Source organism: Callionymus lyra, chromosome 18 (assembly GCF_982586985.1).
Source record: "Callionymus lyra chromosome 18, fCalLyr1.hap1.1, whole genome shotgun sequence".
Taxonomy (NCBI): domain Eukaryota; kingdom Metazoa; phylum Chordata; class Actinopteri; order Syngnathiformes; family Callionymidae; genus Callionymus; species Callionymus lyra.
This window is the reverse complement of record NC_141835.1, coordinates 21446022-21571474: the sequence shown is the minus strand read 5'-3', so window position 1 is coordinate 21571474 and position 125453 is coordinate 21446022. Positions and strand designations below refer to the sequence as shown.

At 38.1% G+C, this 125453-nt stretch overlaps 5 protein-coding genes across 10 annotated transcripts; 2 read left to right on the top strand and 3 right to left on the bottom strand.

Annotated features, from left to right (window-relative positions):
- Window positions 1-13318: 13318 nt before the first annotated feature.
- rlf (RLF zinc finger) lies at window positions 13319-26641 on the top strand. 2 transcript variants are annotated; one of them, XM_087779877.1, is made up of 10 exons: window positions 13319-13343; window positions 13936-14210; window positions 18720-18874; window positions 19051-19132; window positions 20075-20210; window positions 20285-20487; window positions 20861-20997; window positions 21079-21220; window positions 21938-24526; window positions 24638-26641. In XM_087779877.1, the coding sequence occupies exons 2-10, from the start codon at window positions 14031-14033 to the stop codon at window positions 26297-26299; spliced, it is 5286 nt and encodes a 1761-aa protein (XP_087636003.1). In that variant the 5' UTR covers window positions 13319-13343; window positions 13936-14030; the 3' UTR covers window positions 26300-26641. The 2 variants fall into 2 exon arrangements, with proteins under 2 accessions (XP_087636003.1, XP_087636002.1); XM_087779876.1 differs by having other exon boundaries at window positions 21938-26641.
- A 1548-nt stretch (window positions 26642-28189) lies between these two features.
- zmpste24 (zinc metallopeptidase, STE24 homolog) lies at window positions 28190-32940 on the top strand. The gene is made up of 9 exons (XM_087780313.1): window positions 28190-28550; window positions 29109-29255; window positions 29970-30173; window positions 30248-30400; window positions 30742-30883; window positions 30965-31131; window positions 31681-31782; window positions 31863-32006; window positions 32126-32940. Exons 1-9 carry the CDS (start codon window positions 28443-28445, stop codon window positions 32348-32350), a joined length of 1392 nt encoding a protein of 463 aa, XP_087636439.1. The 5' UTR covers window positions 28190-28442; the 3' UTR covers window positions 32351-32940.
- Window positions 32941-46157: 13217 nt separating this feature from the next.
- On the bottom strand, window positions 46158-64665 carry LOC148060928 (protein PALS1-like). The gene is made up of 17 exons (XM_087779964.1): window positions 64496-64665; window positions 53576-53862; window positions 52889-53060; window positions 52445-52545; window positions 51983-52090; window positions 51156-51233; window positions 50914-51054; window positions 50099-50260; window positions 48985-49062; window positions 48558-48741; window positions 48391-48462; window positions 48242-48313; window positions 47651-47818; window positions 47470-47559; window positions 46815-46927; window positions 46631-46741; window positions 46158-46569 (listed from the first exon to the last, which is right to left on the bottom strand). Exons 2-17 carry the CDS (start codon window positions 53747-53749, stop codon window positions 46393-46395), a joined length of 2001 nt encoding a protein of 666 aa, XP_087636090.1. The 5' UTR covers window positions 53750-53862; window positions 64496-64665; the 3' UTR covers window positions 46158-46392.
- Window positions 64666-66415: 1750 nt separating this feature from the next.
- Window positions 66416-86861, bottom strand: LOC148060927 (gephyrin-like). Of its 2 annotated transcripts, XM_087779449.1 has the most exons (24): window positions 86772-86861; window positions 82277-82355; window positions 82062-82119; window positions 80746-80838; window positions 79073-79167; window positions 78672-78738; window positions 77380-77673; window positions 75976-76077; window positions 75496-75633; window positions 74316-74358; window positions 73502-73639; window positions 72603-72695; window positions 72392-72447; window positions 72067-72186; window positions 71951-72009; window positions 71703-71856; window positions 70824-70945; window positions 70423-70510; window positions 70273-70346; window positions 70108-70172; window positions 69937-70040; window positions 69777-69873; window positions 69576-69714; window positions 66416-69512 (listed from the first exon to the last, which is right to left on the bottom strand). In XM_087779449.1, the coding sequence occupies exons 1-23, from the start codon at window positions 86833-86835 to the stop codon at window positions 69581-69583; spliced, it is 2337 nt and encodes a 778-aa protein (XP_087635575.1). In that variant the 5' UTR covers window positions 86836-86861; the 3' UTR covers window positions 66416-69512; window positions 69576-69580. The 2 variants fall into 2 exon arrangements, with proteins under 2 accessions (XP_087635575.1, XP_087635576.1); XM_087779450.1 differs by lacking the exon at window positions 75976-76077.
- A 3864-nt stretch (window positions 86862-90725) lies between these two features.
- Window positions 90726-117464, bottom strand: uggt1 (UDP-glucose glycoprotein glucosyltransferase 1). Of its 4 annotated transcripts, XM_087779661.1 has the most exons (41): window positions 117406-117464; window positions 114780-114915; window positions 114584-114663; window positions 114273-114403; window positions 114062-114174; window positions 113819-113993; window positions 112210-112306; window positions 112053-112131; window positions 111871-111971; window positions 109416-109515; window positions 109272-109332; window positions 106970-107061; window positions 105784-105934; window positions 105553-105672; window positions 105399-105484; window positions 104511-104646; window positions 104300-104431; window positions 103913-104077; window positions 103484-103604; window positions 103271-103369; window positions 103112-103135; window positions 102295-102389; window positions 100926-101132; window positions 100707-100838; window positions 100514-100644; window positions 100344-100439; window positions 99908-100010; window positions 98826-98905; window positions 98542-98731; window positions 98065-98223; window positions 97918-98003; window positions 96741-96825; window positions 95917-96005; window positions 95740-95844; window positions 94513-94597; window positions 93354-93536; window positions 93073-93233; window positions 92894-93008; window positions 91720-91836; window positions 91443-91590; window positions 90726-91355 (listed from the first exon to the last, which is right to left on the bottom strand). In XM_087779661.1, exons 1-41 carry the CDS (start codon window positions 117452-117454, stop codon window positions 91336-91338), a joined length of 4635 nt encoding a protein of 1544 aa, XP_087635787.1. In that variant the 5' UTR covers window positions 117455-117464; the 3' UTR covers window positions 90726-91335. The 4 variants fall into 4 exon arrangements, with proteins under 4 accessions (XP_087635787.1, XP_087635785.1, XP_087635788.1 ...); XM_087779659.1 differs by having other exon boundaries at window positions 95740-96005; XM_087779662.1 differs by lacking the exon at window positions 103112-103135.
- Between the last annotated feature and the right edge of the window lie 7989 nt (window positions 117465-125453).

Here is a 125453-nt window from a genome sequence, read left to right as displayed (position 1 = left end):
CTATTACAAAATGTATGTGAAATATTCCACAAAAAAGGTGATTTTGAAAATTTCAAGAAGAAATGAAAAAAAACTAATGAGTGTAGTAACTTGATATGAAGGTACTTCATAAGTGACATGAATTTGGTGACCATCAGAGTTGTAATTACAAAGCTATTACAAAATGTATGTGAAATATTCCACAAAAAAGGTGATTTTGAAAATTTCAAGAAGAAATGAAAAAAAACTAATGAGTGTAGTAACTTGATATGAAGGTACTTCATAAGTGACATGAATTTGGTGACCATCACAATTGTAATTACAAAGCTATTACAAAATGTATGTGAAATATTGCACCAAAATAGCGATTTTGAAAAATTCAAGTAGAAATTCGAAAAACTAATGAGTGTAGTAACTTGATATGAATGTACTTCATAAGTGACATGAATTTGGTGACCATCACAATTGTAATTACAAAGCTATTACAAAATGTATACTAAATATTGCACAAAAATAGTGATTTTGAAAATTTCAAGAATACATTTGAAAAACTAATGAGTGAAGTAACTTGATATGAAGGTACTTCATAAGTGACATGCATTTGGTGACCATCACAATTGTAATAACAAAGCTATTACAAAATGTATGTGAAATATTGCACAAAAATAGTGATTCTGAAAATTTCAAGAATAAATTTGAAAAACTAATGAGTGTAGTAACTAGATATGAAGATACTTCATAAGTGACATGAATTTGGTGACCATCACAATTGTAATTACAAAGCTATTACAAAATGTATGTGAAATATTGCACAAAAATAGTGATTCTGAAAATTTCAAGAATAAATTCTAAAAACTAATGAGTGTAGTAACTAGATATGAAGGTACTTCATAAGTGACATGAATTTGGTGACCATCAGAGTTGTAATTACAAAGCTATCACAAAAAGTATGTGAAATATTGCACAGAAATGGTGATTTTGAAAATTTCAAGTAGAAATTAAAAAAACTAATGAGTTTAGTAACTTGATATGAAGGTACTTCATAAGTGACATGAATTTGGTGACCATAAGAGTTGTAATGACAAAGCTATTACAAAATGTATACTAAATATTGCACAAAAATTGTGATTTTGAAAATTTCAAGAATAAATTTGAAAAACTAATGAGTGTAGTAACTTGATATGAAGGTACTTCATAAGTGACATGAATTTGGTGACCATCACAATTGTAATTACAAAGCTATTACAAAATGTATGTGAAATATTGCACCAAAATAGCGATTTTGAAAAATTCAAGTAGAAATTCGAAAAACTAATGAGTGTAGTAACTTGATATGAATGTACTTCATAAGTGACATGAATTTGGTGACCATCACAATTGTAATTACAAAGCTATTACAAAATGTATACTAAATATTGCACAAAAATAGTGATTTTGAAAATTTCAAGAATACATTTGAAAAACTAATGAGTGAAGTGACTTGATATGAAGGTACTTCATAAGTGACATGAATTTGGTGACCATCACAATTGTAATAACAAAGCTATTACAAAATGTATGTGAAATATTGCACAAAAATAGTGATTCTGAAAATTTCAAGAATAAATTTGAAAAACTAATGAGTGTAGTAACTAGATATGAAGATACTTCATAAGTGACATGAATTTGGTGACCATCACAATTGTAATTACAAAGCTATTACAAAATGTATGTGAAATATTGCACAAAAATAGTGATTCTGAAAATTTCAAGAATAAATTCTAAAAACTAATGAGTGTAGTAACTAGATATGAAGGTACTTCATAAGTGACATGAATTTGGTGACCATCAGAGTTGTAATTACAAAGCTATCACAAAAAGTATGTGAAATATTGCACAGAAATGGTGATTTTGAAAATTTCAAGTAGAAATTAAAAAAACTAATGAGTTTAGTAACTTGATATGAAGGTACTTCATAAGTGACATGAATTTGGTGACCATAAGAGTTGTAATGACAAAGCTATTACAAAATGTATACTAAATATTGCACAAAAATTGTGATTTTGAAAATTTCAAGAATAAATTTGAAAAACTAATGAGTGTAGTAACTTGATATGAAGGTACTTCATAAGTGACATGAATTTGGTGACCATCACAATTGTAATTACAAAGCTATTACAAAATGTATGTGAAATATTGCACAAGAAAAGCGATTTTGAAAAATTCAAGAAGAAATTCGAAAAACTAATGAGTGTAGTAACTTGATATGAAGGTACTTCATAAGTGACATGAATTTGGTGACCATCACAATTGTAATTACAAAGCTATTACAAAATGTATACTAAATATTGCACAAAAATTGTGATTTTGAAAATTTCAAGAATAAATTTGAAAAACTAATGAGTGTAGTAACTTGATATGAAGGTACTTCATAAGTGACATGAATTTGGTGACCATCACAATTGTAATTACAAAGCTATTACAAAATGTATACTAAATATTGCACAAAAATTGTGATTTTGAAAATTTCAAGAATACATTTGAAAAACTAATGAGTGTAGTAACTTGATATGAAGGTACTTCATAAGTGACATGAATTTGGTGACCATCACAATTGTAATAACAAAGCTATTACAAAATGTATGTGAAATATTGCAAAAAAATAGCGATTTTGAAAAATTCAAGTAGAAATTCGAAAAACTAATGAGTGTAGTAACTTGATATGAAGGTACTTCATAAGTGACGTGAATTTGGTGACCATCACAATTTTAATTACAAAGCTATCACAAAAAGTATGTGAAATATTGCACAGAAATGGTGATTTTGAAAATTTCAAGTAGAAATTAAAAAAACTAATGAGTGTAGTAACTTGATATGAAGGTACTTCATAAGTGACATGAATTTGGTGACCATAAGAGTAGTAATGACAAAGCTATTACAAAATGTATGTGAAATATTGCACAAAAATAGCGATTTTGAAAAATTCAAGTAGAAATTCGAAAAACTAATGAGTGTAGTAACTTGATATGAATGTACTTCATAAGTGACATGAATTTGGTGACCATCACAATTGTAATTACAAAGCTAATACAAAATGTATGTGAAATATTGCACAAGAAAAGCGATTTTGAAAAATTCAAGAAGAAATTCGAAAAACTAATGAGTGTAGTAACTTGATATGAAGGTACTTCATAAGTGACATGAATTTGGTGACCATCACAATTGTAATAACAAAGCTATTACAAAATGTATGTGAAATATTGCACAAAAATAGTGATTTTGAAAATTTCAAGTAGAAATTAAAAAAACTAATGAGTTTAGTAACTTGATATGAAGGTACTTCATAAGTGACATGAATTTGGTGACCATAAGAGTTGTAATGACAAAGCTATTACAAAATGTATACTAAATATTGCACAAAAATTGTGATTTTGAAAATTTCAAGAATAAATTTGAAAAACTAATGAGTGTAGTAACTTGATATGAAGGTACTTCATAAGTGACATGAATTTGGTGACCATCACAATTGTAATTACAAAGCTATTACAAAATGTATGTGAAATATTGCACAAGAAAAGCGATTTTGAAAAATTCAAGTAGAAATTCGAAAAACTAATGAGTGTAGTAACTTGATATGAAGGTACTTCATAAGTGACGTGAATTTGGTGACCATCACAATTTTAATTACAAAGCTATCACAAAAAGTATGTGAAATATTGCACAGAAATGGTGATTTTGAAAATTTCAAGTAGAAATTAAAAAAACTAATGAGTGTAGTAACTTGATATGAAGGTACTTCATAAGTGACATGAATTTGGTGACCATAAGAGTAGTAATGACAAAGCTATTACAAAATGTATGTGAAATATTGCACAAAAATAGCGATTTTGAAAAATTCAAGTAGAAATTCGAAAAACTAATGAGTGTAGTAACTTGATATGAATGTACTTCATAAGTGACATGAATTTGGTGACCATCACAATTGTAATTACAAAGCTATTACAAAATGTATGTGAAATATTGCACAAGAAAAGCGATTTTGAAAAATTCAAGAAGAAATTCGAAAAACTAATGAGTGTAGTAACTTGATATGAAGGTACTTCATAAGTGACATGAATTTGGTGACCATCACAATTGTAATTACAAAGCAATTACAAAATGTATGAGAAATATTGCACAAAAATAGCGATTTTGAAAAATTCAAGAAGAAATTCGAAAAACGAATGAGTGTAGTAACTTTATATGAAGGTACTTCATAAGTGACATGAATTTGGTGACCATCACAATTGTAATTACAAAGCTATTGCAAAATGTATACTAAATATTGCACAAAAATAGTGATTTTGAAAATTTCAAGAATAAATTTGAAAAACTAATGAGTGTAGTAACTTGATATGAAGGTACTTCATAAGTGACATGAATTTGGTGACCATCACAATTGTAATAACAAAGCTATTACAAAATGTATGTGAAATATTGCACAAAAATAGCGATTTTGAAAAATTCAAGTAGAAATTCGAAAAACTAATGAGTGTAGTAACTTGATATGAAGGTACTTCATAAGTGACGTGAATTTGGTGACCATCACAATTTTAATTACAAAGCTATCACAAAAAGTATGTGAAATATTGCACAGAGATGGTGATTTTGAAAATTTCAAGTAGAAATTAAAAAAACTAATGAGTGTAGTAACTTGATATGAAGGTACTTCATAAGTGACATGAATTTGGTGACCATCACAATTGTAATTACAAAGCAATTACAAAATGTATGAGAAATATTGCACAAAAATAGCGATTTTGAAAAATTCAAGAAGAAATTCGAAAAACGAATGAGTGTAGTAACTTTATATGAAGGTACTTCATAAGTGACATGAATTTGGTGACCATCACAATTGTAATTACAAAGCTATTGCAAAATGTATACTAAATATTGCACAAAAATAGTGATTTTGAAAATTTCAAGAATAAATTTGAAAAACTAATGAGTGTAGTAACTTGATATGAAGGTACTTCATAAGTGACATGAATTTGGTGACCATCACAATTGTAATAACAAAGCTATTACAAAATGTATGTGAAATATTGCACAAAAATAGCGATTTTGAAAAATTCAAGTAGAAATTCGAAAAACTAATGAGTGTAGTAACTTGATATGAAGGTACTTCATAAGTGACGTGAATTTGGTGACCATCACAATTTTAATTACAAAGCTATCACAAAAAGTATGTGAAATATTGCACAGAAATGGTGATTTTGAAAATTTCAAGTAGAAATTAAAAAAACTAATGAGTGTAGTAACTTGATATGAAGGTACTTCATAAGTGACATGAATTTGGTGACCATAAGAGTAGTAATGACAAAGCTATTACAAAATGTATGTGAAATATTGCACAGAAATGGTGATTTTGAAAAATTCAAGAAGAAATTAAAAAAACTAATGGGTGTAGTAACTTGATATGAAGGTACTTCATAAGTGACATGAATTTGGTGACCATCACAATTGTAATTACAAAGCTATTACAAAATGTATGTGAAATATTGCACAAGAAAAGCGATTTTGAAAAATTCAAGAAGAAATTCGAAAAACTAATGAGTGTAGTAACTTGATATGAAGGTACTTCATAAGTGACATGAATTTGGTGACCATCACAATTGTAATTACAAAGCAATTACAAAATGTATGAGAAATATTGCACAAAAATAGCGATTTTGAAAAATTCAAGAAGAAATTCGAAAAACGAATGAGTGTAGTAACTTTATATGAAGGTACTTCATAAGTGACATGAATATGGTGACCATCACAATTGTAATTACAAAGCTATTACAAAATGTATACTAAATATTGCACAAAAATAGTGATTTTGAAAATTTCAAGAATAAATTTGAAAAACTAATGAGTGTAGTAACTTGATATGAAGGTACTTCATAAGTGACATGAATTTGGTGACCATTACAATTGTAATAACAAAGCTATTACAAAATGTATGTGAAATATTGCACAAAAATAGCGATTTTGAAAAATTCAAGTAGAAATTCGAAAAACGAATGAGTGTAGTAACTTGATATGAATGTACTTCATAAGTGACATGAATTTGGTGACCATAAGAGTAGTAATGACAAAGCTATTACAAAATGTATGTGAAATATTGCACAGAAATGGTGATTTTGAAAATTTCAAGAAGAAATTAAAAAAACGAATGGGTGTAGTAACTTGATATGAAGGTACTTCATAAGTAACATGAATTTGGTGACCATCACAATTGTAATTACAAAGCTATTACAAAATGTATGTGAAATATTGCACAAAAATAGCGATTTTGAAAAATTCAAGTAGAAATTCGAAAAACGAATGAGTGTAGTAACTTGATATGAATGTACTTCATAAGTGACATGAATTTGGTGACCATCACAATTGTAATTACAAAGCTATTACAAAATGTATACTAAATATTGCACAAAAATAGTGATTTTGAAAATTTCAAGAATAAATTTGAAAAACTAATGAGTGTAGTAACTTGATATGAAGGTACTTCATAAGTGACATGAATTTGGTGACCATCACAATTGTAATTACAAAGCTATTACAAAATGTATGTGAAATATTGCACAAGAAAAGCGATTTTGAAAAATTCAAGAAGAAATTCGAAAAACTAATGAGTGTAGTACCTTGATATGAAGGTACTTCATAAGTGACATGAATTTGGTGACCATCACAATTGTAATTACAAAGCTATTACAAAATGTATGTGAAATATTGCACAAGAAAAGCGATTTTGAAAAATTCAAGAAGAAATTCGAAAAACTAATGAGTGTAGTAACTTGATATTAAGGTACTACATAAGTGACATGAATTCGGTGACCATCAGAGTTGTAATTACAAAGCTATTATAAAATGTATGTGAAATATTGCACAGAAATGGTGATTTTGAAAATTTCAAGAATAAATTCGAAAAACTAATGAGTGTAGTAACTTGATATGAAGGTACTTCATAAGTGACATGAATTTGGTGACCATCACAATTGTAATTACAAAGCTATTACAAAATGTATATGAAATATTGCACAAAAATAGCGATTTTGAAAAATTCAAGAAGAAATTCGAAAAACTAATGAGTGTAGTAACTTGATATGAAGGTACTACATAAGTGACATGAATTTGGTGACCATCACAATTGTAATTACAAAGCTATTACAAAATGTATGTGAATATTGCACAAAAATAGTGATTTTGAAAAATTCAAGAAGAAATTCGAAAAACTAATGAGTGTAGTAACTTGATATGAAGATACTTCATAAGTGACATGAATTTGGTGACCATCAGAGTTGTAATTACAAAGCTATTATAAAATGTATGTGAAATATTGCACAGAAATGGTGATTTTTAAAATTTCAAGAAGAAATTAAAAAAAACAATGAGTGTAGTAACTTGATATGAAGGTACTTCATAAGTGACATGAATTTGGTGACCATCACAATTTTAATTACAAAGCTATCACAAAAAGTATGTGAAATATTGCACAGAAATGGTGATTTTGAAAATTTCAAGTAGAAATTAAAAAAACTAATGAGTGTAGTAACTTGATATGAAGGTACTTCATAAGTGACATGAATTTGGTGACCATAAGAGTTGTAATTACAAAGCTATTACAAAATGTATGTGAAATATTGCACAGAATTGGTGATTTTGAAAAATTCAAGAAGAAATTAAAAAAAACTAATGAGTGTAGTAACTTGACATGAAGGTACTTCATAAGTGACATGAATTTGGTGACCATCATAATTGTAATTACAAAGCTATTAAAAAATGTATGTGAAATATTGCACAAAAATAGCGATTTTGAAAAATTCAAGAAGAAATTCGAAAAACTAATGAGTGTAGTAACTTGACATGAAGGTACTTCATAAGTGACATGAATTCGGTGACCATCAGAGTTGTAATGAGAAAGCTATTATAAAATGTATGTTTGAAATATTGCACAGAAATGGTGATTTTGAAAATTTCAAGAAGAAATTTAAAAAACCAATGAGTGTAGTAACTTGATATGAAGGTACTTCATAAGTGACATGAATTTGGTGACCATCACAATTGTAATTACAAATCTATTAAAAAGTTTATACGAAATATTGCACAAAAAAAGTGATTTTTAAAATGTCAAGAAGAAATTTAAAAAACGAATGAGTATAGTAACTTGATATGAAGGTACTTCATAAGTGACATGAATTTGGTGACCATCACAATTGTAATTACAAAGCTATTACAAAATGTATGTGAAATATTGCACAAAAAAGGTGATTTTTAAAATTTCAAGAAGAAATTAAAAAAGCTAATGAGTGTAGTAACTTGATATGAAGGTACTTCATAAGTGACATGAATTTGGTGACCATCACAATTGTAATTACAAAGCTATTACAAAATGTATGTGAAATATTGCACAAAAATAGCGATTTTGAAAAATTCAAGAAGAAATTCGAAAAACTAATGAGTGTAGTAACTTTATATGAAGGTACTTCATAAGTGACATGAATTTGGTGACCATCACAATTGTAATTACAAAGCTATTACAAATTGTATGTGAAATATTGCACAAAAATAGCGATTTTGAAAAATTCAAGAAGAAATTAAAAAAACGAATGAGTGTAGTAACTTGATATGAAGGTACTTCATAAGTGACATGAATTTGGTGACCATCACAATTGTAATTACAAAGCTATTACAAATTGTATGTGAAATATTGCACAAAAATAGCGATTTTGAAAAATTCAAGAAGAAATTAAAAAAACGAATGAGTGTAGTAACTTGATATGAAGGTACTTCATAAGTGACATGAATTTGGTGACCATCACAATTGTAATTACAAAGCTATTACAAAATGTATGTGAAATATTGCACAAAAATAGTGATTCTGAAAATTTCAAGAATAAATTTGAAAAACTAATGAGTGTAGTAACTTGATATGAAGGTACTTCATAAGTGACATGAATTTGGTGACCATCATAATTGTAATTACAAAGCTATTAAAAAATATATGTGAAATATTGCGTGAAAATAGTGATTTGAAAGAATTTAGAGGAAAATTAAAAAAAAATAATGAGTGTAGTACCTTAATATGAAGGTACTTCATAAGTGACATGAATTTGGTGACCATCACAATTGTAATAACAAAGCTATTACAAAATGTATGTGAAATATTGCACAAAAATAGTGATTTAGAAAATTTCAAGAATAAATTTGAAAAACGAATGAGTGTAGTAACTTGATATGAAGGTACTTCATAAGTGACATGAATTTGGTGACCATCACAATTGTAATAACAAAGCTATTACAAAATGTATGTGAAATATTGCACAAAAATAGTGATTTTGAAAATTTCAAGAATAAATTCGAAAAACTAATGAGTGTAGTAACTTGATATGAAGGTACTTCATAAGTGACATGAATTTGGTGACCATCACAATTGTAATTACAAAGCTATTACAAAATGTATGTGAAATATTGCACAAAAATAGCGATTTGAAAAATTCAAGAAGAAATTCGAAAAACTAATGAGTGTAGTAACTTGATATGAAGGTACTACATAAGTGACATGAATTTGGTGACCATCACAATTGTAATTACAAAGCTATTACAAAATGTATGTGAATATTGCACAAAAATAGTGATTCTGAAAAATTCAAGAAGAAATTCGAAAAACTAATGAGTGTAGTAACTTGATATGAAGGTACTACATAAGTGACATGAATTTGGTGACCATCAGAGTTGTAATTACAAAGCTATTATAAAATGTATGTGAAATATTGCACAGAAATGGTGATTTTTAAAATTTCAAGAAGAAATTAAAAAAAACAATGAGTGTAGTAACTTGATATGAAGGTACTTCATAAGTGACATGAATTTGGTGACCATCACAATTTTAATTACAAAGCTATCACAAAAAGTATGTGAAATATTGCACAGAAATGGTGATTTTGAAAATTTCAAGTAGAAATTAAAAAAACGAATGAGTGTAGTAACTTGACATGAATGTACTTCATAATTGACAAAAAAGGTGATTTTGAAAAATTCAAGAAGAAATTCGAAAAACTAATGAGTGTAGTAACTTGACATGAAGGTACTTCATAATTGACATGAATTTGGTGACCATCATAATTGTAATTACAAAGCTATTAAAAAATGTATGTGAAATATTGCACAAAAAAGGTGATTTTGAAAAATTCAAGAAGAAATTAAAAAAACGAATGAGTGTAGTAACTTGACATGAAGGTACTTCATAAGTGACATGAATTCGGTGACCATCAGAGTTGTAATGAGAAAGCTATTATAAAATGTATGTTTGAAATATTGCACAGAAATGGTGATTTTGAAAATTTCAAGAAGAAATTTAAAAAACCAATGAGTGTAGTAACTTGATATGAAGGTACTTCATAAGTGACATGAATTTGGTGACCATCACAATTGTAATTACAAAGCTATTACAAAATGTATGTGAAATATTGCACAAAAATAGCGATTTTGAAAAATTCAAGAAGAAATTCGAAAAACTAACGAGTGTAATAACTTTATATGAAGGTACTTCATAAGTGACATGAATTTGGTGACCATCACAATTGTAATAACAAAGCTTTTACAAAATGTATGTGAAATATTGCACAAAAATAGCGATTTTGAAAAATTCAAGAAGAAATTAAAAAAACGAATGAGTGTAGTAACTTGATATGAAGGTACTTCATAAGTGACATGAATTTGGTGACCATCACAATTGTAATTTCAAAGCTATTACAAATTGTATGTGAAATATTGCACAAAAATAGCGATTTTGAAAAATTCAAGAAGAAATTAAAAAAACGAATGAGTGTAGTAACTTGATATGAAGGTACTTCATAAGTGACATGAATTTGGTGACCATCACAATTGTAATTACAAAGCTATTACAAAATGTATGTGAAATATTGCACAAAAATAGTGATTCTGAAAATTTCAAGAATAAATTTGAAAAACTAATGAGTGTAGTAACTTGATATGAAGGTACTTCATAAGTGACGTGAATTTGGTGACCATCACAATTCTAATTACAAATCTATTAAAAAGTTTATGAGAAATATTGCACAAAAAAGGTGATTTTGAAAATTTCAAGAATAAATTAAAAAAACTAATGGGTGTAGTAACTTGATATTAAGGTACTACATAAGTGACATGAATTTGGTGACCATCAGAGTTGTAATTACAAAGCTATTATAAAATGTATGTGAAATATTGCACAGAAATGGTGATTTTGAAAATTTCAAGAAGAAATTAAAAAAACCAATGAGTGTAGTAACTTGATATGAAGGTACTTCATAAGTGACATGAATTTGGTGACCATCACAACTGTAATTACAAAGCTATTAAAAAATGTATGTGAAATATTGCACAAAAACGGTGATTTTGAAAATTTCAAGAAGAAATTAAAAAAACTAATGGGTGTAGTAACTTGATATGAAGGTACTTCATAAGTGACATTAATTTGGTGACCATAAGAGTTGTAATTACAAAGTTATTATAAAATGTATGTGAAATATTGCACAAAAAAGGTGATTTTGAAAATTTCAAGAAGAAATTTAAAAAACTAATGAGTGTAGTAACTTAATATGAAGGTACTTCATAAGTGACATGAATTTGGTGACCATAAGAGTTGTAATTACAAAGCTATTACAAAATGTATGTGAAATATTGCACAAAAATAGCGATTTTGAAAAATTCAAGAAGAAATTAAAAAAACGAATGAGTGTAGTAACTTGATATGAAGGTACTTCATAAGTGACATGAATTTGGTGACCATCACAATTGTAATTACAAAGCTATTACAAAATGTATGTGAAATATTGCACAAAAATAGTGATTCTGAAAATTTCAAGAATAAATTTGAAAAACTAATGAGTGTAGTAACTTGATATGAAGGTACTTCATAAGTGACATGAATTTGGTGACCATCACAATTGTAATAACAAAGCTATTACAAAATGTATGTGAAATATTGCACAAAAATAGTGATTTAGAAAATTTCAAGAATAAATTTGAAAAACGAATGAGTGTAGTAACTTGATATGAAGGTACTTCATAAGTGACGTGAATTTGGTGACCATCACAATTCTAATTACAAATCTATTAAAAAGTTTATGAGAAATATTGCACAAAAAAGGTGATTTTGAAAATTTCAAGAATAAATTAAAAAAACTAATGGGTGTAGCAACTTGATATTAAGGTACTACATAAGTGACATGAATTCGGTGACCATCAGAGTTGTAATTACAAAGCTATTATAAAATGTATGTGAAATATTGCACAGAAATGGTGATTTTGAAAATTTCAAGAAGAAATTAAAAAAACCAATGAGTGTAGTAACTTGATATGAAGGTACTTCATAAGTGACATGAATTTGGTGACCAACACAACTGTAATTACAAAGCTATTAAAAAATGTATGTGAAATATTGCACAAAAACGGTGATTTTGAAAATTTCAAGAAGAAATTAAAAAAACTAATGGGTGTAGTAACTTGATATGAAGGTACTTCATAAGTGACATTAATTTGGTGACCATAAGAGTTGTAATTACAAAGTTATTATAAAATGTATGTGAAATATTGCACAAAAAAGGTGATTTTGAAAATTTCAAGAAGAAATTAAAAAAACTAATGAGTGTAGTAACTTAATATGAAGGTACTTCATAAGTGACATGAATTTGGTGACCATCACAATTGTAATTACAAAGCTATTACAAAATGTATGTGAAATATTGCACAGAAATGGTGATTTTGAAAAATTCAAGAAGAAATTAAAAAAACGAATGGGTGTAGTAACTTCATATGAAGGTACTACATAAGTGACATGAATTTGGTGACCATCACAACTGTAATTACAAAGCTATTAAAAAATGTATGTGAAGTATTGCACAAAAAAGGTGATTTTGAAAATTTCAAGAAGAAATTAAAAAAACTAATGGATGTAGTAACTTGATATGAAGGTACTACATAAGTTACATGAATTTGGTGACCATCACAATTGTAATTACAAAGCTATTACAAAATGTATGTGAAATATTGCACAAAAATAGTGATTTTGAAAAGAAATGTAAAAAACTAATGATCGTGGTAACATATATATGGAGGCCCTTCTTTAGTCACATGAACATGGTGACCATAAAAACTTAAATTAAAGAGTTATAAAGACGGGAATTAAATGAAGTCAACCCTTTATCGGTGTTCGTCTATTGGAGGACGGTCCCTTATACGCCGCCTCACTTGCCGCCTGAATAGAAATCCGTGTATTTTCTCAGGACAATATGACGAGATATTAAGGTTCAAACGCGCTTGTAGTCAATACAGCAGGTGACTGGGATTTGAAAAAGGTAAGATTTGTGATTCAACACCTTAGCGTTCCCGAGTTATTAACGCGCAAAGATCGAATCTGCCAATATCGAGCCAACTTTACTTAAGTGTATTTGCTGTGGATAATTTGAAAAAAAAAACAATTTCTACCCAACCTAGCCTAACCTAAATGTTATGTTTGTTCTTCAACAAACAAAGTTGTTACCCATTCTTCATGTGTCGATAGTTTACTCCTGATAGGGGCATATAAATATATTTAAAAGACAAATACATTTGAAATAGATTGGTCTTTAATAAAAATAAATTCACTAAACATACACGAAAAAACAGTATTGCTTCACTGTGAACTCTCATTCAATAAACTGCAAATTATTAATATAGTTTTCCTTTCCAATGTTCTTACATAAAAACTACAATTTAAGAAAACTGCATTCGTTTACATTTGTGTCCTCGATCCTGAATTGAGAAAAAAACATGTTTACATCAAAACGTTTAAAAAATTATGTAACATAAATTAGTATTTAAAAAAAAAATGCAGGAGTGAGCGTTGCTTGAGGTGTTCCCAGTACATGTAACGACCGTTTAACATTGTTTTTCCATTTGCCTTTGAAGGCTGTGACGCTTCTGCACTCACGCCTCTAAATGTTCCTACGGTACTTGAACGCGCCGCTGGCTTCACTGCATACGCGCAGTAGTGAGGAGGGAAGATGGCGGAGAGTAATGTCGAGCCAGAGCACGAATGGAGCGATCGGGCCCTGGAATCAGACACGGACACTCTGGTGGCGATGGAAACCCTGCTGGCCACACTGAGAGCCTTCGAAGACCTGCTGAGACAGCAGGAGATATCGGTAGCATCTTCGACGGATTACTGCGACAACTTTTGTCAGGTAATGTGTACATGCAGCGTTTCAGCAGCCGCTAGCAAACCATAGCTCGTCCAGGATCTGTCGGGGAAAATGAAAATGATTTACACTGACCAACATGATTTATTTTAGTTGCATTATTCCACGTGTTCTGTATCCAGTTGTCTTACCATCATTCTGCTGTTTAGAATTCCTACATTTGCCGTGAAACCACTGTCAGGTTCCATGATAACAGCCTCCTGTCAGATGAACCATAGAATTTAAAATCTCTTGTAAAATGACATTTTTATATACAACTAATATTTCTCCCACTTTCATTTTATACACGCATGTTAAGAACTGAAAGGGTTGTATGGTTTCCATAAGAAGAGGAACTGCTGTAGCTGATATTATTCTTTCCTCTGTCACTATGAGCCCAACATGAACCGTAGATTTGCTGTCTTATTTTATCCTATTGAGGATAAAACCGATTTTAAAGATACATTTGTTATCAGTAGATGGTCTAAGATGGATGATTAATTTAAAATGAGTTGTTGACTTATTCAACCTTGAATTAAACTCAATCTTGTATATTCAGGAATTTATCATCTCTCACTTATTATTTGGATTTTTTTGTTGTTGTAAAAAACAATTAATCGTTATCCCTAATACTTCCTTATATTTATAATTAAAGGGAATATGACCAAATGATCTTGAAGTAAGCGAAACGGTAATATTCAGCTTCGGCTGACGGATGGCACGGATTTTATTTTAAAATATTTTACTCTAATGAGAAACTCTTGTCTTTACTAATTGTGTTACCTTATAAAAGATTATTAATGCTGAATATATTATTAAAAGTAAATGTAATCTACCCACAAAAGTTATTAATGCAGCTTGAATGAATAGAAACACTCAATTCTTGTCTGGCAAATTAATTATAATTTATATAATTTATCTTATTATTTTTGTTAAGTATATACAAAAACACTCGGTGTGTGTGTATCTTTTTGACTGTGGAAGGAAAACAGAGTTACCTTTTTAAATACATTTCATTTTGTCCACGTAAAAACTACTCCAAACAAGCTTTGGGTACCTGATGAATTCGGAAGTAACCTCGGTGTCATTAGTGCGTCTCAAGAGACACTATTTTCTTACATCATTCTTTAGAGATCTGTTTGTATTTTTAGACGAGTGGGAATTAATTTAGTGTCTCACTGGTAGACCACAGGTGGGAAGTTTACTGCTGTCTGGCAAATGGCTCTCTAGAGATGATCAAACGCCACACATAGGCGAATGTAGTCGTTTATTTGCTGGTTTATTAGGACTGTACATGAATGATAAAAAAACTATGATGAATATATAATAATCATTTATCAGGTGATGAGCAATAACCTGGTGCACAGTTGGATATAGTAGAATTATTTGTTTATTTGGGCGTGTCAGTTTAAATCATTAGCATCACACGTCATCTTAGTTCAAATAATACAATACACATGTCCGAAGGGTAAACGGGAGAAGCAAAAAGCTTGTCTAGTCCCGCCCCCATTACCCTCAGAATGAAATCTTCATCATATCATTTTCTGTTTGCAGTTTGATATAACAATTTCTTTTACACGTCATTTTGTCGTAACATATTCCGTCAAACAGTCTCCTCTTGTAGCCTGGGATGTCACAAGGTCACCAAGTGGTCCGATCGAGGTATCTTCCCAGGAGAACTTTGATGATCGGCCTCCAAGGCCAGACTGGGGGAGCCCAGATTAAGATAAGACTTTGTTTAGGAACAGGCTAAACATTTTTTGCACAGACCTTGAGTGATCTGTTAACACACCTTACAACTGTATTTTTACACAAGTCATAATTGTCACAAATTCATATAAGTGATCAACAGCTTTATAATGTCCATGAATAGCTTTATATTGACAGTGAATAGATTTATATCGTCAATGAGTAGATTTATAGTGACAGTGAATATATGTATATTGTCAATAAATAGATTTATATCGTCAATGAATAGATTTATAGTGACAGTGGATATATGTATATTGTCAATGAATAGATTTATATTGTCAATGAATAGATTTATAGTGACAGTGGATATATGTATATTGTCAATGAATAGATTTATATTGTCAATGAATAGATTTATAGTGACAGTGGATATATGTATATTGTCAATGAATAGATTTATATTGTCAATGAATAGATTTATATTGTCCATGACTAGCTTTATATTGACAGTGAATAGATTTATATTGTCAATGAATAGCTTTATATTGTCAATGACTAGATTTATATTGTCAATGAATAGATTTATATTGTCCATGAATAGATTTATATTGTCCATGACTAGCTTTATATTGACAGTAGTGTATAGATTCCTGCTATAAAGTGAATTGGAAATGGTTTCCCATCCATCTCAATGCTGCCGTTGAAAAGCTCTTCAGTGTAGTAGTAGCATTTCTCTGACTTTTTATAGTAGAAGTGAGTATCTGGGTCAATTCCTTTTTAGTTTTTGCATTTGTCCAAATCTTCCTAATTCCTGATCTGGATTATGTGTTGATTATTTTGTTGTATCTTGACACCTTTTCTTAAACTGGGTGGCTTTTCTGGCGATGTCTCCGATGTTTTCTTGGTCAGGTTCTCATGGATATAAACTGCTTAAGCAGTGCAGACTTGTATTTTCTGTTGGTGAATCTCAGCACAACAGGATATGGCACCTGCCCACACTTCCGAAAACCTGGGAAAACAACCATCAGATAAGGGTGCTTGATTGGCCAGACCTGAACCCCATGGAGAATTTATGAGGCATCACAAAGAGAAAGATGAGAGAAATCTGACAGGAAAATGCAGCAGAACTGAAGCTATCAAAGCATACTGGTCTTCCATAACATCTGAGCAGTGCCACAGGCTGATGGCATCCATGCTAGGCAGTATTGAGGCATTCATTCATGCAAAAGGGGCCCAAGTACTCGGTACATATGCAAGATTAAACCTTTCAGAGGGACAATATTTTTCTGTTTTAAAAACCCATTTTTGTTAATTTTAGAGGAAGATCGTTCCAAAGCTTAGGAGCAACAGCCTGGAAGGATTTCTCTCCTCTGGTCCTGAGCCGTGTGCGAGGAACCATCATTAGATTCTGATCCACAGACCTCAGAGCCCGAGCTGGGGTGTAAGGCTGGATCAGATCAGTGATGTAAGGAGGAGCCTGACCATGAATTGCTCTGAAAATAAGAATCAGAATTTTAAAGTTGATCCTGAAAGAAACTGGCAGCCAATGCAATGAGTTTTAAGGATCAGAGAAATGTGAGTTCTTCTACTAGAGCGGGTCAGAATTCTCGCTGCAGAGCTCTGTATCAACTGCAGGCGATACAGAATACACTCTTTAGATGGAACCATCAAGTCTCAACTCGAGGACAAGGTCTGCGTAATTCATGTGATAAGCTGTCAAACGCAGATCATCGGTGAATAGCGATGCTTTACAAGATGATCAGCCATTGTGTTAGAACTTTACTTTAGCAGCTGGAGACTTTGAGTCAGAAATGTGCTTTGCTCTGGGTCTCTGACCATTTAAGTGTTTAAATTGAACCTTTTGTGCATATTTAAATCTTGTGATCTTAAAATCATCCCATGTGTCCTTCATACCTTCACCAATGCCGTTCATACTGGCGCAAGTTTCATCAATGGAACAATTCTACGAGACCTTGTTTAAACATCTCATCTTTTGGTTCCCAATTTCTACCCAAGAACCGTTTTAGTACCAGACAAATGTAGAGATGGTTCCCTTTGGACATTCTGCCAAAATTGATATGAGATCCCTTTTTCTATCCTGGTTACATGAGCTAGCACAACCAAAATGTTAAATTTATTTCATGCTTGATTGTAGTGCTGATGGATCTAACTTTATCTGGGCGGTTCTGATGACATCTCTCTCGGAGTAGCTATCAACTTGTACACTTGATGATGTTTAACTCTTGCAATGATGTGCTTCAGTGTGCATTACAGTACACAATTAAACAAAAACAATGGAGGGGATTATGTGGTTTCTGGTTGGCATGGTTTCTCTTTATACGCACTCAATTGCTGTGTCACTTTGAAAATGTTTTCTGCCGATCCAAGTCTGTTGTCCTCTAACAGAAAGGCCTCCTATTCACCTTTTCTGGTGGCAGCTGTGTCGGGCTCCAGTACCACTGCTCGTCAGAAAACACTGTAGCAAATGATTTGTTTGGGTTACTCTCATAAAACAGTCAAAAACTGACCACATGTCAAGTCTTGTTTTTCACTTTTTTCAGATTTGACTAAATCAGGTTGATTTAAACATTTTTAGTCCTACATGTCTGGAATACACAAAGCAAGTGTGTAACTCTAAATGTGCCAGTATTTTGAGTTCCGTTTATTCCCATCTGGTCTAATTTAGGATGTTTTTTACACCAGCCTGGTGCCCAATGGGAATCACTATATCCTCATGTGAGGAGTCTAGACTCGTGTATGACAGCTGCTGCCACCTAATAATCCTGTTGTAATATCGTTTTAATCTATGTTGTATATCTGCAGGCACTGATGCATTATGCTGAGATCAGAAACTCGATGGAACATGGGCTGTCTCTCCTGGAGGTCTATTGTCTGTCCATTAACTGTTTTGCCGAAGCACGGTCTCACCTGACTCCAGACTCTGACAGAGTCCCACTTGTTTTAAAGAGACTGGCATTGTGAGTATGAGCACCTCTGGGGGGGAAAAAGCAGTTTCTGTTAATGACTCATTTCATGGTCTTCAACATCGTGCACAAATGAATTCGTTTTTTTAGCAGTTCATGTCACTGTATGTTTGGTCGCTTTTGCAGATGATCCATTGAGACTAATACCGTTCTAATTGTTTCATCTACAGGAGCTGCTTTGAACTGTTTCTTTCTGTGCCTGAGAACCATATCCCCTATGAAGCATGGCTTCAGTTCCACCAGTCTGTCCAGGTACGCACACAGTTTAAAAGGCTTGTTGATGTTTTCTTTGTCTTTCAATAAGGTGCTCCATTTAAAGACTTGCAGCACGACCTATTTCTGTAGCAGGCATTTGAGAGGTTCTTTCATGTGTTCCCTTCTGTGAAGCACATTTTTATCTTTGGATTACATTATTTGCACCTAAGCTGCCTTGTCACACTCCTGTAACCAAAAAACAGCATGGTTTTTATTTTTAAAATCACCTTTCTCTCCCTAGTCTCTTTGTCCCTACCCTTTAGAAGGCGGGGGGGGGGGGGGGGGAGGTAAGGGAACATTTAAAGACTTGATTTGAATGATTTTATAGTATATTGTTGTTTTAAAATGATACAATTTATATCCTATAAAGTTAAATGGTATATAATAGAAAAATATAATTAGTGGTGAAATGATAATAGAATCATCTCTTTCTTTCTAGAATCATTTTAAACCTAATTTTAAAATTTTGGTTATCAAAGTTTTCTCATTATAGGAATCTTAGGATTGTTTTGTTTTTCTACTACATCACTAAATGAGTAATACATGCTATGACATGAAAATAAGTCATGTTGAGTAACTATTTTCCCTTATTAAAATGAATTATGTTTGCAAATTAATACTTTAACCCTTTTTTTTAAATCTGTGTTTTTCGATTTGTTTTGTGAGCTAAAATCTGTAAAGGAAAACCAGTTGGTCATTTATTATGAAGTAAATGTAATGCTTTTCTTTCATATTTGTAGCTGCTCTGTATTTAAAATGTTGTGCTTTCAAATCACCAGATGAATCAATTTAATTTTCAGTAAAACTACATTATTGAATGGCTGCAGCCTTCGAACTCATCAGGGCTGGAGAGGCATAGCACGAACGTCTTTATCATGTTGAGTTAGTGTTGTGTAGACACAAATGATACTGATGGGATATTTCATGTTTTCCTTTCAGATTGCACATAACATCTTGATTCAATATGGCAGCTCAGACCTTCAAGCATTACTTCAAATCACTGGTGAAGGAGATCCATGGAGCAACGTGATTCTCTCCTCTCTTCTCAGCGGCCAGCCCACCACCGCAGAAGAAGGTTTCATTCAGTTTGTTACTAACCTACCCTTCATAGCAGTTTCCTGTTAATCATAAACGCCTTTTTACCTCCAGTTAATGCCTACATTTGCCTGGAAGGCGAGGGCTTCATGGAGATGCGGGTAAAGCATCTAGAGAAGATGGGCGACCTTGCCAAGGCTGTCATTTTAGCCAAAGCTTGCTCCGAATGCAGCTCTCTCACAAACCAGGCGAACTTTCGTCAGATGTTTGTCTCCCTGCTTTGTCAGTTGCTGCCGACTGAAGAAGCCATTATGGAGGTAACCCCTACTTTGGTGTATTGTCTGCAGAACGTTTCCTTTTGTTCCTAAATTATTTATTTTAAATTTTATCCTGATCATAACTTTTAAAGGTTTACTAAAAAGCGCCTGAGTATCTGAAATCATCATAACCCTATTTCCTATGGATAATATTGATTTGTTGATTTCAATGCTGTTAATTTTTGTTATGTTATAATTTTGTTTCAATTTTATTTGAAGTGTCTTATCATATCAGAGTTATCTCAAGACACAGTTTAAGTTTTTATATCAGTTGCAGGAAACCTGGGTATTGAGAATAATTGTTTTGACTTTTAATTGCAAAAATATGATTTTGGCATCTTTAATTCAGAAATGATTTCCCCCTTCTGTACAGATATCTAAGCTTGATGGGAAAGAAGTGCTGGAGATTACGTCTATTTTTGAGACGGATGGTGAGGAAAACACAGGTTTCATCTTGTGTACAACATTTCTGACACAACAGCTGCAGCAGGAGAACCCTCATTGTTCTTGGTGAGTACTGTGACCACATTTCCTCTTTTTTAGAACATGTCACAGGATTAGAAACCAGTCCTGATGAGTTGTTTTTTTCAGGGACTTGTTTCAAATATGGAGTAAACTTCAGAGAAGACTAGAGCCGTCGTTGATTTCTCTTCTTGAACGCTGCCTTCAGTTGGGCGCCATTGCCAAAACGGTCAACCATTTGCTTCATCTGGTTCGTGTAATTCAGACGGAGGTTAGTGTCCCTTTAGACCCGAGTATGTGTTTTTAAAACTGTGATGATGTTTTCAAGTATCTCTTTCAGTTATATTGAAAATAGCCCTCTCTTATTTTAGTCCAGTGGAATTTTACTGTAACACGAAGTGACATTTAGATCTTGAAAGACTATACATTTTGAAAAGTATATTCTAGTATTTAATGTAAGAGGATGACAATTTATTAAAAGTAAGTTCCATTTGTAAAGTCCCTTCCACAGACCAAGTAAATTAGCTCGTTTTTAAAGTATTTTAACTATGCACATGGTCTTGGAAATCCATTAAGGAAGACACAAAATAAGATCAGCGTAGAAACATTTTCCATTCCATTTTACAAAAGATCCTTTAAATACTCTAAATAATAATTCTTGAAAGGATTTATCATGGATGCATATCACACATTTTGTACACTTACAAGAATTAAAACCCACACAAAGTCAAGGACTTGGAATAAAATATTTTTGAAAAGCTTTTATAGATCATATAGAGCATGGTCACCCTCCCTGGGATTAACGTATGGTTTAAAGATGTATCATTTAACATTATTTCTAAACATGTCATATATATATATATATATATATATATATAGTTGCTACTAATTTCCCAAAGGAAGTTTACCAAGAGATCAATTAAGGGTTATGTAAACAACTTAAAAATGTGAAAAAACAATGCTTAATATGGTCTATTATTCTTTCCAGACAAAGGAGTTTGGAGTTGCTGCCTCATTAGAACTGTGTGTCAAAGCCCTTCGACTTCCAAGGCGAGGTGAATCAGAAACGCTCATCGTGGTCTGCAAAGCTGTGTCCTACCTGCTCCAAGAAGATCTGGAAGTCCTTCGAGCCTGCCTGCTCACAGAGTTCCTCCTTGGACCGAACCGACAGGTCTTCAGCTGCTTGGAGGAACTTTACTTGCGTCCAGACCAGAAAGAAGATCAAGACAATACCTTTATCCCCACCTCCCTACGCTGTGAACTTTTATTTGCACTTAAAGCATTTTGGCCCTTTGACCCTGAATTCTGGGACTGGAAAACACTGAAGCATCACTGCGTCTCCCTGCTGGCGTCAAAGGGAGATACAGATATCACTGTTTACAAGCGAGACACGACTTCACCGCCAAGTCCACAGATGTACAAAGAAGAGCTGAAGTCTGAAATGGACCAGCCCTTTAATAATGTACACGCTGATGATGAGCAGCACGGAAAACAAGAGTCACGGAGGAATAAGTTCTGTTGTCAGATTTGTAAAAGGTCTCTTTCAGACACTCAAGTTCTTCACCACTCCAAAAGACACTCTGAGGAAGGCTGCCACTCCTGCCCACTATGCTTGCTGAAGTTCAGCAGCAGGAAGGAACTTATTCCTCACATCAACCAGCACTTGCACGTCTTTCCTCATCAAAACAACGACGTTAAACTAGAACCCATCCAGACTCCCCTAACTGAAGATGACAACATTGAACCTGGTGAAATCCCAGTCGACCCGTCGCTGATGCTCTACTACAAAACCACGAATGATCCGAATGTACTGGAACACATTGTGCAACAGGCCAAGTTGGTGAAGGACAAGAACGTGGAGGACGACGAGCATGTAACGTTGGAGTACATTCAGCAAAACTATCAATTCCAGAACCGGGATGAGTATCCGTGTCCAGGGACCGGATGCCCAAGGATCTTTAAACATTCCAAGTATTTGTATGTCCACTTGAAGTCCGAGCACAGAGGCGACGATAACGTGAAGCATTTTCACAAAATGAGGGACATGCGTGAAAAGTGCCATTTTTGTCGACGTCACTTGGTCTCTTCTTACCACCAACGCAAACACACAAAGATTCACTGCGGTGATCAGCCGTTCCTGTGTGTGGTCGTAGATTGTGGAGCGAGGTTTCGATGTTCCAATGAACTCGTCACACACAAGCAAATTCACGGATTTCACCTGAACTACCAGTGCGAGCTTGAAGGCTGCAGCGTCACCTACTCCGACCTCGGTCAGATCTACCACCACGAGGCGCAGCACTTCAGAGATGCTGCCTTCACATGCACAAGCCCCAAGTGTTCCAAGTTCTATTATTCCAAAAACGAATTCCTGGCACACCTCGCCACACACAACATCACCTTCACGGAAGAGGATTTCGAGGCCCAGAAGAAGGAGAAGCAAAAGAATACCAGACGAGTTCAGGTGGTGGGCGAGCTTCCTCCGATGAATGAAGCACAAGATCGTGTAAACGGGGACGTTCATGGCTCTTCCTTTACAAGAGGTTGTCTGTCATCCGTCGTGCCAATCAACAAGGAAAGAAAAAGAAAAATGACTATGGTTGCTGTGTGCTTCGACGGCAGCAAGTTCACCTGTGGGTTTGAGAAGTGTGGCATGACTTTCTCCAGAGCCAGAGATGTTCAGAGGCACCTGAAATGTGCACATCCAGAGCATCTTAAACTGGAGAACAAATATAATTCCCATGACCGAGACAAAGGAGCAAAGGCTAATATCGAAAGCGAAGCCGACGGTGCAGAGAAGGGTCAGAATGATGGCTCGCCTTCACAACCGCCCGAAGAGGGTCATAAAAACGGAACCCCAGAAACCAAAAGTGGCGCAAACTCCCTGGGTCTGGAAAGTGTTGATGATATTCTCGTAGGACTGAGTAGGCTCAACCTTGGTGCAATTTCCAGGGAGGATTTAACTCATTCCGACCAAGAGTCCACCAATAAACCTCCAGCTGGAGTGTATTTCACACCAGAACAAAAACCCAGCGAGGAAGACGGCGGTGAAACGTTCGCCTCTGCTAAGCCGTACGTTTGCAAAATGGAAAACTGTACATTCAGAACTGCCCAGAGTTACAGCTTACTCAGACACTATCACGCCATTCATGGTTATAGTGTGGCAGAAGCCAAGCAAATGACCTCTTTGAAGGACACTTGCTTCAAGCCTTACGTATGCCAGCTCTGCTCCAAAAGCCACAGAGAAAAGCACGTTATGAGAGCACACTACATTCAGGTGCACAACTTTAGTGACGAGATGGTGAACAAAATCAGCTGCCTGCCGATTAAGTCTGAAGAAAAAGTCACTAATGGTGTTCATACAGAACCTCAGCTTCTTGATGCCCAAGTCGCTTTAAAAGAAGAAATGCCTAAAGAGGAACACGAAGAAGAAAAGGCAGATACTACAAATGAAGATGATGATAATGATAAGGAAGACTTGGAAAATAGTTTGCAGTCTGAAGAAAGTGAGAAAGAGTTGGGCATTAAAGAACTGGTGGCTGAAGAGACGGTAGAAGAGACCAACGATGCTTTGCCACAGGTGAGAACTAGACGTTTGGTTTCTAAAGGGAACCTCTGCTATATATTGGATAAATTCAGCAAACCCTTTCATTGTGTAGCCAAAGACTGTGACGCAGCTTTCTCAACACAGGTTGGTCTAGTTCGACACCTTCAACAAGTCCATCACTACAACCGCTCGCAGCTGCTGCTGGAGAACGATATGGATGGTCTTTATAACCCTGACGTGAAAAAGGAGCCAACTAAGAGGAGGCATCTTCCGAGCCAAGATGAGCCCCAACCCCGATACAAGTGCCACTTTGCCAACTGCTCTGCCTCCTACCTTCTCAACAGCAGCTTAGTAAGACACATCAGGGATCACCATTCCCAACAAGAAGCTATCAAATGCAAGTTTGAGGGATGTACAAGGGTCTTTGTACACAATGATGCACTTAAAAAACACACACTTTATGACCATTGCGAGTACTATGACTCTTTAGTAGTACGGCTGCAGAGCACTCACAAAAAATCCATCACTGGCTGCCAAAAAAAGCTAGTGGTCAACGCGCAAGATCTACCAGAGGGAGATTCTTGTGCGGAAAGATTAAACCCAGAGCAGAAAGACACAAGCGTATCAGAAGTAGCTGAAAATGACCAGGGGGATCATGGTGGTTCCCTCGTCGAAAAAGTAACAAAAAATGGCGACAGAATCGTCTTTCGATCTCACGAGGAAGCGTTGCAGTTGTGTCAGGACAGGTGTATGCCTGTCACCTACCCTTGCCTGGTTCAAAACTGTGATTCTGTTGTCGTGTGGGGGAGTAGCTTGAAGCGTCACTACAAGAAATGTCATCGGATATGCGTCACTTTTATCGACCAAAACAAAGACCAGCTCATTTTAAACGCAGAGCAACTGGAAGAGATCATTCAGAAGAAGTCGGCAACAAAGACTGGAATGTTTACCCCAAATAGTGTTCATCCAAGACTGTCGTATCCTGTGAAGCAAGAAAATGAAACGAGTGAGTTGGAAGAATTGCATGATGATGACCCTAAAAGATTCCCTGAGGAGGAGGAGGAGGAGGAACCACCAACTGTCGAAAGAAACGCTGTTCTTGTTGGAGCTGACGATGTGTTGTATGGAGAGCTGAGCACCGGCAGCCATGTGGATAACTCTGCTGCTCCTCAAATGGTTGACGAGCAGGAGAAGAAAATAAGCTGGGAAAAGATAAAACCGTACCTCCGTCCACTCACGGTGAATATTAAATCACCCTGCTCTGTTGTCATCAGTGCTGTTAAGAGCCACCAGGACTCCACAAGCGTCAATGATGGCAACAAAACGTTTAACGGCTCTGTCGTGCCGCCTGTTCCTGTGCGGCAGCCACTGAAGCGTAAAAACGAAGTGTCCGATCAGCCGTCAAACGTCAAGGCTCTCAAAACCTCTTGCTCTATAGACTTGGCAACGTGTAGACCGATGAATTTTGATTCTTCATATCTTAATTTTATTCCCCAAAACCAATCAATGGAAAAACCTGGACCAGTAGTAAAACACCGATATTCTGTGAAGGAGAATAAACAACTGGGAATTTCCCACAACCACAGCAAACATGCTTCCGTCAAGCCCCATGCTGGAAGTGTCATCCCGATATCTGTCCAAAGGTTGAAGTCCATCATGGATAAAGCACTGACCGGGTGTGGAGACATGGCTGTCAAGCAGCTTCAGCACCTCAGACCAGTGGTTGTCCTAGGGAAACCTGTGTGCATATCCACACTAGCCACCATCTTTCCAATAAAAAAAACAAATGAAAACCTTGGAAACTAACTTTTTTCTTTTTTTTTTTTCTTTTTTTTGCATCAACCATTATTTGAGGTACCGTGGCAATTTGCTTGTCATTTGCAAATGGGGAATGTTACAAGAGATTATTATAAATATGTTTACTACTGAAACCTGTGTATAATAACGGACTCTAATATAAATGTACAGATTCTCAAAATATTGACAAAGTTCAGTTGTTGTCAAACGAAGGAAAAAAAAAAGTGTTGTTACAAAGCAATATATTTGGTTATCTTTAATGTGTGTTTTCTATGTCCATGGAGGGTTTATCTAAAGAGCTCGGCAAACATAATTGTAACCTTTAAAATAAAGGAATGTTGACTGATCTAGTTTTGTGTGATTGTTTCGTTTATTCTTATAATTTTTCATGATCTTGGTATACTAGGCTTGTGATGCCAAGCTTCAATAGATGGGCTAAGATTAAAGTGAAGTTTAAGTTCCAAGAGTGTCACTGAATGTTCAAAGCAAACAACATTGCTTTGTATTTGAAGTTACACTCTTACAATAAGGTGTTTTCATCACAAGTTTTCTAACTGGAAAATCTAAATGTGCATGTTGTATTTCCTTAGTTGGTGGTAGATATTTCAATATTTTCAATTTCTATATCTGATAGAAATGCACTACAACTTAAATAAAAATAAATGTTCAAAAATGTGACTTTATTTAACATTATCCAATTATATAATATCTAATAATAAATCAGTAGTAGTTCCACCAAGCAGTGGCGAGCCGTGCGTTTCACACATAGGCCTTCAGTGGCGCACATTTGAATGAATCCACCGCTCAGTAAATACTTTAAGGTTCTTTATACACCACAGGGATCTGACCGTGTACTGTTATAGGTCAATACGACGTTTATCATCAAATGAACATCAGTGCATTGAATCAAAATATCACTCCCACTAGTCTGTGTGGTTTCCATGGCAACGACACGCACACACACACTCAATGCGCTTCAGCGACAAACACACACAAACAAACAAGCACCACTATTGATCTCATAAAGTGCAACATTATTAAGAAAAAAATGCATTTACTCACGCAGTTCATGGAGGAAATCAATCAATCATTTGAGGCTCGTGAAAGACTCGTCTCAGAGTTAGCATAACTTTCTTAACAATGTACAGCTTTTCTTGAAAAGTCCTTCTTGAATATGGCTTTGCATGTATATCCGCGACCAGATCAAGCTCTTCTGCCATTGTGTGTTGAAAAAAACAAACAGTTAAATTAACTCAAATCAACGTTTGAGCTCCATGTGACGAATCTCAGTGCTATCCAATCAGAGGACATGAACGTGTCACGTGTTCAACGCACTCAACGCGTTCAAAGTCATGGAAGCTGTGACGCGGATCGCTTCCAAAACGCTAACCTTGTGTCGCTAATTCGAATGTGATTGTTTAACACAATCCTTCGGCTGCAGTTGATTTCAATAAACAAGGGCCATCTCTGAAACGACTGAAGGCCTCAGGTAACACATGACCGGCTGCTCAAATATGATTGGATGAAAGCTCTCACGTGAACGTACAATCCTGGAAGCAACAAGAGGAAAGAAATTAAATGAAGAGAAAAGACTATGAGGAATAATTTAATACATATATATGAAAAATAAACAATAAAAAAAATGTAACCTTTTTCTATTTTTTTTATTTATTAAATTTAAAAAAAAAAAAAAATCTGATTACATTTAGGCCAGCAGAGAATGCCTTGCTGGCTCTGACGGCCCGCCACTGCCAACAAGTACATTTCAATCTGGCCTCAGATTTTATTTGAAAAATGGCCGAAATTTGTAGACATGCTTGTCACCGGTGTGGAACCTTTGTTGGAACAACGTTTCAGTCCGAGTCAATTAAGGTGTGACACCTTTGTCGTCTACAAAATGAATGGAAGGTTATAAGCTGTAAACTCGTGTACACGGGAATTTGAAAGCGAAAGTTGGAATTTTCAAAACTAAATTCATATACTTATTGCCGGTTTTATAGAGACAGCCTTAGTGACGTCTGTAAACGGTCAGTAACACGGAAGCGAAGTCGGCCAGCTTCCTGCCTCCGTCGGGCAGACGAGGAAGCATTGACAGCAGCTGTGCTCAGATGCTACATTTCGCTACATGTTCTAGAGATTAAACTCATTCAAAATGATCGACACAATATCCGAGCTGCCGATTGAAAGGCAGATTTTTTACGCTGTTTTGGGATTTTCTTGGACCATTTATCTATGGGAGGCATATCTTGCTTACAGACAGGTAAGATATTCTTCTTAAAATGTACATTTACGTGTGGTTTGAATTAACGTTATCTTATTTGCGCTTTCATTCTTAAAACTACCGTATTAAACATTTTCTCTTTTTATTCATAATTCTATCCAAACCAAACGCCAAATGTGATGTAGATCAGCGTCTCTAATTCCTATAAGCATTTAAGAGGCGTTTGGAGGAACATTATTTCATGCAGTCACTAAGATAACTAATGCTTTAATGTTTCAGTTTAATCCCTATAAAGTCAACACACTGTTCAGCACATTTTCACCACATCTCAATCCCATTAAATGTCCTCACATCAAATATAGTATGAAAGAGAAACATTACTTTATTCAAACCATTAGTTTATAAGCTGTTGTTTTAAAAAAATATGGTCCTTTCTCAACTGTACTGACTAACTTCATACGATAGATTAGAATGAAAAAGACATGATGTGCTTAAAGCATGTCTATCACCTAGAATATGACTCGATAATAATGTTTACCATGTGTTATAGCTTGTGAATGTTCTCACTAATCCTGATACTTTTATTTATCCCCACAGCGGAAGATCTACAGATCAATAACTTCTGTGCCGCAAGAGCTCGGGAAGATCATGGACCCAGAGACTTTCGAAAAGGCTCGACTTTATCAGCTAGACAAGAGTAACTTCAGTTTCTGGTCTGGACTGTATTCCGAAATTGAAGGAACGGTAAGATTCTAACAAATCTGTCAAGTTTCTTTCATGTCCCAACTTTTGGATGTGTATTTCTACAATCTTTGTCACCTTGGCTGACCATAGAGCAGCTTTTAATTCTGGTTCTAATCTGTTTTCAGTGAGTATGAGTGGATGTCAATGAGTATGTGAAAGAAATGTATTATGTTCCTGCTTTCTTCGTGATTATTTTAGGTCTGAAATAATTGCGTCTTTTTTGTTCTTTTGAGAAATAGACAATATCTTTGTATATATTTTGGGACAAATTATGTTAGTAGTTTAGAAAGTGAAACAAACAGTTCCTTTAAACAATACCTATAAGTAGTAAAATCAGAGAAAGGAATACTTTTCTTAATTATTTTTCAGAGCTTTAGATATACTCTATATAAATATACGTTTTTTCATGAAATTAGTAAAAAAAAAAGCTTTGGAACGATCTTCCTCTCCCTCTGCGTTCTATGGAGTCTTCTGACTCCTTCAAGAAACATCTTAAGACATTCTTATTTGTTCAGGCTTTTTCTTGGGGCTGTTGTCTTGACCTTTTAAAATATGTATTTAATCTGTGTATTGTTCTGATTGTTTAGGTGTTTTGTGACCCTGGTCTGAGAAAGGCGCTTTACAAATAATAATAATTACTTACTTAACTTACCATTTTCATGACTAAATAACCCATTTAGAACCATTTTAATGAATGCAATTCATGTTTGTCAGCTGATCCTGCTCCTGGGTGGCATCCCGTTCCTGTGGTCTGTTGCTGGTTCCGTGTTGGCCCGCTTTGGCTTTGGCTCCGAGTACGAGATAACCCAGTCGTTGGCGTTCCTGAATCTGGCCCTTCTATTCAGTGCCTTTACCGGGCTCCCCTGGAGTTTCTACAGCACGTTTGTCATCGAGGAGAAGCACGGCTTCAACCAGCAGGTAGATTTTTAAGTGAAAACTACGTCTCATAAAGTTTGGTTGTGATGAACCTCAAGGGTTTCTCTTCCTCACAGACTTTGGGATTCTTCCTCAAAGATACTGTTAAGAAGTTTGCTGTGACTCAGTGTATATTGCTGCCGGTCACGTCATTGCTCCTGTACATCATCAAGATTGGGGGTGACTACTTCTTCATCTATGCCTGGCTCTTTACCCTCGCTGTCACTCTGGTGAGTACACTGAAATATAGTGCTAAATGTTGTTGTTTATAAGTGCCCCAGACGTTGTTAAGAATGCAGGGGCCTCTTGTACTAAGAGGTCGTATGCACAAAAAACGTGCGGACATACTTTTCCACGTCAAAGTGCATATGTATCAATAATGAAATTTGGTGCTTAGATTCTACGTTGATTAGGATGTACAAAGGAAAAGTGCTTTTATTTGTTTCTACATGCAGATTCATACATCTGAATATTTTTGTATGTGCCCTGTTTTCTGGATTTGAGTGTCCGATCCACTAAATGATTTGTACTTGAGGCCCTACATCATTGTGTTGTCTTCTCTTTTTTTTAGGTTCTTGTCACCATATATGCTGATTACATCGCTCCACTGTTTGACAAATTCACCCCCTTGCCAGATGGAGAGCTGAAGTCTAAGATAGAGGAAATGTCCAAAAGTATCAGCTTCCCTCTGACTAAGGTTTACGTTGTTGAAGGTACGGACTGAAGTCTTCTCCCTTCACCGTCTGCTGGTGTCGATCGCTACAGTCGTTTCACTTTCTCTCCACGTTCTCCAGGTTCTAAACGTTCTTCCCATAGCAACGCCTACTTCTATGGATTCTTCAAGAACAAGCGCATCGTGCTGTTCGACACACTGCTGGAGGACTACTCCCCTATAAACAAGACAGGAGAGCAGCAGACCGAGCACAAGGAAGAGGAGGACGTCCTCAAGGCAAAGCCAAAGGTAAGGAATGTCAATCTTCACCATAATGAACATCAGTGGAATAATTCTATTTGGATTGTAAGTCATTTCTTATTACGGTAATGATATAAAAGTCGCTTAACTCTATCTTTACGTTTGTTCCTCTTCTCAGTTTGACCTCATCCAACCATCTCTCCTCTCCATGTGTCCAAACCCTCTGACTCTAACTTTCCCAACTTCTAAACTCCTCCCTCTGACGGTTGATCTCGTCTTCCATTGAACTCTGATCCCTGATTCTTCTTGTTGCTGTTCTCTCTCACACACACTTGTCAAACCTGCCTCCACCCCCTTCTTTGCTTACCTTGACCCCTTTGGTCTCTTCGTCGGATAGTTGTCATAAATAAAACACTTTGGTTATTGAGTTAAATGACTGCTTCGCTTGAGTATAATAAATGTATAATTCATATTTTCTTTGTATATTCTCTAATGGTTTTAGCAGGGGCCAGATCCCAGATCCTTGTGGCAAACAATCGAGGATATCCTAATGTCTTCCAGCTGGATAATTCCTGTTTTATTTATGTATCTGAACAGAAGAAGCAAGGATGCAACAACCCAGAGATCCTCGCTGTGCTTGGTCACGAGCTGGGCCACTGGAAACTGGGTCACACTGTCAAGAACATCGTCATCAATCAGGTATTGTTCTTCCTTCAGGGTTTGTTGAAGAAAATGATTCCCCAATATTTATTTACGACTGACATCTTTCTGTCCCTCAGATGAATTCCTTCTTGTGCTTCTCGTTATTTGCCGCTCTGATTGGACGGAAAGAGTTGTTTCTGGCTTTTGGCTTCATTGACATCCAACCTACCTTAATAGGCTTGATGATCATTTTCCAGTTCATCTTCTCACCCTACAATGAGGTAAATATGAGGGCGAACAAACATGGTGTGACTGCTTCCAGACAGAGACGATAAGAAGGAAAGAAGTAACTTGTTAAGAGTCAACAAATTATCATCATTGGGTTTTTTTCCCCTCTCAGCTTCTTTCCTTCTGCTTGACGGTTCTAAGTCGGAGGTTCGAGTTCCAGGCAGACACCTTTGCCCGCAACATGGGCAAAGCCTCCGAGCTCTATTCGGCTCTCATCAAGTTGAACAAGGACAACCTCGGCTTCCCGGTGGCGGACTGGCTGTACTCCACGTGGCACTATTCCCATCCTCCCCTGCTGGAGCGTCTCAGAGCGCTGGGCAACGTCAAGCAGGACTGACGGGGCTGGAAGGAGGAGCGACGCTCGGTGCCTCCTCCCAAAGGCTTGCGGAGACCTCTGCTGGCCGTGTAATCCATCACTTATCTTTTGTTTCCCATTTTATCATATCAGTAAAGTTCTTGCTAAAATGAACCGATGAAGCGACAACATCTGGTCCTGTCAGAAATCGCTTTCGAGACTTTCAGATTTCTGCCTGTTCTCGTTTCCTCAAACATTTTTGTGACTTTTCTATTCGAAGCACTCAAGAGTGAGTATTCTAGTTTGACACACAGAGTATGTCGCCTGTATATCATTTCAAGGTGTATAATACCAGTGTCTCATGATCTACTTTAGATAATTGGCCATATATGGACAGAAAAACGTATATATGCTCATTGTATGATCATGACTGAAAAAGTGAACTTCTTTATCTTGTGCATGGACATGCTGACCCGGTTTTACATTGTTTGAACAGTTTTTCTGAATTATTTTCTTGATTCTAAATCATTTGTGTGATTCGTACACCACCTACTGCAGGGTCGGGCTTTTGCTGGATGAAAATGGGTACGTTGATATTTCCTTTGCTAAACGAATAAACATTTTTGAACAGGTTTGTGGTTGTTGCTGCTGCTAACGTTTCATTCGGAGATGGATTGAGTGAAGGTGCTGTAGCTGGATCATGTTGCGACGCAACATTTCAGCACATTAACACAACCTTAACCATTTTATTTAGGAATACTAATATTTTAACATTTAAAATTAAATTAAATCTAATGAGATTTACAATTAAGGTATTTTGTAACTGTTAAGTTTATGTTCTTTCAGTTGAGTATGTCTTTGATCTTATTGGTTTTGTTGCCTAGAATTGTGTGGTAATTGTGTTGTCACCTCTTGTCGGTGTAAATGGTATTTACAAGCAGCAGTGGCAAGAATTATTAGGCCTGAGAAAATGGAGTCAGATCAACATGACCCTGAATTACCTTCTCTTTTTTTTGTCAATTGAAATGTTTTTAAACAAATCTAATGAAAATGTTTCATTTCATAGAATTCCATTTCCATGTTGTGTTTTTCTTTTACTATTCTTATTCTAGACATCCTAACTTGTTAGTTAATGTTAGATCAATTGTTTCTAATAAGTAGTTATCCCAAATAACTTATACATTAATGACAAAGAAGATAAAATCTGGTCCCAGGGGATGCAGAGTCTGTTAACACTGTCGAGGCAGAACGTATGTAACTACGGTTCTATGAGTGCTGGATGTATCCATCTCGCGCATGCGCTGTTCAAGTGTTTATACTAACAAAGTCACCTGTGACCCCTTATGACCCTGGATAGGGTATATCTTCCGGTGACATCAGAGGATCTGTTACTGCAGAATCTTCTCGCGAAGCCACAAGGATTCTGAGTGACAGAACGCTCTGGCGGTCATCCAGGACTCATAGAACCATAGTTATATATCCAATTTTCGTTCTATTTCGTCCTTACTGACCGCCAGAGGCGGTGCTTCAAGCACTGGATGACCCTTAACAACAAAGTCACGAGGAATCCCAGTACATACCTCATTGAGAGGAAGCAGCAGAGTCGGGCAACAGGACCAAACCTAATAGATGGGGAGTGGCGACGCTCACTCGATAGAACCTGAAAAAAGTGCTTGGTGAGGCTCATGACGCTGCCTCAAGTAGGGCCGCCCATGATGTAGACATCGCTCTGGTAGACTGGCACCTCACCCTGGATGGCAGGGGGTGACCACTTCCTTTATATGCGTGGGTAATAACATCCATGATCCAGTGAGACAGTCGCTGTTTGGAAAGAGCACAGCCTTTCCTAGGGCCACCATAGCAGAGGAAGAGTTGGTCCGACCGTCTTATACTTGCGGTTGCGGACACAGGTCTTCAGAGCCCGCACAGGGCACAGCAGTCCCAACCTGTCTTCACCTTCCGGGGGAATAAATTGTGCCACTTGAATGGGACGGTTGAGGTTCAATAATGACAGAACCTTTGGGAGAAAGGCCATATTTGCCCAGAGTATAACCCCTGAGCCATCTGAGCTCCACCGCAGACACCACTCACTCGCAGACACGACTCACTCGCAGACATGACTCACTCACAGACAGGGCATGTAGCTCCCCGACACTGAAGCAATGGCAAGGAGAAAGGCAGTCTTAGCAGAGACCCACTTCAGCTCTGCCCGAGCCAGGGGTTCAAAGGGACACAAAGCGTCGGGCACCAGGTGCAAATCCCACGCTAGGGCACACTGTGCGCATGGGGGTCGTAATCACCACGTACCCTTTAGAAAGAGGGACATCAGTCCGTGGGACCCCACTGTGTCATTATCCACCCGAATATGTCGAGAGGAAATGGCTGCCATATTTACCCTCAGAGTAGCAGGGGAAAGGCCACCGTCCAATAGTGACTGGAGGAACTCCAGAAGCTTTGGGACTGAACAGTGCACAGGTTCCTCAACCCGGTCTGAACACCATGCAGTAAACAGTTGCCAGCTATTTGCATACTGTAGCCGGGTAGAAGGCGCCCAGGCATTTAGTATAGTATCGCAGACAGCATCTGAACACTGTCAGGAGCGGTTTGGGCCCTGCAGCGGCCAGACCCATAGCTGCAGGCGAAGAGGGTCGGGATGCCAAATCTGGCCCTCTAGCTGAGACAGGAGATCCTTCCTGTCTCAGCTAGAGGGCCAGATTGGCCTGTCGGGGAGGCGCCATGGTGAGCTGCGGCAGAGTCTGCGCAGCAGTGGAAACCATGTTCTCCCTGGCCAGAAGGGGGCTACCAACAGCAGCCTGTGAACCTGCTGGAGGACCCTCTGTAGTGTTAAAAAAATCAGAGGGATTGGGGGAAATGCATAGAGGAGACCTTCTGGCCAGTCGTGCACAAGAGCATCCTGGCCCAGGCTCTGGGCAGTGGGTCGACTCCTCTGTGGCAAACAGATCTACCTCTGCTCTGCCGAAGATGTCCCAGATATTGAGCACCACCTCTGGATGAAGCAGCCATTCCCCCGGCGGAGGCTTGCCACAAGAGAGCAGGTCTGCAACCTGATTCCGGTCCCCGGGCAAATACATTGCTCTCAGGCTGGCCAGACTTGGAGCCGCCCACAACAGGAGGTCCCGGGATGCTTGCAACAACTGTGCAGACCTGGTGCCCCCCCCCCCCGGTGGTTTATATGCGATACAGTCCACACATTGTCTGACCGCACAAACACATGTCGCCATGTCACCCCCTCAGGAAGGCGGTGCTTCAAGCACTGAATGTATCCATCTTGCGCATGCGCAGTTCGAGTTTAATACCAACAAAGTCACCTGTGACCCCTGATGACCCGGAAGGGTATATCTTCCGGTGACATCAGAGGATCTGTTCCTTTTCATCTTCTCGCTGCGCAAGTAGCATGTCACCGAGCTAGCTCAAGGACTAGCTCTTTCGTTGCCGGTAGTCACGCGACTTCTGTCGGAGCTGCGAAACTTTCGCCCCCCGACATCGTACTCTATATTTATATTCAATGAATACCAGTACAACCTGTTGTACTCACTTTGGTTGTACTTTTGATTTCTTGGTGACGGCAGTGTTTTCGCTCCCTCTCCCAACATTGTACACTAAATATTTATATATCATTGAATATAAGTACAACCTGTTGTACTCGCTTTTGGCTGTATTTTGATTATTTCGGTGAACGGAAGTGAACTCGCTCCCTCTCCCGACATCGTACTCTATATTTATATTCAATGAATACCAGTACAACCTGTTGTACTCACTTTGGTTGTACTTTTGATTTCTTGGTGACGGCAGTGTTTTCGCTCCCTCTCCCAACATTGTACACTAAATATTTATATATCATTGAATATAAGTACAACCTGTTGTACTCGCTTTTGGCTGTATTTTGATTATTTCGGTGAACGGAAGTGTACTCGCTCCCTCTCCCGACATCGTACTCTATATTTATATTCAATGAATACCAGTACAACCTGTTGTACTCACTTTGGTTGTACTTTTGATTTCTTGGTGACGGCAGTGTTTTCGCTCCCTCTCCCAACATTGTACACTAAATATTTATATATCATTGAATATAAGTACAACCTGTTGTACTCGCTTTTGGCTGTATTTTGATTATTTCGGTGAACGGAAGTGTACTCGCTCCCTCTCCCGACATCGTACTCTATATTTATATTCAATGAATACCAGTACAACCTGTTGTACTCACTTTGGTTGTACTTTTGATTTCTTGGTGACGGCAGTGTTTTCGCTCCCTCTCCCAACATTGTACACTAAATATTTATATATCGGTACCACCTGTTGTAATTGCTTTTGGTTGTATTTTGATTTCTCTTGGTGACGGCAGTGTTTTCGCTCCCTCTCCCGACATTTATATTGCTGTTTTTTCAGCTACTGAAGTAGATTCTTTTATACTTGTTGGTGACGACTGCGTATTCGCTTCCTCTCCCAGCATCTGTGATACTTCTATCTCATATGTGTAACACTTGTTGGTGACGACTGCGTGTTCGACTTCCTCTCCCAGCATCTGTGATATTTCTATCTCATATGTGTAACACTTGTTGGCGACGACTGCGTATTCGCTTCCTCTCCCAGCATCTGTGATACTTTTATCTCATATGTGTAACACTTGTTGGTGACGACTGCGTATTCGCTTCCTCTCCCAGCATCTGTGATACTTCTATCTCATATGTGTAACACTTGTTGGTGACGACTGCGTGTTCGCTTCCTCTCCCAGCATCTGTGATACTTCTCTCATATGTGTAACACTTGTTGGTGAGGACTGCGTATTCGCTTCCTCTCCCAGCATCTGTGATACTTCTATCTCATATGTGTAACACTTGTTGGTGACGACTGCGTGTTCGCTTCCTCTCCCAGCATCTGTGATACTTCTATCTCATATGTGTGACACTCGTTGGTGAAGGCTGTTTTCGCTCCCGCTCCCAGCGTTTGTGATAATTCTATCTCATATGTGTAACACTCGTTGGTGAAGGCTGTGTTTTCGCTCCGCTCCCAGCGTTTGTGATAATTCTATCTCATATGTGTAACACTTGTTGGTGACAACTGCATGTTCGCTTCCTCTCCCAGCATCTGTGATACTTCTATCTCATATGTGTGACACTCATTGGTGAAGGCTGTTTTCGCTCCCGCTCCCAGCGTTTGTGATAATTCTATCTCATATGTGTAACACTCGTTGGTGAAGGCTGTGTTTTCGCTCCCGCTCCCAGCGTTTGTTGTTTTTTCTCTGTGTGGCCTTTTGCCCGTTGCTAACATGCTTGGCGGCCACTCTTGCTCAGTCTGTTGGCTTCCCTGCAGCCTGAGGATGGCCATGATATGTGTCCCTCATGCCTTGGTCTCGAGCATCTGAGGGAAGGTCTGTCAGAAGATCCCTGTATGAACTGCAGCTTCATGCCCGGGGAAAGAGAGTTGGGTGATCCTGCTCCTCCTCCAGCCATCTTGGTACCGGAGGAAGATGTAATCCCCATGGCAGCTTCAGCCACTGACTTCGCCAAATATGGAGAGGAGGTGGTGCCACGGCATGTAGCCTCCCACGTCTCCGTGGCAGGTTCCAGTATTTCAGCCCACAGTTCTACTGCTGGTTCTGCAGACGGCTCAACGGGGCTGTCATTCGTACGGCCCTGGCTCGCCTGCAGTTAGATATACCGCAGGCTCAGCCAGCTTCGGCCAGTGCTCTTCAGGCGCGGATCAGCTCCCGCCAACTTTACTGTGCCTCCATCTGACGAATATTTGAGGGAGTTGCAGAGCCTTCTCTCGTGCAACTTCAGACGGCCGGAGCCGGGCAGCCAGGCAGCATGCACCCAAGTTTGGATTGGGCCGCATACCAGCGGTTGAGCCGACAATAGCTGCTCTCCAAAGCCTATGAGGCAGCGGCACGAATGCGACACATAGGTAACTCTATGCCCCACCTGGTGCTTGCTTTATCAGCATCCCTACAGGAGACTCCACTGGATGCTTAGTCCATAATTTGCATAGGCATGCGGGAGAACCCTCCGCAGTGTTCCAGTGGAACCGGGGGGAACTTTTTGGACCTGCCGCGCTAAAGGCACTTGAGAGAACTGTCCAAGCCAGACAAACTCAACAGGTCCACAGCCTGCTCAGCAGTTGACCAATGGGTACAACTTCAGTTCCGACGCCGGCCCCCAACCGTTGGCCTGGTCAAGATGACCATCATACGCGACCCGGCAAAGCCCTAACCCTCAACCAGGAGGTGTCCGTCCTCCTGGACGAGGGTGCAATCGAGCAGATAGATCCCCTGTTACAACCAGGAGGGGTCTACTCGACTTACTTTCTGGTAACAAGAAAGATGGCGGACTCCGTCCTATCCTCAACTTGAGGGGACTCAACAAGTTCCTGAAGGTCTTGAAATTCCACATGCTCAGCCCTGCAGAGGTTCTGCGAGCTGTTTCCAGAGAGGAGTGGCTTAGTTCAGTAGACCTGAAGGACGCTTACTTCATGTGCCCATAGCACAACACCACAGACGGTCCCTGAGGTTCGCCTTTCAGGGACGTCATTTTCAGTTCAGGGTGCTCCCGTTCGGCCTCTCCCTTTCGCCGCGGGTTCCTTACCAGGGTTGTGATGGCAACCCTCTCGCCCCTGCAGTCGCAGGGCATGAAGATTCTGCCCTACCTAGACGATTGGCTTATCTGTGCTCTGTCCCGGTCTCGGGTGACCCTGGACACCACAAGCCTTCTTTCCCATGTGTCTCGACTAGCTCTCAGGGTCAACTCTTCAAGGAGTTGCCTAGTCTAGGAGAGCACATTTTTTCTCGGGATGACACTCGATACAGTCTCAATGAAAGCCTGCCCTTCACCACAGCGGGTGGACGACATCCTCCGCCTCCTTCCCTCTTCCGCAGGGGCATGTGGCTGCATTACGTGGAGTTTCTGCGACTCCTAGGCAAACTGACGGCTGCCGCCACCGTGGTCCCTTTGGGGCTGTTGTTGCTACACCCACTTCAGAGGTGGCTGAACAACTTTCACCTGGATGCCAGGTGGCACCGGCACAGGAGACTCAAGGTGTCACACCGTTGCCTCCTTGCTCTGGCTCCGTGGAGAGAGACCTTTCTCCTCCAAGGCGTGCAGATGGGTTCGGTTGCATTCCGTCGAGAGGCCATCACAACAGACGCCTCCCCTCAGGGTGGGGTGCAGTTTGGCAAACCATACAGCCCAGGGGCTGTGGTCTGCTTGAGATTGCTCGGAGCACATCAAATGTACTAGAGCTACGAGCTATGTATATGGCCCTGCAGTACTTTCTTCCCTTACCGAGAGGGCAACATGTGCTTGTGCGGTCATACATGTGTCGACCGTATCGCATATAAACCACCAGGAGGGGCACCAGGTCTGCACAGCTGTTGCAAGCATCCCGGGACCTCCTACTGTGGGCGGCTCCAAGCCTGGCCAGCCTGAGAGCAATGTTTTTTGCCCGGGGACCAGAGTCAGGTCGCAGACCTGCTCTCCTGAGGCAAGCCTCCATTGGAGTGGCGGCTTCATCCAGAGGTGGTGCTCAATATCTGGGACATCTTCGGCAGAGCACAGGTAGATCTGTTTGCCACAGAGCAGTCGACCCATTGCCCCCTCTGGTTCTCCCTGAAAGAGGAAAGCAGTCCTCTGAGCCAGGATGCTCTTGCGCACTACTGGCCAGAAGGTCTCCTCTATGCTTATCCTACAATCCCTCTGATATTGTTAACACTACAGGGGGTCCTCCATCAGGGTCACAGGCTGCTGTTGGTAGCCCCCTTCTGGCCAGGGAGAACATGGTTTCCACTGCTGCGCAGGCTCTGCCGCAGCTCACCATGGCGCCTCCCCGACAGGAAGGATCTCCTGTCTCAGCTAGAGGGCCAGATTTGGCGTCCCGACCCTCTTCACCTGCAACCTGGGTCTGGCCGCTGCAGGGCCCAACCCGCTTCTGACGCAGTGTTCAGATGCTGTCTGCGACACTATACTAAACGCCAGGGCGCCTTCTACACGGCTGCAGTATTCAAATAGATGGCAACTGTTAGCTGCATGGTGTTCAGACAGGGGTGAGGACCCTGTGCACTGTTCAGTCCCAAAGATTCTGGAGTTCCTCCAGTCACTATTGGACAGTGGCCGGTCTCCTGCTACACTGAGAGTATACGCGGCAGCCATTTCCTCTCGACATGTTCGGGTAGATGATAACACAGTGGGGTCCCACAGACTAGTGTCCCCCTTTCTAAAGGGCGCGTGGCGATTACGCCCCCCACGCACACAGCGTGCCCCAGCATGGGATTTGCACCTGGTGCTCGACGCTTTGTGTCTGCCTCCCTTTGAACCCCTGGCTCAGGCAGAGCTGAAGTGGGTTTCTGCTAAGACTGCTTTTCTCCTTGCCATTGCTTCAGCGAAGCGTATTGGGGAACTACATGACCTGTCTGTGAGTGAGTCATGTCTGCGGTGGAGCTCAGACTGCTCAGGGGTTACCCTCTGGCCAAATATGGCTTTTCTCCCAAAGGTTCTGTCATTATCAAACCTCAACCGTCCCATTCAAGTGGCACAACTTATTCCCCCGGAAGGGGAAGACGCGTTTGGACTGCTGTGCCCTGTGCGGGCTCTAAGAACCTATGTAGCTGCAACTGCAAGTATAAGACGGTCGGACCAGCTCTTCATTTGCTATGGTGGCCCTAGGAAAGGCTGTGCTCTTTCCAAACAGCGACTCTCACTGGATCGTGGATGTGTTTACCCACGCATATAAAGGAAGTGGTCACCCCCTGCCATTCGGGGTGAGGTGCCACTCTCCCAGAGCGATGTCTATGTCATGGGCAGCCCTACGCGGGGTACCCCTAGGGGACATCTGTGAGGCAGCATCATGGGCCTCACCAAGCACTTTTTTCAGGTTCTATCGGGTGAACGTCGCCACTCCTCATCCATGAGGTGTGGTCCGGTTGCCCGACTCTGTTGCTTCCCCTCAATGAGGTGTATGTACTAGGATTCTTTGTGACCTTGTTGTTATGGGTCATCCAGTGCTTGAAGCACCGCCTCTGGCGGTCAGTAGGGACGAAATAGAACGAAAGTTACATATGTAACTACGGTTCTATGAGTCCCGGATGACCGCCAGAGCGTTCTGTCACTCAGACTCCTTGTGATTTCGCGAGAAGATTCTGCAGGAACAGATCCTCTGATGTCACCGGAAGATATACCCTTCCGGGTCATCAGGGGTCACAGGTGACTTTGTTGGTATTAAACTCAAACTGCGCATGCGCAAGATGGATACATTCAGTGCTTGAAGCACCGCCTCTGGCGGTCATCCGGGACTCATAGAACCGTAGTTACATATGTAACTTTCGTTTTGTCTGATTCAGTAAATGGAACTAGTGATGGTCTGCTGAAGCTTCATGAAGCAGTGTCATGTTGTTTAGAGGTCAGTAGGTGGCGCCATCAGTTTAAAAATGATGTGATGTTTCATTAGAACAGTTGTTCAAAACAAAAGGAAAATAGTGCAGAGACTGCCATCTAGTGGACTCTGAAAATAATGAAACTGCTTCATGAAGCTTCATCAGACCATCACTGTCTCCCACCACAAAATTCCAAATGTTGTCTTTACAACACTGGAAATAAAGGTTTCTAATATAGTGGGGCAAAAAAGTATTTAGTCAGCCACCGATTGTGCAAGTTCTCCCACTTAAAATGGTGACAGAGGTCTGTAATTTTCATCATAGGTACACTTCAACTGTGAGAGACAGAATGTGAAAAAAATCCAGGAATCCACATTGTAGGATTTTTAAAGAATTTATTTGTAAATTATGGTGGAAAATAAGTATTTGGTCACTTCAAACAAGGAAGATCTCTGGCTCTCACAGACCTGTAACTTCTTCTTTAAGAAGCTCTTCTGTCCTCCACTCCTTACCTGTATTAATGGCACCTGTTTGAAGTCGTTATCTGTATAAAAGACACCTGTCCACAGCCTCAAACAGTCAGACTCCAAACTCCACTATGGCCAAGACCAAAGAGCTGTCGAAAGACACCAGTGCTGTGTCTCAAATCGCATACTAATCTTAGTATGCTAGAAGTTAGTATGCATCAGTTTAGTATGCATACTAACTAGTACGCAAATTCTCCGCAGATAGTATGTCTCAAATCAAACCCTGAAGCTACACACTAACCGGAAATCACATGACAGCTTCTTCTTCTACTTCTATTTAACGATGTTTCAAGCAGCTGTTTGAACGCTTTCGCCGACACCTGCTGGCAGCACGTATTTCAACTTTGGAAAAAGAAATAAAGAAAAAATATGAGAATCTAAATAATCGCGAGATATTTAAGCTGGTATCAGCAGCGAAGACGTGTTTATCCTCCTACTGCTGCTGAAAATACACATTTAAGTATATGCATATATATGCATTTATATATGACGTAACTTCCGTTTAAAACGTCACTAAAATGGCGGCTGTTTAGTATGGTTAGTGTCCATCGAACCATGCTAGTTTTGTGGGCGTGTTAGTATGCCAATTTAGTATGCATGGCGCACTAAATTTCGCATACTAAGAATTGAGACACACTAACGTACTAAAAATACTAACTTTTAGTACGCTAGTATGCGATTTGAGACACAGCACAGGAAAAGAATTGTAGACCTGCACCAGACTGGGAAGAGTGAATCTACAATAGGCAAGCAGCTTTGTGTGAAAAAATCAACTGTAGGAGCAATTATCAGAAAATGGAAGACATACAAGACCACTGATAATCTCCCTCGATCTGGGGCTCCACGCAAGATCTCATCCCGTGGAGTCAAAATGATCATGAGAACGGTGAGCAAAAATCCCAGAACCACACGGGGGGACCTGGTGAATGACCTGCAGAGAGCTGGGACCAAAGTAACAAAGGTTACCATCAGTAACACACTACAACGACAGGGAATCAAATCCTGCAGTGCCAGACGTGTCCCCCTGCTTAAGCCAGTGCATGTCCAGGCCCGTCTGAAGTTTGCCAGAGGGCACATGGATGATACAGTAGAGGATTGGGAGAATGTCATGTGGTCAGATGAAACCAAAGTATAACTTTTTGGTATAAACTCAACTCGTCGTGTTTGGAGGATGAAGAATACTGAGTTGCATCCCAAGAACACCATACCTACTGTGAAGCATGGGGGTGGAAACATCATGCTTTGGGGCTGTTTTTCTGCTAAGGGGACAGGACGACTGATCCGTGTTAAGGAAAGAATGAATGGGGCAATGTATCGTGAGATTTTGAGCCAAAACCTCCTTCCATCAGTGAGAGCTTTGAAGATGAAACGTGGCTGGGTCTTCCAGCATGACAATGATCCCAAACACACTGCCCGGGCAACGAAGGAGTGGCTCCGTAAGAAGCATTTGAAAGTCCTGGAGTGGCCTAGCCAGTCTCCAGACCTCAACCCCATAGAAAATCTGTGGAGGGAGTTTAAAGTCCGTGTTGCTCGGCGACAGCCCCAAAACATCACTGCTCTCGAGAAGATCTGCATGGAGGAATGGGCCAAAATACCAGCTACTGTGTGTGCAAACCTGGTAAAGACCTATAGTAATCGTTTGACCTCTGTTATTGCCAACAAAGGTTATATTACAAAGTATTGAGTTGAATTTTTTGTTATTGACCAAATACTTATTTTCCACCATAATTTACAAATAATTATTTAATTTTTTTTTTTTTCACATTCTGTCTCTCACATTTGAAGTGTACCTATTATGAAAATTACAGACCTCTGTCATTATTTTAAGTGGTAGAACTTGCACAATTGGTGGCTGACTAAATACTTTTTTGCCCCACTGTATGTATATATTCTGATTTACTTGACAAAGTCTTATGAAACACATATGGAGTATTAAAAGGAGAAAAACAACATTTCCATTTAGAATCAACTATTTAATCATCGTGACTATAAACATACAAATTCATCCAAAAAAAACAAAAAAACTGAGTGAAAACAAAAAGTGACTTTCAGCCATCATCGGTTACTTGCTTTCATGTTCAAAGGCAAATAGTATCAAGGCGAGCTGGCACCACATTTCAAATCTCTTGGATAGAATCAACGTTACAAATATATAAAAGCTCTACACAAGGAGAACCGCAGTGGCGTCATAATAATACTTTGCTCTTCTTACACACACACCCACAAACACACACAACGCACACACATCTTCAGGTTGTAGCCACATATATATCTGACGGTTTACACGTCAGCCGTTGTTCCAATTTCCAAAAGAGAAACTAAAAAAATACATATAAATGGAGCATTAATCAAAAATGCCAATAAAGAACTACAGCAGGAGCTTGTTTTAAACAAACGCTTTTCCCTTGAATACCACTTCAAATATAGCCTTGTATCTAATATTTAGGCATTTGTTGGAGGCATGACTAAAGAAAAAAGGAAACAAATATATGAGCAGAGTGTGTAACTCTCATTTCTCTATATGTGGCCTCGAGTCAATTGTTTGGTTTTGGTAAAACTCAAAATTTGCCTTTTTGTTCAAACTTAATGCACAGTAATGTCATTCCCTTTGTGAGATTAACTTCTGTCAAAGTTTAAATACATTTTTCTACTAGTGCAGTTGCAACTAGATTCTAAAAACTGTCCAATCTACTGATGTTAAGTTTTCACCTTAATCTTCTTTAGTTTTTGTCTCATACTTCATATCAACGGTTTCAAAAGTTGGTAAGATTCACCAGATTTTAAAGCGTTTCTAGTCCGGTGTATTGAGGGAAACGTCATCCAAGGGATACATAAGTGAAGTGTATGAGATTTAAAATAGTCAAAAAATGTAGAAAAATAATTATTTCTCTTAAAAATGGAATCTTTCCGTCATAAGCAGTAAGAAGTGTGTTAAAGTATTATTCATTCATCTATATTATTATGGTGCATGATGAACATTTAAAAAAACAGTGCACGTGTAGTGATTCACTAGATATCCTCAACAGTGGAGAAACTCACAGAATAACTTTTTAAAGTGTGAGACCAACACAGTTGGCACCACTGTGTGAATAAATGTAGAACATCGACAGTAGTTCGTTTATACCAGTGCGAATTTAAAGTCATGTTATAGAGTTCGGGAAACTAAAAAAATAAAAATGATGGTGAAAAGTTTGCATTTCAGTTTAGACGACTCAAGAGTCAAAACATCATCTACAGGTTAATACTGAAAGATTAAATAAAGTATAAAATGAATTATATTGTCTTAATTATATCTGAAGTTTGCATTACTGTGTTTGATTAAAAAAAAAGGTCAGTGATGGAACTCTGGCAACAAATTAACTTACAATAACACAACAAAGTGCTCATTACATGGTCTGTCAATAACAATTCTCAGAGCGTATATTAATCTGAACAGCAATCCAGCCATAAGTCATTAAGTCTTTACATAAATTAAAATAAAACACACAATTGAATTACACTCAAGTAGAAATAATTTAACTGTTCAATCAATTGAAATGATGGCAGAAGAAAGGCAGAAGAGGATGAGCACAAAAAAAGAGTGTTCTGCTGTAGGTCCAGGTTTGGTCTCATCAGAGGTCTCCACGAGTTCCTGCTGAGCGTGAGTGGCGGCTCCGAGATGAACGAACACAAATATTGTCATGAGGGAAACTCAAAGTCACAGGAAATTGGAGGGGAAAAAGGCAGATTTTCATGTCTTGTTGAAAGTTGAAACCTTTCTTTAAAATGTTTCAAAGAAGGACTGATAGGAAAGAAAATAAAGGGGAATATTGGGACTAAAGATGTACTTTTGGTTTTGTACTTTATGTAGGAGGAACATCTTGATCAGGGCTCAACAAGTCTTTAATTCACGTCATGCCTCATCTTACAACTGAGTCAAAATCACACAGACACACCATCGTCTTGTAATGACAACATTTATGCGTGACACGACAACAAACGGCTGTTAGCTAGCATGATAGCGAGAGTGAGGTTACGATATCGTGTGATCAGAAAGTGTGACGTGAGGGTGTGTCTCAATACAACCACTACGCCTCGTGGTCACGAGCGGGACAAGAGACTAGGCGACTCAAACATTGGCACTATGATGCAGCGTGGCGTCCATACTTGACTGCCCTGCGACAGGGCGAGCGGGCTCAGCGCAGCCAGGAGAACGGCACCCACTGGGGCTCAGTGTCCAGTTTGTTGATGAGCCGCAGAAGCTCGGTGTACGCCTTGTCCTGGTCCGTGTTGACGATGATGGAGTCGAACAGGTGACCGCAGGCCTGCTCCATCTCCCGGGCTTTCTCGATGATGTCTCGCAGCTCCTCCGGCTGCCGGAGCACAAACGCATCAGCTGTGCATCAGTGGAACGAACACGTTCACAACCCTTACCTTGGGGTTCTTGCCGTCTTTCGCCAACATGGCCCTCAGTCGCTCCTGGGAAGGCGGAGCTATGAAGATGATGTACGGCTTTAAGTCCAGGCTGCGCAGCACCTTCAGGGCCTGGAAACCGAGACGACACTGGAGTAAACAAGAACACTTGTGGTTGTAACGTGTTGTGAACACGTCTACTCACGTGCGAGTGCAGACAGAGCACGCAGATCTTCCCGGTGTTGATGACCTGTCTTATGGAGTCCGTGCTCGTCCCATACAGGTTCTTCTCAAAGTCTCCAGACTCGATCAGCTTCCCTGATGAGAAACATGATCCACATTTTTGTTCATATGTCGGGGCAACAAACCATCATGTCATAATCATATATAGAGATTCATGTCTGCCAGTTCTCATGGGTTAGGGTTGGCTTGAGCATGCATGGCTTCAAGTCGCCCACTAGGGTCTCCACATATAACAAGAAGAACATGGTAGAATAAGACTTCTCCAAGATTATGGGGGTCACATTGCATTGGAAAGCTGAGGTGTAGTAAACATTATCTCGAGTGGCAAGACTTTGGGATTTTCATTTGTGTTCATTTTTGTGTTGCAATTAAACTTGCGGACACTACATGGCAGCAGACATTATGTCTTTTCCACAACTGAACAAATGAAAGCAGTTACGACTTCGTCAAGAGTCATGTGGTCTGTAAATTCCGCAACACCAGAGTCAAGTACCCGACAATACTACAAATATATCCTTGTTCCTACAGTATCACAACATATCATCCAGACTTGATGAAGCGACTCAAATGAATGAATCCTCTAAAGCAAAGTCATTTTCATGAACACAAAGTCTCACCAGATGCCAGCTCTGCCTCAAAAGTTTGACGCGACACAAAGTGATAATCCCGACCACTCAGCTCCCCGTCTCTGCGACTCCGTGTTGTGTCTGCGACAGAAGCAACCAGACGTTACAAAGTCAAAACACTTCCATGTGCAGTACTTTCTGTGATCAACTCTGTGTCAGTGGGTCTCCTTACGAGGTACGGCCCCTGAGAAGCGATCCGGTTGGTTGTTGATGAGTCTCTGCCGAAGCTCAGTCTGACCACAACTTGGAGGACCAATCAGGACAATAGGTCGTTTCCTATTGGCCGGTTGGTGATACAGAGCCATCTCTTCATAGGTGGGGATCTCCTCACTGTCAGCATCTGTGTAAATGCAAGGATTGATTCCAACATGGAGGTCAGCAAGAATACTAATGGAAAAATTTAAAGTTAATTGGTCAGTTGTCGGAACTCATTTCATGAAGAAATGTATGAATAAAGCAACACAAACAATATGATGATCTATAAGAAACACATGTACTCATTTTTTAAATAACAAAACGTGTGTTATTGGCAGGATTCTATGAATGTTCCCCCTTTTCCCTTTGGCACAGCTTGCAGTAAACCAGGTTTATAAAAACCTATTTAATTATTTCAGTGCCGCTCTCTACCAAACGCTGCAGAAGTCGATTGGTTAAAAGACATCAGACAGGAATTCACATAAAATAATGCTAATTCTAATCATTCTTATTCTGCTTATAGATCCATCTGTTTGCAAGACAACAAGTAATGGTTAGACAAACATACCCTCATTCCTGTGAGAATTGTACAGCATCTTTTTCCTTTTCCTCTTGTTCTTTTTGGCACACCAGAGCTTCCCTGCAGACAAAACGACACAAGGGTTTACTTTTATTTCCCTTTAAATGTCTTAATAACTCTCAAAAGGATAAACTGACCAGACTTCTCAGGCTCCTTGTCTTCTTCTATGGTCTGTTTCATGGCTTCTCTCTGCTGCTGAAAACTCTTCCCTGGAGGAAAACGACGTTAAAAAAAAAAAGAAAAAGATATGAATCTGCAGTCAGAGGAATTAAGTGAGTCCTCCTGGGTCAGCAGTCAGTCATACCTGGTACAAGTCCAGCAAGAGGCTGATTGTCCTCGTCGCCGTCCCGGTAAGCCTGCCACCAGTTTGGATCCGATTGGCTTATGATGTGGAGAATGTCTCCTTTCTGGAAGGACAACCCCAGCTCTCTGCAGGGAACGTACGGGTCGTCTGAGGGGTCGTAGTCATAGTGGGCTTTCACATGCACCTGAGGGTGTAAGAGCCATTGCACCAAAGAATTACAAAAAAAAAATTGGCCTGATATCAAGAAAAATGTATTTAGACGTTAAAGCTTAAAACTGTCCATGCACCAGAAGTTTAATCATTTGATCAACCAACACTCTAAGGACGCTGCTGTTCCTTTTCTTTATCTCAACTCCACAAAGAGATCTCAATAATGAAAGATGAAGATATATATTTTTTATATGAAAAGATCTTGCTGACAACTCACCACACTCTCTTTGACTGGAGGAGGTTTGATCTGAATGTTCGGGATGAGGACAAAAGTCAGGAGTCCATGCATGTCCGCCTGGTACATACAAAAAGAGAGATCAAAATAATTTTTCTGACACTAAATTATACATTTATTTAAATATATATTAAAAAAAATTGTAAAGAAAACCTCTGAAACAACAGCAAAGGTAACTCAACATTGGATCAATTCAGAGCAAAAAATGTCTTTGAACAGAACATTTAAATTCCATTTCTATGATTCCTTTTTTAAATCCTGATGTATGAATCAGCCCACTGTGTTTCTTATCCTGACTGGGTCAGTGAGCATCCAAGTGATATGTTCTGAGTCAAGTACTTCATAGCCTGTGTTGTAAAACTCTAGCTTTCATATATAGTGTTCCAGACCGATAAGGCTGAAGAGAGGGTCCGTAGTTTTTATTTACTTTAGTTGATACACTCCGTGTTTTGGCTTCACCCTGTTATTGTTTCGGCTGCTCAACAACCAAAACAGTTGTCACTCTTTAACTTTAAAGCCTTTCTTTAAATCACAGTCGGTCTCATGACACCTTCACCGACTTGTGTAAAATCCTTAGTGTAAAACAAAACACAGAGTTGGATTTATTTGAAGCCTAGCCCGCAATCAGATACATAATAAATACAAATACATTTTATGAGGCGAGTAATCATTAAGAATTTAATGTTGTTAAAAGATGTGGATTATTAGGCCTCAACATGTATATGAAGAGTGAAAAATTAATCGGTCACTTTTTGTGAGTTTTGTTTATCAAGGGGGGTTTCAAGAAGCAACCCCAGTGACAAATGATGGGCCACTGCAGTCGTTTCAATCCAATTTATGTGTGAAGCTGTTGAAAAAAATGCAGCACAACATTGATCAAAGTAGGTTAAAGTCATCAAAACATTTTTTCTGTAAGACATCGTTAACTCTCATCATGGATTGATAAATTCAGTCAGAGTTATCCACTTATCCATCTTTATCAAGGGAAACACAGGGTTAGTAACGCAACAGGCTAAACCCTATTCCTGAAATATGCTCTTTACTCCATCAAAAGCTTCAAGACGTTTCATGAATACATCAGATGTTGTATACTCACAAGAATATCAAAGACTTGGTTCACATCTTTCCCTCTGATCTCAATGCCATTTATCTCAAGAATTTCGTCTCCTTCCGACAAGAGTCCACTGCGCTCTGCTGCTCCTCCTCGAACGATCCGACTTATGATCACACTGTCCATCTCATTACGAACAGTTGCTCCCTGCAAGTGTGAGATACACATCAGGAATCGCTTGTTTCTTTGTCAATAGGATTTGTCAGTAACTTTTCATTCGTCCAACTTGGGCAACAGAAAAAAACAGTGTTTTATCTTTACAGTATATAATGTCAAAGTGGGCATGCATGTATATAAGAACTACTGTAAACATTAACCTATAAGAGCATAAGATGGATCTAGACAACTACATGAGGTTCCCTGAGGTACAATTATTACTGTCATAGTTGCATGCAGTTTATTTTTTGAAGGAACTAGTCATCCCATTTTTGGAATTCATCATCTGATTTTAAGGGATACAACCAAATGTTCATATAAACACTGTATATGGCAGGAAATAACAGTGGTATTATAAAGACTGGCTAAAGAAATTATTTTTCAGTGCTTCAGAGCTGCTGTTAGCCCTGTTGTTAGCAACAGTTGCTTCACCAGCACTGGCACATGTCATCAACGCAAATATAGCATACATCTTTTTCACTGATACCCAATCCAACTTTTAGAGACTTTTTTTCATTCTGCAGGTTGTTTAATTTTTCTTATGCAATCCCCCCATATATATCCCTGATATATTGTACCTCATGCCGTAATAAATGCATTAAAAAATGTACAGTAAAATATTTTTTAAATGTTGTGCGTCTTACCAGGGGGACATCTTGAGCTTTCTCAATACGAACAATCTTTACGGTTTCCCCTCCCCACTGAGTTAAGGTCTCGGCTTCCTCGGGCAGTAGTTCAGGTTGCATCTCATGTTGCGCTATGGCATCGTGTGCCAGAAGGAATGACTTTGAGACAAAAAGACAAAGATTACTCAGTCATTCAAAAAAAAAAAACCCAGTAGTTATTAGCCATTATGATTTCAAGCAAGCATTGATGCATATATTACCTGGAAGGAAATGTTTGACAGCAAGCTACTAAGTTCAAGCCCGTCTTTATTCTGAGAGGATTGAGCCAGACTCCGGACCTTTGGTTGCAAATGCAAAGATTGGTATCAAAAGTTTCTAGAATTAGATGCAAAGTCAATACAGACATACTTCAGATAAATTATAACAAGGACTTAAATTCCAAAATTCACCAGAACAAACAGTGACCGAGTATTCACTGGAGTGAGACCTATTTTGTAACCAGGAATGTACCGCTACCAGAACAGCTCTAATTGATGCTAAACAAAGCGGCTCTGTCTGCAACAGTTTTCATGACACACTTGTTGACCTCAAAAGTGAACGTGTGTGCTCAAGTGCTAATTTGTATACCGAGGAGCATAGAAAAACTACTTACTGCAGATGCTCAAATATTTTACTACAAGGAGCAGGATGCTTTCATACATCAGGGATAAACTTTCACTTGGAACTTAAAACTGTTAAGGGGTTGAGGAGTAATCGGCTCCCAGAGATCAATCTATTCATTTAATAGACAAAAGGTTCAAGTTAATAATTTTGTTTGGCGGCTGTTATGGATTAATTTCCTACATACAGTTGGGTTACAGATGATAAATACAGTAGTTTTTGCAGCTAATATGGTGAGGTTTTTGGTGTAAAATCAGGTTAATTGACCTGACTGCCAAAATTAACTTCTGAATTATTTTGACTGCACTTAAAACATCTAGCTTTAGCCACCCGGACAAATTGGTTTTGACCAATGACTTTTTGTGTGCTGCGCACCTAACAACGCAACAATGTTCAAAAAGTGGATTTGGAAAGATAGAGAGCGTACCTCCAGACCAAGTTGCAGGGCCTGGTCAGTAAGCGGGTATGGGGGTGATGGTCGGTGCATGCTGCTAGCAACTACATTGTGAATCTTGAGTGCAGACTGGAAGTCAGACTGGAATGAAAAAGAAAAAATAATGCCGTTAAAGGTATATAGTGGCAGACACAAAACACCATTTTCATTCAGTTGAATTGACAAAGACAAAGTATTAACTTCACAAGCTTGAACTGATTCGGTGAATCTTGAGACAATGAAATGAGTTTATAAATAATAGTTTTAAAAGCAAATTATGTCATACTGTATATACAGGCATGGCCAGTTGTTGGTTATCTAAAAAAAAATAAAAACTTAATGTCAAGAAAATTCTTATTGACAAAAGCCCAAAATATTTTTTAGAACAATAAAAGCACAGTACAAGGGTCACCAAAAACACCATAGAGCACCATTGACCCAGGAGTTAATAAACACCTTATTAAGCAGTGAAAGAACCAGCTCTACGTCACTCTGACTTTGTTGGTCGGAGAGACATCCCTGGACCTGCTTCAGGGACAAAAGCAACTCCTCCAACTCTGCAGAGAAAAAAGCAAATACCCATATCAGTAAATGATTTAGCTTGGACAAAAATGTGGTTAACCCCTTGTAATTTAAATCATAATTGAGGTTGTGTTTCTGCGTTTATAAAGTGGTTAGTTGTGTGTAAACACCACCTTCCCATTTGACTTTTAATTACCTTTAAGAGTCCCTCACATTTTTCTCTCCCTCTTGAAGCTTTTCCCTCCCACAGACACATTCCTAACCACTGAGCTCCACTTCCTCTTCTCCAGGTCAACATTTTGTTTCTGTGGTTATTACACTTAAACTATTAGTTGTTTTTATTTACTATCCAGAGGTGAATGTGTGAGTGTCGTTTACCCAGCAGTGCTTGTGTATGGTTGATGCCAGTTGTTTGCTGCTGTGGTGTGTCCTGTAGGAACGAGGGGTTGTCGATGCCAACGTGGGGATTCTGGGAGAGCTTCTTTAGTCTTAGTGAGGCATTCAAGTCTAACTGCCGTCCCTCTTCTTCCCTTCGGCGACGTAGGTCCTCCTAAAGAACATATTGGATATTGATGATTTACCTTCAATAATGTAAAACAATTAATAATCCTAAATCATGCTTAAGAGATTTGTGGCTCAATATAACCATCTCACTGGCCACACAAGCACATCAATTTAAAAGTTTGATAATGTAGTATAAAATGAAAACATTATTGCACACTAAATGTCTCCAATAGCACGACACTATCATAACTTAATCACTGAGGAAATTCAATATAAAAAATGTTTTATATATTTTATATGTTCAATATAGATTTTCATAAGTCCTGCTGAATCCTCTTGTAAAAGCAAACACTTCTACAAAGAAAGGCAGGCCAAGGTTTAGCTAACTGAACTGACAAAGAGTAACACTTCAGCTGAAGTTCAAAGAATTGGTACATTTCAATTTCAACTAGACCGCTTTGTCGCTGTCAAGTATCCTTTTGAATTGCAATTTACAGCGAGATTCTCAAGACAGCATCGTACCGGTCAATGCAGAAGTTATATCTGTCAGTGTATGGATACCTGGTGTTGGCGTATTTTCTCCAGTTGAGCAGACCTGCGCACTGGCAGTGTTCTACTCCCCAGCTCTCCAGGACAATCGACAGCCATCTCTCTGTGCTGCTGTCCTCTCAGTTCGTCGTCGCCTCCTCCACCTCCATCACCAGCAACATGACCGTTCAGATGGGAGGTAGTCATTCCTCAAAGCAGGAGCCACAAGTGTGTCCGACGATCTAGGCTTGAAGGGGGTGTGTCCTCAGAGTCGGAAGTTCAAGACGTTTCACTAAAAAAGATGTCCATGACACCATTTCCTGAGGGGACACAAGCAAAGAACAGTTTGATGATTTTTTTTTTTTTGTTCCCGTTTACACCTTTATTGTGTTATCATTTATGGATAGATTAAAGGATTTTTCATCTCATTCCATTATATAGGAATGGAGGATCTGCGATGAAGAACCATTACAACAAGACGCATACAAACGTGAAAAAATAATGATAATAGTAATAATAACAATAAACTCATTGCACATTACAGAAAGCAACAATACAACAAATAATAATAATTATTATTTAATGCGTCTAAAGAGCAAGAACATTGTTCATAAATATGAAAGCTGAGGGGAATAATCTGTTCCTGAGTCTGGTGGTCTAACTGTGGACTTTCTGTGGCCTATTTTTGAAATTGCAGCAGCTCTACTTCTGAATCTGAAGCTCTGCATGTCTATGAAGTCGGGAGGCTGCCCCTGAAAACACTTCATGTAGCTTTCACCACCCTGTGGAAAGCCTTCCGTCTTGCTGCTCAGCTGTAGAAAGTTGATGGACTGAGCTTTCAAGACCAACCCTCCTCAATCTCTTGAAGTAGAAGAGTCACTTGTGAGCCTTTCCTAAGACACGACGTGTTGGACCTTATTATTGATGCTTAAAAAACCTCTTCTGTGTCGTCAGCAGATGTAAAACGAATATTTAAGATCTGTATCAGTGTTCGAAATACCCGTCATGGATTTACAAAATTGCAGAATAAAAATGAAACAACCTGCAATTTTGTAGAATGAAAAATCAGGCTCGAACTTCAATGAAAAGAAAAGGTTGTGATTGTATTTAATTTTATGTTTATTCAATTTGTAGGCTGTCATGTATAGTAACGCGACTTACGAGCGCTGCCTGAGCAGAACAAGCGGAGAGAAAAGTAAACAGAAACACTCTGCTTTAACCTGTCGATCACTGACGTCTGCAGAAGCTAAAGAGCAGCAGTATGACGGAGTAGATAAAATGCTACCAGTGTCTCAACAACATATAGTATCAGCCGTGTGTGTGTGTGTGTGTGTGTGTGTGTGTGTGTGTGTGCACTCCAAAGTTGGTAACCTTGTACAATAACTCAATCCAAACTGATGTATTACAATCTATTATTTTATATCACAGTACATTCATTTAAAGATGACTGAGAGACAAGAGCAACTGTGCAAACGTGAGCAGGAAGAATGAGGCAGAATGAGTTTGTGTGACTTATTAACTTATAAATATAAATGTTTACACCACACTTTATAAAGTATTTGCAGTGAATATGTTGTTTTTGTTTACAAGTTTAGATGATATCCAAGAAGAAATAAGACATTATTCTGTCACATATTCTGCTGTTAACCTTCTCCATCAACACCACTGAATGTGAGAGGGAATGTTCTCTTATGTATACTGTAAAAACAGACTGGAGAAACAAACTGACATCTAACAGCCTGACCCAATGATGAGATCAGTATGTCCACAAAAACATTGCCAACATACAACATAAAAACTTGGCTGCAGAGGAGGATCTGTGAACACTGAAATTAAAAGTAGAGTGAGAGAATATAGAGTTACAGTAATGTTATTGGTTACGAAGCTATGTATGATGTAAATGTAAGCATAATTCCGTTGAAAAGGTTGTAGTATGGAGGTTTGTGTATTTGCAGTAGAAATTTTCAAATTGCAAAACATTTTTTTTGACAGTCTGCAATTTTGCAAACAGTGAAAAACATAATTTCTACCACTGTGTATATATTATTAGCTCTACAATCCACCACTATTAAGTACTTATCTAAAGTCACATAATTTCAGGGCAGTATTAGGAAAGACCCACAAAAACCAATATACTCAGATTTATGAATGTTGAAGCTAGAAAACAGAAATTAAATGATCATATAATTATAAATAGTAAATAAACACATACATTCCATTTTATACATTTGGCAAATATAAAAGTACAATTGCATTTAATGTGACCTGGCACCTTCCAGAGATATTTCTCTGATGAGCTTGATCATAGATATATAGAAATGCAGTAAAACAATCTACATCTATCTATCTATCTACATTATTATTAAAAAAAACCAATTCCTAAGCCTTATCCGTGTTAAATCATCAACGTATTTTTCTAAACCCAGCCTCAAACATCATTTTCTGAAATCCACATCTTTTTCAATATCTTTCCCATATAGCATATAAACTGAATTGTAGTTCAAACCCATGGCCTTCGGCAAATCCAAACTGCAAAGTGTTCTTATGTGGTCCAGCCAATAGGAGGCCTAAATAAAAGCATATTCGTGTTAATATCTATTTGGTGACCTTTAAAGATGCCAGTTATTAATATAAACCAAGGAACATTGTATAACTATTAACACGATAAGCTGAGACTTCCAATAAGAGTGAAAATGACGTTTAAGGAACGGAATTTGCTTGGCGAGTGTTTTATAGGGAGATAAAGAAGATATACTGAACTTCCACTAATAAAACATAACATTGCAACTTTCCAGGACAGTTTGGCTGTATGTGTGAATTTGACACACATCTACCAAGTAATTTAAAACGTAGTAGCAAAAGGAACTATAGTATTAGAAAAGTTATTATTTAAATTAAATTTTGGATTTAATATAATGAATTAAAACGAATATGATGAGTGTGTAGAAATTCGGCTGATAATTACAATGTGGAATTTGTTTTGGAATGAACTAATTCATTGAAAAGTGTAATTTTAGAATAGTTGTGTCATTTAATCAATAGCAGCTTTAAAGTCAAAAAGTGCAAGTAAGTGTAAATTACTCAAAGATATCTGGTTTTGCAAACAAAAATGTATTTGTATTTCTAATATTTTAATACAGCAACCATTTTAACAACACAAACTGCTTTGTTGTAAATTACAGTCTAGTATATGACAGCATCATGGTGGTAATTTCTGTGCACACATGTACAGAAACACATCAGAAGAATACTGTCATGTGTGGCGGAGGTTCCCAGCTAAGATAAGGGAGACAAAGGCCACTGCCGGCCGACAATGACAATAGAGAGAATGAGGGGGAAGTAAAAATAAACACGAGGAATGAAAAGAAAGGCTTATCTCTCAGGGCCATATCAACAGTGAGTGTGATATGTTATCACTCACCAGCAGGACAGTTTATACACAGTCACAAGATGCATGCATGGCCCCATGATGCAGCAGTTTGGAATGCCAGGAAGCCCTGGGAACAAAATTCCCAGAGTGGGGGAGGGGCGTGTGCAAGTTGAAGACTGTGGCATAATGACCTCATATTATCATCGGAGCAGCCAATAGTAATGTTGCAATGTTCAAATAAGCAAACACTAGAATGCCATGCTTTGTTTTTGGATGTAATCTTAAGATTATTGATAGAATCATAGTCTTTTAACCTCAGGTGTCCATAAGGAAAGAAGCTGCAATAAATCTGTCACTTTGAGACTCTGGTCCCAAAAATATATATATATATATATATATATATATATATAAATATTTTTTTTTATAAAAGGGTCTTTGCATCATATTGTTTGCATGCTTCAACAAAACAGACTCCGACAGGCTTCCAGAGGTCTTATTTTCTTTTTTTCGACTTTCAATTCTGAAAATTGACTCTACTACCTGACCAAATGTGTAAGTATTTTATGTATGTATAGTTTGTGATTGTAGCATGTTACTTTGACGGGAAAAAATGTTTTCGTATGCACGTGTTTTAACTTGCTTTGGCAGCAACAGTGTGCATTGTTGATGTTGTTCTTCATTAAAATGCAGTATTTCACAACAGCAAATCAGAATATTTGTTTTGATGTCACCCCTGGATGTGTTTGCCAGAGAAGTGAGGCAGAAACATCAACACAGCTGCTGCTTCTGGTTGAAACATGAGGGCACTTCATTTAAACTAGCTGCTTCACAATGAATCAAAGATCAAATACCGCAGCTATTATTACGTAGTATTATTATTGAATGTGTCTGACAAAAGGCAACTGAGGAAAAGAAAACAGGATAAGTACAAACCCTTAATTTAACCACATTTTGTTTTTTACACTCACACATACACATATTAAAAAAGGTTCCATTTTTTTCCCTCATCAATCAATACCCTTTAAAAACGTGTTTCTAATATTTTGTCAATGAATAAAATAATAGATGACTGAAATCTCGCATTTAAGTAAGTAAGTAAGTAATTCATATTTATAGAGCGCTAGACTAGGTTCACAAAGCGCTTAAATGATCAAAACAATACCCAATAAAATATATACTTTAAAAGATTAAGACACACATAAGACAAACACAGGAGTCTCAGAGAATCAAGGAAAAGCCTGCACGAAGAAAAATGTCTTAGGTTCTTCTTGAAGGAGTCAGTAGATCCATCAAGCACAGAGGGAGAGGAAGATCGTTCCAAAGCTTAGGAGCAACAGCTTGGAAAGATTTCTCTCCTCTGGTCCTGAACCATGTGCGAGGAACCATCAGTAGATTCTGATCCACAGACCTCAGGGCCCGAGCTGGAGTGTAAGGCTGGATCATATCACTGTATAATTATTCACACTGTTTTCTATGGCCCTCAGACAGACTAGAGTGCACCTATGGGAAATGCACATGATTCGGAGAAGAACTCGTCTATCTAAAGCCCTACAGCTCACAGTGCATGGAAGAGCAAAACCTAAAAAACTAAGTCATAAAGTTCTAGGAGTTGTCTGTAGATCTCCTAGACAGGATTGTGTCGCGTCACAGAGTTGGGGAAGGGTAGAAAATATGTCTGATTCATTGAAGGTTCCAAAGAGTACAGTAGTCTCCTTCATTCAGAAATATAAGTAGTTCAAAACTGCCGTGCTCTTCCTAGATCTGGCAACACCTCCAAACTGAGCCATAGAGGGAGAAGGGCCTTGTTCAGGGAGGTTACCAAGAACCCAAGGAGCACTCTGACAGAGCTCTAGCATCTTTGTGAGGAACTGGGAGAACCATGAAGAAGGACAACTATCAACTAGCATTCAACAAATCAGGCAAATCAGGCCATTATGGTAGAGATGCCAGAAAGTAGCCTCACTTCAGTAATAAAAACACGAAACTGCTTAGAGTTTGTCATAATGCTCCTAAAAGACTCCAAATCCATGACGAACAAGAATCTCTCGTGTGCGTCACGTCTGGAGACCGCAAGTGCACAACAAAAATAACAGAGCAATGGCTCGAGAAAAAGTGTGTCAAAGTCATCGAGTGGCCCAGTCAGAGTCCTGACTTGAACCCTATTGAGCATCTCTGGAAGGACGTTAAAATCACGTGCAGCGACGCTCCCAGTCCTAGAGATCTGGAGACGATCTGAAGAGAAGAATGGGAAAAATATCCCAACTCTAAGTGAGCCACGCTTGTGAAATCATTCCCAAACAGGCTTAAGGCTGTAATTGCTGCCAAAGGTTCCTCAACCAAGTACTAAATAAAGAGTGTGAATGTGTTTTTGAGACACACACTTTTTTATAAAAATTAAATTTTATTATATTTGATGTTTCACATTACTGTATTGATATTCAACAGCACTGTATCAATTTTCACAATCCTGGGCTTTCAAAACATATTTTATATCCTAACTTTGTTGTTGTGGTTCATAATTCAGTATAGTGGAGGACATATTTTGGCTTTCAGTTCAGTTTCTATTTATTCAACCAAAAGAGAGTGGAACAATCACAAGATGTTACTAAACATCAGTGTCCACTAAAATGGTTCCGAAAATAATGCACTGTGCATCCAAATATACATCACATCACATCAAATCGTATCGGAAGATTAGATCGCTACAGCCCTACTTACCGCAGCGTAATTGATTTTTTAATTAATTAAATATATGAATCTAGAGACTATTAATTACTTCACTACCAGCAATCATATTCAGTTCTCTTAGCAGAGTTCCTACAGAACATAGTAGCAAAAAAAACAATCAGAAAAAAAATCTTCAGAACCGTTGTCTGGCAGCAACTAACCATTATTTTTGCCCTACAGCTGTTGCCAGTAAAGGTAGCATTTTTTCGTCATCTGAAGCAGATTATTACAATAAGGAGAAGCAGTACGAGTGCAGAGACTTCCTGTTCTGAGTCAGAAGGCAAAGAGATGCCGTCTGTAACTCAACTGATGCCGCCTGAAGCAATAGCATCTTCAACTTTGGTTTCCAGCCAAAGGAGATAAACATCAACTTCTAACCAACATCTCTGTGCTTTTTCAACACCTTTCCTATGTGTGTGAAGGGTCAGAAATAGGGTCAACATTTGATTAAACTAAATTTATACAAATGAAAAAAGGAATTCAGAGGTTTATTTAAGAAATAAATAAATGGAGCTCTTAAATATCACAATCTTGGTTGCCATCACAAAAAATACTGCAAAATCATTACAGGACTGAGCAAATCTTGTTGTGGACGTCTCCTTGTGGTTGTTCTAAATGTATATTACAAGCCTATTTGCATTTTATTTGTATACACACATGTATCAATGCGTCTTAAAAACACATTGATACATTTAAAATAAATCACCAAACTCAATATGTATATTTTCAAATTCAGATATAGACAGAAACCAGGGTTCTAGCTCTCACTAATTTACCATTTTTCTCTCAGAAACTCAATGAAAACCATGAAGGGAGGTTACAAGAGTGAGACAATGACCTACCTTGAGTAAAGCGGTCTAACTGAAAACTGACATTTGTGTCAAATAAGGGAAAGGTTTCCTCTTTATTTCCAGTTCAGCTGGAAAAGCCTGTCCGAAGACCAGCAGCTGTTTCCCACTGCCTGGAGGCCAATTCATTTGTGAAGCTAATCTTAATATCTCTTGGTGAACTAATACAGACATGAAATTAAATATATATCCCTAAGAAATGCACACTGATAAACATCACCATCTGCCAGCACAACTCACCCCCTGCTGTGTTAGCAGGAATGTGTGTCTTGAGGGGGCACCAGTTTAAGGCAAAGAGCGATATAAAACCAACTTCAGCAACAGTTGTTTGTACTTCCATCTTAATTTAAGATCACATCTGCATCTTCAAGAAAACACACGTTTTATTACTGACAATTGGACCTTGACACCAGGGCAGCAACGGCAACAGAGTGGTGGTTTGGTGACACTTCTGCTGGTGTGCACCCCAAACCCCGGGCCTCCACTTCAACCATCAGAGTCCAATTTCTTGACCCAAACAGGCCGGGTAACCTAGGTTACGACCGGGTGTTTTACTCCAATAGTCATAACTGTTCAAAATTACATAATGCTGTAAATAAGATTATTTCCCCTTTTAAATTAGATAATAAGAATCCAAAAGTTTGCATGAAAATTTTACAGAAACATCATCAGCAGGGTAGACTGGACTTTTTAGCACACATGAAGCCCTCGGATTATCTCAGGAACAAATTGTTAAATGATCCAAGTCTGAACAATAGTTTGAAAACAGATTGTAGAAATTAGCACATTACTGGCGAGACGTCTTTTTGTTTTTTAAATGTAAAGCTTCAAATTCTCCTATTTTTAAACTGTTGTTAAATGATCTAATCCAACATCTGTCATTGGAGAAGTCTCAACATGCTACAAGGGGAAAGAAAACAACTTTTATATGATATGGTAGCCAATATTGAAGAAATTTGGCCACGATATCTCAATATCACTGTGAATTTGTTGTACGTTTCTCATTTCATTACTATGTACACTGATTTGTTGTGATTGTGTTTGGGCTACAAATTGTTCCTCATTTGATTCTTATTTCCTCTACTTTATTAGGTTTTTATCTCACAAACTTGTATTTTGTTGTGCAGTTTTCTTTTTGAGGGAGAGAAGGGAGTTGTGTAGAAAAAACATTTGATAATAAAAAAATCCTATAATGCTGCTCTAAGCAACCGTCAATGCCATTCTTTAAAAAAATATCACGACTACAATAAAAAGCCATTCTAAAAAAAATGTGGCTGATATTTAAATGTTAGCAGATATCTGATCGGTGAATCCATTTTCATAATTTCTAGCCTTCACAAGACAGCGGCGATATAGAATAAAATCAAGAGTAAAGAAGCTTAGCAGAGAGCAAGTATCTAAACATGAAATTGTAACATACATAACATTTATTTTTGGACTAATGTGCATTATGTTTAAATATACATAAATATGTCGTTACCGTGTTTATGTGTGTGTGGCACAGGAAAATGAGAGAAAAACGGACAAACCATATGGGAGAGTTGTGGTGTCAATTGTGTCTGAGCCACTAAAACAACAGTATTACTGCTTTGTTTACATGTGGGGGTACATGTCGGCAGATCAAGAAGTGGCCCAGGAGTACATTTAAAGTCACTTTCTTCATAGAGTTAGGTCATAGACGGGCGTCACAGGTAAAGTGTTGCCACAAAATTAGTTTGTAATTACACTGTAATTACTGTGTTAAAGCATTGTTACACATTAACTACAGACATTCTTACAAGTAAACACCAATACACCTCTAGAGACATTGACGACTCAAACTAGTGAAAGATACATATATCACCTTCAGAAAGTGAAACAGCGACCAGTAACACATGTTTAAAAGAAAAGTTATTTCTATTAAAAACCCAATCACCAAAGTCACTGAGCTAGATCTGGACAATGGCTTGAAAGATCTTTTACTGAAACAAAAAATATTCATTCATTGTCTGGAGCTGATCTGGCTTTACCATGTATAGAACAGGGGAAACTACGGTAATATATGCTATTTTCATTTAATTTTATTTCTTGATTTGAACAGAGAAAGCGCACAATAAAACATTAACCCTGATTGAACAAGTAGAGATGCATTGCATTCCTTGATTATTTGTTTGTCTCGTGGTGTCTTGACCTTTTAAGCATTTTTTTGGGGGGGTATTGTTACGTAATTGTTTAAGCGCTTTGTGACCCTGGTCTAGAAAAGCACTCTACAAATATTACTTACTTACTTGTAACCGGGGAAGCTATGAGGTGAACGTGCCAGCTATGCAAAAGCACCTGAAGGCAACAGAATTGTCAATAGAGGTCACGCTCACGTTTACTTGCTACAGAAATAGTTGGAAATGCAGTAATAGGGCTGTAGGGGTGTAAGAAAATATCAATACGGCCATATATAGTAACATTCTTTTCCACAATACTTTATTGATATTCTACATCACTGTATCGTTTTTTTATAATAATAATAAACTTCTAATCAAATTATTTTCTTTTCCCATTTTTTACTTGCAAAACATATTTTATGTGTTACTATAGATTTTATGGGTGATAGTTTCAATAATGTGTGTATAAAATATTTTTTTTTTTTTTTTTTTTACAATTAACATGCAAATATGCACTTTGCTTGTTAATTTTTTCTTTTACATTTAAACTTTCGGCCTCCGCAGCTAAATTAACATTGAAATCCCATGTGATCCCGGCGATGACTGAGGACGAGAGGATACCGTCAACTCCAGAACCTTTTAAAGCTGATGTTTCAACTCAACTTTAACTGGGGAATAAAAAGAAAATTATATATGCCAAACCATATTTTAGTTTCAAAACAAATTAGACTGTTATGACTTTATTAAGTGTTACACTGTCTGTAAATACTGCAACACCAGAGTCAAGTTCTCAACAATACTACAAATATATCATTGTTTCAACAGTATCGCGATATGTCGTATTGTTGCCCCTGTTTTGTGATATGTATAGTATCGACAGATCCTTACGAATACACAGCCCTATAAGGCTGCGTATAAAACGTGTTTTCGTTTTAAGCACATTACTTAGTTAGTTTCTTGCTGTGAGAAGTTAACCACCAAGATGATTATGAGTTTGTATTCTGGAACAACTGCGGTAAACTAAAATGTAAAATTGTCGTTTACTCATCAGACTAACCTTTTTTTTTTTTCACCATTTTAGCTAATTTTCAATATGCAGTGGAAAACTTTTCTCCTGCTAAAATGTATTAACTTAACAGTCACTGCTGGAATAATGTTTTGAAAAAATACTTCATTTCAAATTGGCAAAATGAAAGGAAAAATACCCTGATATAAATATTAGATCATATCACTCACGTCTACTTTTTTCCCACCTACCCTGTATATAGCATTCAATTTCAACAGAACAAACTTTTTATACAATATAAGATCATTCAAGTTACAAGTTAAATATGTTTAGGTTTTAAAATAAATGTATATTAGTATTTACACCGAGTTGTATGATGTGTCTGCAGCCCTGGTTAAAGTTGACTAACTAGTTGTTTTTGATAATGCAATGCACTGATAATAAAATGATCAAGATTTGTTGTAACATTGATAGAATTGCCGTTTTAAATTTAAGAATATACTACAAGAACAAGTTGTCCAAAATAATCCGATTTTAGAAAAAAAATAGTTTAAGTTAGTTCTTTCTAATCATGGTGTTATGGATATTTTTCATGTTTAGATCGACTCTGAGTGAAACACTTGTTAACAGTGACGTCTGCTATAGCCTCGCTGTCAGAACCAGCATCCTCGACCGAAACCAAGAGTTAACACACACACAACAGGAAGCAGGAAACAAATATATCTTTGGAAAACATTCACCCTTGAACGAACTCTTCTTCTTCTTCCATTAAGTAAACTTTATCTGGCTAATGCTAGCAGCTAACAGGCTAGCTCACTCCTTCCTGTTGCACAAAGCGGCTTGACTGAAACCAGAACCACTCACCTGCTTCACGAACTCCAGCGCCTTCCTGTCGTTGAGAAAATACACCCCGAGAGTCACAGGATACTTGTTGGGGTTTTTATTATTCAACGGAGTCGTGCTTTGTTGAAGTATTCCTTGGTGTTCGTTCCCAGACCTGTTGCTCGTCGCAGAGACCTCTCCCTGCCTCTGCCTCGATGCACGCTGTCATTTCTGGCTCCAGAGAGGCGGAGGAAACCAAATACCTCAGAGGACATGAAACAAGGGCGCCGATTGGATGAAGCGATGAGCGGTATCTCTCTCTAACCAATCAGAGGCGGCGTTAGTTAAATCAAGTGTCAACAGTGAAGTGTGCATTCGTTAAAACCTATAAACAAAAAACGGTCGCCTTTGCCTTCGTTTAAATAATTTCATCCTGAAAATTTAGACAGGAGATTATTTTATTCATAATTATCACAAGGTTAGGTGTCTTGCTTAATAAAGCAGTTGCAGTTAAGTTATTCAATTATTAACTAGAAAAGCTCTGAGACACGTATTTCCTCTGCCAAGGAGCTTATTTCACCTAAGATGGCCTGTAATCAAAAACCTATTTTTATTATTTATTATTTGTATTAAGTTATTAATTTATTGGGAATTAAATGTGTGCCACCAAACAAAAGCGCATTCCAGTCGTTCAAAATCTAGATATCACAGCTAGCAATAGAAAACGCTGTTGAATAAACAACATCTCATTTTGTCAACAAAACAGTTGCATTATCATTTGATAATTGCTCTCCCATTGTTGAGGCACCACTCGTGGGCGTATAAAACCAGAGACTGGATTTAAAAAAAATGTAGCCTTCATCTTATGTCAATCGAAAAAACCCAAGTGTTGCCTCATGTTAATTCCTCCCCGGCTTGTCTTCGTGGGCTCAGAATGATGTTTGGACAGTTAAAGACATTCATTCTTTATCATTATATGAAGCAGCAATGTTGCATCTCAATGAGGCATTGGATCTGGAGGAGAATATCGTCACAGTGATTTTGAAGAATCAAACTTTGCTCTCTGTTCTGCTCATATGTTTGTCTTGCTCTTCTTAGGTTACCTGGTGCTTCCATATAACATTATTTCTCATCACCACTAAACTTCAAAACCTTTCTACGTAACCTGCCCCTCTGATATTCTCCTTTTTAAAATCTTATTTTCTAATCCTTGAATCTCTTTGTCGCTCCAACATCACACCTCACCACACAGTGAAACATATCCTGGACATTATCCTCAAAGTAAAATTTTGATCTGTGGTGCTCCTTGATGTGCTGCTCACTAATGGTGACTAATGATGAATGCTTTCCAACATCGTATCAACTACACCTCTGAGAAAATTCACTGCTCTCTCTCCTCAACACTTCCACTCTGCAATGAAAATGTTGTCAGGGACACCTGCTCCCCGTCTCTTCAACTATGATGATTCGCTGCCACATTTAATCCATCAACTTGTCACAGATTGTATGGGGCACAACCAAAGTGCGATTGAAATGAATAATACTAATACCATTACTACCTACTATACTACTATACAGTATATAATAATAATGTAGATTATAGTTATCGGCCTATGAATGGTCATTGTGTATACTATATATTACTATATATTATATAATTTCCTATTATATATAAAATTGATGTTGTTAGACCACTGAATATTCTTCAATTTGTATCAACATAATTTATTAATCTTTTTCCCTAAAAAGATCTCAATTTTGTTTAATTGTCCAACTGTTGAAGAAATATATGTATGAGAGTATGCGAGTGAGTCAAATACAAATGTTAAGACTGAAAATCCTACAAAGCAAATACACCATCAAGTTGTAAATCAGATTAATTTAAGTTAAGAACTTAAAATACATGCAATTGTATTGTGGAACTGTGATATACAGAAATGAATAATCAACAAGAACAAAGGCTAGAGAATAATCATGTTTGATTTTATTAATTCATCTTCAGTTTCAATAACATAATTACAGAAAAAACATCTTTTTTTTTTCATTATATTTATACAGTAGTAGTAGAATGTTGTGTCATTGCTTCATTACAAGTGCTGGTCATAGTTTATAGTGTGTGCAATGTGACACTGATTTCAGTCCAGTGTTACAAATCACTCAGTACAAAGGCAGTTTCACAATAAATCTGCTTCTTCTTACTCAAAATGGATCGATCTGGGTTTGATTGGTCCTCCTTGGGCAGGTGTCAGGGTGTGTGCCCTAATGCTGTGTTCAGGTCAAAAAAATATAAACTACCAAAAGTCAACTAAACAGCTTGAATTTTAGCCATTAAAAATATCACAACGTATGACAAACTTAATTAAACCTTATTTTCTTTGGATGACTTGAGCACAGCATGAGCCACTGATAGATTTATGGTGCATTTGAGGTAACATAGATGTTCTGATGCCAGAGTAATAAATGTTGTTAATATCCTTGTGCACCAAATTTTACATTGTAATAAAAATGCTTATTTATAGACAGTCCTATCCAGCTGTGCTACCTGTCCAAAGAGAAAGACACGCCCCCATTGATGGGCATGCAAATGAAGGAGAGAGGAAAGAAGGGAGAGTTGAAGGAAGACTACATCAGCCAGTCAGGAGACGGGTCAAAGCTCAGCAGCATCAGTCTATTGCTGCATTCATGTCACATGCAAAGATGGTCAAGATGAACTTCTCTTCTGAAAATATAATGTAAGCAACATAGTCATTAGCAGCATCCGTGTCTTTAATCGAAAGTATCAGTGCAATAAAACCTAACATGATGTGAATGCAGCAGTAGACCTTTGACCATGAGGGCTGGTTTGGCACAGAGCACTACGTTCTGAAAATCCTCAAATATTTAACAGTAAATGGGAGGGAATCACACAACACACATGATAATTCATCTTTTTTCCTTTTTATCAGTAAAAATGCTTTAGTACACTTGAAATATTGTACAATGATGAGACACATTAATCTGTTCTGCTTTACAGTACTTTGACAGACAAGTGATGATTCCTATATACTGTGTGTGTGTGTGTACAATATATATATATATATATATATATATATACACATATATATGTTGTATGAAGCACCTTAACACTGTTGTGGTAGCACCTGAATGCAACACCCTGCTTTCATGTGGTGACGTAACAGAACAGAGATGTTATAAAACTACTTCATATGTTTCCTAAGATCCATGATGTGATGAAGAACAGTCTTTCTGAAAGTCATGACAGGCTGAAAGGGTGTACCATGACGTCAATGCAAGCTATAGTAGTTTGATGGACTTCTCTGCTTAGAAATGGCATTTAAGTCACCTTCTTTCTACACTGCAGCTCCAGTTGTTTTGTCTCTTCCAGTGCCTTCTTTTGTGATTTTAGTTTTCAGTCGTAACCAAAGTCCTCGGTTCGACTAATGAACAATGGGTTTGGATTTATTCTGTCGAGATCAGAATTGTGGTTGTCCTGTGGAATGATTAGCAGCTGGAACATTTTACATTAGTTTTTCATTTCTGCCGTAAGCCATTAGGTAATAGTACCAGTGTGTGTGCAAGAACAGTTGATAATGAGATTTTAAATATATTGACCCACGAGATATGTAAGAAAACAACTTATAGGAAATGTGATGAAACTCAAGATGTGCTTTAACTCCAAAGCTTAGGTTACCAGTGCTCTTCTGTCCACTGATACACACCCCCATAACCTACAAACAAAACTCTGTGACCCACTTCTCACAGTATCCAGCACCTGGAGATCATCCATGTGACATTATAATGGACATTTCAAGAAATTAAACGGAGCCGTTTCTAATTTAAAAAATAACAAATGAAGTGACCAGCGGGGTTTTAAATATAAGACAACTTATCACATAAGATTTAAATGATTTATATTTATAGTGTCTCAGCCAATCATCAGTATAAAATGCTCAAATAGCAGAAGAGTTTCATTCAATCAAGTGCTTAAATCTGAACAAACACACACTGACGTCCTGCTGTCTGTGTCTTATTGTGTTGACATGTTGCTTGTGGAAAAAAATAAAGCAGTGACATTAGTGTGATGACACATTGATAAGTCACCACCTAAACCATTGACTGTATATATGGTAAAATGTCGGCTCGAACCACAAAACGATGGATCAGAACCAAAACATTTTGTATCCATTCTTACCAGTAAATGACTTTCACATGTAATGCAGCTACACACTGTGGTGAACTGCCGAACCAACACTGACACAATTGGTCTTCTAGTTTCACACTTGATTGTCAGTCATAACAACTCATGATCCCACCAATAGTGGCGAATATGCCATTGTTTATTTCTACGTCTCTCGAGCCCGTCTAATATACAGTCAATGACTTGAAAGCAGGGTCAGCTGATCCAATAAGACTTTGGATGTTTGAGGTTCATATTTGACGCCTTGAAGAGTTTCATGGCTTTCATTGGAAATCATGATGGTGTTGGTTGCTAATATATATCCCAACACAAACACACACATACAAAGTGTCTTTTGAATCAGTTCATATAGTTGAGAAAGCCTGATGTGTATTATCAAAGGAGAAGAGGTGACGTTACAGAATGGAGTCTCTATATCTATGTGGTGGATGCAGAAGAGAAAAAGGGAGGAAAGAGTCTTTATATTTCTACATCTATGGAGGAAAAACGGGTGGATACACAAAGCAAATGAACAGGAAAGCGGACGGTAACTACTCAGTGATATTATTCAATCAGAAACATGAACGGAATGATAATGATAATAGAATATTAATTAAGAATAATTATAATCACCAAGATAATATTAATAATATTACAGAATAAATCTCATATTTATAGATTCTTTTTCTCCATAGTACAGTGTTCTCCTCAAAGCAGACCAATTCAGCCTCTGCCGGCTCCGATTGGCTGTTGCATATGACATCACAGCAAATGGTGACCTTGAAGACATGCATCCCCCCTTCCTGACCCTTCCTGTTTTTTTTTTTTTTTGTCCAGACGGGAAGAACTGCCACGGCAGCCTGTCGCGAGTGACGCTGAAATCTAAGAAGAGCCGTGATGGTGGTTACCTGGACAGGTGGAAACATGAGAATGACAGAGATGTACCTGCATCATAGCCGCCCGATGACCATGACGTCCACCACTTCTCCCTTATGCAGCTCCACGTATTGCTCGGTTTTAGGGGGCAACATGAGCAGGCCGTTGGCGCTACGCATGGACATGAGCCTGCTGGACACCTGGTTTCCTGCAGAGGGGTCAGAAGAGGTCAGCGAAAGAGGTCAATGACAGACGACCGGAAATATCAACCTGTGCTTTGTGCCCAGGGCAGTGGCTCCTGGTGATGCCAGGTTAGGATGCAGCGGTGATATTCTGGTCTGGGATCCAGCTTGACATCGCAGGAGAGCTAAACATTGGGGCGAGAAGTTACACAATGAACCGTTATCGGGACTTGAAGTGCGCAGGTTACCCTAGCTTTAATAATGGTCGGCCTCGGGTCCAGGATGCCTTGCATCTTCCTCAAGGCAGGGATGACAAAGAGATTACATGTCACCACTGCAGACACAGGGTTACCTGGAACCCGCACAAATATGCATTATTAATTAGATACACACTCATCTACAGCCCTCCTTGAACACACCTGGCAGAGCAAAGATGAGTTTGCGAGCTCCATCAATGTCCGCCGTGGCAAATGTTGTCGGAAGACTGAAAACAAAACAGGAAGAAGAGAAAATACAGATGGCAAGGCATTTAAAAACGCAATATTTTTACGGAAATAAATCTCCAAACTACTCCCAAATCTCACCCTGGCTTCATGAAAACTCGTCCAAAGTGGATTTGAGCGTGAAGGTCGATGTCGAGCACCTGTTTTAGGTAGTCCTGGAAGAGATTAATGCAACAGTGAGTAGACGAAAACGTACTGACCGAAACAAAAAGAGAGATTTTTTTTAATCACCTTCTCTCCCATGGACACCCCCCCTGATGTGATGATGACATCAGCACGACTGATTCCCTCATGGAGAGCTGACAGTAAGTCGTCGGGACTGCAGATTAAACAAGTTTATAATACAAGATCAAACATTAGTTGTGAGTTCTCCAAGGATTGTATTATGATTGTGTTGAAAATAAGTATCTCATGCAAGTCCATGTTCCATTGACTAACATATGGAAGTTTGAGAAGGAAGGAGGTGACATTGGATCACAATAAATAATACATTCATTTTCTTCTGATGATTTTAATGTATTACAAACTATTCCAATAAAAAACATATGTACCATCTGGGTTGAATATAGATTCACAAGATATTCTGGTTTAAAGTTGTACCAACCATTATTATAAAAAAAACAATCTCTTACTTGTCTCCAACGATGCCCAAATTAATGGTGGGATATCCATGCTCCTGGATCGTGGCTAACAAAGTGGAGCGGTTGGAGTCTCGGATCTTTCCAGGGTGGAGGTCGTCCTCTGGATTCAGCAGCTGTGAGAAGACGTGTAAAGAGATCTCGATCATCAAACTTGTTTGCACACATGTGAAAACCCAACATCACCCTGTGATCTACTGAATTTGTGTCTCAACAACAATTATTGCTTTGAAATAATCCTGTGTAAATACAGTATTTGAAAATGATTGACATCCCCAAAATATTAAGGGTTCAACCATGTGATTTTCCTGCATTGAGATGTACAATATCCACCTTAAATATAAGAGATTGCATTGAATTTATATGCTTATTCATGGAGTATAAAGCTAACACAAACTACTAGGGCATAGTTTGTCTCATGTCAAATTAGATACACATTCATGTTGATATGGTGACCTATAAAGATGCCAGTGAATAAGATAAGCTAAGGGACATTAACCCTTGTTTCATCTCAAGGTAAAGGTGACCCTAAGGCCTAAGAACAAATGGTTTTATCCCTTTGTGTAGCTTCTGGGTCAAGGTGAACGACCTCCCTGTCTTCCAGAAATACATATGGAGTGGTGGAGGTCGTTCACCTTGACCCTGAACACAAGGGTTAAGGATGTCAACCAATGGACTACAACTGGATTTTTTTTAAGGGGAACAAACGGATAATAAAGATAGATTAAGCATCACAAAATGAAAAGATAATTTACACTCGTAATTTTTGCATTTTGTTCCGCAGTTCGGCAACTCACGGCTGCTAAAAGATTTCGGTTCGAGTGTAAAACCCGTGTTTGAAACCATGAGGAAAAGTGAAAGTCTGATTTTTACCTCATTTCCAGTGGACATGACAGCAACTACGGGGAACTTGTGCACGCTAACATCAGTCACACCCACGGTGGCCAGCAGACCGATCTCAGATGGACCCATGTGTGTCCCTTTGGCCAGCACACATTCTCCTCGTCTGATGTCATGACCGATGGGTCTGTACACGCACAAATACTCGCCATGACTGATATGCTCATTTTACCTTTGGCAATTATTTAAACATCAACATGCGTTTTTTTGGGAAACATTACCTGATGTCCTGACCAGGTCTGGCCTGAACCATAATCCTTACTTCCAACTCTTCTGTTCCCTAAAAGGTAGTAAAAGTAAGTTAGAGGTCCCTCATACCAGTGAAATATTAACTTACATCTTCAGACTCCCTCAGTAGTTCAGTGTCTTCCACTTGGACCACAGCATCAGCTCCACATGGGATCGGAGCCCCAGTAGTGACTCTCATCACCTGACCTGGCATTACTGTGTGAGTGGGCTGTACAAAAACAAAACGCATACGTTGATACCTTCCTGTAAAAGTACATTCTTCTAGTTCATCGTTATTCAAAAAGAAATCAGGAAGGTTGCAGGCTTCAGAGCACAAAAAAAAAACAACTGCACGTTATTATTGTGACGAGCCATGACTGCAGGGTATATTTTGATGACAAGCGGAGCTGCATTCTGAGTAAGTAAACGCTGACCTGCTGTCCGGCCTGGGACTCTCCCATGATGAAACGATCTCCTGGACCATCAGCAGCTGCGAAAAAAAAGATACATATATTAAAGAGAATGTATGAGAGACACACTTTGCAGTCATCCCTCTATTTTATCTGGGTTATTTATGAGATCAGTTACATAAGCTTTGAAAAAAAACTCCCTATTACTTTTTTTCAATGGACTTAATGAGCTCACCTCGTACAGCATAGCCATCTTTGACCGAGGCAGGAAATGGAGGAAGGTTGTCTTTGGCATAGATGTCCTGAGCAAGCACTCGACCCAAACCATCTGAAAGGAAGCAGCCCCAAAAAAAATTCTTCAATTGTACCGACATAGCGTTTCATAGTTGTGTCACATACACAAATGTACATCATATTCCAATTACCATTATATTCCCTCTAAGAGTGTCCAGGTTGATACTACGTTTAGCTCAGAGATGGGCCCCGAGTAGTTATGATGACATCACTTATGAAATCTGATTCTAATAAGTAGGGCTGGATATCATCGGCTCCCTCACGATACTATCACTATCTTTACTCCAAAAATAATATTACAATACACAAGTACTTATAAATTGCATGATATTTCACCCACGTTCCATCAAGATATCCGTGTCACTTCATAAATTTGGAATTATTATTATTAAATGTATTAAATCCATATCAGAGGAAAAACTAAACATTGTTCAACAATTTAAACTAAGAATATATTGGACAGTTTCTCTTCTTAATTTAGAAATACCACATCTTGTCCAATGTCTTTAAGCGAGGAATCATAAAAAAATAATGGACGATATCTATGACGATAATTCAAAATTACTACCTTGTTGCACTAATTTCCTTTTTCACAGTTTATTTGAGGCTTTTTATACAGGAATCTTTTAATTTGAGAATTTGAGCCTAGGCTGCCCCCTGCTGGACAGCGAGTAAGTTGATCATTCTCAGCAGCGAGGCAAAGCACGCTCAGATGACTTGGCAAAAAAAAAGAATCTGATTTTATTTGGAGGGTTAAGCACGCATAACGTAGAACCACAAGTTTGTATTTGTCAGAGGAACCATCTGTCATTAAAACACAAGCACATTTTCATGCCTAACCTCTGTAGTTTATGACTTCAATCCCTAGAATAGGCGTCATCTCCAGAACAGTGATGAAGGCCTTGTCCATTGAGGTCAAAGGAAATGGAGACATGCGGTGACGACGAGCCACTTTGCTAATGTCCACAGCACTGTGACCTGCAAACAGATAGCAATTGTCAATTATTCATGAAGATATACGAGCCTCTGTGTGTATTTTTCTCTTTTTGTCATAACTTAAAAGGTCCAAATCTTTCCTCTGTTTCCCTGGGATACCAGTCATCTTTGACTGCTTTAGATATTACCTTTCTTGCTTCCTGATCATTTACCTTGCTGTTTTATAAGGAATCTTATAGTAATTGAATAATCCAAACATGGACACAATGTTTAAAAAACAAAACATTTATCAATTGTGATGCATTAGAATGCTCATTAAGTATAATTTGCAAAAACATATATTCAAATTAAAAAAAAAACAGGCTACCTTTGTACAATCATCAATGAAATTCGATGCACAATATTTGTGCCAGTACAGACATTAACTAAGTTACATCAAAAGAAAGAATGTCATATTGCTTGACTGACCAGGGTATATCACATTTCCCACCTGTAGGTATCGACTTTAGTCAAGCCTGCCTGTTTTTTAAAAAAAATAAAAACATTTGTCAAGGCCAAACCTTCTTCTAATCAGTAACATCCTCTTAAGGATAACTAGGGTGGATGCTTCAAAACATCGCTCAGAACTGCTCCCTCTGATTGTAGAAAAGTCCAAATTTGGGCTCAAACGTCAACCCTGTTTAGTATATTGCATAATAATAATAATAATATTACTTACTGGCTCTTAGGATGTTCTCATTGCTGCCACATCTGGACTGCACCTGCAGAGACACACAAATGATAGTCTTAGTTTAGTTTTTTTTAGGTTAGAATGGAAGGAAATGTAGTTTTTGTATTAAACAAGCACAAAAAACATTCAAGTAAAATATTAGATCTAATAGTGTTATTAAGCTATAAGAGACTATGGATGCCTGCATTAAGTAGTTTGGTTGTTCTGACTTAGCACACGTCTTTGAAGAAGATGTTTTCGAAAGCGCTGTAGCAAAGCGAAGAGTCAAAGCAGAGCTGAGCAAGAAAAACTGATGCTTTGGTGACCTTCTTGAAAGGTTAAACAAAGCCCATATTTAGTCATTCTGTTTACTGGTGGTATTCAGAAGGGGAAACTGGTGTACCCGGAGTACCCGCGCAAGCACAGGAAGAACAGAAAAACACCGCACAGAAAGAACACAAGCTGGAGTTAAACCAGCAACCATCTGGCTGTGAGAAGGTCAAGCTAACGTTGGGATGAAAACATCTAAAATAATTCAAATCAAATGATACCACTCACATGGTTTATCTTCAAGGTCAATCTAAAATAATCAGAGCGGACATTGCGGGCGTAAACGTTTTAAAAAAAACAGCCTGTTTATTATAAATCATAATGCTCATAAGATATAGCATTTTAATAAACAAATACATTTAGATTACCTTTCATTTACCAAGATAAACGACAGAAAACATTATAAAAAACACAAAAAAGTTGTTAATAGTCTTTTTTAAATGTTTAAACTGCCAAGTTTTGATCTCACCCTGATCAGCTGGCCTACATTAGACACATTAAATGAAAGCCTCCATTGTCATCCCTTAAACTTGGATACTGTTAGAGAAATATTAAACTGTATAGGAATAGCAGAATAGAAGTTTCCTGTAAAAAAAACGTTTAGAAAGATAAAGGTTTGATTGATTTTCCATTGTAGATCATGGTTCTTGAATTTGCAAATAAATACATAGATAAATCGAAATAAGAATCTTGTTTGGTAAAAAATAAAAAATATCAAGAACCATGCATGGGAATTTCTACAAGCTCATGCACATCCCTGATGTCAGCGAGGAATCAAGACAGCAAAATGCAGTCCGACCGTGAAGTGTATATGGAGTTGTGTGTTTGCGTGGGTGTAAACGTGCGAGGTCGGGCATACCTTGGGTGTTGGGCACGACGCGGTGGAAAGGCGGGAGGTTGCCTGTGTTGCCCGTGGAGACTCAGAAGGTGTGGAGCTTAAAGACGCTGAATCTCGAGGAAGCACCTGAACGCCCCGAGAAATGATTGAATCCGGGATCTATACACACAAACACATAAATACACACTTAATAATGTTTATATTCTGCTATTTAATTATGACTGGAGCAGTGAGAACAAATCCTTCCCTTATTCCCATACACAGAGTATCCTCGTCTTGTATAGGGCCACATGAATGCTTTATAATACAATAATAATACCACAATATTATAAAATAACACCAGCTAAATATGTTTCCAATGTAACTGTGTCGAGTTAGAGCGCAGCAGTCAATCTTTCTAAATCTAAAAATAAATGTGTGTTGAAGAGAACATGTTTCTAGGACATTTTTTATCTCATTTCAAAATGGCGTGGTGAGCTTGGGGGTATGTGGAATACTTACCTCTTGGTCATGTGTGCAGGAGCAGGTGAAATGGGAGTGAGGGGCAGGTGTGTTGCCAGGCAGGTAGTCAGCCCCCCTGGCCATGACCACAGCATGGCTCGTCTGATGGACACATGCATGGCAGACAAACACACACAGACAAACAGGTTGGAATGGACGGACTGGTGAATGACATGAGAGGTAAATGGCAGCATAAACGCATAGTGATGTGATGATGTCATATGGATGAATCATTTCCATTTTTACAAACCGATACATGTACAAAGATGGAATACTGTACACATTTACTGAAATGATCTTCAAATGTACAACTTTTTCATTTACAGTACGATTCAAAAAAGAGAAGTAATTTTATCAGTACTTTGATTTTAAGCTTTTTAGAAGTCTAAGCTTCAGTATTTCATCCGTTGGACATGACCACTAGTATACAGTATATCTATAAAGGGCACTCGAGTCATCTTCATTACCCTCTAACACAGGTGACACCCATGATATACTTCTGGAATAAGACAGATTTTTTGCTTTTTGGCCAGAAAGAGCCAACATGTAGTGATGGTCTGATGAAGCTTCATGAAGCAGTGTCATGTTGTTTAAAGGTCAGTAGGTGGCGCCATCAGTTTAAAAATGTGGTGTTTGATTAATTGTTCAAAACAGAGGAAAATAGTGCAGAGACCACCATCTAGTGGACTCTGAAAATAATGACACTGCTTCATGAGGCTTCATCATGTCATCAATACTCACACGGTCCTTCTTCCTTATTACTATTACAATACTTTCTAAAATTCCCGGAAAACCGCAGGTACTCCTGCAAGTTAAGGGCATATACAGTATGCTCCAAAAGGATCCGTGACACTATACTGAAACTATACCTAAATATTAAGCATGAATTATCTTTTGTTGTCAGCAAAGTTGCTCCAGCTGATCTTGAATGCTATACAAATAAAAAAACATTTTAGACGGAAAGAGATACGTGTTGCAATACGCCATATCCTCTATATAAAAATGTTGGTATAATAGTGCCACCAGACCATACTAGAAGAGAACTAAACTACTTGATCGAACTTTAAGTCAATCATTCGACGTGTAGACGATCATATGCTGAAGCAGTAGCAGTGGCGCGTTAACTCAGCTTTGTCTAGTCAATGTGTCAACTTTGTTTTAAAGTCTTAAAAAGCTTACATTACATCACCTTCAATTCGTGATTTCTGATGTCAAAGGATTGAAATGTCAGATGTTTGAAAATCATGTCACAGACCCTTAAACCCAATGAAAAAGCTATATAAAACATTTCTACTTGTATAAAGCCTTTATCTTGATGCCATTTTCAAAATAGAAGTGAAATTATTTTGCATAAAATCTAGAAAAAGGTCATTTTTTCTCAATAGAAACAGTGGCGATGGCTACCTTAGCAGCAATGGCAGCCGCGGTGATGTGGGAGGAGCCATGCTGATGGTGGTGGTGGTGATGGTGGTTGTGAGTCGGACGACCTCTCCTCCTCTCCACCTCCTCCTCCTCCTCGTCCTCCTCCTCACACTGAGTGCCGCGCTCCATGGTGTGCATGTTGGCATAGGTGTTGTTGGTCACCATCGGGGAGGGCAGCTGCTGCAGGGCAGCATGTGTGGACTTGATCCTGACGGTGGCGTCGCGCAGGAGGTCGATGGCGTGAGGGAGAGCAGGGAGGATGAACTGGAAACACTCCTAAACAGAGCAAGCCAAACCTTGGTATGCACAGTTTAGAAAAAAGAAACATTTATTCAGCACCACGGTGGTTTCTAAGAGAAGTGGGAGAAAATACTGCAAATGTTTATTTTTGCAATATGAAGAAATAAGAGCAATAGGTCAGTCAGGCACAGGTGTCTTTAATAAGTCTCACTCAGAATTAAGAATTGATCACTGATCTAGGTTTCTTTTCTTTAAGATCAAAATCAGTTACTAGAAATGCATTTATTTACAGTTCAACTAATGTAAAAACACTCCTGACTCACTCACATGTTTCTTCCTCTTCAAGATAAAGCAAGTCCCTCATCATGATGATGTTTGAAGTTATTACGTTATTAAGTTCTCCCTTGTCAGCGAACAAGAGGTTACGAGAGCGGAGTCCGTTATGACGTGATAATGTTCTTCACTCCTCCTCCAGCCAGATGTAATCACGCCCTGCTTTGTTTTTACAATGAGTCCCTTTGAGGTGGAGACTTTTGATTGATGACGGCCAATCACAGCAGAGTGGGTGTAAAAATAAAACTATTTTCAGTAGGCAGGGCTCAAGCACGTAAATATTTAAATGAAAAAAGTTTTGTACAAACAGACACATACTGATGAGTAAAATAGATCTAACATCACTTTAAAATGTTAAATGGTTTAGAGGTGGGCCATGAACATTTTTGAGACTTGATAAAAGCGGGCCCTGATTTAGGAGCACCTGCTCAAAAAATGAATTTAATAATATTGTTTTTAATTCCTTTTCATTGTTTAACAATACATTTGTGGACAAATCTATCAAGATATTGACAAAACAAAGTTAAATTCAAAGCAAAGCCTTTGTGCTTCAATAAATGTACTGGATATTAAAACCTTCTTCAGCTTCATGATTCTACTGTAAGACGTTTGATTGAAAACATTGATAAAGCAGACTCTTAAATTCTTCATTGTCTAATGCAATAAACATATACGCTTAATGAATATATTTTGATTCTTACCTGCGAACCTTTCTTGCTACCGGGCAAGTTGATGATCAGAGTTTTACCACGAATTCCACAAACAGGCCTGGAAAAATACAAGAAAAATCCATTGATGAGACAAAAAGAGACTCGAAGTCTTAACTACGTCATTTCTTTCATTTGAAAATTGATCTATGAATTATAGGTCGCCATGCTTGTAATATCAAGTAGAGAACACGTGTCCTTCTTCTCTAATGCAGTTTTCTCATACATTTTTAATTTCACAACATTTAAACTATATTGGGAATCATTGTGCTACAAATGTGCTACAAAATGTTGCTGTTGTATAAACATAAATGGTAACTTTGAATCACAGACGGGGAGAGATTATGAGCCAGCAATCCTCACTAAATTTAAGAAATTCGTTGTCAAAACTTTACCTGGAGAGCATGCCCAAAGGTGTAACATTGAGGGATCCCATCAGCATGGCCAGAGCCATTCCTGGCGCCTCCCTCTCGATGACCTCTCTGGTGGCCTGAGACACAAACATAGCGTTCCAATTTCAGTCATCTTTGTAGTCAGCGTATTCAAAATTTTGACTATTTATTATCGTTTTCTTATCATTAAAAGCTATATGGACAACATGAATTCTATTTCAAACGTTTGATGAAGATAATAAATGTAAATTAATAACTTAAAGTAAATGTTAAGATCGTTCAATCTTCAACTGTCTTCTATTTGACTAATACGTTTAATTCATCTTTGATATAAACGATTTGGCCCTTAGTCGGGTTATGTTTGCAAGATGATGCAAAGTCCATAAAATGTTTTCAAGGATTATGTTATTTATTAACAGAAGTTAACTGAAAAGACAGGAATGAGCAGAGTTTCAAATGATCAGGACAATGAACACATGGTAGACACACATCGATTTGACATTTTATATATAGTTATTATGTTCATTATTGAAGTAAGTGTGTTTGTTGAAGCACATTTACTGTAAGTGTGGCAGTGAATTGAATATCTTTTTCCATTCTTTATGTCATAAAACCTCGTCGTAACATTTTTCCATAGCCAAGGTGACAAGAACTTGAGTGTACACTTTATTTTAGCAAATATTTACTTAATTATGCCAATGTAACATGGAAGTCTGAAAAGATATGTGGATCAATCTTTATCTTTACCTAAGAATGAGCACAATATCTTAAAAAAAATCTATTTAGAGATATTATATTGATTTCAAGTGTGTAATCTGCCCATTTTTAGGAAAGTGGTAATTACATATTAATATACCACACAGTTACATCACCACTATGTCTGAATATTGTATCAGAAACCTCATGTGACCTTGTCATGTCTTCCTAATCTTTGATTGTCCATTTTTCAGTAAGCCAGTGGGAATTCTAGCCTTGATTTACTATTCTTAGTTCACATGATTGGCACCTCTAGTGGTATTTTAGAGTTTGACATGTCGTGCATTCAGAGATGGTATTTTAAAAGTGGTTACTTGTGTAACTGTTGCCTTTGTATCAAATCAAACCACTCTTTCATGCTGACATAAACAATGTATTTAATCCAGAGGTTATCCTTTAAAGTCCCAGTAGATCCCAGCAGTTGTAAAAAGGCTTAACCTGTCCCGCACCAACATCCAAAACACATTCAAAGTATCCTACATCTCCTTTCTTGCCCATTCTGATGCTTTGTTGGAATTTGTCCTCCAGATGCATTAATTCTATTTGTATTACCAATGAAAGCATCTATAATAAAATGGCCAGAAATTGTATATCAAGCCTCTTTTGGGAAAGAGTCATTCAATTTTGGGTTATGACTACTGAAACGGGTAGAATTTTGGCATCCATTTTGGTGTCACACAAACATTAAGCTGAATACCTTTACAATATGGTTAATTATTGTGCAAGGTTTATCTTTTATTAATACATTTAATTCTCCATACCTTACGTTTTTAAAGATATCAAGACAATGATAATCATAATTAATATAAATTATTTAAAGCCTTCATGTAATAACATGCCATTAGGTTTTCTCATTTTAAAATAAATGCCGCAACCTTTGCGATTTATTAACATATCTACGTTGAACAGCAAACTTTTACCTCAGGTGTAACATCTCGTGGTGCAAATCCAGTTCCTCCGGTGGTGAGAACCAGATTGAGTTCCTGTTCATCACACCACTCCAAAAGAGTATCCTGGAAACCATATAAATCAATAGCATCACTAGGAACATCACATGCAAATACACAGTAAGAGATTGGAGTCATGAAAATGATGCAAAAGAAATGACAGATCTTTTAATTGTCCAAAGAGTGTATTAGATAAAACATAATTATTTGGAACAACTCATTAGTTCATCATTACTACAGTATTTATTTTTGTTGCTATTTCAAAATGTGCTAGCTTAGGGATCATGGTCAACCACCTGTAAAACCCAATTATCATGTATGCATCCATTGCACCTCACAGTGGACCAGCCAACAAGTCAACTGTGATGAGCTCCCAGCTTTCCCATGGGAGCTGGCAAGTCAGGTTGAGAGGGTTAAAACACAATGAGCCATCTTGTTCTTGGTGTTTTATCAAGATGCTTCTTTTTCTTGACAAGTTGATGACATCTTCCATAATGCATTGCACAATAATCTGTGCAGATCATTCTGCTTGGGTGATCTTGAAAAGTTGACGCTAGGTCTTTGTTGCCATATTATCACTCGATATCCATCCAGGAAAGCTTTTAAACTACTCAGAAATACTAGGATCTGTAGGTGGCGCTCTATACAACACCACTAAAAGGACAGTCACTTCTGGGTGGCGGACCTTTCACAGGACCATCATCTGCTAGTTCTTCTATCCCTGCAGTTCAGATGGAATATGTCTTCTCACAATAGTTTTCACCCAACACAGTGTTGTCGGCTGCTTATTTTCGTGTAAGAAGAAATATAACTCTGAATTTAGGGGCAGGAGCGTAGTGAAAGGATGATGTTATACTATGTTAATCTTTGTATCCTTTTCTTTGCGCTATTTCCTTCGAGCTATGTTCTTTATATTTGCACTTTGTCAACCCTTTGCACTTTGTTCTTTTTATTTGCCCTTTGTTCTGGTTCTTGTTTCTTATGAAACTATCGTCGGCTGTGTACTGGAAACCCAATTTTCCGAAGGGGATCTCCGGAGGGATTAATAAAGTCTTTCCATCTTAAAGATAAGAAATTCAGGGAAGTATTTATCATCACTCTCTTTTCTGTTGGTTTTATTTCTATTGCTTAAATGATTGAATGTTACGTGACAGCAAACATAAGTTAGCAATGCAGCTAACTGCTCCATTTTGTTTCATTACACCCATGTCAATGTGGAAACTCTTGTCCAGTTAGCACGACGGTATGTGCAAAACATTTATTTCAATGTTCCTGCAGAGACAACGTACCTTGATTTCATCGATCTCGTCTGGAACTATCTTGTACGCTGCGATGACTCCACCAAGCCTAAAGGGAGTAAACATGTCAGTTATACATCTCATTGCATCTGCATTCTTTTCTAAAAGCACATGAAATGTTATTAACAAGTATTCATTTGTGCTAAAATAAAATAAAAAGAAGAAAATAAAGTATGTATAAACTTGAAAAATAAAGACAGACTCACAGTGATGGGTCATGGACTAAATCTTTTAGGTTGACCCCACTCCGGTCCTCAGCCAAGTTCTTGTAACAGCTGTCACTGACTGAAAAAGAAAGCAATTGCAACCATCTCATATATCAAACTTAGGTCATTCACCATTGCTTAAAAGTTGAGTTTAAAACCCAGATGTGCTTGAAAAGAGGTGGATAGTACAACGATTTAAAAATGGGGAACTTTGGGAAAAGTTGATATTGCAACATTATGCAGATAATGACCTCAATTTTTATTGATTGGCCGAAGGTTTATATTAATTTCATTTTAATTTAAAGTGTCAAATTATAAAAAAGTTGTCTTAATACACTTTACAGTTTAAAACTTTTCCCAATATTCGTATCTCATTAGATTCACATCTTCGCGACCTGACATGACAATTACACTTAAAGGGACCAGTGATTGTCTGGATAACTCAAGTAGTGATGGCAAGGCGATCTTTTCGGTGACTTTGACCAAAATGAACACGTCTTTTTCGAGTCATTTAGTTAATTGTTTATAACTCTAGTTCTGTGGTTTAGCCACTACATGTTTGCGTGATGAGCAAGTTCAATTCCGGGATCTAGTGTGCTTTTGTTATGGGTCATGTTGAGCATGTTGAGTGATGTGCACAACTTGTAAATATATTTTGTTTAGACGGAACAAATGTATAAATAATATATATATAAATAATTGATTGGTTTATTTAAATATTTAATTCATTAATGAACAAGTGATCGATTGAGAGACCAGAAGCCTAGGAAAAATGATTAACTGGTCAATGATGTTTCTCTCTTCCCATGTTAAAATATTTATGTTGACAGTAATTATTTGCTTAAATGATTCAGATTTCTGCTAAAAAAAAAACCCATCTCTGCTTAAGCTGAAAAGATTATTATCTTCATGAATCATTCCTAAATTTAAATAAATGACGATAAGACACTTCCGGTCAATAATATTGACCTTCTCCTTGCGTAAATGTTGCCGGTGGTACTTACAGGAGGCACATGATCATGAGGTTCAAGTATCACAAGATATGAGGATCTTGATATAAAAAAAAAAAAAAAAAAACATACACGTCACCTCCGGGGCTCGGTAGACACATCGAAAAGACATGAGATGTGACAAGAAGTTGGATTTTTTTCCACCCAGGCTCTAATGTATATTTTTTTCCAATTCACATCTTCAATCAATTGTCCTAAAAATGTCCTAAAAACAAAGAAAATGACGCAGAATTGCATGGCTTCTGACGGCTGGCAGTGATGTGTGTTAAATTGAATCATGATTCTGAAATAATCACGTAAAGAAATGACATAAAGAATTAGCAATTTGTCGTTTTGAACCAACCAAGCAAACGTTGAAGCAGTGCAGAGAAGGAGCGCACGTGAACTGCAGTGAACCGCACCACTTGGTCTATATATTGTATTGTTATACATTCTGATATCCATATTTCTGGTGATGGTCTGATGAAGCTTCATGAAGCAGGGTCGTGTTGTTTGGAGGTCAGTAGGTGGCGCCATCAGTTTAAAAATGATTTGATGTTTCATTAGAACGGTTGTTCAGAACAAAAAAAACCATGGCAGAGACCGCCATCTAGTGGACTGTGAAAATAATGAAACTCCTTCATGAAGCTTCATCACTACATATTACTTTTCACTGATATACTGACTAAATATGATGATATTCTCTGCCGTTACTTCAAGCAGTATCTCCACACTTCACAATTCTACCGCGTCTACTGTGAGGCCCCGTCCTACATTTCTCTACGTGGCCCTAAGGGAAGAAAGTTTGGACACCTCCGTCTTAAATTCTCCTTTTCTTAACATGTATTCACTGCACACCAGAATTGCCTCATTTTCTAAATAACATTTTCCCCCATAGTTGTTTGTTTGTTGCAAAGATACGTGGATTTATAGAGGACATCGCTCTGTCTAAGGCTGTGGTTATCCAAGGAAGATTGACTTCTCTTAAGGAAAGTGCTGGGAAAGGAAAATTATGCAAAACTAAATTAAGCTGTTCAAGTGTACTGCATTTAAAAGTTGACATAAGTTACCTGGCTTCATCCGCCCTCCTACTGAGGCGGATTAGCCTTTAGTTAAGGTCACACAAACCACCCTGATATTTTGGCATGCCCAACTATTTGACTAAACACTGCATTGGTAGGATATCCTATGACTGAAGACAAACAAGGTCTTACCACGACATCATGTGACTGCTTTATTGTACAACTTCAATTATTGTATTAAGTCAGTTTTGCAATATTTACTAATTTACAACATGATTTAGATTTAGCATTAAATATCTAATGTATGATATATTTACTCATAATCATTTTAAATCTAATTCAAAACTGTGCACTTTTCAGTTTTTTTAGTCTCATCTGTATTTTACATTCATAGTTTGAAAAGATGGATTCAAAACGATGGGGAACCTGAATCTAGGGAGAAGGTTTGTCCAGATCACGGCTATTTTCCAAATGGACTCCACCTTTTAAGATTCATTCTGATGCACGACCTGAAGAAAACGGATCCTGTATTTGGGAGACCAAAGCAAGTGGCAAAAATTAATATTGAGAAACTCAACAAAGAAGCCTCTCAACAATGATAAAAGCCGGATTAAGAGGCTTTGATATTTGATGTCAAACCTATGGGCTTTTATTTGTTTAAATAAAATGTGTAAATGCACAGAAGGATGATCTGCGAATTGTCAATTGTTTGCACATTTATTTTGATATCCACAGATTAAATTAATATTTTAACTTGTATTTTAGTATTTAGTTTTTGTATGAGTGTGTGTGTTGTATGTCTGTATGTCCTGCAACACACTGGCTTCCTGTTCAGGGTGTCCCCCGCCTCTCTTCCAAAGAAACAGTGATCCCCTTAAACTCGCACAGGCATCAAACTGCTCCAGAAAAGGGCCGAGACGGTTCAGGTTTTGGATCCAACCAGTCAAGCACATATTGTTGAACCAATCAGGCCTCTGAAGACAGTAATCAGTTGATCTTCAGTCAGGTGCTGCTTGTTTAAGCCGACACCTGATTCGTTAACTTATTTGTGCTTGACTGGTCGGAATGAAAACCTGAACCGTCTCGGCCCTTTTCTGGACCAGTTTGACACCCAGAGCTTAAGGGGATAAATGGCAGAGAAAATGGATGGATGGATATTACAAATGTACATTTGTGGATATCCATAGACACGTGCAAACCTTTGCATCTATTTGCATCCTCTGTGCATTTACAAATATTTCTGAGACAAATATAAGCCCATAAAAATCAAATGGTCTCCCGTCTACTAAGCTGTTGGAAAGTCTGAACCATTTGATAAAAAAAATAACAATTCTTCATTCACTTCGATGTTCAGAACCAGAGTTGGTACACCTGGCAAGGGGAACCCCAGAATTCCTTGATGCAACTGTGGTTCAGCTTCACTGCTCGCCCACTTGGCAAGAATGTACCAGAAACCATTGCAGGGCAGGATCTGTTATCAGATCAACCAGCTCCCACTGACCAACAATAATATTCAACACAAGAGTCTTCACACCATCCACAGCAGTGATGCAGATCCATCCATGTTATCCTCATTATTAGACACTTTTTAATGGACCATCCAAAGATACATTTGTCGATGGCAAGAAGGGAACGTCGAGCATCACGAGTGAGGAACACGTGACACGGGAGGGGGGTTGGGATGGAGAGGGTAGTGGTCCTCAGCTTTATCCAACAGCAACGTTAGCCGCTAACATCTTCAGATGAATTTTGATCCTCTCTCTGAAGGGATTGTGAGGCTAGGAGAGGAGACCCATAGCAGTGGCCCGCACGACTCAAGGCCGAGCGTCAGGCTCGTTAGAAGCCCAAACGTTCCAGCTCACATTCAACACACACTCTCGACGCGTTTCCGTTTTCTTCCCAAAACAAAAACGCCAGTGTTTATGCGTACAAGGGGGCAACAGCAACAGTGGCTGCGGGGCCGCGCGAGGGAAACACGCCATTTGTGACGAGGCTCGTCGTCTCTGCAGAGGTGCATGAATAATGCAGCTCGTGTAAGAAGAGCAGCTCCGGCGAGTCAAGCTGGCAGCGCGCAGCGCGCACCAAAGCGGAAGCCCAGGACTTTCACAATAAAAGCCGTCGCCATCCACCGCATCGCGAGCTCGCCTTCATTTTGAAGAGCCTCCGCCAGATGTTTTTCCTGTTACGTGCCACTCTTCATCAAACACCAGCAGATGATGAATATGAATAGAATATTCGTCGCGAATCTATATATATAAAAATTTAAAAATAAACGTCGATCGTGACCGATCGGAACCTGTGTTTTGACACGCGCCGGTGCGAGCCGTGCAACGTTCCGCGCTGACAGCCGACGGAACCGGTTAGCAGGCTGGCTAACGGGAGCTAGCTGAGCTCGTATCGTGACAGCGAGCCGTGGTTCCGTCCGACGACACGATGTCGCGCAAACACACGAGCGCGTGCTCCCGTCTCGTAATAAACATGTACCTGTTAGAATCCCCACTCGAGTCTGATGGTCGTGGTTGGTGAGAACCATCCCGTCCGTCGCCATGTTTACAACTCCTGTCTGCACTGTGACGGCACACACACACACACACTAACACACACACACTGACACACACCTCTGGAGGACCCGTATATGTGCGTGCTGGCGCGCGTGTGCTTGATCGAACGTTTCGGAGGCTCTCTATTGGTTCGATGTGTTTCAAGGGCAGCCCAGAAGTCCCTGGAATGTTTTTTTTTTGGTATCAAACCTCCTGGTTAAATGTCATCCATCTTTAGCCAATAGAGATCAGAGTTGATTTTATTTGGTTGGTATATTTGCTGCAGCCTGGGTTAGTCAAGAGACACATGACTGACATGAAGAATGTGTGACAGATCAATAGTTGTAAAGGCTGTCATTGAAGTTCTACACTGTTAGATCAAATCAAAGTATATACTATTGGTATTTTTGAAAATGTCTCACTGAACCGATTGTTAGAATAAAAATTATTATACACTATACGTATACGCCATACTTAAATTAACGCTAATCAAAATATAAAGTATAAATGACTAGCTTCATCTAAGAGCTTAAACGTTTCAATACACATTCATAATCAACATTTCACTCCAGACTGATTTACACTGTTTTCAAGACAAGCTTGGAACAGAATTAGAGACATGACACCGGTTATTAAAAAAATGGCTGTTTGTCTGCCTTTTCACACCTTGGGTCGTGGATCAAAAGAACGAGGAGGGGGGGGGGGATGATTGCAAGAGGGCAAGTTAGGAAGTTTCCTCTGCGGGTGATCGAGACACAGGCAAGTTGAAAGAACCATTTGCCCTGGAAGGGACGACCCCCTGGGTGGGGAAATTTCCCTTAAATATCGCGATATTTCTACAGCTCGAGACTGTTTCTCCCGGAGCTATTGAACTGTAGAGTTGCCGGAAGAAAGTGCGTCCGATCGATTGTAAAGCTTGTATTCTGTTTGACTTGAAGCGGCGAATAAACGACCCGCGACACTCTGCATTGACCATTTTTCTCCACAAAGCGAAGTATAAGAACAGGAAGTGACGGCGTGTTGGAGCGACCGGAACGGACTCCTGTTTTGACCGTTTTACAATGTATCAGGTCAACACAAGGTTAGCATAAAAGATGGGGACACCATCGACATTCCATTACAAATGAATTATTACATCCATTATTTTGAGTTGTATTTCTATGAGAGGATCTTTACCAAAACAAGATCCAAATTTTGGGAAAATTTTGCTCTGTCACTTTTTCGCCCTTGTTTAAATGGACCTCAAAGTTTAGTTTCCAAAGCAAACTTTTGACGGTCTGTGAAGTAAAGGTCTTTTTTGACGTAAAAAAAAAAGATTTATCAAGAACATGTTTTTTTCCAAACCGCCTGAAACATCAGTAGAAATTAAAATTTGGTGAAATATAGATTGATATAACAATGTTATAGACATATAACATGTTGGTAAAATATTTCCTCAAGAGAACATTCATCATTTCCAATTTTATAAAGAAAAAGATTGAGAAAAATGAAACGAAGAGGGACAGTCTTTCCTCTAGAGGAACACTCAGGTGTTCCCAGGACAAGCAGGTGTCAGACACATGATCCCAGACACACCTATTGAACTAATAAATAACTATTATGAGGGTAATGAACAACACATCCTTGTTTTAAGTAAGTAGAATGACGTTGATATAACAACGGTTTCTTATTATCCCTTTTATCAATATTGTTTTAAATACTGATCATCTTCATGTGTATAATAACAATACAGGTTAATCAGGAGTGAATCCTTGTTATGATACTTTGAAGGGTGTTTACATAGTAACGGCTTTCTTTAATTAGTTTTTAATACCAAAATGGCTTTTATACAATGTTCACGTAATGATATTTGTTTTGTTTTTTAAATAATAACAGACAGAGCAAAGAACTGGAATACAAATTTCCCAAGGAGATCTCCAGAAGGATTAATACATTTCCATCTAGACCAGGAGGCCCTTTTATATATTCTACTTTATATATAATTAAATAAATATTTAAGGAGCATCATTTTAAACAAACACCAGCAGCCACCATTAAAATATTTAATGATTTGGAAGTCATTGGAAATGACACAGACTGAGGAAACCTCACACTGGACATCTCCATCCTTCCTCCAGACCTTGGTTTCCAAATGATATGCAAAACTTACACAACTTACTTACACAACTCTCACGCTATCGACGACACCTTTGCAAACGTTTTGCAAGTTTGGATCAAGGAATATGAGAAACTTAAAATATGACATGAAAAACTTACATCGGTATAAAGATGAAATATTAACTGAGGGGGCTTCGATCGACACTAAAATGGCGGCCGTTTAGGGTAGAAAGTGTACCATTACCAAGTACTCAGTACATATGTAAGATTGGAATAAACTAACCTTGGCATGATATTCAATTTTTTCAAGTTTCAACTGTAGCTATACCAAAACTCAGTGGTGGGCCATCCGGGCCAGCAAGGCCTTCTCTGCTGGCCTAAACATAATCAGAAAATAAATTAAATTTTTTAATTAATAAAAAGAAGAAAAATATTGTTTATTTTTCATAAGTATGTATTAAATTATTCCTCATAGTCTTTTCTCTTAATTTAATTTCTTTCCTCTTGTTGCTTCCAGGATTGTACGTTCACGTGAGAGCTTTCCTCCAATCATATTTGAGCAGCCGGTCATGTGTTACCCGAGGCCTTCAGTCGTTTCAGAGATGGCCCTTGTTTACTGAAATCAACAGCAGCCGAAGGATTGTATTAAACAATCACATTCGAATTAGCGAGACAACTTTAGCGTTTTGGAAGCGATCCGCGTCACAGCTTCCACGACGCTGAACGCGTTGAGTGCGTTGAACACGTGACACGTTCATGTCCTCTGATTGGATAGCACTGAGATTCGTCACACGGAGCTCAAACGTTGATTTTAGTTAATTTAACTGTTCGTTTTTCAACACACAATGGCTGAAGAGCTTGATCTGGTCGCGGATATACATGCAAAGCCATATTCAAGAAGGACTTTTCAAGAAAAGCTGTACATTGTTAAGAAAGTTATGCTAACTCTGAGACGAGTCTTTCACGAGACTCAAATGATTGATTTATTTCCTCCATGAACTGCGTGAGTAAATGCATTTTTTCTTAATAATGTTGCGCTTTATGAGATCAATAGTGGTGCTTGTTTGTGCGTTGTGATATTTTGATTTAATGCATTGATGTTCGTTTGACGATAAACATCGTATTGACCTATAACAGTACACGCTCAGATCCCTGTAGTGTATAAAGAACCTTAAAGTATTTATTGAGCGGTGGATTCATTCAAACGGCCCGCCACTGCCAAAACTCAAACATTGTGACTGAAAAGCCAAAAGTAGAACAAACATCTATGAACTCAAATGAAGTGACCAAAAACCAGAAAGAGCACAGAGCTCAGACACAAAGAGAGAGATATAAATCTTTATCGAGGTGAACATGTGATTTGATTATGCGATAGTAGGATAATGATGATGATGATGATGAACCCCAGGTGTGCCGCTCTGAACCTCGACTAGCTACTGATCTAACTTCTATTTCTAGTATTTTGTGAGAATTTCAACTGCTGTTGTTCATCAGTACAAACTTAAAATTGGCATCGGAAAGAAATAATAGTCAAGTTTTATTTTCTTTCACAATATTGTTTTTTTCCAGAATAATTTCACCCCAAAATTCAAATTTAAGATGTTATTGTTCTTATACATCCAATCTATTTAAACGTTTTGTAACAGAGTGCACTTGTGCAAAAGGGTCGTCCAATGTTAAAATAAAGAATATTACTATAAAACAACATTTTACTTGAATGAAGTGTTTCGTCAAAGAAGTTATGTTTTTAAAACGGATGAAAAGCCATTTTATCGGCAAAAGACCAAAAAAATCTAACGGAAACATTTTGGAAGTTTTTATTAAATTTTAATTCAGGTCACACTGATACTGACATCCCACGAATGTTCTGTACAGAAATTAAAACATGATTTTATTTAAATCTCTTCAAATTCGATGTCAATGTTTTGTAGCCTGTCGCCTGCAGGAAGTAAAGCAATGAAATCCTCGTATCATAGCGCCCCCGTGTGTTAAACATAATGCATTGCGGCTTCTAAAGGCGCTGACGTTTACTTTGCCATTCCGTTCGGATATTTCTTAAGAACGAAAGCTGGAACTGAATTTAAATCTGAACGTTGGAAACCATCTTTATACCAGAAAATTGAGTTCTTGATGAGGATAAAAACTGTTCCCTGAATGCTGTGATGAAGAAAACAAACACTGAACCAACTTTAATTGTCTTCAAGTTGTGATCCAGTCCCCCCCCCTTGCCTCTTCTGCATCATATATACATTTTCAAAAAACCCAACAGGACCACAGTCGGAACCAGAAACAAACACTTGACACGTAGAAAAGAACAAACAGCATCGACACTGATCCGGGGTCAGTTTGTGGCAGAATCTTGAGTCAACTCTTTAAACAGAGTTTGGTTCTGTGTCGTCGCCACCTGATCCTCACAACTCTGTGTGCTCATCTGGACGAGAAGGAAACCAGATATGAAACATATTATTGTGAGTGTGTGTGTGTGTGTGCGTATGTGTGTGTGTGTGTGTGTACTCACCTGTCTGTGGCCTCGTGTCTTGACTCTGTGTGGCCTCGTGCTGCACTCGTGTCTGCAGGCGTTTGATCTCCTGGTCATAATCACTCCACTCCGCCACTATCCTCACGGCTGCCTGCAGCTTCGGCTCTTTAGTCTTGGGGTTGTTACACTGAGGAGAGACACACGGCTGCAGTGAAGACGGTCGGCCGGAGGATCATTAGTGCGAGTCTCACTCATGTAGACAGACTCACACTCTAAAAACAGACAGACAGACAGACAGACAGACAGACAGTGTTACCAGGTCGATGGTCTTGGCGCTCCTCTTGGTGCCGTCGTCACACCAGGTCTCACACCAGAGCCACTCCTGAGGCAGAGACTTGATGGGGACTTGGTGGATCATGTTGTTTGGAAGGTCCTGAGCAGCAAATCAAGGAGGCATCAGAAATGTGTGATCCAAAGAGACAACAATGTCAACAAAATAGTATTACTTATATGTAGTACATAAGGAGCCCAGGAGGTGACGTGGATCAATAATATCTCGAGCAACTCGTATCTTGTGATATTCCGATTCCTAGATACTCGTATGGTGTCTTCACATGGTATTTTGACGCACTAGTTGACGCTACTTAAGCTTAAAAGCACCAGAAATATTCTCCAGTAATTATGGCCAAGAAGCTCTGTTAAGTGACTTCGTCATCACCAACATTAACAAGTTTTTTTTTTTAAATCATGTAGAAAAATGTTCCTAACTGTAGTTCTAAAGTTTATCCACTAGATGGCAACGTTTATTGTTTGAGTGTGTTCGTTGGCATGGGGAAAGGTCATCTCGTGAAGGCCAGCTTCTGGATCCCATGTGCTTTTGTTTTGGAATCTGTACGGTACTAGTGATAAGTCTGCGTTGTAAATAAATAATAAAAGCACAGAATTATATTATCAGTGTTCACAGGTTGAAGCTGTGAAACTAACTTTCCATACATCCACCAGTAAACAGAGCCTGTTAACTGCTCGTCTATAGAGATTAACTTTATGGACTTGGTTAACGCCATCTTGTAGCTAAAGTAAAGAACTACAGAACATTTACTACATGATTCTAAAAACGACTTGTTTATTTTGGTGAAAATGAAGTAACTAAACAGGATTACTTGGCCATCACTACTGGAGAATATTTCTGGTCCCTTTGAGCTCCCAGTGGTATCGTGAACTAGTCAAAATAATGCATATTTCATGAGATACCAGTATCCTGAGATAAAAATAATACTAATCCATGTCACCTCCGGGGTTCGGTTAGTACCATTTACTCTGTGGCTATAAAAGCAAAAGTACAAACTTGTCCTACTTTATATTAAAAGTATAAATCTAGTCCCCATGGAGTACATAGTTAAGAAAAGTTCTTTAGAAAAAGAAATGGCAGGTCTGAGTCAAAGTTCAGTTCTGAGGTGACTCTCGCCACTGGAACAGTATCACTCCCTCACCTGGTCTAGATTGGACAGGCTGTTGGGGTCCTGGCTGAGACCCTGATACTGCCCTCTCAGTCGGTCTCCAGCTGCGATCTTCCTGAACTTCTTGAGGTCGACCACATAGAGGGCGCTGTGGAGATCGGAGACGTGAGCGTGCTTCGAGAGAACCTCGACCCGGGACCACAGTCCAGTACCTGATGTGGTACTTGCGTCCAGCCAGGTGACTGGCCCAGTAGCCGGTCTTCCAGAACCTGTAGCCGTCCATCTCTCTGCGGCTCTCGCAGAACGGGGTGTAGCCGTACGGAGCTCCCTCCAGATCGAAGTCCCGGAGCTCCTTCAGGTCCGTGCGCACGATCTGGACGGATTCAGGCGAGGTGTAGATTTGATTGAAAAACATTTATTAATCAACCAGTGATTATGTTTATGATGAAAGTTCCTAGTTTTCATTTTAAAATATACAACTAGAGGTACAAACCTGATCAGCATCCACAAACAGGATCTTGTCCACAGCCAGTGGGAACAGCACGTCCAGAAACAGAATCTTGTAGCCCCAGATGATGCGCTGCTTCTCAGTCTGCTGGTGGAGCCACCGAGGCCACTTGTACTGGACCAGCTCGTACTGGAAACCATACTTCTCCGCCATGTGAGGGATGAATTCCTGTGAAGTCATGACATGTTGAGGACTAGATCAGGAACCCATTAAGGCCACAGAAAGACCAAATGAGAATCTGTTTAAAACTAACCATGGGTTAAATTAGGAGAAAGAACACCTCAGGAGTTCAGGACTAACTAAGAACCAGATTTGGACCACATTAGGACCAGATCAGGACCATATTCGAACCACATTAAAGAAAGACCAGGACCACATTAGGACCATATTTTGACCACATAAGGACAAGATAAGGACAACATTTGAACCACATTAGGAATATATTCTGAACAAATTAGGACCGGATTAGGACCAAATAGGGAACATATCAGGATCACATTAAAAAAATAAATAAATATATATATATCTGAAACACATTAGGACCAGATCAGGACCATATTCGAACGAAATTAGGACCGTATTCTGACCACATAAGGACCAGATCAGGACCATTGTAGGACCAAATTAGGATCATATTCTGGGTACATTAGGACCAGATCAGGACCATATTCGGATCACATTAGGACCAGATCAGGACGAAGACCTCCAGAGGGATCAATAAAGTTTATCTATTCGGATCGGGACCATATTTGGACCACATAAGGACCAGATCAGTACCACATTAGGACCAGATGAGGACCATATTCGGACAAATTAGGAACGGATCAGGACCATAATTGGACCACATTAGGACCAGATCAGTACCATATTCGGACCACATTAATACCAGATAAGGACTACACTATGACTATTTTTGATGGGTAGAGTGAATCTGACTTTTGCAAATCGCTGAGCGTTTTATCTTTTCAGTCAAAGATGAACCTTCCATGTTACACATTTCAGGAGAGGATTTCCTTTCACAAAGAGAAACCTGAAGCGTCATTTCTGCTGCACACTTTTCATTGATGTTTCTACATCCATACCAGTGTGGTATTTGGAGCTGCGGCTGTCAGAAATAAAATCCCCACTGGGAATGGAATCCTACCTTGAAAGTGGGGGACAGGTAGTTCTTGAGGAACCAGAACTTAACGGGGGTCTTGGTGTTCTTCAGGACTGATAGCATCATAATCCTAAATGTGGAAGAGGGAGACAAAGTATGGGATTAAAGAGCAGCAGAACAAAACACTCAGAAATCATCCCTGTTGTGTACGAGGAGTTTTACAAAAACAATAAGAATCTGCACTCTTCCCCTCCACCAGAATCTTTCTTATTCATTTATTTTCTCTCATTTCAGAGTAATACTTGAATAAATCATTTAGTTTCCACCAGCAGGGCTGATATTTAAGTACTTAAAAGTAAAGATCAGGATCACATTATTAAGTTAACAAATAAAATCACTAATAAAGAATCACTCAATTCAAGTTTTAAGCAGCAAAAGAAGTACTGTGTTACGACTGAAGTTAAAAATATGTTGTTCATGATTACCTTTTGGTTTTATATATTGACATGAATCACTATTCTGGGAGCTGAATGGCTCAGTTAAGTGGCAGCAATGGACTGTATAATTCAGCATCATTTTATCCATATTCGCACAATTAATTTTGTCTAGATTTGTTTCGAGTTCAATGGCGATTTACGTCCAATGTTCTGCATCTTCCAGAAAGAATAAACGGAGTGAAAGGAGAAAGTTTAAAGCCGTAAAATAGTTTAAAATGAAATGGATACTGTGGATAGGGCTGTGTATTGGCAAGAATCTGGCGATACAGTATGTATCATGATACATGTGTGATGATACGATGTATTGCAATACAGGATACTGTATTGTTGACTTTTGTGAGCTCGAAGAAAAAAAGTTTCTCCTGTCTCTAAAACCAGCAAAGTTTACTGCTTCGTTTTGTTTTATCTTTCTTGTTTCTTCGATCTCTCATGTCCTTTGTCGTGATGCTTTTCTAGATACTTAGAGGTGTTGAATCCTGTGGAGGGATTTATCCTCCAAACATCTGCTGCGCACAGCAACACTGCAGCAGAGACGCTGCTGTTAGCTCTGTTGTTAGCAGCAGCTGCTTACCTGGCGTTGGCGCCTGACTTTAGCGCAATTTATTTTTTTTTAAATATCGATACAGCGCTATGGAATACCGATAAAGTATCGGGAATAAAAATATTGCTATAGATCGATAGTTTCTTACACACCTACCTGTGGAAAGTAACGCCTGTGATAAGGCACGGTTGGGACTTGACAACAGAGGTTCAAAGACAAACAGCCACCTCTCACCTGAGGAACCTTTCATACAGATGTCCTGAAGCCACAGAGAAGATGTTGATGACGTCGCTCTTTTCTTGCTTCACCTCCTCCGTCTTCCCTCCACCTGTGAACCCTCTGACAGCAGGAACAGATTTTATTACCTCCATCAATGTTAGATTGTCGAACAGCGGTTTTTGAAATGAGTACCTAGTCAGCGATTTCCAGAAACCTGTGTCGTTTTCCTCGGTTCCATCACTCAGTAGCTCTTCATTGAATTTGTCAGCTTTCTTTTGAACCTATTGGAATTTTATAAACAGATTGTTTTTTAATTAATGACGAGGACGATTACATCTGGAAAGAGTCAAAGAAAATGACAAATATTCTGTTTCCTACACTATGTTCCATCATGTGTTTGTACTATATACTGAATTAGGTACACTTTAAAGTAACACAATCTCTTTTCTCACTAATGAGCCTGATGGTTTTTAAACTAAACCCACCAAACCACACATTTAGTGTACTCGTTAGTGTACTCTCAATCTGATTTTTAAAACTTGTAAATATTACCACATATTTAGATAATAAAAAAAAAACAACGTCTACCATTTTGACATCAGTCGCATCATTAATTCATTCAGAGATACACAGAAAATTTGAATACATCTCCATCAAACAAAACCAAACTGGGCTTTGTTTTGTCTGATATATTCCATTTTTAACTCACAATTGACTCTGGAGATGAACGTCAGATTACTGGAGACAATTCTAATTTGGTGGTGTTTGTAGTTGCCCGAGTGTTTTTCCTAATGTAAATATTCCAATTAAAGTACATCTTGACCATGCAAACCCTCATACACACGACTGGAGGCTCATTAAAATGTACGGCTGCATCTACAAACAGAGCAAGTGGCGCGAGCAGAAAGAATTTAGATTTGATTCGACTGTTACAGTGACGTGAACCAGCTGTGCTGGGAGACAGACGGAGTTGTCAGTTTTGACTTCCCGCGGATGTGAGTGGCACTTGAACTGACCTTGACTTTAATGATTCTGCTCTTGAAGCTGTTCAGCACGACTATGATATCGTCCGAGTCGGCGGGAGAGTCGGCGCCGTCGTGGCTGCGGGAGAAAGAGCAGTCAGTGTGAGCAGGATAGGACCTTGTTGTGTCTTCCTTTCGTTGGTTATTTCTCAAGTGAAATTGAACACAAACAATTAATGTACCATACCATAAATAATTCTATTTTTAAAGTTGAATGAAAACAAAAAAATAGCAACACTATAACTAGATGGCTGTCTAGTGATATTACGATTGTATTTCTTAATTTACAGGAAATAATGATATTGCGGTGAAGTAAGTAAAAAGTAATACTACGCCCTAATGGAGTAAAACTATAGTAATATATGCCTTGCAATGCCTTGCAGAGTAATACTATGAATTCTTGCAGAGTAATACTATGGCGCCTAGCAGAGTGATACCACAGAGCCCCACAGAGTAATACCACAGAGCCTCACAGAGTAATACCACAGAGCCAAGCAGAGTAATACTATGAATCTTTGCAGAGTAATACTATGGTGCCTTTCAGAGTAATACTACGGAGCCCAGCAGAGTAATACTATAGAGCCTCGCAGAGTAATACTATAGAGCCCCGCAGATTAATACCACGGAGCCAAGCAGAGTAATACTATGGAGCCTCGCAGAGTAATACTATTTAGGCTTGCAGAGTAATACCACAGAGCCCTGCAGAGTAATGCTATTGAGCCTGGCAGAGTAATACTATGGAGCCTCGTAGAGTAATAATATTGGCACTAGCAGAGTAATACTATGGAGCCTCGTAGAGTAATAACATTGGCACTAGCAGAGTAATACTATAGAGCCTTGCAGAGTAATACTACGGAGCCTTTCAGAGTAATACTACGGAGCCCCGCAGAGTAATACCATTGAGCCCCGCAGAGTAATACTACCTTTTAACAGATTTATGCGCACAGTTCTCCACATACGATAGTCAGCACAACCAGACACATAATCCATAAGGTGCACCAGGTTACAAGACCTTCTGTTGATTTTTTGAGAACATTAAATGATTTTAATAAGTCTTTATTGTCTGGAAAATAAGGTACATTATTGAGTCTCCATGTTTTAAAATGAAAGACGGAGGTTGACTTCATAGTAGAGACACAGAGTAGCTGAGTTAGTTAGACAGTGTTTTTACCTGTAAATCTTGTAGATTTCATCGGAGCGTCCTTTTCGTAGCTTGAGGATCCAGGCACCAGGATTGGCCTTCAGTTGGAAGTAACCCTGGCGAAACAAGATGGATGTTACAGCAGCGTGACAGGTCTGAATATTGGAGTTAACATACAAGGTTTGCCATGACGATGGTGTCCATGATGACAGGATCAGAAGCAGTTCCCAGAGTGAACTGCAGGCCTCGTGGTGGCTGGCCTGAACTCACGTCGAAACAATGACCTTCCAGGAGCAGGTGCTCCAGCTCGTATTCTGCTGCCACAATGTTCTCCACCTATGAGGCAAACAATGTCAAATAAAAGTGAGCGGATCCAGCGAGTCCTGACTGTTCAAATTGACAATTATAAAGAAATATGTTTAAAGATTATTATTTTTTTCATTTTTTACACAACTTTTACAAGATAAGTTGAAAAAGTCTCTCAGTACTTCATATGAAACTACCGTCTCTGACCCACTGATTATAGTTATAACAGCTATAGAGTTGTGTCATTATTTAGAATAATCAATACAGAAAATATAAAATTTAAATTGTTGCATTAAACCTCATCAACATATTATACTCTCAAAATTGACTTGAAAAAGCAGATCTTACCTCCTCCAGGTAGATGTTGTCCAGGTCATAGCGAGTGTGAACAGACTCGACCATCCAGCTCTCCGGAGTGTTGAGGTTCAGGGTGAAGAGTGGAGTCTTTGGCATGTCTAGGAATTTGGCTAAAGGTCCAGATGAGAAACTCCCATCTGCCTGGAACGCCACATCTGGGTCCAGTACGTAACGATAAAAACTAGACAGGAAACATTAAAACAATAAATCAGTAAACATTAATTGCAATCCAGGTGCTGATCAGAGCTGGTGGAATTTAATAGATATTTTCTCACCTTTTCAAAGGAAGATCAGATAGTTTGGACTGACAGTTCATGAAGACCCGTAAATTGAGATTAACCAGCTGTTTGAGAACCTACAGACACAGAACAAAACTGAGGTTAAATCCATTCATGAAACAACTGTGTTTCCTATAAACTTGTCTCCTCCTCTAGATATAAAAAACAATGACCTTTTTTACAAGTTCCTAAGAGCCCATTGAAAAGCAGTACAGACTTTTCGTCTGCAAACTCTATTTTCACTCATTTAAAAACAGGAAATGAATGTGACCTTTTGATTTTAATTTCCCAAATGTCAACTAGATTGTGTCGACACACTCTCTAGGCCTTTACAGAAAATTGTACTGCTGCAGAAATCAGCCTCGAGTGACGAGCAACAACAACTCGCTTGTAAAAAAACAACTAAGGCCAGACTTGATGATAGCTTTTACTTTGTGTCTTAAACATATCACATTTTTCTTATTGCATTCAAGTCGAACATCTGCCTTCACACTGGCAGCATCCTTTTATTAACATTCACATTTTCTGAGCAACATTCGTTAAATAATTCTCAGGTCAACAGAAGATTCCATATTAAACATTCCACCAGGCCAGGCTGAGAGGCTTAGTGGTGGTTTTACAAATCAGCTTTTATAAATCATTTAACATCATTTATTTTAAAAGTCGGCAGAGACTGCTGAGAAGATATTTGATGAAATATGATTCCATGAAATAGTCCTGTATCTCAAATAGTCAGTAAATCTAGTTATCTAGTCATTAGTGTCGTTAGTCTTGTATTCCAAAAACACCTGAGATATGGGACCAGTAGGCGATAAACAGGCTTAAATAAGTCAAAGAGTTGATGACATCATTGTCCACAAAAGTCTGCATTGCACCAGTTGAAGTTAAACCGAGGTCAGCAGTGATTTAGAGTACCGATGCTAGTTTAGTCAATACCAAGAAAAAAAGGAAATTGGTATTGATGGAGCACGAAGGCATAGCTATATATATAAAGAAAGACGGCTTTACAGAAAGTAAGAGGCATTAAAGTTCCATTAAAAAGAAAGAGAAGGAGAGAGAAAAAAAAAAAATCAACCTACTAAGAGGAAAGGAGCAAGTTTCTGTGCGTCTCTGGTCACTGGATCTACGATAGCGACTACATCAAAGTAGACGTCTCCTTCCTTGGGACGGATCTTCACAGCGCTGATGATAGAAGAAAAGTAAACGCAAATTAGACTGAGATTAAGATGCTTCAAGAAAACTACTTTTTACTGTCCACTGCAACATTTTAACAGGAGTAAGGATAATGCGACAGTCAGATCTTTTTGTTTTCAGAATCCTGCGCATATGATGGCACTTCTGAGCTGTTCAATTTATTTTATTGATGATGTTAAATATTTTGGATATTTAGCTTATTAAGATATGAAAATGACACCGTACATTAATGCTGCACTAGATTTAAAGAAAATTGTTCCAGACACAATTCAATTCGATTTAATCCTGAAATGGTTCAGTCCAAACTCCATATTATTTTACCTGTATCTGTCATCAGAAAAACCATACTCCACCCGAGATTCTCCTTTTGGTTGAGAAGAAAGCAGAGCATCCACTTTCATCACCAGATCACTGGCCCTAAAACAGTTAAATATAACATTAAATATGTGATAAAGCATCAAGAGAGAAACTAAAAGTATGTCTTAGCACACCTGTCCTCTTCTATTCCAAACTGCTGGACTTTGTTCTTAATTATGTCTCCAGATGTCTTGAGGATGATGCTCTCCAGCAAGAGGAAGTCGTCCTGGTTGAACACCTCGTCCTCCTCCAGAGGGCCGACGATCTGAGGCAAAGAAGAATAAGGTAAATGGAGAGAAAGTGAGAAAGATGTACATCATGACTCACTCTTCCGTTACTGATGACTGCTCTCTGGCCTTTTTTGAGTTTCAGCTCATCTCTGCAGTAGGCAGCGTGGGAGAGCAAGAAGTCAAATTTGTCACTCTCATAGGCACTCTTGAACAAAGACAGATCCATACCCTGCAGACAGAACGAGGCATCTTGAGTCATCAGAAGTCAAAGTTAATAGGAACAATGGTAAGGAGTAGATACTGTCTCTGCACTGACCCCGACAGAAAAGTCTCCGACGTCCACTCCACTTTCCAGAGCTGCTGCCGTTTCCTCTTTGGCCATTTTGGTGATGAAGTTTTTGGCATTATTGGCGGATTGCGTTTGCATGGCCGCCCAGATGGCTCGAGTGACTCGAGTGGTTTCAGGGGACAGTTTGTTTGTTGGGTTGCTAATCATGCCTAGACGCACAATGTTGCTGGTTTTCTGTTGCAGGAAGAGATGATTTATCAGTTTGAGCTCAACATGGAAGACCTAATCTATCTCTCTATCAAGGATTCTTGTTCTCTTGTGCAAATGAGATGTCAATGTTTGATAATGGGAAAAAAGATTTGGCAGAAGAAAACTTGACCACAAGTCTGCTTAAAAGATAATCAACATGAAAATATATATAAACCGGTATAAATTTTTATTTTAGGCGCTTATCTACTTACATTCTTTTTCCAACGTTTTTAAAGAACTGGACACCGAGCGGTTTGCAAAATTAAAGTATATTAATGTTATGCTGATGCCGGTGTTTGAGATAAAATAAAGAACAGAGATTATGAATGTCAACAATCAATAGAAACTCTAAATATCAGTAAAACTTAGGTTGAACTAAAGTAAATTAATTTGTTGGATAATATATATTGTTTAAGGCAGTTTGGCGAATATAACATTTATTCAGCCAACAACCAAGAGAGTTTAACAATTTTTGCCCTTTGTTTGATGTTTGACATCCCTGCGGCAGGCATTCCACTTTTTTTACAAGTCATTATGTATGACTAATTAATTTCCAACTATAATTTGTTATTGGTTTAAGGATATTTTTGTCTCTTTTTTACTTGTTAAATTTGTTCCATTTCGGAGTAAGAACAATTGGACTCGAGATATAACTTTTACATATTTGTCCAGCACTTTTTTTGTACAAAAAAAACTAATCTTATTTTAAAAATTAAAGCAATCAGCCATAATTTGATTGCATAACTACAATCCGGTTGTGTTGATTTTTTTGAGACTGTGCCATTTGTGCACACTAGAAAATCGTTTTAGATACGTTTAAATAAATGAATGATGTACAATCACAGTAAACTACTGACATAAATTTGACTTGACATGAAATTCAGAAAAGTTAATGAATATTTCAACTAAGCGAATCTCATTTGTATACGCTTTTCCTAATAGACGTCTTATCTTGCAAAACAGATGCACATTTAATTCAAGTTTATTAATATTTCACACTAACAGCATCTCAAAAGATTTAAACTTTCAAGACCTGCACACATCTTGTTTTAACTGGTGAATTATTGGCACTAACAATTTAGGCATAGAATATTTTAAGATGAAAATAACTAATGACTAATGAGAACATTTTAAAAGCTTGTCATACCATGTGTCTGATGGCATCATAGAGGAGTTGACGTCCACTGGGTTTGTCAAAGTCACCGACCACCCAGAAAGTTACAGGACGGACGACACCGTCATCTAAACACCATAAAAGTGAGCACAAGATGAAAAACTTTAACAACACAGCACTAATGAAAATTAAAACCAATTAACCATCAAAATATTCCCATGCAGCTACAAAACACTAAAGTAGTGCCATGCGCTTTAGCAGGAGCTGTATTGACATGCTTTCTACACAAGTCTGCCACACACGGATGGACAGCTAGCCAAACATGCAACAGTTTCTCAGTATCTTTAACAATAACATCATGACATCAACTGCTTGTGGATCAGGCCCAGAACCCATGAAAATTCAAACTCTTTTTCTTGAATACATCAAAGACCTGATTGAGTAACACCATCCAATAAGTAACAAATTGAACCAGCAGGGGGCAACAAAGCATCAAATCAAAACTGAAATTAAAAACTCTAAACAAGAGGAAACTATTTTCAATCATATAAATGCTTTTTTTCTTTTGATCTTAACTGAATATGATTGAATTCTAAATGCTGATGAATCCATAAAATCTTTTTTCAAATATTAAAACAATAACATTTTTCAGCTGTCATTGAAATTACATTCAACACTTTGCTTCAACATACAAATAGAGCTTGTGGTAAAGGTTTAAAACATATAATATAGAAGTTTCACGTCTTTAACAACAAGAAAAAGACACATTTTCAAGAGTCATTTGTCAACTGGGCATTTAGAGCAAGAGTACAAGACATCAGGGAACTTGAAGGGGGAAAAGTATGATTACCATGCCTGTTGGTGGCTGTCAGCCCTGATTCAGAGCCATTTAAATTCATACAGATAAATGGGGGAACACATGGGAGAGGACAGAAGGCAACAGAGAACACATCAGTATTTAGACTAGCAAATGACAAAAACAAGGATAAGAGAGATTTTTTAAACTCACCTTTCTTGGTCATGTAGTTCATGCTGTTGGCCACAGCAGCGCTCCGCTCCCTGGGGTCCAAAGTAGAAAAGCGAGCATAATCGTCCACAAAATGGTTGTCTAAACACACAAATAATCAGGTTACACACTTGCTAGAAGCTCTGACAAACCTAAGTAAGCCTTGGTCAATTTATGATATAATGTAGATTGTATGGTTTGAGTGTGTGAGCTCACTGGTATCAGACAGGTCTAGATATGCTCGATTGGTGGAGAGCACTCTGGGGTTGATGCGAGGAACAACATTTGGCTGATTCATGATGAAGTCCAGAACATCGTGGTCAGTGGCCAGCTCTCCCTGCACACAGTCACACACACATTTGAACTCTGATAAAATAATTTCGATCTCAACTTCTTTTCACTTTAGATGATTGTCACATCCAATAAACTACTTTTTATCCTCCTTGAATTATCACTTTTAGATAAGATCTTGTTTTGCAGGCTTCTTCGTATGGATAAAAAAGATCCAATACTTAAATCATCAAAATCTGAGCAGACAATTGAAAATCAAACAGAAAACGTAACGCCTGCTGTGCAGCATAGAATATTTCATCTAGATAAACTGTAGATCAATAAGGTTTATTGTGTGCTTTTGCATCGACTCACCAGGTAGACAGCCCTCTGGAAAAAGGTGGTGGTCTCCAGGATCTTTTGCATGGTGACGGTTTCCAGTTCATCTGGGTCCAAGTGCTCACGTTGAAAAGGGATTCCATTGTACAAAACCACAGGCAGAGGACCCACCCCTGTTTGTTCATAGTACATGCGACCTTCCTAATCAAAGTCAGCATAAAATCAGGAGTCAAAGATTTGGTAAATCTGACGTAGAAAACGATAGAACATCTCTTGTACTTTGGTCAACAAACAAACAACACATTTAAATAATGTAAACACACACAAGTATTAATATAATGGTAATGTTATTATTAAACTCCATCTATGTTTAGATTTTATTAACTATTATTAATGTTGAATTTTATAAATTCCATGCCCCACCTTTCGGTTGCTGTCATAGGTGGAATCCTCTCCTAAGATGCTCCCTACTTCCACGTAAGGAAACCTTTTCTCCAGAACCTTCACCACATCAGCAACACTCAGCTTCCCCCCGATAGGGACTCTGCCGAACATCTGAAAAAAACAAAAGACGACAAGTCAACGAGACTTAAATCAGTTGATGGGAGGGGATGGATGGAAACGATCAACTCACCTCCACCACGGCTTCTAAAGCGCTTTGGCCGTCAACCTCGTCCCTGACGTAGTTGAAGGCTCGCACCAGTGCCACGCCAGCGTCCTGCATGCCATCTATATCGTCGTCAACCGACACCACAAACACCAGTCCGATCCTGACACACATGCAGACTTTAGTGTGAGTTTATACCGACCAGTTGAGATGCAGAGCAGCAGAAGCTTCATCGGTATTCAAACACAGGGAACGAGCAAAGACACCGCATGCTGAGATGCATCAAAGGCCCCCCACACGCAGCCGGACAATACCCCTAAACTCAAATGCTCTTAAAATTCATTTCCAAAATAAGTTCAGTGCAGTGACCATCCTAAATCACTTCATTTTTCCATACTTGTTTACGGAAATATATATTTCTGCTTTACATGCATTTAAACTAAATATTTTCATCAATAAGCTACATTTGCTGGTGTTTATAAGTACATTTATTTAGCGAACATGTTCTACAATATAATTGACAATAATACAAAACATAAAACTGTTATTTAGCTGCCTTTTTATGTTTTTTATTTACTTTTAAATTATTCACAATATGTGTTTTTAACATATTATTATCTTTTTTTTTTTAACACGAAAAAAAAGATTCTCTAAGTGTCACCTTGTGTGTCAGTTAAACTGATCCAATTAACAACATTTATGGCTCCAGTATGTGTGTTTTAATTTCACATGTTGCCATCTTCTTCAACACGTGATAATCTATACATGTGTTTATTATATGCAACAGAAAGAAATAAGAGCGATAATAATGCTATTGTAACATGAGATACTTTCTCCGTGTTCATAGATGATGTGAATCCGCTCATTTGTGGACATATTTTGTAAGTATCAGTTGGGAGTCAGGGAGTTACCAACCTTAGTGGGATGTTGTTGCTGTAAAACATCTCTGCAACATTCAGCAGGTCACTTGAGTGGTCCTGCGTCGGATCCAGAATGATAACCTGCCAAGTACACGCGATTAGTCTTCACGTTGGCCGACACGTGTCACACATGTCCATCAGCGAGATACCATATTGTGAAGATTTTTCCGAATCTGCCTTATCACTCCAGGGAATGTCGGCCGGAGCAGCTCCTGCACATTGTAGGGCCAAGCGCTGTACCGGTGGTCTGACTCCAAGTTGTTGATCCACTGTAGTCGAGACAAGTACACAACTTCAATGGTAATCGTAGGAAGCATAACTTGCTGAAAAAACATCAATCACTAGAGAAAAACTTGATAATAGACTCCATAATATCTCACACTGATCGCAGGACTGCGGATGTCAACAGCATAATCAGAATCCGACGGCTGGACGTTGAGCTTCAAGATGTCATGGATGAACGGGGTCTCAATTTGCAGGGACTGGAGACCCTCCATCACTCGAGCCTCACTGCGCAGCACTTCAAACACACTGCACAGAGAAACAGGCGAGTGTCAGAGAACACAACAACACTGCTCTCATTCTTGGTTTGACTTAAAATCCAAATGACATTATCAGTGACTGTATAAATTAATGGTAGGAGAAAGTCACTCATTTCTGTAGACCAGGAAATAAATGAAATTGAAAAAGTATTCACCCAGAAATAATGACAAAAAAAACTGACACATTTAATAATTGCACTTTAAATGGATTTTTACTCTGTATATACAGTATAATTATTCAGTAATAATGATTGAAAGCTATAACTTATTATTACTTACTAGAACAACCTTGCAGTTAAGAGCATTGTACACGAGTCATGAAATTTATTACAGAAAATGTAAAAATATAAAATAATGTTAAAATGTTACACATTCTTACTTTAAGAGCTGTATATTCGGGGTAATTATCACATTGATTAATGTGAAACATGACACAATTGTTGATCTTTTTAAAGCAAAAGGTTAAAGAAGATATTTTATTAAAAGGCAACTAATTTAAAAACTCTCTTGACTCACTCACATGTTTCAAATGTTAAAATCCTAAGTCTCTTATCATGACCATGTTTTGAAGTTACTACTTTATAAAGTTCTCCCCGGTCTGAAATCTTGGCAAACAAGAGGTTATGAGAGCAGAGTCCATTATTACAAAAATAATGGTCTTCACTCCTGTGATTAACCCCCACTTTGTTTATGCAACGAGTCCCTTAGAGGTTGAGACTTCTGTGATTTTTTATGCACTGTGACAAACTTTGCTGCTTGACCAATCACAGCAGATTGGTTGTGGTTATGGTAAACAAGTATTATTATCCGAGTGCTTTCAGTGGGCGGGGCTTAAGCACATTTTCCAATGTAAATATTTAAATGGGAAGAGTTGTGTACAGACAGACACATACTGGGGAGTACAATAGAGATCAAGATATATTTGAGAGACACTTAAATCAACACATGAGTTGCCTTTTAAAATAAAGTTCAATAAAAGTAAGTAGATAAGTACTTAGTATAATGAGCAGTTTCTCTAGCGTACCTGAAAATGTCTTGCGACTCCAGATCTATGTGAAGTCCATTGATGAACAGAGCAGAATCCCCCGGCTGCAGGCCTAGAGTGCCTTTGAAAAACTGAATAAAAGGGAAAGAAGCGTCAGTATATTACACATTTCCATCATCTCTGAAGCCATTAACTGCAGCAGCATGGCACCTCCCCAGTGTCCAGCTCCAAACTGCAGGGCGGACTCTTACACTCAGTTATAGAGCTAATATAATTGCAGCACAGCTTAAACAAAGCAACAACAAGATGTCTCTGAACACCAAAAGCTCTGCCTAAAGTCAATCTGTAAAGCCATGCAACAATCAACATTTTTAATTATCGACTGTGCATGTTTAGGTGTGTGTGTGTGCGTGTGCGTCTCGGCAAAAGACTCGGCAGTCAAATCTCATTACAGAGAGACAAAGACATCAGATTAATCATACCCGTCAGACTCTGCAATTACAACGAGACATGATTAACACAAATATTGTTCGTCCCACTTACAGTGAGAGTCGGGGAGACAGAGAGAGGAAATGTCTTTGTGATATGCATCCGTCCAATCTACTTTCATCATTAGTCATTTTCCCTCCGCAGGACTCGCAGCACCCGCAGCAGGAGCCACCGATTGAGTAATTACAACGTTTGCCGCTCACCCACACAAACTCATATAATGTTGGCCTGCAACCCAACATTATGTGAGCGCAGCGTGAGGAGGCAGAGAGAAGGAGGAGGAGGAGAACAAATAAATTAAACATAAGAAGATGCCATAACCTGTTACTTCAAAAGGCTGGACGCACTTTTAGACGAGTGTAATGAAAGGTGGGAGTAAGAGTCTACACTAAAGAAGGGCTTTTCTCATTTCGAGATATTTCCCACAAGATAGCGAGGAGGCGGAGGTGTTGTCGTGGCTGGAACTAATAAACCATTTGTTTTTTCTTCTCTTTTATTGGTATAGACCAGTAAACACATCAGACTGGACACTGTAAAGACATTCAAGGGGACAAAAAGTCAGGGAGAAAACAAAATTAAGAATTGATGCTTATCTTAATGAGGTTAAACAAGGCTTTACTTGAAAATATAAACCATTGATTTAAGGCAATTATATTTTCTAATGGGACACAATATGTACCGGAACTGTTGTGCTGAATGAAAACCTTACAATATATATATGACCAAAACATCTACTGGTGATAAAAAAGGAAAGTTGTAATTGGATTGTTTTAGTTCATTTTATATAAATTACATTGAATTGTCTCAATATAATCTCAACATAACTCGAGAAAACATGCAATATGCAGGCAGTGTATTTCAAAAATAGTTTTGCAATTGTCATTGGATTTATTTGAATAAACAACAACTACTTGAATGAAAACAAAATGTTTAAGGGTTACATTTAGACTTACAATAGTAATTCATATGAATGCAAGAATAAAATACATTTCTGTCTGAAGCAAATCGATATCTGTTTAATATTAAGTAATGAGGGCCAGATGGATGTTATAAAGGCCGACAATTGGCCGCACTACTTTTCTCGGCCCATTTTAGAAGTCATTTTGTGAAGAGCCGAATTGATACATTGATGGTCAAATGTTGAACCAAAGTATGTTTATCAAATGAACGTAACCAGATATTTATTATAATTTTTCTTTTGTTTGCATGTTTCTTCACACATCAATGATGTTTATAAATATTGATTAGGTTATTTATTAAGAGAAATGTTTGCACGACAAATATTTGAAAAGAAAACATTATAAAAGGCATGGGAAGTATTTGAGGATCGTTAATTTATTCATATTTCTGTGTCGTTTAAAAGACCAAGAGCCAAAAATAAAATAGTCTTATGGTGTCAAATTAAAGATAATCACTAATAGCTCCTACTCTACGTTGTTCTCATTAATCCCTCCCTCTTTGTTCTCCCCCTCTCTCTCCATCACCCTGTCTCTCTTTTCCTTCCGGCGATCACAGGATTAGTGCTCACACACCGAGTCTGGTTCTGCTCAAGGTTTTTGCCTGTTGAAAGGAAGCTTTTCTCAAACTGTTACAGGTAACCGCTTTCCTCTACTTGAGTGTAGTTCAACTTTCAACTCTTTTATTTAAATTTAACATTAAATTAAGTTCAATTAAATTAAAAGTGAAGAAAGTTCAGTTACGGCCAATATTGGTTAGATGGTCATAATCTTACGGTAACTGAACTCAAAGTTTAAGATATAAACAGCCAATAAGAAAAGAATCCCTCATCAGATATTTTTTAATTAATGTTGCAGTTAAAGTCACTACTTCATAATTCAAAAGAAAATGTTACCTTCTGATTTTCACCAATTTCTTTACGTATTTCGGCACTAACCGCCGTTTTAGTGATGGACCTGTTCGAGTAGAGGGCAGAAAAGACTGTTAGCACATTAAGCTTTGACTAATGACTAATATTAAATCGGTTTTGCCTATTTACCTTGCTTTAGTGGGGAAGTTCTGACTCAGGTCTCTCATCACGTTAAGAGCCTCGGCAGAAGGAGCAGCAAGGACGCGAGCCGCGGTCTGGAAACTCAAGTCTGAGGGAGAAGACGTGGGCGATTAAGGAAGCAAAAAGGTGAAACATTAATTACACATGTTGATTAACTTATTATGTGAAAAGTAATGGCAGAGACAGAGTGGAGATTTCTATTTCAAGGGCAAACAATATTAACAGCAACAAGCAAATTAAGATTTATATGAAGGTAATTGAAAAAATCAGGGTGAAAAGAAAAACAAAATTATATAAAAAAAGAGGAATAATTTTAATATTGATATTCATAAATAAAAGGAAGACAGTATGATTGAAACATGCAAAGCATTTGAAACCAAGAAGAATAGAGTAGCAAATATAAAACATCTTTATCCTTTTTATCTGTGATGACGTAGGTTCACAACACCAAGCCATCACTTAAAATTGACTGAACTTATTTATTTCAAACTTTTTCGAACAAAAAAAATGTCTAAATGATTCGTACATAAATAAAATACAAAATAATAAACTAAAAATTAAACCAAAAAAGTGGAATAAAATAAAACGTAACAAAACCCTGCAGTTTGAAAAAGGAGTAGGAAGTAAAATAATTTTTTTTCATTTCCTACCCCTTTTGAAATATTTTTTGTTCGTCACACATTTCTACAGATACTAAATTTTAGGTTCTTTATTTCTGTTGTGATCGTCTGCAGACGACACTAACGTATTCTTTTTTGGTGAAAATTTGCAGCAAACAGAAACATTTTCAATAGTTGTGATACTTTAAAAATATCACTTAAATACAATATGAATAGCTTTGGACCGCATATTGACCCCTGTGGTGCACCACATGTATTGTCCATCAGCTCAGATTTGTGGTCAGGTATCTGAATGAATATGAATTTATTTAATCTCATGGTCAACCACTATTGATTGTATTGTACTAGTGAACGGAACAAAGCAGACAAGGTGAATCATATATGGTGCATGGTTCCACTAACACTTGAGCCAGTGAGATTATAAGACCCTGGAGATCGACATCCTTGTGCACAAAACCTGAACTAATGAGCTCCCACAGTGAGCACCCAGAAGATTGACGCCCACTTGACAGTCTGAGAGAAGAGCGCTCCCCTTTTATCCAGTGCTAGAGAACATTGCACTTCAAATGAACATTAAAAAACCTACATCTTTTCCAAGGTTAAGTGCAGTGAAAAATGGATTACATTTTGTAATCCCAATCAACCAATCATGTTTATTGACATTGGTCACATGGTTGATTTGTTACATTTGTGACGATACAACAAAAAAGGATAATGTCATATGTAAAGAGAAGGGCCAAAAGTCTATGAAAAAATTAAAATAAATTGCTATGACTGTGAAGCCAGAAAGAAAACGTAACATAATAATGTCCCCAAGCGTCGTTACACTCAAATATTTGAACTCTTTATCAATTCATCTCAGATCTTCCGCAATATTGTGTCCATGATTGATTACTTCTGCAAAAAGGAAATCTCTTCGCAGGTATCAACATAAAAACGATTGGCAAACAGGTAATAAAAACGTTTCCGAGTCGTGAAAGAATCACTGTGGAATCTAAATGACTCCTACTTACAGGCAAACTGATGAGATCTATTCAGTGATGCCAAAGGGTTCGGCTTTATTTTTCTGTCACACTCCAGAGGACGTCAGGGAACAAAACCATTTTTCCACTTTCCTTTCAATTAGTATTTTATTTGCTTGTTTTTTTACTCGCCTATTATGCACATTTAATTTACTATTTACAATAAGCCGTGTTGCTTGTTTAGTTATACTGCTGTGCTGATTAAATCTATCAGAAAAATAACTGAAATTTTCAAAACTGTATAAAATGTCAGTGATACTTATTTTTAATTAATTTACTATTAGTTGCTCTAGTTTTAATCACATCCAAACTCATTTGAGTTGGACTGGTTACAGTTGAAAAGTCAGGTTTCCATGACTTATTTGTCTAGATATTAGCTATTAATCAATGAAAATGTAACATTCCTTTGAGCCAAACGCACTTAAAACATTGTTTTTATATTTTAATATTGCAACCTTATAGCGACCACAACTTTCTTAAATTGCCGACAAAGTCATTAATAAATGTTTGTAAGTAAAGCAAGTTTGTGTTTTAACCTCATTTTCATCATGGAATTCCTGGGGTACCTGCTTATTGTTTAAAAAATATATGTTGTGAGTGAATTCTTGGCTGAGTGATGCAGTGAGTGACCTTTTTTTAAAATTTATTTAGCTAGTGTTTTTTAGGTTTATTGGCCTCAGCTCCTCCCTTCTCACAATTGTACAAATCATTTCATGCTTGGTTATTTGTGCAACTATTTTTTCTCCATTGGGTCAAAACCAGATCTCACTGCTGTAGACAGAAATAGATATCGGGACATACCTTGCATCTGCCAAACTTTCAGAGGAGCCATCTCATTGGTGCTTTCCACCAGATGCTTCCTCAACTCCTTCAGCTGTTCTTTCAGCTCCGGGTAAAGAGTCCTACAGAAAGTGGAAGGAAAGTGAATTTTAAGACTCCAGATCTGACTGTGGGTCGATGCAGACTTTAGCCGAGTATCTCACTTCAGTTTTCCAAAAAGGAATCCCTGGACCTCATCCACCGGATCATTCTCTCCGATCACGGTCGCGTTGACTTCTGCTTCTGAAATCAAAATCAATTCACTTCATGCTGCAACCCATCAGTGTAATTGTTGTATATTGAAATTGTGTGCGTGTGTACCTTGAACCTGTGTGTCGTCCTTCGCTTTATACTCCTGACTTTTGATGGCGAGCTCCACCCCGTAACCAGAGAGATAAACCTTTTTGCTGCTTGGATTCTGGTGGCGAAACAAAGGCATGATAGTAAAAATGTGATCAAGATTCAAGCCGTCAAGATATCAAGATATCAGGCAGACGTTTTGACAGAGCACTTCAATGTGAATCCAGAGAAGAAGGGAATGAGTAATAGCTTTCAAAATGTTCTGACAGTTGAAGACGCTCGTGATTTAATTATAACGTCACCGGAACTAATAATAACATTACGAGAGATGTATTAATAAAACAACTTTTTAAGTGATTTTCTAATCAGCATCTGTTACTGTTCAGTCCCATCAGCTTCTTTTTTCTTTGTCCCGGGTGGATAAACAATGAACACAGGTGTTTCTCAACCACAGACAGCCAGCTGCTGCCAAGCATCCTGGACGGTTCACATGCTTGTAGTAAGTTAGTAAGAACGCTGCAATCCTGACTTCATACTTGTAAACAGATGGAGAGAATAATTTAGCATATTAACTTGGAAAACTTTATTTGCATGCGAGTGAAGATGACATGCAGATTTAAATGGAATCACTTTGTATTCTGAATGTAAACGAGCAGCCCAATTAAAGTGGGGTTTATTTTTGCCACCAAATTAAGAATGAAAACAAATTTGGTTTTAATTGAACACCTCACTTGTGTGCTCAGGAACAGGTTTGTGTGTGTGTTTTTATAGCAGTAGTTAGACATTAGCTTGACTGCATGAGCATTAAAAGAAAAAGAAGAAAAAAAAAATACTTGTTTGTTAATGAAGCGTCACCACACTTTTAGGTATTCATGCGAGGGTTTTTGATCTGCTACATTTGCAGAGAGAATGAAGTAGAAGAACATTTGAACTTCTGAACATATATATCATTAAGTTCATCACTAATGATGAAGCGTTGTTTATGGAAGTAGATCAGTGCCATCAGAATGGTTGAATTTAACATTTCTAATTTTGTAAACAAACATCGAAGTCCTTTCAATAAAGAAAATTGTGATCGTCTACCAGACGCATAATTGGCTTTTTTTGCAATACAAACATTCAATGTGTATTTAAAAAAAAAAGCTGTATCAGAATCAATGATGACTCAAAAATATACCCCCAAAACAATACTGACAGAAAGAAACACAAAGGCAGTTAAAATGGCAAAAAAACATAGCCCTGAATTAAGATCGATAAAAAACAAGCTTTGTCCGAGTTTAAACACTATTTACATTAAAAATACATTGTTTCCAAGTACCCAGTAAGCCATATTTCCTACTGGAGATTTGGTGGTGTTACTGATCTACGTCTCCAGATATGTATATTGCAACATATTTATAACACATGCATAAAGTACATGAAAAATAAAATGTATTAATCATAAAAGTTGAATGAATTAAGAAGAATGGCATGTTTCTGTCTTCTTTTAACAGCTAGTTTCAGCCACCTTTATAAAATCACTGGTTCTGCACTATAGGCTAAAACCTAGTCAACGCATTCTTTATAACAATATGGCAACATTACTAATAGTTGCAGTTTAAACACAAAAGCAATTGAGAAGTGTACCTACAGCAACATAATGTCGTAGCACATAGGTCACCAAGCCTTCTTCCACTTTCGATATTACGAGTCTGTGAAGCTCCTGGAAGTTTGGCGTTCCCAACTCAGCGTACAGAATGACAACCGGAGCGTCAGGATTTGATCCGAGGTATTTATGGTCGCCTTTGAAAAGGTATGGCTTTGGCCTGAGAGATGAGTCAAAGGATCAATGACGCATCATCTCATGATATCAATTACAATTTCTTTTGGCTACCTGTCTGAGGCCGTCTCCAGCAACCTTGCCAGACCTTCGGCGGAGCAGGTCTTCTCTCCGTGGACGCTGAAAAAGGCAGAGCAGCTGCTTGGAGGCGGCTCGTTGGACGCAATCTGAAATGAAACAAAAACACCAGGTTTGTTATGTAAAATGTGAAAACAGCAGCGGCCCCAGATGGAAGTGAAGAAAAACAAGGGTGATATGCCGATACCTGCTGGAAGGAGTGTACAGTTGCAGAGTAGGCTCGGAGGGAGAGGGCGAACTTTAGCATGTTCAGCTGGACGGAACTCAGCAGCACTGCTGCTCTTTTCATGATCAAGTCATAGTAGGCCTGGTCGGTGTCTGCTCGGAAACATGACCAAACACACAAATGTTTTCAGTTGTATTTAACTGCAAAAATGTTATTTGCAACCTCATTTCAGGTTTCACAGCATTTGATCCGAGAAGCACGTATGACTTGAATTGTATAAAGACAGAATACTTGATACAAACAAGAGCAGGCGATAACAAGGATGACAATACCATCATGCTCTCCCTCGATGTTCTGATTGGACTCAGCAAAGTCCCAGAACTTCTCCTCACTTTCTTCAGCCAAGAACTCACTGGCGGAGAAGGGAATCAGCATTTGGTCATTTACACAAAGAAAAAAGTTTTATGTCTCCAAGTATTTAACATTTTTTGGAGTGATCATTTTTTTCCATCAAGAAAAGATATGTACCTGGCCTCCAACAGCAGGGGGGTGTCAGCCCATTTGGTGGCGAGGGTGGTGGTGACGGCTTTAGAATCTGCCGCTGAACTGACAACAATCAGCGACAACGTATAGAGCCACAGAAGCCACATCCTTAAACACACCCCTGGACAAACGAGACATAAAAAGTAGAGTAAGATTTATGTGGGGATTTTTTCTGAAAAGAACAGGTGTTAGAATAATAATAATAACAATTATTCTTTTTTTTTCGAGGCGCCTTTTTATGGCTCTCAAGGTCGCCTTACATAAAATTCAACAGCCAAGCAAAAAAACACAATTAAAACATTAGGACACATAAGTGATTTGCTGCAACAAAAAGATTTAATTTAATAAGTTTTAGGATGGATTTAAAATGGGTAATAGAGTCAATATTTCGGCGTTCAGGTGGCAGTCAGTTCCAGTGACAGGGAGCAGAGCAGCTGAATACTCTGCTCCCCATTGTGGTGGAGCGGGTGGGGGTGCAGGAGGGAGTGTGGACATGGAGGGGATCAGAGAGATATTGGGGGCGAGATTGTGGATGATCTTGAATGTAAAGAGGAGGATCATGTATTGGAATGTGTGTCTGAACCGGGAGCCAATGGAGCTGTTGAAGTACAGGAGTGATGGGATGGATGGAGGGGGTTCTGGTGAAGATGCGGGCAACAGAGTTCTGGACCAGTTGAAGTCTATGTAAGGATTTTTGTGGGAGGCCGTAGAGAGCAGAGTTGCAGTAATCTAAACGGGAAGTGACAAGGCTTTGAATGAGGATGGCGGCAGCATAATTACATCATGCTATCCTGAATGTTTATATTATATTTATATCTATTCAATAGTCTACGCTGCCTTCAATAATTTGCTCAAGATATTACACAAAAACATACACCAAACATTAGTGTTGTATTGTTTTAGCATTCATTAACTGCAAACATGGAGCTTATTTGTTCACTCCAGGTTGTTGACCTGGAAAAACATCATACGTCCTTTTTTTTTTTTAAACCTTTTCATTTTTGATCCAACGGTCTGTTTAGTAACATTTTATAAAATTACTTCTAAATTGTCGTTTTCTCTTCAACATAAATGTTACAATTCTCGATTCAAAATAACTTGCATTAATTCTAAAGGCTCAGATTAGCGAACTTTAAACTTGGTGAGGGAAATACTTCTAACTGAAATATTTGATTGATGCTTTTAAGAATAGGAGTAAGGTATTTCAAATTATATATATATATATATATATATATATATATACACACATTAATTATTTAACTCATTTCACTATTACGAGATAGTCACTTCATATAAAAAAAGATCTGCTTCAGAACTAACTGATGCTCCTTACTTTAATTCATATGCCAAATTAGCCCTAACTTATTTCATATTTAATATGTTATTTTCCAGAAGTCTAAAAAGGCTTATGATTAAAATGGACTGACTTCAACCCAATAATTTGGTGTAATCAAGGTTCATGTAGATATTAATTCAATTATTATTATTATTACTTATGAATTTCCATCCAGTCTTAACCACCAGAATGCCAAATAAATGGAATAAATTTCCATCCTCAAGTTGTAAGCCAAGATTTTAAAAATGCCATCTCCTCAATGACTATTTCAATATAGCATTCAATTCAATATAGTCGAAGAACATTTGCATGCATATTCTGAATATAGTTAAACTCTTCTTTGATATTTGAAAGTCAATTTACCCTCAAGAATAAGATCTTGTTTTTTTTCCTTTACAACTTTATTTTTGTCTCACTTGTTATCAAATTCAATGTTACTTTTGTTGGTGCTGCGACATTTCTCCCCTGATACGAAATCAAAATAGTCTGACTAGACAATGTCGATGATAATAATGTGTTGTGCTGAAATGTACATTGGGTTGTCTATTTAACTGTATTATACAGGCCATATACATAAACACTTTTAAAACATACATTCAATTATCTTTTTCCAACTAATGCCAAACTGAGGAGACACAGCCCTGAAAACATACGAGCTGCAGTTTCAAAAGAATAAAAACCATCACAGGACATTAAGAATTACAACCAATGAGATATTAGGTTTAAAATCCACTTGAACGTTACCGATCATAAAAGTTACCTTTCCGGTTGTCACTTGCAATACTTGGCAAGTTTTTAAATCTACCCCTGAAATAATTCTACACTTAATCTACTTTCCATTGAGTTCAGAGAATCCGTCACAAATATCCACACAAACTAACACGACATATACATTATTTCCACACAACTACAGGTAGGAAGTGATTCACTTGTCAACATTAAAATCACTGACCAATGAGAAAGTTCTGCGTGTCTCCTTTATCCAATCACAGTTAATTCACCAGTGATGTTCAGAATATCATCTAAACGTACAAAAGAGATATATAGCTAAACATCTATAGTGTTGTAAAAATAACAACGTCACACTTTATTAATCGGACTTTGGAAACAGTCACATAAATTAGCATGCTACACGAGCTAGCACAATTCGGTTGCGGCTATATACATTTTTTTTACATCACTGTGAAAGGGAATAGGAAACTTCTATTAAAACAAAACCAATGCAATGAATTTGGGTGATTTTCTTTAAAGAAAAAAGGTATCTTTCGTTATTACCGATGCCGGCTCCGCTGCTTCCTGCTTTCATGTCCGCGGAGGAGTGCATGGGTCCTGATGTTCCGGGTAGGACGCTGGACTGATGCCTGTTCAAAAATGAACTTGCTCGTCAAAATAAACATTAAAAAAAAACGGAATGCGTATAAACATATTTTGATCACAATTGGAGTGAGAATTGCCCTTAATATGGCTTAAGGAGTTATGATTATTAGTGACTTTAATTAATTGTTTAAAAAATTAAAAAAACAGCGTTTGGCCAATAATCAATATATAGCGACTTGAAAAAATCTCAGAATCAGATATACATTGTTTGGATATTAAAACAATCGAAAAGTTTATTTTATTGGAAATTGCTGACTACATGAATGTTTCCTTCCATCTAACCTCGTTCCAAATCAACCACAATTTAAACTAAGTTACATACTTTAAAAATAAAAAGTACCTTCAATAGTATTTTTATATATAGTTATAATAGTTTCTTTAACCATCTACAGTAATTTAATTGTGATATAATTTTTGTTTATTTTTTTCAAATTGTGTACTACTGGGTTTATCAGAATAAGACACTTTTATTTCCAGCGTTGTAAACACAACTTGAGGTGTGAGAGTACAGAATAAAATAATGCAATAACATTACACATAAGCAATAGAAAAAAAAGAACCAAGCACCAAGGCACATGAAAACAAAACCTTTTTTAGGTATCTAATTTTTGTGATCTCTTTTAAGATAAACTTTCGTTTAAAGTATTGTCTTTTTAAAAAAAATCCTAGATGTGTCTTTGTATTTTTTATTTCCAGCCCCCAGGGAGAACGTTGTATATTAAACAGAGGAGTTGTGACGCCTTTGTAATCCGTCTGTGCCATCTGGTCCATCTCTTTGAGGACCGGAAGACCATCGTCGATCTGTCAGTCCATTGGCAGTGTCCCTTACTTCCACGCCTCAAATCTATGGGCTGTCAGCAGCTCTGATCCGATCTCATTAAATACTTTTGCCACTGAAGAGTGTTCCACTAGTTCTCAATCATTGTCTCAATCGGCAGGGACTGGTCACAGGTGTTCCTCATCCCCTATTTCAAGTGACTGAAACCAGGCGAGAGAAAGAGAATAAGTGGAAGACAAAGAAAGAAAATGAATATAATTTAATATTACAGTATGTTGCTTCCCTTACTCACGTCTTCCAACTTTGAGCCATAAATAAGTTGCTACTTTTATAAATCGCATATATAGCCTTCTTAATCTGTCACACTCAAATATATTCCACAGTTTGTGTTAAAATATTAGCTATATAAAGTTATCACGCAATCATTAACATAATTCCTTTTATTCTCTAGACATTTCTACAGTTATTACCCAGCTTCACTTTACACAGTCATATTCATGCTCATGTTCTTTAGGGACACGTCAATCTGATGTATTTTTATTCGGGTTCAGACACGTCTCGGAACGTATTGAAAGAAACGTTATTAATTCTGGCCAAAAGTGCTCATGTAAATGTGCTTTGCCTCTGTGCATGTGGGGGCCATGGGAAATAAATCTTGTAATTGGGATAAGACAAAGCTGCCCCTCTGGTTTGCTCTATTTGCTATGTGGTAATGAGAATTCACAGAAACTTTTTGCCAAAGACCCCACAGGGATTCTTTTTGGCCTTTTTCCCCCCCTTTAAAAACCATCGCTTCAGTCTTTTTTTCACAGTAGATCCTTGAGAATGACCACTCCAGAGAGAGAAGCGTGGAAAAAAAAAGTCCCTTCTCTCCTGTTACAGAGCGTCACTTCTTAAGACACGAGATTTCTCAAGATGCCAATGAAAAGGTAATTGTTTTTATTGTTTAAAAAAGGCTTATCTACCTTTATAGCAGGTTTACAACTCATTGGTGGATTAAGAAAATATGACAGGAGGAGGCAAATAGTGCTACACTGCTACACCTTTTGTTAACACAAAATTGATTATTTATGAGTCGAGTTATTGATGTGATATCTTTATGTTTACTGGTAATGTTGGATCACATTCACAGAAAATTAGTGAGGTGTTAAACTCAAGCTAAGAGTGCTCATCGGAATCCTTTTTTTTAGAGTTAAATATGATTTATATGAATATTGACACTGATGAATTGTTATATCGTCCTTATGTTTAAGTGTTTACCTGTGAAGCTGTTACAGAATTTGTTACTAATGTTTGAAAAAACACTTTTCCAAGATGATTAAGGTAACGAGTACTTTGGAAGAAAGGACTGCCATAATCTAGAAATCTTGAATCGATGGCGACATGTTGGAGACGGCAGCGTAATGAACTGACTTACTGCCAAAAGACGAGAACGCTCTCATAGTTAGAGTCTATAATCTAGCTGTGGTATTGCCTTGTCACACTGTTACAAAATACCATTTATTTAAAAAAGAAAATGTGATTTTTTTGTGTGTGTGTTCAGCTTATATCCGATCTCAGTCTACTGCCAGATGGGGGCGATTGGAAAAGGGGGTGTCCCAGGTGAAAGGGGTCAGCTACGATCCTGCCTGCACGCCTCGATGTTCAGGTGACCTAAAATTCCTGCAGAGACAGAAGAGGGAAGCCAAGTTCTTGTCTGTAGCTGTTGCGGTCGAGTACCACGCGGTGATAGAGGACATCTTAAGACGTTTCTATTTGTTCAGGCTTTTCCTTGATTTTCTGGAACTCCTGTTGTGTTATCAGTTTTATCTTGATCTTTAAAATATATACTTTATTGAATATTGTTTTGATTGTTTAAGCGCTTTGTGACCCTGGTATGGAAAAGCGCTATACAAATAAAAATTACTTACTTACTTACTTACTTAAATATTACGTAGTGCTGCTTTAAGCCTCTTTATTCCCCTTAATTATTTCTTTCGTATGTATAAATCTAATATTGTTTCATTTTTGTATGAAACCATGTACAATGATAGTGCTGTAAATCATATACACAAGCTTTTACTCTGATCTCTCTGCTGGTTTTACTTTGGAATATTTCTAATAACTTTAGAATAGCAGTCACCATGCTGAGGGAAAATGTAGAATCTGAAGTCTTCTTCGTTTTCTTTAATTAATTATTGTGCCACCGTGACTCAGCTCACATTTTTTTTTTAATCTGAATTTGCAAAGAACACCCCCACTGGCAAAGCCTGACTTAAAGAGCGACCAGAAGAAGTGACATTAATTATCTTGCTGAATCTTGCCCTTCACTTAAAAAGCACAGGCACAGTGAAGCTCAGACCGTTCCCTCAAGTGTAGTTACTGTAACCCAGGCTTTCGCCGGCTGCCCACAGGGCCTGTTCATCCGTCATGAAGGTGACATCTTCAAATGAGTTATGGGTAGCGGCTGTCACCAACTCGGAGGTCACATTCAAAATGGTGTAATGTCCTTCGTCACCCCACCGACGTCAGCCATTTTTTCGAGGTTGGGGCGACTCGGCGGGGGAGGCCCAAGACGACCTCAATTAAGCCCCCATTAATATTAATACGTTTGTCGTTTCACGTGAGTCGCCGCTAATTAAATCTGCCCCTCGGTGTATAATGGGGGTCGGGCCGGGTCACGTGATGTAATTCCGGCACATTACGGCGACACGTCGGCAGGTCCTACGACTGGTTCGACATCAGAGGAGGGCGGTGTTGATATACTTGTCAGTTAAATCTCCGACACGCGTGCGGACGTCGTGTCACACGTTGTCTTAAAAGGGCTCAGAGGGGCATGAGTGTACTGCGCCCCCACATTAGCGTCATTATAGAGGTTAATAGATTTGCTACCTTTTGACAACTGCGGGACGAGAACATGTATACGAGGTGACTTCAGGGGCCCCGATAATGGATGGGCGGAGATTTAATCACTTTGCAATTAATGATTAAGGAAAACACAAATGCCATTTTGCAACGTTCGTTTTGCAACACACATGATAGCGTTTGGTTAATTTGACCCGGCGAAAGTAAAGTAAACATCGCAATTCATTAGCCAGCCAACATTAGTACTCATCTTTTATAGTAAATAGATCATGATGATGGGTCTGAACGTTCATATCCCCAGCAAACACTTGACAGTAAGCTAGCGGATTCCAGGAAATTGGTATAGAAAAGGCTGAAGGCCGTCGTGGCGACTGACACATCTCATTAACTGCCGGGGAATCTGGAGCAGTGAGGGAGTGGCTGACGACTGGCTTACATTTTCGTTAAACCTCTAGGACAAGGTTACTAGAGTGCTGTCCAATCTGGAAGAAATATCTTGTGCCATAACAGCCTGGAGTCAATCTGAACGACTGAGCTACGACGCTAGAAATGTTGCTCTCCATATAATAGCAGTAAATGGGACTTTTAACCCTTGCGTTATCTCTGTGTCAAGGTGACCCGAAGGCCCGAAAACAAATGTGTTTGAGGTATCCCTTGGATCATGGGGAACAACCTCCCTGGCTTCTAGAAATACATATGCAGTGGTGGAGGTCATTCATCCTGACCCAGAGATAACACAAGGGATACCACAAACACATTTGTTTTCGGGCCTTCGGGTCACCTTGACCCTGAGATAACACAGAGGTTTAACAAAGAATTCTAGTTTCATTCGATAAGCAGATCTTACCACTTTCATTTTCATTGAGAAAAAGATGTATATCTTCATCCATTTCCACTCAAAATTGAAAGGTCTGTATGAAAATGTTTTTGAGAATCTACTGCGTGATGTTTTCAGTTGACTTATGATCCAGTCAAATAAGAGCTTGTGTGACATTTTAAAACGTTTTTTTAATTTTTATTCTTAAATGTGTTTTAACTTCTCTGGCAAACATAACAGTTACACAGGCCAGGGCTGCATGAAATCTGCTTGGGACTTTGAAAATGCCTGTTTTAATGTAATGTTTAATTTCAATGTATTGTATTTTATTTAATTAATCACTTTTTATTTGTATTATTTCATATTTATATTCTGTACTGCCACCACAACAGATTCCCGAGTTTTGTTGACAACGCTGGCAATAAAATGTTTCTTATTCTGATAAACTTGTTCCTTTGCTCTTCACAAGGAACCTCGACTAGAAGACTTGTAATTACGCTCTTCTAACAGAGACAGATTTGCATCCATATAGAAAAGGCTCACATGCGTCATAGCAGATTAATTTACTCAAGCTGTTTCTTCGAACGTAATGAATACATACCAACATACAATTATCCTGAACTGAAACAGCAGCCTTGGCGAAACAATAGAGGATATTAACAAGTATTGAAAAGTTCACTGCTGTGTCAAGATTATGAGGTTTGAATGACGCCTCCATGTGAAGGTTTTGTACTTTATGTGTTGAAGCACCACATGGTTGAGCTTCATCAATTTAAAGAATAACACGTGTAGTGGGAAGAAAAGATGTTTAAGGACTAATTAATAAGGGTTTACGAAGACATGTCTATGGGGGCCACATTATATAACTGTTGTAAGGGGCTGAAGAAAGGAGGGACAAAGTCAATATTTTTTTTCTTTCTTTAATATTTTTTAATAATTTTCTTGTTTGAAAATAATAATAAACCGTGATGATGACGTAAGTGTGTCAAACTCACACTGATAAACTATATTTGTATTGATTCTCATCCTGTTTATAATCTTGGTTAGTGTCGACATTTGTCATATCCGGACTCAGTGGCGCTTCTTAGAAGATCATTGACGTCCTGTTTATGAAACTCAGCCGATCAAACATGACTGCGAAAGTAACTGAGAAGCGTCTCTGATTAGGATTTCTGGGGCGCAAGATAAAGTTACTCTGAAATAAATAAAGGTGCACGTTCAGTGTATATTTTAAGGGCGTTTAACTCACTTGGTATCGGGCACTATTTTTTAAATTTCGCCGACACAGGATTTCTCCAGTTTGAGTTAAAATTTAGACCCCTAGTTTCCACCTTTTCTTTCATCCGTGTACCCTGAAAAATGTACTAAGACAAAGAGCGCCACCTAGAATATTTTTCATTTTTAGGTAAATAAGACATTTAAAGGGGGAATTTATTTGATTTGATTGTATATAATATTAATGTATAAACATTTTATTTAAAATATGATTATTTAATTTTTTTTCCTTGAGTAGAACAAAAGGGAAAAAACACGTTTTTCGACAAAAAGGAGAAGAATTAAAATAAAACATTTTAGAAAATGAATTTTGCTGTCAGAAATATTGACACATGTTCAGTTATGTAGTATAATTTGTATCTGACTTGTTGACAAAGAGTGTTAAACATTTAAAAAAAAATAGCATTCTCTAATTTTGTGTGTGACTTGTGTAGTTTGTCAATGATAGCGATAAACAGCAGGGGTCACTACACAAGAGGATCTAGTACGTCTGGGGTCACCTGTTCATCACCTGTACTGTACATAGTAGTACCTCAGCGTGGACACTAATGGCTCCTCATGTTGGATGTCTGCTGTCAGCCTGGAGCGGCTCTGGTCCGCGGGTTAAAATGCTCTGGTCAACCCTGATTTTATAAGAGATGATTTTGTTCTGACCCGGGAGATTAGCTCGCCCCGGAGTGGAAGGTCAGATAACCACCCCAGATGTCGTATCTAATCATATTTATTTACAGACTTTGGGTCGCTCCCTCCATCTCGCTCCCTTTGCGAGTGTGTATATTTGCTTTCTGACAGGAACGGAGTATGGAGCTGCTGGTGATTGTTTGCGCACAGAGATTTATCCACATTGTGTTTTTGGCCATTCAGCCCACGCCTGCACTGGAAACACAGAGCAGCGGCTCCATCACTGCTGCGCTCCTGCAATAACCTGCACTCTCGATTTAATAAAAAGATAAGGAGGCTGAAGATAGTGTTTTCTAATTCCAGACAAAATCACTTGTTTACTCCCAATTACGCACCTGTGTCCAAATTGTCTTTTACTACACATAAAGGACTTGACAAAAAATAGTGATTTGACAATAATAAAAGTTATATAAGTTGAAAAGTATTTTTTTGACTGTCATTAAATGAAGGAAAAAATCATTAAAATTCACATATTATACTATAATCTATAAATAAAATGTGATTTCATGAAGCATATAAAATGCTGCTAAATTAAATTCCCATAGCTCACATTATTGTACAATTAAAAAATGTTTTAATTTAAGTTATTAATATTTTTTTTTGTTTTTTTAATAATTTTATTTTAACCTTAATTATCTGGTAAATGTGCACATTTTTTATTCAACTCAAATGTAACTACATTTTTGTATATTTCAATTAAATTAAGAAGTCACAAAAAGTAATTTGTCATTTTGGTTTGATTAACTTTTATGCCTCCGTCATTGAACCTGAAGCTAGTGATGGTCTGATGAAGCTTCATGAAACAGTGTCATGTTGCTTAGAGGTCAGTAGGTGGCGCCATCAGTTAAAAAACGATGTGATGTTTAATTAGAACAAGCAAAGAAAAATAGTGCAGAGACTGCCATCTAGTGGACTCTGAAAGTAATGACACTGCTTCATGAAGCTTCATGAGCTTTACTCACTAAATTTCAATTTCTTCTGTTCGATTATTGCTGACAATACATTAAATTGTGGGATTTTATTTCAAGTTGAATTGAAACTATGTCCAACCTTTTTATTAATTTATCATGATTTGTGAATTACTGAACACACCTGAACAGCACCAACTAAATTATATATTTTTTAATGAACAAATTAAAGCCTGTAATATTATCACATGATATATTTACAAGAAAGATGGAACACACATATATATATATTTCTAATTTATAGCAAAAAAAGAGGTAGAAAAAACTTTTGCATAGAGTTGGTTCTTTACGCTGCCGTCTCCAATGTCTCACCAATGAGTCAGTGATGCCAAATTTACGGGCAGTATCTCTATTTACTAACCTGAAGGTGTGGAAGCAAATGTGTTTGTGGTATCCCTTGTGTTGCTTCGGGGTCAAGATGAACGACCTCCCTTGCTTCCATAAACACATATTGGAAGTCGTTCACCTTGACCCAGAGGCAACAAAAGGGATAACATAAAACCTGCATCATAAGATTGTTACTGCATCATTTTCATCGGTAAGTAAAGTGATCTTAATTAAGGAGCGATAATTCCACTGATAC

Bases quoted from the DNA above. Each gene is read 5' to 3' on its own strand.
- rlf (XM_087779876.1), top strand. From the start codon at position 14,031: ATGGCGGAGAGTAATGTCGAGCCAGAGCACGAATGGAGCGATCGGGCC. The intron at 19,133-20,074 runs GTACGCACACAG...TTTTCCTTTCAG, and splicing joins AGTTCCACCAGTCTGTCCAG to ATTGCACATAACATCTTGAT. The intron at 21,221-21,937 runs GTTAGTGTCCCT...TATTCTTTCCAG, and splicing joins TTCGTGTAATTCAGACGGAG to ACAAAGGAGTTTGGAGTTGC.
- zmpste24 (XM_087780313.1), top strand. From the start codon at position 28,443: ATGATCGACACAATATCCGAGCTGCCGATTGAAAGGCAGATTTTTTAC. The intron at 30,401-30,741 runs GTGAGTACACTG...TCTTTTTTTTAG, and splicing joins TTACCCTCGCTGTCACTCTG to GTTCTTGTCACCATATATGC. The intron at 31,783-31,862 runs GTATTGTTCTTC...TCTGTCCCTCAG, and splicing joins AGAACATCGTCATCAATCAG to ATGAATTCCTTCTTGTGCTT.
- LOC148060928 (XM_087779964.1), bottom strand. From the start codon at position 53,749: ATGACTACCTCCCATCTGAACGGTCATGTTGCTGGTGATGGAGGTGGA. The intron at 52,091-52,444 runs GTGTTTATTAAC...TTTTCATTCCAG, and splicing joins TTCTTTCACTGCTTAATAAG to TCTGACTTCCAGTCTGCACT. The intron at 47,560-47,650 runs GTAAGGAGACCC...CTTCTGTCGCAG, and splicing joins CTTCTCAGGGGCCGTACCTC to ACACAACACGGAGTCGCAGA.
- LOC148060927 (XM_087779449.1), bottom strand. From the start codon at position 86,835: ATGGCGACGGACGGGATGGTTCTCACCAACCACGACCATCAGACTCGA. The intron at 82,356-86,771 runs GTACATGTTTAT...TTTCTTTTTCAG, and splicing joins TCGAGTGGGGATTCTAACAG to TCAGTGACAGCTGTTACAAG. The intron at 72,187-72,391 runs GTCAGCGTTTAC...GTTTTTGTACAG, and splicing joins AGTCCCAGGCCGGACAGCAG to CCCACTCACACAGTAATGCC.
- uggt1 (XM_087779659.1), bottom strand. From the start codon at position 117,454: ATGCACTCCTCCGCGGACATGAAAGCAGGAAGCAGCGGAGCCGGCATC. The intron at 103,136-103,270 runs GTGAGTTTAAAA...GCTCTGAATCAG, and splicing joins GAACTACATGACCAAGAAAG to GGCTGACAGCCACCAACAGG. The intron at 98,732-98,825 runs GTGAGAAAATAT...TTTCCTGTCTAG, and splicing joins TCTGATCTTCCTTTGAAAAG to TTTTTATCGTTACGTACTGG.